At 47.1% G+C, this 144,179-nt stretch overlaps 1 protein-coding gene across 4 annotated transcripts; it reads left to right on the top strand.

Moving 5' to 3' along the window:
• The first annotated feature begins 48,390 nt into the window (after positions 1–48,390).
• Positions 48,391–133,112, top strand: PAX2 (paired box 2). 4 transcript variants are annotated; one of them, XM_075025909.1, is made up of 10 exons: positions 48,391–48,448; positions 52,254–52,422; positions 53,724–53,921; positions 82,725–82,810; positions 84,892–85,011; positions 106,906–107,081; positions 108,908–109,034; positions 125,410–125,511; positions 131,509–131,595; positions 132,892–133,080. In XM_075025909.1, the coding sequence occupies exons 1-10, from the start codon at positions 48,406–48,408 to the stop codon at positions 132,966–132,968; spliced, it is 1,185 nt and encodes a 394-aa protein (XP_074882010.1). In that variant the 5' UTR covers positions 48,391–48,405; the 3' UTR covers positions 132,969–133,080. The 4 variants fall into 4 exon arrangements, with proteins under 4 accessions (XP_074882010.1, XP_074882007.1, XP_074882008.1 ...); XM_075025906.1 differs by having other exon boundaries at positions 48,406–48,448; positions 132,911–133,112; XM_075025907.1 differs by having other exon boundaries at positions 48,406–48,448; positions 52,257–52,422; positions 82,725–82,783.
• Positions 133,113–144,179: the final 11,067 nt, after the last annotated feature.

The following is a 144,179-nucleotide window of genomic DNA, read 5'->3' as shown; positions in this document are numbered from 1 at the left end:
GGCTAACCCCTTCAGAGTGAACTGAGCTAGGACAACTCCCACCAGGCAAAGATGTGTCCAGAACTACATTTCTGGGTATCCACAATTGCTCCAGGTGCCACTGCTTCTTCCTTTCACAACATCAGGTAGTGAGAAGGAGTAGGGAGGGGAGAAATGCAATTATAAATTTTTTTTTCCAGTTTTTATTCTTTAAGCAATGCCTGGTTTTCTGGATAGACAAATACCTGGATTGCCTCCTCATGGCAAATTAAAAAAAAAAAAGTCTACTTCAGGTTGGTTTGAGCTCCCTTTATTTTTCTCTCCCCTATCTTTTTCCAACTCTGACCTCTCAAAAGTTCTCAAGTGAAACAGATCACAAGTTCTAGTGTCCATAAAAACAGGAACATTTTTATTTTAGTTCTGAAGCCTATTTCCATGACCCTGCTGGGGGGGGGGGGTAGGGAAACAGGATCATTCATCGTGGCTGAGCAGCACAATTCCATTTGCCAGGCTCTGAAATGAGAGACTGGCTGCTGCTGAAGTCAAAAAAAGGAAAAAAGCTCCTCTGTGTCATTTTTCTCCTTTTCCCCACCCCAATTCTCTCTGTTCTTTTTCTTTCCCCCCCTCCCCCCAGTCTTCCAGCAGGCTCTCCGGAGACGAAGGGGGAGAAAAGCAGAAAGGTTGGTGTCATGTCTCAAGGGAAACCCACACCTCTCAATATTCAGAATATTGAATATGAAATGTCAGAGGAGTTATCAATCTTACTTTGATGGCACGAGGAGCTTCATTTGTTAGTGCAGAATGTGAAAGGGGTCTTTCAGAGCCATTCACTGACTCTTCAAAAAACATTTCACCACTGGAGGTTTGTGATTGCTCATCCTACAGAGTGCTCAGGTAGGAAGGGGAGCCACATCCAGTCCTGCCAATCTGTCCTAGGCAGCAAGGGAGGTGCAGACAAGTAGAAGTACATACAATGGCAGTGGTGCTGTGCAGAGCAGGAGCATGAGGTGAGGGCCAGTTCTTAGCTGGTGGAAAGTCACATATGCTACTTCAATTGGCCTGTAACATATGATGATGCAGCCCAAAACACGTAATGGAATTAAGCAAACCCTCTGCTGACACCAATGACTACAGCAGCTGTGAAACCAACTGAGCCTAATCCTTTCCCTCAACTATAGGCTCATCCCTCAGCAGCAGTGTGTCAGCACTCTTCCTCACCTCCTCCCTAATTCTAGTGCATGCAGAGAGAAGCCTCAGCAAGGACTGAAGAGCAGCCTAATTCTGAAATATGCCAAACAGCCCCAACTCAACAATCACATACTACACACAGCAGTATGGAGAACTGGGTCCTGGCTGACAGTAGATCAGAAGAGCTGGCATTAGGCTCCAATGAGATCAGTGGAAAACAATACTGGTAGGGCAGCCCCTAACAATAAACAAACAAACAAACAAACAAACTGTCAATACTACAAAGTTTCCAAGTGAAAGACAGGTCAGCCATACGACAAGCAAAGACAGGGGCAGGACTGCTCACTGGTAAAGATAGATAATACTGTTATGGGCCTGTTATGGGCCATAGGCTGCAGGTTGTATATTCTGGTCTGTGTGGTTCTCTGACTCCTTGTCAGCCCTACAGTTCAGGAGGTTGACATTTCTAACCCTCACCTATTTTCCGTATTGTGAGATCCATAACCTTCAAGTTTGCACACAGTCCCCCTTCCAGGCAGCCAGGAGGGACAGGTTTCAGTCTTCCCCTAATTCACCTCTCCTACTACTCCCTGATTTTTCCTAAACATCAGCAGCTGTATTTGGGGCTGAACGAGATAGCATGTGACCCAATCCTCTCTTCACTTGCTACTAACTACTGTAAATTGCAGATGAATCAGATACATGTAAGCTCCAGCGACTGACAAGAGATCACATGTGTTCCTCTGACCAACATTTTCAAGCCTTGAAAATAAAGGTTTGATTCCTAATTGTACATTCTCTACTACTAAGAATGTTCTGCTGCTCAAAAGTTAGTATAAGCAGCACACCTATTCAGGGGGTGGGATAGAAACCTGGACACCCCACAGTATTCAGTGCCTACCCTTGCATTTAAGAACCAGCTGGTGGAGACAAGTAAAGCTCCTGTGATTCCCAGGGAGCTGCACTGATTTAAACTAACTAAAGGTTCAGACCCTGACTTTTATACAGGCAAGTTTGGAAATGCTGGACTGCTGCTGTTTCCTGCAGAGCCAGCATGTGGAAGTGAGGTGCTGTTTATGACAGACCACTGTGCGGAAAAAAAAAAAATCTCCTGGTCTCAAATGTGACCCTTCCATCAGAGGTCACCAAAAAGTCATCAGTGATTTCATCAGATATCAACCAACTCAATTGCCCTTACGTGCACACATAGCAGTAACAACATACAGGTCACACTCATTTCCTTGTGTGAGTCAGTCACTCTGAGCCCAAGGCCACCAGTTAGAAGAAAGAAAGATCGTCTGAGATCCTGAATTAGATTTCTGCTCTTGGCTCAGATATCTGTCTCAGAATTATGCCTACTGAGTGATTACAGGAATTATACACCCAGTTTAGCATTACAGGAGGGTGTCCTAGTGACAAGGGGACTGCACTGCAATGGCATAAATCAGTGCAGCTCTACCAACACCCCAGCACCTCACCTCCATTCAGATTATGGATCTGCTCTGGCATATTTACCCCATGGATTTGCTTGGCTGCTGTCTGATGTTAGCACAGGAAAGACAATAAAGAGATGAAAGAATAATACAGACATGAGAATTACTATTTTCCAAAGAGGAAACACTTGCTTTAGCTGTCAATGATTTACAGGGTCATGTTGTTCATTGTTGACATATTTTATTGTCATTATTTATCACATTCACTGCTGGAACCCTAAGGAGCCCCACACAGGAACTTGGGCTGTATAGAGCAAGGTGCTGTACAAATACAGAAAAGCTGTCAAGGGGGTAAAGGCACCAGAGTCCTGCCAGCTGCTGCCACTGCAGACGATACTGCAAATTCACAGCAGGACATAAAAGAGGCAGTAGGGGGAAGATGGCAGATGTCCAGAGTGCCAGAATATTTCTCAGCTCAGCACAGAACAAAAAGATTCTCTTCACTTCATCAAGTTTATAGAGTTAAGTTCACAAATGCTAAATGCTTGCATCATTTTTAACGCTTTCTTACTGGCCACAAGGCTGTCAAAATGCAGAGGAACTGCCTGTGTAGTCAGAATCCTGAACAGGAGATTACCCAATAATAATAATTATTATTGGTATTATTACTACAGATTTATACAGGCTGCCTCTATCAAGAGAGACATTTTGTTCTCCTTGTGAAATAACATTTGCTTTCCTTTTCACAGAAGAATTAGAGGCTCTACAGGCAAAAATATACTGGCAAGCTTGTCCAAAAGCACTCTGAGGGAAAGCAGAGGTCTACATCAAATATGCACATTTGCACCTGCTTAGTCTATGATCACTTTTGCAGTGGTGTAAATCAGGAGCAACATTCCTGGAATCAATGCACCAGACACTCCACTAATACAAATCAGTGCAGTTCACTGACTTCATATAAAAAACCCCACAGACATGATACAGGCAAGAGAGCGCAATCAGGCCCTGTCCGAGATCACCCCATGTCCATATGCTGTTATTCATTACAAAGTATTATCTCAGTGCCTAGGGGCTCCTAGGAAGGCCAAAGTCCCCACTCCACTACATTCTGCACTGATCAGTAATGACATACAGCACCTGCTTCAACAATTTGCAACAAAAGGAGTCTGAAACCAGGTACATTCTGGATACGCTCTCAGATGATGAAATTACTGCAAAGTCTCATAATTATATGGTGAGCCCATACAAGCCCACAATTTTTCTTCAAGCCTCAGCTCCCCATCTAGCAAGTTGATGAGATCTTGCAGAAAAAGGCTTCTCTTTTACCTAAAGAAGCTTCACAGCTCAGACCTTCAGGCTGGCCTTTCTGTCCATTTCTGGTTTGCAGCTGCATCTTCAGTGCATGGCACATTAGCCACTGGCTGGGTTGACTCTCCATCCTATTTGTGTTAAATCAGTCTAGAATGAGCTAGAAGCTAGAAGAACAAAACAACAGGAAGCAAAGACTAGGTAACAAAATGCCACTACAACCCTTGTGAGTCAAAATTGACACAAACTTTCCAGACTGAGTTTTCAATGTGCCTGAACTTGAGTCAGAATTACCAACTCGACGGGCACATTTATTTTACTTACTTATTATTCAGATCTAAAGAAATCATTTATCTCTGTCAGGAAAAAAAAGTCAAATACCAACACACACTAGGGAAGAAAATAAACACACCACTGCTCTGAGACAGTGGTGTGGGAGCTATGCAGAGCTGGCAGCCACAACTGTCGTAAGAAACAGTGTGGGTCCTCCCTGCTCTGCTGTGTTCTCGGCTGTTATTTAACCATATTGTTTTAGTTAAAGGGAGTAACCCAAGTCTCCCAAAGAGCAGTTGCTGCTCTTACCCGTACATATAGTTACCAACCAAAACAGAAACAGAATAAGAGGCTATGCTGGCCCTCCAGAAGAAGGAACCTCAAGGATCAATTTGCACCTCTGTGACTCTCTTACAAGACAGAATCACAGACTGGATGAGGTGGGAAGGGACCTCTGGAGACTGACTAGTCCAACTGCCCTCTTCAAACCAGGGTCAACAAAATGAGGTTGCTCAGGGCTGTCTTCAGTCAGGTTTTAAATTTCTTCAATGATGGAGACTCCACAACCTCTCTGGGAAACCTGTTGCAGCGTTTGACCACCCTATAGAAATCATTGGTACATGGCTGACATGTGGAGATACTCAGCCACCTCCTAATTTGATTTGTCCACGGTGTTTCAGAAATGAAATGGAGTAACTCCGCTGACCCTAGTCAGCATGTTACTGGTATTGTAACAAACCTACTGCAATAGTATCTGGAGCCCAGCTGGAGCTCAGGGCCCCATGTGCTACATCTGTCACACCATGAACAGACAAGACAGAGTGAGGAAACAGGATGCAGAGAGGTGGCATGGTTCAGTTTAGCTCACGCAACAGGCGGGACTAAAACCAGGGTCTCCTAAACCTCCGTTCACACCACAGCATCAGGAGAACATCCACAACAAAGCAGCTTTCTGTGTTCTGCTTTGCCACCAACATTGGTAACATTTTTCATAGTAAGTACAAGCTGTTACAAGTTCAGCAAGCTTCTTTGTTTAACTTTTTCCTGATCACAGATCTGAAAAGGAAGGGCTTTCTACAAGATAGTTCCTTGTTTGAATATTCCTTGCACGAGGAATATGCTCAGATCTCTATTGCAGTGATTCACCTTCAGAAGAACTTTCATTCCTATGCAAGACATCTGAGGTCACTAAAGTTATCTGCTTCTACTACTGCAGCATGGATTAACCATGGAAATAGCAAATAGCCACAAAACAGGAATTTTCAGATGGACCACATGCCACATGTGTCTACAAGACTCTTAGAGGGCCATAGGTCTCCTTCTCATTAAAACTGCCAGGTGCAAACACACACCCCTGCGCTATGGCCTGTGATCTCGTTCATAGTACTGTGTAACTTCTCCATCCAGGGCAGGGATACACCTGCCCTGAGAGTCACCACTTTTCCCATTTGTTACCTTCTGCCAGCACTTTTCTGGTTAAAGGCAAAGCAGAGGGAAAGTTAAAGAGCAGCAACAGCTGTTCCGGTGTCTTCCCCAGATGTTCAGCTATGTTCAGCCCGTTAACGGTTTGAGAAATCATTCGTCAGCAAAGGTTTTGCTGCCTTGCAGGCTTATCTCTGAAACAACATGGTGCTTACAGAACTTGCTCTCACCCTGCCACACTTAGCACCTAGAAACCCCTTGTCATTTCTTAACCCACCACACTCTGTATTCTCTCTTTGGGTTGTAGAAATTATTTAGTGCCATGACAGACAAAGATGCAAAGAGGCACCCACCCAGTTAAGACTGCCTGCATGCACTCACAAAAGTCATTCTGAATATTTCATGAATAAAAAAAGTTAATCCAGTTTTTTGGGGGTCCTGTGCTTCAGCACATCTCCCTGTTAGAATGCTGTCTTCTACCGATTATCATTCAATTACTGTTATGATTCTCTGTTACAGGGATTGATTGCAGAGGTCAGGAAAAGGGAGAATTACAACAAGTGTTAATGTTGAGATCAGGGTATGGTTGAGATCAGGGCGGAGCAGAGTGGGTCATGTCCAAAGTTATAGCAGGTCAAATTAGAAACAGCAAAGGGCCATTTAAGCAGGCCAATGTTAGGACCTCTTAACACCAGGTATCAGGGACTTGGAACTGAACCACAGTGACAAGAGCTAATTGCCAGAGGGATACAGTCAGGACCAATTACAAGTGTTAACTGCCAATTAAAATGACAGGGCCAATATCAGGGCCACTACAAAGATCAATTATGGGATTACAGCAAAGGCCCACAAGTAGGTAAGAACAAAGCCCACTTGCAGCCACACAGAGAAACTCAGATAAGGAGTTTCCAAAAGTGGGAGAAAACTTTTTTGCATTGAGGCAGCTGGAAGACAGAGGCTCAGTCTCTGACAGCTGGAAGACAGAGGCTCTGTGAAGTTCAGGAAACAAGGCTTATTTACTCCAGCTGGGATTTCAGCCTGGAGGCCTTCAGTGTTGGTAGAAGTCGGGTAGGATTTGACTTACCTTCTCCATGGTGTTAACAGTCTCATGGCTATGAAGAACTACCAAGAGGAGCAAGAGACAGCTGTATTTACGAAAGGCTCACTGAAAGGAGCACAGCTCTATCAGCCTGAGGAACCAGCCAGGTGTGTAATCCAGACCTCCTGTACTGCTGCTTTGCTAGTGTTAACACCAGTGAAACCAGGAACAGAGGTTTTAAGCTCAGCCTTGCTCTCTCCATGCTTAATTACCTGCCCATCCATAAGCACATTATGCAGTGTGTGAAAGGGCTTCTCACACCTCTGCTAAGCACTCCAGCTGTTTCAGAGCAACAGACAGAGCTTTATGAATAACCTTAGAGGTTTTCCCCTGTTTGCAGAGCTCACACATTGCTCTTAGGACCTGAGCCACCTTCTCAGCTCACACAGACCTTCTCATCCACTTTGAAGGCATCTAGCCACAACTATAGCACAATCACAACAGTGGTACAAAAATACCATCTCTCCTTTGCCCTCCAAAGCCAACTAGGGGAGGAGTGAGGTCAGAGCATGAGGGAGGCAGAGAAGCCATGCTGGGCTAGAAGAACACACATGTAGATTTTCCTGGGGCCTGAACTTCAGTTTATTCAAAGGAAGATGCCCAAGATAAGGCATATTCCCTCCAGCTGCAAAACTCTGTTCCAGGTTTGCTCTCCCCTGATATCAACCCATCAATACCTAAACGATCCCAGCTTGGAACAAAATTGCTAAATGCCCATAGAGACTGACTACATCCACCTTTGGGCCTGGGCACATGCTACTCCAGAATCTTTCATACATGGAGGAGACAGTGATCCTCTGCATGCCAACCCTAGAAAGATTGTATTACACAGTCCTGAATACCACAGAGGCTGCCCATATTTCTTGGGAGCTGCAGGAGCCATAACAATGAAATTAGCTGCAACCTCACAGCACACTTGTCCCTGCAACATAACCAAGACAACACCAAAACCCCGTTCCAAAAAGCCTGGCTTTCTTATCCAAGCACCCACCCTTACACTACCCAGCTTCCAAGCTATGCTGGAGCACCATTTGCCCAGGCTGGCAAACAATGTCCCTTTTACCAGGTGGACAAGATCCCCTGAATCCTGTGCCATGCAGAGGCAGCCAGACAGAATTGCACTACCTTCCCAGCTCACCTCCGAGATGCTGCTCTAAATCCAAAGAGACATTATCTTACCTGCCACAGTGTTACCTCCTTGACTGCCAGCAACAGCAAAGGGACTGGTGAAAAATGCTGTAAATTAATTAACATCAGACCTCTTGTAGCTGTTTGTTACTGTAAACAAACATTTTAATATGCAGTAATTAATTAAATCTGCCATGCTGTCCCCCTCCTCCCATTGATCTTTCTTCAGCTTTTCTTCAGCTCTGCCTCATCTTTTTCGCTTGGTGAAACAGATCACCTGCAAACAGAGACACCGCTTTCCCAGTGGTCCAACAGCAGCGACCCAATTCAGAGATCACTTTCCTCTTCTTAATCAAATGCAGGTTCCTTTTTTTGCCCACACATACTGGTTTTTTTCTCCTCCTGTGTACATTCTTTTCTTCCTCTGACAACTTCCTTCCCATTTATCAAATGTAAATATAAAACTAATTTTTTGGTAAAGTTTTAAACAACATCCCAACACTTACGAGTTGTTCCCCAGACAAAAAACATTCTATCAGATGACATATCTTGGCACTACCCACTTCCCTTCAGCAGAGTCTTTCCAGCCTCATTCTACCACAGCTCAGCTTTTTTATTCTCCCAGCTCTAAGCTGAGCTCTAAATTTTCTCTTAAGCTGTAGGCAAGCTGTACCAGACACTACTCAGACAAAACACATCTTCCAGCTAAGTTTTCCTGGTAGCTCCAGCTTATATTTGATAGCTCATTAACAGTCCCACAGCAATACTTGCCTATGCATTACCTTTCTCCCATCGCTAAACACTAAACAGAATCCAACTCTAAGATTTCTGCAAAGCTGTAGACAGATCCCCACACCGCACAGACAGACGTGGTCACTTTGAACCTGAAAGGTTAGGGTTGGCATTTGGGTCTGGACTAAGGGTAACAGAAGCAGAAAGTGCAGGGTGGCAGTTGGACCAGGGCTGAAAACACATAGCAAAAAGAAAGTAGGTACTTCCAGGAGACCTGAGATGGGAGAAACGTTCCTACTGACCAGGACTAGGGGGATCTCTTCTTTGACTAAACAGCAAAAGAACAGTTTAAATAAAAGAACCGTAGTTACAAGTGGTAGAAAGACCAAGCCCAGCACTAGAGTCAGAGTAGGTTGAAAAGCATCAAGGAGCAGGAAGAGCAGGGCTGCTCTATGACAGAGTATAAGTCAAGAACCAAAGGCGATCACAGTATGGGCAACACTCATCAGCCAGAGTGCAGTTCCACAATACCTGAACAGGACTGCCACAACAGGGTCCAGCAGCATCCCTGGACAAGACAAGGTGTTGAATTAGGTGCAGGGTCCTTCCAGGGAGCCCAGTCAGGAGCAGCATGAGATGGTGCTGTCAACAGGACTGAAGACAAAGCTAAATCTTGGTCTGAGGTCATTCCACAAGACAGAGCTGAAGATGGGCATGCCTAAAACGTAGGTTAAGCAAGGAGCGAAAGGCCAGGCCTCAGATGAAATGAAAACTCCCAGACCAATGGGCAGAGAGTGTGTGGGTCCCAGGTGAGGCTTGTCAGGCCAATTAAGTGCACAAATAGCTCTCGGGGCCCTGACTACAGCTTTTCCCCTTCCCATGAAGGTGTGTCTTCACATCGTACAGAGATCTGGGTACTGGCTCTGAAACGATCTGGTTGCTGTGGGTTGATATGGGGTTATTTCAGTGGGAAACAGAGCCAAGGCAGCAACATGACATGCGGGACTTGGAGCTAGTTCACAGCTATGGCAGAGACATGGAATTGGAATAGGGATGTGATGTGGGGGACCCCAAGGGCATTTAGACCAGATTCCTTTCCCACTTTCACAGCAAATATCCATTTGAACTGTGCCCAGCCCAGTCTAGGTTCTATCTATCTGGCATGTTTACCTTCTCATTTTCATGCACCAAAATGCTGGTAATATTTCAATGGCAGGAGTACATGGTTTTGTTGGATGAGGACTGGGATTTCAAGCTGTCTCTGTATGTGCATAAAGATGGAGGTGAGCGTATGAGAATGAATTTACATATAGGTATGCTTGTATAATAAATGTTATGGCAATGCACGCTGTTTGTGGAATGATTTTTCTCATTCCATTGACAGGTTGTACCATCTTCACCTTTGTGCAACATCTCCAAAGACACCCAACAAAATTTTACTCCCACAGAAAAAAACCTGTTAGTGTGGGTGGAGCTAAGCAACACTGTGTGAAGCAGGAGCCAGCTGGAGCAGGAATGAGTTACAGTTCCTCACCAATACTGGCTTATACTGCAGCAGGGAGAAGTTGCCTTTCCTGGCAACCAGAACTACCCAAAGAACTGGGCCAGGAGCATGGCGCAGGAGCTGTGAGCCCCTTTCTGCTCTCCTGATCACATGACATGATCCTTTTTCCTTCCAGATAACAGAATTTCTGCAGACCAGGCAGGTCTGCCAGTAGCACTTCACAGCTAGGAGATCACCAGGGTCTCTTCTGCTGCAGGGGGAGACCTCCCTAATCCCCGCAAGGCTGCCAGGGTGTGCAGGTCCTAAGGTTGCCTTGTACCTTTCAAATTGTGGGCTTCACCACGAAAGCTGGCTCCAGTGAAGCCAACCAGAGTCATGAGTACCCAGCCTCTCTAAGGAGCAGGCCCTGCATTTGCAGTTTTATTATCCATTTTTCTTTTAATGTCCTGCACACTTGAGAAACCCTGTGTGAGAGTCAGAATGAGAGAGGGAGAAAGGCGGGGGGGGGGGGGGAGAGCTCATCATGCCCATAAAAGGGACAGATTCTGATTAGCTGAAGTTATAAAAATGATTTATACTTGCAAACATTATTTCTACTTGTATTGTTTGCCTGCAAGCGTTAACATCACATCATGGACACTGTAGCCAGACTCAGTCTTCCCTTGAGACAGGACAGATGGCTAACGTCCCCTTCCCATCAAGGAAACCCCCCAATGCAGAATTGGGGTGACCAGAAGAAAGACTTTGCTCTGGCTCTTGGCGCTTCCAAGCCTCATGGGAACATTCATCCTCATGTGCAGCCAAAACAGAGTCCCAGGCACCAAAGAAGAGCAATCCTGATGTCAGCTTCTTCTCCTCTCTGCTTGGCATTTCCCGAGCAGGAGAAGCACGCTGAGTCCTGCCTATATTGTGCGTTTTCCCCGCCTCCTGCCAGCCCAGATCTGGGTTTATTTCCTCATCCGTGATTATTGTAAAGAGGAGCAGAATGAAATGCAGATGCAAAACATGCTCGTAAGAATTTCCTCTCTCTCTCTCCCCCATCTGCCAGAGAATAGATTTTAATCTTTAATCCATGAGCAATCAGCGAACACTAGCGAATTGCAAATTACAGATGTTTTACTGTCTTTGGCATTTTTAGCTTCCTCGCTTCCCCACTGCCACTCAGTGTCTTTCTCACATCCTCCCCTCTTCTGCATTCATCGAATGCCACGCGCCATCACCAAAACCATATGACACTGTCATCATTTGGTAATTAAACCTTTACTCACTTTAAATACGCAAAGCTGGCTGGGGTAAGCAGCACTTAACCCTTTCCTGACAGGCTCTGTGCATATCTGGAATGAAGGGAAGGGGGGGACAGCGGACAGAACAGTAGGTGAGGGGAAGCCCAAAGTTTGAAATCATGTCCAAGTGCTGATGGCTTTCCTTGAAAGCATCCCTGCTCTCAGAGAGGCCAAAGGAGATGGAAAAGGTCTCTGCTTGTTTTCACTTACCTTGTTGTCTGGGCTGTGTGGTACCACTGACAGAGAGGAGCATAGGCTGCTCTGCTAAACAAACCCCAGGGGCTGCTGGAAGACACTAGGTCCCTGATAATCTCCAGAAACTGCTCACTGCAACTTTAACCCTGCACCACACTTTTGTACTAAGCAATTACAGACTCAGCCCTGGACTAGCCCTGGCTGCTTTAGGTTGTATATTAGCACAAGCTGTCCCAGTCTGAGGTCCTTGGTTTGACTCTTTGCTGCCCAGATGGAGACCTCCAAAGATAATCAAGTGCAAAGGCAACAGGTATCAGAGGTAGTAGCATGGGCAACCCCTTAAGAGGAGTGGAAAGTAGGTTTGTAACCACCCTTCCTTTCTCCTTAACCCCCCAGTGAGGTCAGTACAGCTGGGCCCCCATGCATACATCATCTGACTTAGTTCCCAGGAGTATACTTCAGCTGTGAAGGGCAGGGAAGAACTTTTACACTGCCTCAGTTGCAAGCTTATAGAGAAAAGACAAAGCATGGCACAAAATGCCTTTAACAAGCACTGCTGTAGTGGCACAGGTGTCTTGTCTTAGGGTGGCTTCCAACAGGGGTCACAGCAGGATCCAAGGCACAAGAGAGCACTCATCCCTACCAGTCTGTGAGCAATCCGAATTCCCAGTGGAGGTTACATTGCAATTCTTTATCAAAGGAGTCCAAGGTAAATTGGACATGGAGAGAGTGAGATGTGGCAAGAAAGAGGGAGTGGGAGGGAGGGAGGGCGGGGAGAGTGGGAGAAAGAAAGGTGGCTGCAATTATTTTGCCATAGATTGGCAGGGCCTGCTTTCCCTGTAAGAAGACTGCAACATTTGGGGAAATATAAATAACAGTTGACAAGAGACGGCACCGCAGAGACAGGCAGTAATTGTTTCACCTCCCTCTGTGCCCTGTCCACTGTAGGCTCCCAAGGAACTACCTTTGTATCTTAGCTCGAGGCAGCAGCTCAGGGCCCCTCTGGACCAGGAACAGCGAGAGCCTTAATCATTTTCTACAAGTTTGTCAATTTAACAAGTGTTTGCCCAAGGGGCATCTGTCTTCCTGCCTTCCTTTATTCCTCTCTCTGCTTGCTTGTTTGTGAGCTGGTGCATTCTGGCTGCTATCACCAACACACCAGCTTCATACAAGTCTGGCTCTAAACAAGATGCAGCCATCACTGGAAGCAACATGGTTAACCCCAGTTTCAGAGGTTTCTAACTGGTATCCTCTCCACTTTCTACCTTCATTTTTTTTTTCCTCCATCTCTCCTTCATGTATGTGCAGGCTGCTGCAGTCACAGAGAGAAACAGTGATCTTTCCCTCCTTCCCTGGCTGTCTCCCTGCACTGGACATTGAGTTTACCCCATGGCAGCTGGAGTCGAATTCATCAAAAGACTGAGCACTGGCTGTCGTTGAACACACTGCCTTTCAACCATGTCCCCACAGGACCTGGGGAGCACCAAGGAGCTCTGGTTCATCAAGACATTTTGGAGCGGCATCCTGCTGCTGAGTGCCTGAGCTGAAAGCACATGTGTGTCAGGCGAGGAGGAGGAGGAGGAAGGCAGGAGTGAAGACCAACTGCTGTTGGGAAGGGGTCACGCTCCTCTCCCTGCGCCAGGGCCTCGGGCCCTCTGAGAGCGCAACAGGTTGAAACACAGAACTTGGGAATTTCCACAGTACTTCAGACCACTACAAAACCGGTCCTGAATCTGCTTTTCTTTCTCTTCTTCCTTTGAATGCAGTAATAATAAAAAGCTTCCACAAGAAAGGATTGAAGTGCCTGATTTGAAATGTACTCTTTTGTTTCAGCTTTCTCAGGGCAGGGTTACTTTCACAGATGCTGTTCTGATTAGGCATAACCCTCAATCTCATTGTAATGTGGCATTAGAACAACTCAGCATTATCTCAAGAAAACAATTTACTCCCTCTCACATTACTCTGAGCTTCTGTACTCAGAAGGCATTGGACTTCAGTGCCACAATTGCCAAGCCTTGGCCTTAATCCTAGCCCAAACCCCCCGCTTGAGAGCCAAGTAACCCATCTCTACAGTAAAGTAGAATGTAGGACACAGAAGCCCAAAGGCACCAGATCTCTTCCTTATTGTAAAGACGCAGCAGATTCTGGTAAAAAAATAGGACTGTTCAGTCTTTATATTCTGACCCAAAACCAAGTGATAGCCAGAACTGTCATTCCTGTAGCAGGAAAGAACAGAGGCACAAGCCCTGGTGAGAACCAGGCATCTGTCTAAGGATGATGACCATGCAGAACACGTTGATTTTGGCTCCCTAAACCTAAAACTTCACTTGAATTACAATGGACAGCCCATCCTTACAGTAAAGAGAAATTTAAGACTCAGCAGCTGTGAGACCCCTGTGGTGTCCAACTTAACTTGGTTCATTTGGATTGAGTTGATTCTCTAGCCTATATTTGGGGCTGCAATAAGACTTTTAATCTAGTTTGGTTGTGGGACTACAAAGATTGAAGCTTCTACTTCAATGCCCCATAGTGCTGGGCCCTCTCTCTTCAGGAGAGGGCTATGTTTGATTGGCAGCATTACAATAATTCTTCCTGAATTACTTGTATGGATTTCATTGTTCTGGCATTTCAGCACCAAGACCTTTTTGGAGGTGCCTTCACAACATCTTCGGGTCAGTTATTGCTGTCTTAAAGACAGGGTACTAACACAGAGTAAATTTAGCCGATACCTCCTACAACACTGAGCTAAGATACAGATAGTTTCCAAACCTTCTGCATGTTCCTATCCTAGATTTCGTTTGGGCCTAAATATTAAATATGTGACCAAATGACCAAAGTGTTTAAAGAAGTCATTGAAGATGGGAGCGGGAAGACAGTGCTGGTATTTACTACCCTGTGAGATGGGACAGGGAAGAAAGAATTGACTGTAAAACACATGTGTTCCAAACATGGCTTTTATTATGGAGCTGGGTGGAAAGAATTCAGGCAACAGGACATTACTGCAGGCAGGCAGTAGCAACAATCCCAGGAAACCTCCCTGCCACTGTCAGTGATTTTTTTGCAGCGAGGCTGGCTGGTCTTGACCTTTGTACTTAGGTCAGATTCTCATTGATTACAAGGGAAGACTTGCCTGGACCATGATCCATTTGAGAAAGGCAAGAAAAAGAACATCCATTTAGCCACTTGGATTCACAGCAGACAGATTACATCTCACAGAAACCATGAGAGAGGCAAAAAGTGTCAAGTCCAATGCAAACTCTTCCAGGATGCTCACTTGTTGGCTTTGCTTGATCTTTGAGATGGTGAAGAAATGCTTTGCGAGAGCCAGAAATACCACAACAGCTACTGTTGGGATTGTGACCTCTGAGAAGGTATCAGTGTGAATAACAATGAGCCATAGATTGCAGTGTTTCACTTCAGCTGCAGGAAACCTACAGCTGACAGCAGAATTTGTCTCTGTAAGCTGCCCTGTGCTCTCTCCATGCTTGGAACTGCATCACAGCCTCTCCAAGACTTGCTGCCCTCAGGCCCTTTACATGCCGACAGTGGTTTATAATCTCAGTCTCCTCACCACTGGCAGGCAAGTCTTTAAGAAAAATGGGTGCAAAACCCAGGAAATGTGTATCCTTATTAATCACTGTTAGGGCTGACAGGGGGGAAGCAAGTCCTGGACCATATCTGGATGCAGCAAGGAGGGAGTGAGAACTGGAAAGACCACTTCCCAAACAGTAAACAAGGCCCCAGAGCAGAGCCCAGAGTGACTCAGATGCAATCAGAAAAGCTGGAGTGTGTTTGCAGGTTCCCTTCAATCTGACATGGAGATGGATAGGACCAAAGTAGACATACCGGGGCATTTTCCACCTGCCGCTCTGATCAAGAGAAGTCTCTTCTGCCTTCCCCACCCACTTCTTGGTGATGAACATCTCCCTGGGTCATTTATAATGAAGGTGATGGTTTCAGAAGAGATGAGCAACCTGCAGTACATGGAACATTTGCCAGATCCTTGTGAAAGGCTAGAGAGGCAGAAATGCAGCCACCCTTTACACCAATCTCAACTCCTCCAGCAGCTACGGCCACAGTCTGCTAGGTGCCAGAGTCAGAGCAATGTTTTTCTTTGGCAGTCCTCTCTGCATGTCACTGCTATTAGAGACCCCAGACAGGACAGAACAGGGATGGGATGTGCACTTGCTCAGCACTGACCATAAAACATCTACCACTGTGGAACTAACAGGGAGATCAGTGAGGAGTTTCTAGAAAATGGATCTCATTACCCCTGCTCAGTCCTTCCCGTCTCCCTTCTGCAGCTTTGTCTGACCCACTGACATGTCTCCCTCAGGTCTTCTCCAGCTCTTCAGCTCATCTAGCCTAGGTGTTTCATGGGCACACAGTCAACCTGTAAGCCCAAGAACTGCTCCAGAGAATAACTTGAATCTGAGGTCAGAGGAAGCTCCCCTGACTATGCCTCTGGCTCTGCTGACTATAGAAGAAGCATCAAATATCCAGCATTCCAGGTGAAGAGATCCAACAAGACATTTTGTTGAGGTGGGGGCAAGAGCTGATGTTGGGCAGGCAGAACAAAAAGGAGGAATGGGAGAGAGTTCTGCAGAACAAAAAGGCACCGTACTTAGGGGGATACATAATGATGCAGGAGGAAAAGTGAAACCAAGATAACAGTATCAACAAACTTTAGAAAGTCAATAATTGACACACACCAGTCACGCTGCTGAGGTTTCATGTGTACTGCCAGTAGTTTTCCCCAAGCCTAACCAGAAAGCATACGGCATGTCCCATTTTATCCTGGGAGGTAACTGGAGTATTTCAGTGCAGGCCACTATGTATCTATACTCTCCCCTCTGGCACACTAAAAGGTCACATAGAATAATGCAGCCGCTTCTCAGCGCACTGTCCAACACCACCACAGAGCAGTCTGCACTATGAACTGCAAGTAGAGATGGAAACATTAGGATATAGCATGGACACACAGCCCAGATGACTGCCATGGAAACAACTTGGCTAGCCTGGCTCTGTCAGGAGGAATACCTGCCCTAGGCCAGTGACCCAGCAGGGAGACCGCACTGTTGAAGAGAATAGGAGCCCATTTCCAGACTGCTTCTTCCATTCCTCCTGCCAGCCTCAGCTGTTCCCTGTCATCAGGCTTTGGCCAGGTACTTCCCATCAAAAGTATTCTCAGGATCTGCTTTTCATTTTTCCCAGGCCAAAGTAGCTGAGGTTACATGGGAAGATCCTAGACTGAGCAACATACTGCTTAAGAGCTTCAGACAGAAATGGACTCTTTGATCCTGGAGCTCTTGGTTGAAAAAAAGCAAGGCAGGAAAATGTTCAGAAGCGTTTAACCTGGCATGCTAGCAGAGACAAGAAACTCTTAATCAGAGTGTGCTAGGGGAAGCAATACAAGCCGATTCCCTTCTCAGTGCCTTTTTTTTTCCTCTTCTCAACTTTTCCCCTCCAGCCACCTCATGCCCCCCACCCCGATGTCTCTAGAGGTAGGGGCTCTGTGTGCTTGTACAGCAGCTTGCACACACCTATGCTGGCCTCTGCTGGGCTACCTGGCCTCACAGCAGTAACAATGATAAACTCCATTGGCAGACAGTCCACTGGGGAACTGGGAAAGGTCTGGAACACAGACGAACTTGTATCAGCACAGGAGGGGAGTGTGGGAAGTCTAGCAGCACTATAGTAGCCTTGAGAAAAGGGCCTGACAAAACCCTAGTAGGAAAGCAACACCAGATGGGCTTGCACAGAGCACCATCACATGGACTGAAACCTGGCTGATGGCCCGTAAAACAAAGGTAAGGTAACACGACAATGATCAGCACAGGGGAGGGAATAGCTGAGTTTGGTGTCAGGCCAATTCACAGGTTTATTAATGATACAGAGCAAAGCACATCAAACACCACAGTGGATGATACCAAATTCTCTCATTTGTTGGCTCAGCAGCTAAGACAGGGCCAAGTGAAGACTCTCCACTCATTTTATGCCTATGGTCTAATACACATAAAGTCTCCTACCACAGCTATGGCTACAGCACCCATGATTCGTTGGTCACTTCTCTTTCAAGAATGAAATAAACCTCAGTCTGCACAGCGTCCAAAAGGATAAGAGATCAATCCGCCCAGCAAAGCTGAAGGCAAGCTCATGTGCTGGGAGTTACACGAGTGCTTGATGGTTGAATCACACTATACTTAATCATGATAAAATCCCAATATTAAAGCACACAGGGCATGAACACCAGCTATACCATCACAATAGCCCATGGGTGCTTTCTAATACCTAGGAAATTCATGGTAGCTTAGCCTTTTTTGGGGGAGCGGGGGGAGGAGGGTAAGAAATGGGGGGGTGTTTGCCCTTCATGACTTTGCCCTCAGTATGGAGGGCTGCAGGACAAGGACATGCACAGAAACTGCCTGAAATAACCAACAGTCAAGGCATTCCCAAGCTCATTTCACCCCATGGTAACTTGTTTGGTTGAATCCCAGGCAGCCACAGATGAGAATTTGCTGTTTCCTGTTACTCTCAGTGGATATTCGTATGATAGGACACCATGCCAGTCTTTCACGGAAAGTGACTATTAGGCTGGTTGCCAGGATCTGTGCAATCAGCACTTTAATTAGTTTGGCTGTAGGTCTGTGATAAACACATGCCAGTCCCAGAGCAGGCAGGTACCTTCCTACACCGCTCTGGTGGCATCAGAGAAGACAGACAGAATCAAAACAAGGAGGAAGGTGTCTTTTCAGCAAGCAGACAGGAAAGTCAGGTTAGAAAAGATTGTGAGCTGGCTCTCAGCTGCAACATACAAGTCCCATAAGCAAAGAGGGTAGAGTTCATGAATATGGGAAGGAAGAAGCAGCATCTCTACAGGGCACCAGAGACAGGGGAAAGTCTCACTAGCTGTAACAGGAGTGAAGCAAGCAAGGGTCAACTTGCAGGTTATGTGAAAGTGCCCCAAAAGAGAGGACAGAAGCCTTGAAATTACTTAAATCACTTGAAACTTGCCTGGATAAGGCATCTGATCACACACGGTGAAGGACAAGCCTCTGCTGACCGCCTGGGGAGGGATAGCTGAAGGACCAACCCATATTCCCTACGCAGGAGCAGTTCCCACCAGGACACAGCTGATGAAGCATTCAGCTATCCCAGAGCATTGCCCAGCGGGTAGCAGTGCAGCCAAATGCAGGCAGAGCAATACAGAGGGCTCCTTGCAGGCTCCCAAATCAGTATTGGGAAGTTTGGCTCATCATCAGCCCCTGATGTGAGTTCCTTCCTTTGCCCAAGCAGACTGCTGATTAACTAGGAATTAAGCTGGCATGAGACAAGAGCTTGTTGATGTCTCTATAATGCTTCAGCTGATAGACAAAAATAACTTTCATGTTGTCTATTCTGCTTCATCTTCTGCAAACATGCCTGGTACTGCCAGACTGTCAGCCAAGGTCCTCCCAATACTGCAGTTTTATGCTTGTACTCAACAGGAGGAGATGTGCAGCTCGCTTACACTCTCCTTCCCACACATACGTGTTCAACCATGTGCAGACTCAATGCATTCACGTGTGCCCCCACACATTCACACTCATGACTCGGACACCCATGCGCGTGTTCACATACAAGAGTCCCCAGGCTGCCTGCATATGGGTACCCACCAAATGCTCAGGGATACACAGGTGTGCCTATATTGTCACATACAGAAATACACTTTCTCACCTCCCTCTCAGGCACAATCATGTCAATGTAAAGGTGTGCGCATGTTTGAAGATGCCTTCACTTAAAGGGTTACATTCTTCTCCTATACATTCACCACCCAAGCATTCACACATACCTCAGCACAGATACCATATGCAAATCCCATACCCTTTAGACATACTAAGACATAAATTAATATTTACTTACTTATATACAAGAGGTATGCATACAACATGCATCTTTGAACATACTTGCAAAAGAACACAAATACACTGCAAACCTACAGAAAAATACTTTCAAGTCACGTTCATGTATGTGTGCGTGAAGCAGCCTTGCTGAGAAATGAATTGCTGACAGTTCTGTAGGGGGAAGAGTTGCTCTTTACTAAAGATCAAATTCTTTGCCTCTTCACAATTCATTATTGTAGCAGAAACATGGAGCAGTTTTAAACTGCAGATATTTGTTACCATAATTAACATTAAAGATTCCTCAGAAACCAGTTTAAAAGAGCAAAAAATTCTGCCCTATTCCCTGTGGCCAGCATACATTCAGCTCCAATGCCACCACTGCTACCTGTACTGCAGCAGTACCAGGTCCCAGGCAAGGGATCAGGAACCCACAGTGCTAGGAGCTGTACAGAGTGATCCTGATTTTAAAGAGTTTATAGCCAACACCTGAATTCCTCCATACCCTGTGCAGCACAATAGCTGATTCCAGTGGTAGGGCCTGTTTTGCCTGGATGAGTGGTGCCTGCTTGCGGTCTCTCCCCTTTCCCACCCTGTGCTCGCTTTCCCGCCGCACGCCTCTGTGCCGCTGGTTTCCTGGCAAACACATCCAGCTTTCCTCTCTGGACTCACCAGTGGGTACCCGGTTCTCACCAGCCTCCGCAGAGAGTGATGGTGTGATGCAGACAGATCTGTGCAAGCACTGAGACTGGCAGCAGCACAGCTGTGACAATGCGAAGCTCAGCGTGAGCTGTGAAACCCGAGAAGTGAAGCAGGTATTAAGCACAGAGTCCAGCTTGGACTAATTATGGACTACGAACAATACCCAAATTAGCAAGTTTGAAGCCAGACCAGGCATGTCCATGTGACATAATGGTCTCTGACACACATTTACATCATCAACACAATCACTGATATGAATCTGAATTTTCACCTGCTTAGAAGAATATTTTCCTCTCTCCAAAGCTTCTAGTTCATCAGTTCCGATCTTTCCAATAGGAATTTTTCATACCTTTTTTGAAAATAAATTTTCTTCAGAAGTCAGTGATCTGCTAGTGATGGAAAAACGACATGTATGAAACTACTTGTTTCAGAAATACATCTTTTCCTCTCCTTTCCCTAACCCTGCCCCTGAAAAGTGTGAGACACTATCCAAGTCCAAAACTGCTGACACTTACACAGAACACACTTTGGCAGATCCGCCTCCAAACCACTTCAGCATTCATGGGCTAGCTTCAAACTGAGTATAAACGTTTTCAGAACAGAAGCAGTAGGTTTGGGGAAAAAGAAAATAATTATGAGAAAAAAATCCCTGCTATAATTCAGTTGTTAAAATGAAGGAATTCAAGCTAACTTTGTATTGCACACCAATAGCAAACACATGGGAGCTAATGTCCCAGGCTAAGAGAACACTAAATTTAGAGTCAAGGCATGCAAATTTTTATACAGGGTTTTGGGCATAAGGGCTCATAAGGGAGCAAGCATGATTGTACCAGAAAAGCATCTAGCAATGCATTCTCAAAGTATTCTCCCAGGCTTCAGGAATAAATGGTACTGGCACTAAGATATCCTAACATATAAGATAAAAAAGAGAGGAGAGACTAAAAGAAGTTTAAAGTCTCTATAAGGAATAAACAGAGTCTGTGCAAAGGCTTTGATGCAAAAAAAGTATACAAGCTGAAGAGGGAAGGAGAAGCGGAAAGGGACTGTTCTTAATTTCTCCATCAGGTTTGGTCTGACCTAGAAGCCTTCACTGACCCTAGAAAATGGTTTTGAAATATTGATTTCACAGACAGCAGAAGTTACGAGGGACAAATGCCCCTCTGCCACTAACTCACAAAACATTAAACTCTTACCTTGCAAGTATTCATTGAGCTCTGATGGTGAAAAACACTGGGGAGTATGTGCTTTTCGCTAATCTTTTGACTTCTTAACTGCAGCCAGGGTATGAATAAACAGCAGCAAGAACCCCAAATAATTCCTCAACAGAGCCTTCAAGCCTCTCTTTGCAACATCAGCTGTCAAGAACACGTGTAAACCTCAACAGGAAGCGCAAAGGGCTACAGCAGCTCTGAGGGACAAGCAGAGGCATCTGTCAGGGAGGAACAAGGGCCAGTTGTCCCCTCAGGGAGGACAAGCCAGGGGCTGAGGGCAGCCCCGGTGCAGGCACAGCGCCCGAGCACAGCAAGCAGAGCCAGGAGTCAGCAGCAGGCTCTGTCAACAGACCCAAGCAAAACAAGCAATAAGCCAGCTCCAGAGTCCATCCAGGGGAGTCCAGCTGGGAAGCAACAGGAGGCAGGGACAGACAGAACTGGAGAAAATGCTGGAATATTGGTCCAGAGACCATCCAAAAGACCACAGCTAAAAGACACGACAGGAGATGAATGGCAACATATGTACAAGGGGGATATCCAGGAGACAAGCTACCTACAATGCAAGTCCAAAGTCCATCCAAAGGACCAGGAGAAGAGGTATGCCTACAACATAGCCAAAGCAAGGCCCAGATCCAACCTTAAATGGAGCTCCTGGGCCCCAGCCCATGGGCCAGAGATGTGGGGTGTGTGGAGGTTCCAGGTAAGGCTGGTCAGGGCCATTAAAGCCTATTGGGGCATTCAGGGGCCTTCCTGCAGGAGAAGGTAGATCTGTCCAAATGGGATGTGACTGGTATAACGCCAAAGGTCTGCTCAGAACAGAGTGCTGCATAGCCCGTGCTGCTCCAGACACATCCCGAGAAAGAGTATCCGGAGACAACTGGAGCGCTTCTGCAAAGAGGAACTGAAGAAGTGTCTGGGTGGGATTCACGAAGTGTGGTGCAACCTGCTGGTCTCTGGACAAGATCAAACCTGCTCTTGATTTTGTCCAGGCCTGAGGGGACAGCTTAGACATTTTGTTTAATAGTCCTTCACTAAATTAGCAATGACCTGGTTCCCAGTTCTGCTGCTGTTTTTCTTTGTGTCTTCCATCTACTTTTGCCTTTGCTCCTCTCCAGTAACATCGAAATACTATTATCCGTTTTTCCTACTTACGTGCTCTGTACTAACTCTGAAAAGCATCCCATGAGGTTCTCAGATAGGTGCTTTAAAGAATAAAAATTCTTTCCTAAATCAAGATTTTAGAGCAAAGACTAGTTTATATTATGTCTGTGCATTACAAGGTGACACCAGAGTATTAACTAGTTAAAAAATAATGTTGCTGTTAAAATAATCTAACCCCTCTGCATTGTTTCAATTTTTTTTGGAGAGGCTTGCACCTATTGGACCTGTTCACATTATAAATAAATAAAACATGAAGAAGCAATACCAATGAAGTTATAATACTTGTTTAAATAGTATAACTGAAAAATTTAAAAAATTAGTTGCTTTGTGTATGTGTGTTTTGGTTTCAGGTTATTCTTTAACCCTGGACCATATGAATTAATGTAATTGCCCAGTTGTAAAATTCTGAGAGGAAAATTATCTTTATACTCTGAAATGACCAGAAAGCTTGTTGTGTGTTTTTAAAGAAGGAAGCTGTTTTGATTCATAAAATATACAAGAGTTGCATTGTCATCCCCAAACATTGTATCAATCATGAATCAGTTACAGTTTGAGATATGAGCAAGTTAACAATAAACTCTACATCCTTCTCTTTTGATTGCTAAGGTTTGAGCTAAGCTTTTCCTTGCAACTATATTAGGCTAAAATGACACTTTTTAAAATACGTGAAAGCTGAGAGTTGCGTATAATCGCTTGACTCCAGGAGCTGGGACTGACAGAAATTGCTGTTAGGATGATCTCGGGGACCATATCCCAAGTGCTGTCCGGGCACTTTCTGGGATGTAGCTGGTAGATAAGGTTGAGAGGCAGCCCTAGCACATGCCCTGCCACAAGTACACAAACTCCTCCAATATTTAATTCATGCAAGACTCAGGCTGAGCCTGAGAACAAAGTTCTTAAATGCTAACAATGACCAAGGGAAATAACATCCAATCCTTGTTCAAAATACACTCCCTGGGCTAAAGGGCACTCAGTTCATTACTGCTGTATTCATTCTGCTGCTGGGTGTTGATCATTTGCACTTGCAAGTCTAATTCATTTGTAAGGGCATCTAGAGGTTGGGGAGTTTGGGGGGGAGGCTGGTTTCCAGCCTTATTTACATCTAAAGGGATATATTTTATTAAAAGTCCATCTAAGTGCATCTCCTGCATATGCACCTCTTCGAGATCCATCTCAGATCACTCAACAGAACAAACAGCTAGGACTTGGGCACCTCCAGCCCAGCTGAGGTCAACAGGAACCAGAGAGTGAGCTGAGCTTGGCCGACTGATGCCGGCAGGACTGGTTGTAAGGATGCTGCTCCGTGGAGCACCTCAATCAATCCACTGACAGAATTACAGATGAAGAAGGAGACTAAGTGCCTAACTTTCCCTTCTGGTGGTCAGCTCTGAGAAGGCTGCCAGCTCATGCCTGCAGCACAGCCAGCTTCCAGGCTGTCAGCAGAAAGCAGCAGCAAAGGCTGGGGATGGGGACGGGGACAGGGGGCAAAGGGACAAGGGCTGGGCAGGCCATGCCCCCTGGTCCCCAATGGAGTGACTGGGGCTGGGCAAGCACGGTTCCTGGCCCACCTTCGGCTCTGCCAGAGGCACACCCCAGGGGTACAGCGTAGGGCAGGGGGCTGGAGACTCCTGAAGCGTCCCCCCCTCCTCGAAAAGGGAAGCTGAAATAAAAGGCAGAGGGAGCCTTGTGTGTGTTTTTATTATTATTATTTCTGATTAAAGAGGAATTCATTTCATCTTTGCCTCCTGCCAGGGGCTGAGGTGCCGCCATTGAGGTTAACGGTGCGGAAGAATACAAAAAAATTTCATTGAGGAGGATTATAAAAGTTACTAGCTGGAACATTAACAGAAGAGTAACTTGTAAAAAATGCAATATTACAATATTCACAAGGACGGTAGAGCGTGGTAAAGCTATAAAATTCAACATTAAAATCTTCTACAGCCTAGATAACCTAGTTAACAAACATTGTATTGGAACTACTTTTTTTTCCGCCGCGCTGAGGGGGCGCGGGGCCGGGGCGGCGGGGCCGGGGGGCGCGGAGCCGGGGCGGCCCCGCGGCGGGGGGGCCGGGCCGGGGGGGGCAGAGCCTGTCTGCGCCTGGTGGTCCCTCCCCGAGAGAAGCGCGATCTTAAGAGGGGATAAAGGCGTGGAGCCGGCGCGGCTCCAGCCCCTGATTCAGCGCTGATGAACTTTTTGTCATTAGCAAAGCGTGGGAAGTGATTTGTCTCATCCAAACCCGCAAACAGGAAGCACCGATTCGTGTCATTTGTCACCAGCAGCAAGTGCCCATATAAATAACAGCCAATGTATTTCCCTGCGCCGGTTGAATTCTGCAAGGCAAAACACCGGCAGCGTTTTCAGAAAAAAAAAAAAAAAGAAAAGAAAAAGGAAAAGATGGAGGGGAATCAGACATTACTATTATTGTTCTTATTATTACTGTTATCTAATAATACTAGTAACTAATAATAATGGGCTTGTGCAAAGACGTCAACCTTAAAGATAAACCCATGCCACCCTTCCAAAATCGGCACGGAGAGCCGGTTGGCTTTGAAGTCTCGCTACACCAGGCGAAACTTGTTTCCCTTGCAAGAGGAGGGGATGGCATTTCGCCTTGTTGTGCGTTATTTTAATGTTGTTTGTCGCCGCATCTTTCTCCCCCCTTCCCCCCCCCCCCCCCCCCTTTCCCGCGCCCTCGCTCCCTCTATTCTGGGGGCTGCGGAGTCGCGGGAAGCAGAGAGTGTGAAAGGGCCGGGAAAGAGGGAGAGGGAGCGAGAATTGCTCTGAGCGACTGCGGAGTGGAATTCAGTTCCCTGGGGAGTTAGCAGACAGTTTGTGGAGATGTTACTCCAGAGTTTCAGACTATGATAAATATGATAATTTGTATAAAATTTGAATGGGTTCTTGTTTTCAGGGAGAATGCCTCCGATGATGAATGTTCATGATTTTCAGATAGATGGCTGATAAAAAGTGTATTGAATTGTTGAAAGCGATTTTAATTTTAATTCTCTACCTGCAGATGTCTGATAATAATAATGTCTTCTAATAAAATAGGAAGGTGTCAGTTTAAGCAGCAGTATTTCGCTTCACTTCATCCTTCCCATCCCCAGACTGTGGCAACATTAACCTCTTCTTATAAAAAGGCACATAAAATTATTATAATTACAGAGTTATTAATTTTAAAAAGAGGGTTAGCAGGATTTTTTATTATTATTAATAGAGCTCGCACAGTACCCCTGCAAGTAAATCCCCGTGTGAAATGATGGATCCGATTGCTAATTCTATTATTAGATATTGCCTAGGAATTGCCTTTCGGGTTTTTAATTAGAGTAATTGAAACTAGAAGAGGCGGGGCTAATTATTTTTATTTTCCCCCTTTGTTATTATTTAAAAGTCATTGATAATGCTCCCTGCATTCAGATCTCGGCTTCAGAAGGAGACTTACAACAAAGCAACAAAGGGAAAACAGGCAGATCCCCGGGTCTGGAGGTTGAGACTCCCAAGCCAGCAGTGTGCGTCTATTAGGTCAATTGGGTTTTGTGGGTTTGGGGGATCTCATAAGAGACCGTCCTCAACCCAGCTCCTACTGCCTCTGATCTGGGCTGATATTTCATGTCAAAAAAAAAAAAAAACCCACACAAAAAAAAACAGGAAAAAACCCCACGAACAACAACAACAACTCTAGTAACATGAAATCAATGACCTGGCAGTTACACTCTAATTAGCGCCTCCTGCGAAGCAGCCCAAAGCCAGCCCAGGAAAAATCACACACAGGCACACGCACTCCCGGGGGGGTGGGGGGGAGAATGGGGGGGGGGAGCGGGAGGCAGTTGAGGCGCAGAGGCAGGCGCACCTCGGCGGGCTGCGCGGCTCCGCTCGCCGGGGGAAGCCCGGCTCTAGCCGGAGCCTGCCCGGTGCCTCTCCCACCCGCGGCCGCCCCCACACCTCACCCACTCGCGGCGGGGAGAAGCGCCGGGGCGGCTCGGGCGCTGCCCCCCGCGCCCGGCGAAGGGGGGACCGGCCCCGCTCCACTCCCTGCGGGGCAGCCGCCGAGCAGCCCCCGGCTTCGGTCTCGTGTGCCCGAGCTATTTTTCTCTCGCCCTGAAAGGAGCAGACGATATTGTCCATTCATCAGAAAGGCAGGAATTTGGTGCTTCTGGTTGACTCCGAGCCGGGTAATTCAGGGAGAAAAGAAAGCTGGATAAATGACTCGATAGTGTAAATTAGTGTGGAGGGTGCAAACCGCCTCGCGGAGAAGTGCGATTTTATAAACAGCAGCAGCATCTGGCAAAAGGGTAAAGAACTGTGCAGAGCTCACAGCTTTTCTAAAGCATCGCGTTGATATTTTATACATGCACAAGAGGGGAGAGAGAGAGCTAGAGATACATATGATATATGGGCATAAACACAGGCTATGCAAGCACACAGGAGCTTTCCCTTCCAAATCTCTGCACAGGTGCATCTCTCCACACATTAAATGCTCCCTAGCTGTCTCCAGAAGAAATGGTTATATGCAATAAAATATATATAAATTAAAGTCTCTTCATTTTGATATAGAGATTCAGTTTTATATTATACATTTGGTATATATTGCCACGTATTCCTCTCCACAGACGAATGTATTTCGGGTATATGCGCGTAGTTGTGAATATAACATATATACTTCTAGTTACACAGCGAATCTGAGAATTGGCAATACGTCTAGCAATAAGAGAACTCGTTAGATATATAGTTGTATAAAGGATCGTGTACAGTTACATTAAGTCCCATTAAGAAAGCGAATGTCAGTCTCCGCCGTTTCGCACACGAAATTAACAATTATAAGTTCCTGACTACGGAGCAGGGGGAAATTGCCAGAAGTTGGGGTGGTCCGGTCCCCCCGCCTGGTGCCTGCGATCTCCTTCCCACCGGGGTGCTGAGGGATTTAGGAAGCCGGAGATGGGGAAAAGGCATTTATTCAGGGCAATTAGAAAGCAGGTACCGCTTCAGAAAATGGATTTATTAAGGGGGAAAGGAGTTGAAATTATTGTTAAAAAAAATTGCACATAAACGAGTCTAACAAAGTAGGGAAGCAGAAGCAGCTTGGCGTGTAAGGTATCACACTGGAACTGCTTCTACTTCAGACCTCGGGATTAATCAAAGAAATCGGTGCGGCTGATGAGGAGTTATTCAGCAGCTGAGCTCTGGAAAACTGCATCCCTGCTTTCTTTATACATTTTATTATTTTCAATTGGGTTGAAAAATTAGGAGTGTTTAGAGAAAAGAAATACACATTTCTTCTTCCAGCGGGCTGGAAAGCTTTGATTTTATCCCCCCCCCCCCCCCCCCCCCTTATCTTTCCTTCCCTTTCTTTTTTTCCTTCCTCTGAAGTTTGCCGTGGGGGCCGCAGGGAAGGATGCGTTTGAGAAAGTCAGAAATTGAAGCGCTTTTTTGGAGGGGACTCTTCCCCTTCGCCCCTCCCTCAGCATCCATAACTCACTCCTGTTTCCACCGAAGAGCCCAGCCCTGGAAGCCAGCAGCCCGGGCGCTTTGCACCCTCCAATGCCAGGCAGGGAAAAGGGACAGATCTGGGCTCTTCCTGACACTTCTTCATTGTGCCTTTAAACCTCTCCCTGGCAGGGCTCGGCAAATGCCTCTTTCTCCTCTTACGAGTGGCCGTGGCGGGGGGCGGCGGGTGCCCCCCCTTTACATGGACGTTCGTCGATGAGAAAACTTTCTTAGGAAACTTGCGGGAAGACCCAACTCCTGGCAGTCGGGGGAAAGATGGCAGCTGCCAGAGATGCCCCTTGTCAACAGCCCTCCGCGACTTTGTCCGCTTCCAAAATAAAAGCGAATACGCCTATTTCCAGGCTGGCCATCTCCTCCCTCAGTTATTTTTCAATGCAAATCTTTAGTGCTGTTGAACCAGAATCTCCGTCCCTCGGCCGGCTCGGAGGCAAAGTTGACAAGCTGAGGGGATGGTGGGGAAGGAAAGTTACTGACAGGAGTGGGACAAGGCAGGAGGGGCCGCAGCCCTCCGCACCCGCTGGCTGGAGTGTCACAGCCGACCGTGTCCCCGCACACAAGGGCCCCTCGGGAAATCATCCCCCGAGAGCGTTTCCTATTGATTGCCGGGCGAAAAGCGGCGGATTGCATCTCTCCCCTGACGGCCGGCGGTGTGATGGTGGAGGGGGTAGGGCGGGAGGGAAGGAGTTCTTGGGCCAATTTATCAGTTATTAAAGGACCCTTCCTGGACCTACAGAGCTCAGGGGCATTTCTCATCTCGACTCCAAATAGGAAAAAAAAAATGTAGTCAGCTATCTTTAATCATTGACTCGAGGGCACATTTCACATCATCTCTCAAATCTGCATTTTTTATGAAGTGGCCAAAACGTGTGCTGTGTGCCTAATTTTCTCTCCCTTATAGGCGTTAAGAAGAGTAATGAGAAATCGGCTGGAAATTAACTTGCTTCTGCCCCTGCAGCCTTCTCCCCTCATGAGAGACTGGAACTTTTATCCCCCTCGCACACACTTTTATATGAACCGGTTCAGAGCCCGGAGGTGGCGGGCAGGCTGGGGGGAGGCGGGGGAGCTGGCCGCAGCAGAGTTAGGAGACAGACCTGCAAACTTCCCTTTTCTCTGCAGCTCCCAGACCATAACAGAGATTCTTGTCACAAGGACAATGGTTGTGTTCCCGGGATAAGGTGAAAGGCACACGAGTTACATCTGCCCCGGCTTTTACTTTTCCCGTCGCTGTCGCTATCCCTCTCCCAAACCCGGCCCAGCCCCCGAAACGTTCTGAAAACTCAGCGCGTCCCAGAGATCCGGGGACCGGGGAGGCAGCGGGTGTAGGAGGACATTTATTTCCTAGGTTTTAATACACGGAAACGCATTATCATTGTTGTCATTATTGTTCCTTTTATCATTATTAGCGCCTGGAGTATTGGAGTTTTCCACCGAGGTTTGGAGTTTTCCACCGAGGTGGAGGCGGCGTGTGAGGGCAGGCTGCTTGGGGAGGGAGAGCCGGTTCCTTTCCTCACTTCTCCGCACCTTGAGGTCTTTCTTTTGTAATTCCCATAGCCCTTCCCCAACCCTCGCCCCCCGCCCGGCAAGACCTGCGGAGCCGGCCACCCTGGCCGTGCCGCCGCCCCGCCGCGGGGCCGGCTTTCCCCCTCCCCACCCCTGGGAAAGCCATGCCCCGGGGGAAGAGCAGGTCCTTCCCCTCCCTCGGTGTGCCGGGGAACTGTTGCTCCTGCCCGCCGGCCCACCCCGGCGCCTGCGGGGCCGCCGAGAGCCGCTCCCGCTGCTACCCCGCGGGACCCCCGGGCTGCCGAGGGGGTGGGAGGGCCGGCAGCTGCCGTGTGTGTGTGTGTGTGTCCCGCCCCGGGGCGGAGGGGCGAGCCGCCGCTGCCCGCCGGCCCGGAGGGAGGCCCTTGCTCTGGGGGGCGGTGTGCGGGGCGCCGGGGTGCGCCTGCTCCCCCTGCTCCGAGGGACCCGCTATGGGAACTGGAAGTGAACCTAAAACAGAGAAGTGCGGGGGGAAATAATTCTTACAGCTCAAAACAGCGTTAAGCTGAGATTTAGGAGCTCCATAAAATGCCAATGGGGAAAACGCCTCGGCGCGGGCTGCCATAAATGTTTCTGCTTTTCTGTTCTAATTCTGATGTCTACCAACTGTTTGACGGCTCTTAAAAACCTCTTTTCTTTTCTTTTCTTTTCTTTTCTTTTCTTTTCTTTTCTTTTCTTTTCTTTTCTTTTCTTTTCTTTTCTTTTCCTTTCTTTTCCTTTCTTTTCCTTTCTTTTCTTTTTTCTTCTCTTCTCTTTTTCTTTCTTTTCTTTTCTTCCTCTTTTTTCTCCTTTCCTTTCTTTTCCTTCCTTTCCCCCTCACTCCCTTCTTTCTATCCACAAATGCTAGAAGGGTTTTTTTCCTCATTTTCTGTTTCCTTCTTCTCACATTTACTATTTTTCGCATTAGAATTTTATCTCTATTCTGTCTTTTTATCCATCCACCCATCCATCCTCCTTTCATCTTCAAATTAAACGTCCCCTTCTTTACTCAGCCCTTTTTTTTCTCTAATATTAGTAAAAATCAATGTCTGTCTCTCTGTCTATCCATCCATCCTGATTTCCACCTTCTCACTTAGTTCCGTCCTTCTTTTCTTTCCCCTTCTTTTGCACATTAGTGCAGGGAGTGGCTCTGTGTCTCCAGCCTGTCGGGTTTTTTACGTGATCTTCCAGTTTTCCCTTCCCTTTCTCCAGTTCTGGCAACGGCGAGCGGGTGTCCCCTGCCAGCGTGTCCCTCTCCCTCATTCCTCCTCTAATCCACGCAGCGACTCCCCCCACACTCCCCGAGCCCTGGAGCAGCTCCCCGGCCCTGCTAGCCCAGGCTGTCCTTAAGCACGGGGCACCCCCAGGCCACCCGGCTGCCGGGTCCCCCTCCTCGGGCTAGAAACTTGTGTTGAACTACTTGAGGAAGAAAGAAGCGATCGCACCGAGGTCTCCCAAAACCCCGGGAGATCGGGTCCGGCTCCCGCCCCCGGCACGGAGCCGGCCCCGCGGAGGGAGTCCGGCAGCCCGGACCCCGGGAGACATCGCCCGCTTTTGCCAGCCGCCGCCTCCGGCCGAGTGGGGAACGGGTCGGGAGCGCGGAAACGTTTGGGGAAGCGCTTTTGAATTTGAGCCTCACCGCCGCGCAGGGAGGAGTTAAAATGCCCCGTCCCCCGCCGGGGCTGGCCGGAAGCCCCCCGCCGGGGCCGAGGCCGGATCCCCGTGCCCGGCACGGCCCGGAGCGGGGCCCGGCACCGCCGATCTGCACTGCCCCCTCTGGCGGGACGCGCGGCCCCGCCGCCTCGACGGGGAACGGTGCCGCGGCCGCCCCGCTGCGAGGCGCCGGGGGCCCGGGGCCAGCGGGGGTGCGGGTCCCCCCGCCCTCCCCCCCCCGGCTCCCTCAGGGCCGGTGCCGGAGCTCCCGGCCGGGGACCCGGCCTCCCGCAGCCAGCCGGGCTTGGTTCCCCGGGGCGGAACCGGGAGGCCCGCCCGCCCAGCCCGCTCCTCCCCGCGCCAAGTCCCTGTCCCAGCCGGCAACTTCACGCCAAGGCCGCAGCACCGGCGTCGTCTGCTGCAGCTCCGCCGGCTCCCACCCGTCCGCCCCTCCCGCCAGCACCCCGATACCCCGCCGGAGAGACCCGAAGGCAGCGGGAGCCCCTGCGGGTCCCACCCCCCGGCAGCCCTAACCCACCGCCTCCCCAGGCACTCGCCTCCACCCCGCAACTCTCGCAACCCCCTTCCCACTCCGCTGCTCTGCCACCAGCCCAGCTCACAGAAGGGCAGCCTCTTCCCGTGCCAGCAGCATCCCTCCAACTTTGGCAGCTCACAGTGTTCCTGCTCATCCCGCAGTCCCTACAGACAGCCCCTAACGGGAGAGGAGGCCCGCTGTTTCCTCTGTCCCTCTCCCCTTTCCCTGTGTCCTCCCCAGCTCCACCATGACCGCTAAAAGGCACCAGGTGGCCACCTCAGCACTAAGGCAACCGTGAGGGGCACAGCGGCAGCGACACGGACATCCCCGCACCTCTGAAGTCACCCCGAAACTCTCGGGAAGGGGCCGGCTCTGCCCCGGGCTCGGCTGCCGGCCGGGAGGACCGCAGAGAGCGGCCTCCGAGCGCCGCAGCCCCCCGGCCGGGGTCGAGCCTCGCCCCTGCCCCTGCATCTCTCTCGCAGGGTCCCCTCCTAAATATCCTCTCTGTCCTTCAGAGCACACCCTGCCTCGGAGAAAGGGAGAGGAGGCTCCGGACACAGGGAAAGGCACCCGTTTCCTTACGATGCTCTCAAGACAAACAGCCGAGCAGCGTGCATTTCCCCTCGCCACTGAAAAGCCCTCCATGCTCCCCGTGTCGCTGATGTCTGCCCTATTACCTGTTGCAGCCACTTCCTGTCTCGGACTACGGGGAAAGAGCCTGCATCCCACATCCCCATCAAGAGTTTATTCCTTAAAACACTCGGTGCCCGTTTCTTCCCTACAAGGCGCAGGCAGCCGGAGCCCCGATCCCGCCGCGGAGGAGCCGGGGGGTTTCCCGGGGGGGTTACGAAGAGCCGCGCTCCCGCGGCCGGGGGAAGAGGCAGCCGGTGCTCGCCGGGAGCAGGGAGAGCCGCGCTCCCTCTGCCTCCGCATTTCCCTGGGAACTTTCTATTCCGGAGTTAACTATTAACTGCGGGAAAGCAGGCAATTTTCTTCGGAATGTGAACTATTTCCTTTATCCAGCAGATAGATGGGGTGATTGATTAATATGGAAATTGATATTAAAATATAGGTCGTAGGCAGGAACGCTTGCCCTGTAGTTCACAGCCGCACGGAGGAACAGGCGTCCAGGGCAAGCAATGCACCCAGCTATTGCCGAGGGTTTTCCTGTTTCGCCAAGAAATGCTTTAATTGTGAAATACATGAGGATATAATTCTAATAGTTCCCATTAATACATTCTGAACAGTGCTGAGTGAAAGGGCACACGGAGGGGGCAAAGGAGCACTCACACGGGGGGAGAAGCGCCGGGACCCGCCGCAGAAGGGGGACGTGCTGGATAATGCTCGGTGGTCACCTCGGGAGCAAAGGCGGGGGGGGGTGATCCCACAAGCTGGCAGGGTCGGTGGGTAAAGAGCAGCAATTCACGTATCTAAAGATGGTGTACAGCCTAACAGGTACCCTCTACCCATTTGTAGGGTACCAGTTTGCTGCAAGGGGAGAAACAAGAATTTACGGCAGGGGAGCCTGTAATTCTAGACTCGAGTTAGATAATACTTCAGCACGGATTGAAGATAGGAAGAGACGTGTGTCGGTGAACGTACCCACCAATCTTCCGTCCTTAATCGTTCACTCCTTTTATTTGCAGTAGCACTTGTGCTCTTTGGTTAAGGGTCGCAGTTTGACACCAAAGGGAACTGTTACACCCCGGAAAGCCGGCAGAAGCCCGGTCCCCGTTTATCCCGGCCCCACCATGTGTTGCTGTTCTCCCTCGGCCAGCCCCGTTCTAATTACTCGGCGCCTCTTATAATTAAGAGGAGGACTCGCTCGGCGGCGACTGCCGCTCTGTCCGGCGGCGCGCAGCCCCACGCCGCCCCTGCCGCCCCCTGGCCGGGCGGGACCCTCGGGCGGCCCCAACCCGCTTGCCCGGCCGGGCCCGCACCCCCGGGCCGCCCGGCTGGCCGCCCCCCCGCCCCGCAGGGGTGCCTGGCACGGGCACCTGCTCCTCCCGGCCCGCTCGGCTCAGCCTCCCGGCGGTATTTTTCATGGTCCCTTCCGCCCCGCCATCCCCCGCCGATTGACATCTTCCCCCCGTCCCCCCTTCCCCTCTCTTCAGTCCGGGGAGAGGGGAATTTTCCAGTCTCCTTTGCTGCTTTTCCGTGTTTCCCGGGTTTGTGCCTCTCCCCCTCGCCCCCTTCCCCTCCGTCTCCCTGCCCCTCGCCCCCACCCCCCCCCCCGCCGCCGTTTGTTTGTCCCGGTGCCCGGACGATCATCGCGGTGTATGAAGTTCTAACTGGTTTGTGTCAGGCAGCTCTCTCTAAGCAGCCTGGCGTGACGGATTAAACATCAACTAGTTAAATAAAAATTAATATCAACTGCCTCCTAACTTCTAATGTCATGTTGTTTATAACTAATGAACTGATTAGGGGATAAACACATCAGGAAGACATTTCTGCTTCCCTGCTCTTTCGAGAGAGATTTGCAGAATTCAAAGTAAATCTCCCAGAGTCCCTCCTGGGTTTTTCCCACACCAGTTTGGGGAGGGAGGAGGGGGATTCCGTGGGGTTTATTGGGGCTAGGTCGGAGGAATCTGGTGCGTGTGTGAGGGTTAGCTGGACTTATTTAAACACCTCTCCGTGGAAGCACGTTTCGGAGCGGCGGGAGTGTGCGGCTGCGAGCAGGGCTCAGGTTGCAGCGAGGTGAGGAACTGCTCCAGACAGATCTGGCGGCTGCTGCAGACCGGGTGGGAGACGTCGTCTCAGAAAAATACTCATTGCTGCCATTATTGACTTTTGGCATCCCATTTTAATATTTAAAATGAACCTCTTTTTTCCTTGCTTGAAGCGACAATCGATGATTTTTAAGTGTTATGAAGGAAAGCGCTCCCTCCACCTTCTTTATTTTTACAATGATCCACTTGTCTGGGGCATGCTTTTCGCCAGACCGCGTTGTTAACATTTTCCTAAACACTTTAAAAAAAGAAAAACACATGCATACACAAAACCCCCAACAGCCTCATCTTGGAGAGGTCCCAAGCTTTTAAATACTGTTTGCCCAGCACCGCCGGCTCTGACAAGACAATAATAACAGGGGAAGCTTTTTAAAACCAATTTAGCAAATGCAGAAATGTAATTTTAATGAAGAATCGATAGCAGAATGGTTCATTTTTCCTGGGACTCCTTGTTGGAGCTGAGAGAGACTTTCAATCAATGGGGAGATGGAAGAGGGGGGGTAGAAGGAGAGAAAGAAAAATATTCACTCAGTGATGTCTTTAGCACTGGGAATTTTTCTTCTTTTCTTTGGAGCTTTGTTTTATTTATTATTTCTTTTCAGTCGCGAAGCCTTTACCAAAACGCGGCCGTAGGAGCAAGGAAGAGATGAGTGGACAGATAAATGGATGGACGGATGGATGGGCAGACAGATAATCTCTCAGAAGCACAAAGCCAGGAGCTCATAGGGGCAGACTTCACAGGACTGCCTTCTGCCGCCTCCAAAGTAAACGGCGGAGTCCCCGGTCCCCGTCCCCGTCCCCCGCCACCCCACCTGGAGACTGCCCGGGCCCCTGAGCTGAGCGCTGCCAGCTCCCGGGTGGGCTGCGCCACCACACGGAATCCCCCCCCCCCGGCCCCGGTCCCGGCCCCGGCGTGCTCCCCCCGCAGCCAGAGCCCACCGCCTCCCTTTTCAACTTGGAGGAAGTTCCTCCTCTGTCCCGCGTCCCCCTCTCCGAGCACATTTTTATGGTAATAAGACAACAAATTAATCTGCTGTTGCAACAAGACTTCCCTACAGGTAGCCAGTTTGCGGGAGGGGGGCAAGGGGAAGCAGATTCAAAGTCCAGGCGCTGCCCACCACCCACCCCACAGGACACCCCCCCCAGCCCCTTTTCTCCCCGGCTGCACAGCCCTGCTACACTGGAGCAGGTGAGTCCCTCTCCACTTTTATAAGCAGCAGCGCTGCATTTGCTTTGATTGTTATTTATTTTCCCCTCCTTTTAGCCTGTCCTGGCTCAGTAGAGCGGCGTTTCTTTCTCTGTGGCTGGCTATTTTTTTTTTTTTTTTTTTTTTTTTTTGGTGGTGGCGGTGCTCTGGTGTGTGTGTGTGTGTGTGTGTGTGTGTTGTTATCTAAACCGTTTAGTTTTGGGTGGTTGCGCCTAGATCTCGAAAGTCAGCGGGGGAAAGCAAGACATCCAAGCGGGGAGGAGAGAAGCGAAGAAAAGGCCGCGGCGGATCTACTGGTTTGCAGCCGTCCCGGGGAGACGGGCCATTAGGCAGAGGAGCCATGGCTCAGAGCTCAGGGAGAGCAGGTAAGGGGGGGGGGGGGGGCGCTGAATATTCAGCAGTGAGGGATGAGACCGTCACCCCCAACTCCCTCCTTTGGTAGGAGGCAGCCTGCCTCTGCTGTCCTCCACACACACCCTCCTTGCCTCGCCAGATTCCCCTCCAACGCTTGCCATCTCACCTGCTAAATGCCCCCTTGCCTAATGGGTGCCCGCTCCAGCCCCCCTCGAAGGGCTGGGTTCCCGCCGTGTTTACCGTGAGAGGACCCGCAGCGGAGCCTCCAGAGGCGAGCGAGAGCCGAGCCGAGCTCCTTCCCCTCCCCGCCCGGCCCGGCCCGGCCGCCAGTGGCCCCGGCCGCTCTGCCTCGCCGCCCGCCCGACGCCCGGGCCGGCCGTGCAAGACACCGCCACCCGCTCTCTGCCCCCGGCCTATTTTACACCCTGGGTTTGGCGATTTGCCCCAGTCCCGGAGTTCCCTCCCGTCCATAGAAAGTTCAGGGCATCGCCTAAACTCTTTCCCCACCGACTCTCTCCCCACCCGTGAAACTTTGCTCGCTGTGGCGGCTCTCCCGCTTCTGGACCTGCACTGTCCCCGCCTCGGGGCTCTCCGGCAGCCCAGCGCCTCGCCAGTCTCTGCGGGGCCGCGGCGCGGAGCAGCTGCCGCCCGGGACCGGGACCGGAACCGGGACCGGGACCGGGGCAGCATCGCCCCCGCGCGGGGCGGGGGCCGGGGCCGCCACGCTGACTCCGCACCCCCCGAAGCCTGCCCCGCCGACGGACGGGTCTCCGGATCGCCCCCCCACCCCCTCCCCTTCGTCAATTTTATGATTTGCAAACAAAGCTTCAAACAAACCCCGCCGGGGAGGAGAGGTTTTCCTCGGCGCTGCCGCTCGCGGTAAAAGCACAATTACGCGGTTTAGTTCCCTCAAATTACGTATATAAACGGAGCTGTTAATTTAGGGATTTTGGGGGAAAAAGGACATAGAGGTTTAAAATGCAAACCTCGCCGACTGTCGGCACAGAGCCGTGCTGCTGCCCCGGCTGCCAACCGTTTGCTGAAGGGGAGGCTTGGAAAGAAAGGCTCCGGCGGGCGTGGGGAACCGGGGCTTGCAGCTCCAGTTTTCTTTTGTCATTTCTGGTGGAGTCACAGGGTGAAATATCTCCCGTCTAGAGAGTGATTCAGGTGCACAAACAGAGAGACACGTACGGGAGGCAAAGAAAAACACCCACCCTTCGGAAAACCACGTCTCTTTTCTGTCGATAGAGTCCCCATATATAAATGTACGTGCACCACCTCAGTAAATCTTAATACTAAATACGCTGTATGTGTGTATATATATATGCGCATATCCACATATACACGTGCAAGCGTGTATTTTGATAATCGAACCAATTAAATCTATTATATACGCTGTATATTATATATAAATATGACAAAGAATCGCCAAAACATAAAGGAAAAACATAAAGGCAACGAAAAAGGCCTCCTAAAAGAAAAGGCCACAGCGGCTTTTTTTTGCTGTTCTGCATCGAAAATCTTCTGAGTCGAAACTGAAAAAATCTTCAGAAAGTTTGCAACCCCCTCTGTTCCTTTTTCCTTCTGTGTTTTTAAAGGATCTGCCCAAGTCCCTTTGCATCTGAGGTTTAAATAGGGAGATCAATAGAAAACAGTTGTAATGATCTAATTAATTATGGCAAAATTAAAAGCGAGTAGAAAATCAATCTCTGATGGTGTTGAAGATGGAATTAAATTGATAGTCCATCTGTTCACCTCCTAGACCGTATAAATATGCAACCCAAGGACGGAGCTAATGGGATCAAGCTGCCTGGGAGAGTCTCTCTCAATCTCTCCCTCTTCTTTTTACTTCTTTCCTTCCCGAAGTTCAGCCCCGCGAACCCAGGCTGCCCGTGCTCCCACTCACAGGGGTGTGTTTACCCAGCGTTAGTCCGCTCGCTGGAGACACGCAAAAGACGCTTGTGCCGAGCAACTCAAACCGACAACAGCAGCCCGCAAATGTGAGGGTAAAAAGCCGTATGGTTGGGGGGGGGGAAGCTGAGGAGACAGCGTTCAGTGACAGCTATCGTGCTGTTTTTAAATCAAACGGACAGGCTTGATGATGATGATGGCTACGGAGTAGTTTGAGGATGCTCTCCCTCCCTCTAAGCACCTTTTTTACATCGGTCGGGGGTTCAGAAAAGTCAGCCCTTTCTTCAGCCGGATTTCTACAAAACACCGGGCGTGCGCTGGCAGGGAGAGGCGACACATTGAATTAGTTTTGTTTGTCGGGTTTTTCTCTGACTCTGTGAAGCTTAGAGCAGACACCCAACGGGAGGACCTCGGTGCCGCCCTGTCCCGACGCCGGCCCCCTCCACATACCTGCCCTGTCCCTGCCGGGTCAGCCTTCCCCAGGCGGGCAGCGGGCACCCCTGCGCCTGGCTCCCCTCGAGCTTCCCACGGCCACCCGCCTCCCCACCGCGGTGGTGGTCTTCCGAGCTACCAGCGCCACTTGAAAAGAAAGGAGGATGGGTGTCACTGCCAAATTAGAGAGAGACCACGGAATTCCTACATTTGCCCGTTAAAAAAAATTAATAGTAATAAAGAAATACCCTTTCCTCCCACCTCCCCGCTGATTTGTAGGTGCGGAGCACACGCTAACAGGAGGGAGAGCCGGGGCGAGCTGTCAGGCTGGAGGAGTTCCCCACCGTCCCGGCCCCTTTTTAATTGTGAAAAATGAAAGCTAGGTGCTGCGGTTCCGCTGGAAAATAACCGAACAAAACGATGATGTTTATTGCCCGGGTTAGAACTGCGTGGGGTGGGACGGAATGCGGGGGGTGGGGTGGAGGGGGTGTCGTTTAAATAAGTGAAGCCTAAATATAAATCAACTAAGACGGGGGGTCCCAGGCCCGGCTCTAACCGCCTGTGCACACACCCACGGCCGCACCGCGTCTCTGGCACGCCTCTGGGGGCGAAAAAAATCGACCGTATCTCACCAGGTTGTGTTAATTTAGCTGTACCAGACCCCGAGAGCCGACGGGGAGAGTCCCGCCGGCTTCGCCTGCCGCCCCCAGCGCCGCGCCAGGCCGAGGCCGGGGCCGGGCTGCCAGGGCTGGAGCCGGTCCCGGAGCCCAGCGCTGGGCCGGAGGAGGCGGGGGGGGGGGGGGGGCCGGGCCGGGTCGGGCCGGGCTCTGCCTGCGGGGACTTCCCTGACAAAGTTTGCCTTCCCCCTCACACTTCCCCATCCGGCCAGAAAGAGTGCCCTGGGGGAGCAGCCCGTAGCACCAATCGGATTTATTAATTGATGTATTGAAAAGAAGGATTGATTGACATATCCTAATGGAAATTACAGCCCCGCTTTCCTGCTGCACGCTGCCCTCCCGGCTATCCCTTCATAAAGAAACCCTTGAGGCGAAAGGTAGATTTTCATTTAAAGTGCCCCCATCCTCAATTTCACAGATTAGATACATTTTAAACACAGACACACATATTGCAAATTAGAAGCTAATTTAATTATAAATCAAAACTGGGCATAAATCTGCACTCACCACAAAGGATCCATTTAGCAGAATGCAACCACCTCCCCTAACCCTGGAAAACTGCCTTGCAGAAATAACACTGTATATACATTGCCAAAGTTATGGATTGTGCACAGTGCAAAGAGATCCACGGGAGATATTTTTTCCCCATGCTGGGGGAGGGGTAAAGCCCCGTGTGTCAGAAATTAGCCGATCACATGGTGACAATTTCTCTTTCTCCTAGAGAAAGGAATTCTCCGATAAATAAAAGTTTGCATAGATGTAGAAGGTTGTAATTCTGAACTTACAGGCTGGGAGGGAGTCGGAAGCGGCAGATTTTTGAAGTCCAGCAGGTCGGGATCAACAAACACGCTCACACACGCACACACACGCACGCACGCACCCACGGAGCCGGGGTTCGTATTGATTGGTGACGTTTGGTTTGCAAACCTCCGAGAGGAGAGGAAGGAGGGAAGGGATCAGGGTGCAGGAGAGAAGGCGAGACAGGCAGCCAGGAAAAGCGCTCCGCGGCTCGGAAGAGCTCCCTCCCTCCCTCTCTCCCTCCATCCCGGATCCGCTCGTCCTCTCTCCTCTGCTGCGCGCCGCTCCCTGACTCCGTTCCTCTCCCAGCCCTGCCCAGCCGAGGCAGCCAGGGGAGCTGGAGGGGAGATTTGGCGTCGGCTCACAGTTCAGACCTTCCCCCCACCCCCACCACCCTCCAGCTCCTCTTTTTAAGTTAAAATTCTCCCCTTCCCTCCTTCCTTTAATCTCTCCTTCTCTTCCTTCACCACGCTTAGAGACCCCCCTTCTTTCAGCCCCTCCGTTTCCCCGCACACTCCATCCCCCTGCCTCTCGCTCTGTCTTCCTCCTCAGATGCGCTGAACTCCGAGGCCATTAACAGCTGATGTTAAAGAGGAATGACTCTTCCTGCTACTCGTTTTAATTAGGCGCCGAACTTGGGCTTTCGCGGCTCCCAGCCAGGGGAAGGGAAGGGAAGGAGCGAGCGAGCGAGCGAGCGAGCCCCCCTGTGCCAAGGCGACAGCGGGGAGAGAACGGAAATCGCCCGGTTTCACGGCTTTCCCAGAAAGAGAGGAGGGGGGAGAAAGTTTCCGCACCAACTTACGACCAGTTTCTCCTGAAGCCCTGCAGACCCCCGCCTTCCCCTCTGCCGATTCAAGCACTGCTTCGCAAGCAGGACCCCCCGCGCCCGGCCGGGCAAGCCCCAGCCCTCACCTGCGGCTCTCGCACCGGGCGGAGGGGCCGCGCCAGGTCCTTTGTTGGTGCGTTTCCAGCCTTTGTTTAGCGGTGGAAACAAGCCTGCCTTCCCCGAACCCGCTCCCGGCACATCCCCCCGGACCGCAGAGCCGTCCGTGGCGGAGGGAAGCGGGGGCAGAGGCAGGGCTCACAACGGGGCTTGGGAAGCGCTGCCAGAAACGCGACCGGGGCAACTTTCTCTGGGGAGGTGGATTCGTGTGTGTACAGAAATTGTCCGAGCTCAGCCTGGCTGGGAAGGAAAAGAAGACTGGAAAGGTAGAGGGAAAGGAAGAAAGACAGAGAGAGGAAAGGGAAAGGAAGGGAGAGAGAGGAGGAGAAAGAGAGAGAGAGACAGAGAAACAGAGAGATGGAAAGAAAGAGGGAAGGGGGAAGGAGAGAGGGAGAGAGAGAAAGAAGGAAAGAAGAAATAAAGTCTCGAGGCATATCTATCACTTTCTAATGCATGTGCAGAGAAGTCTGCTCCCAACTTCCCCCGCCGGCCCTGTGGAGGGAGCGGAGCGCAGCGGCCGCCCCTCTCCCCGGCAGGTCTCTTTGTGCCATCATTTTTGGCGATGTGAATCCCAGGCAGTCATTACCACACTTTGGCCCCTCTGAGTGCTGGAATTACCCTTTCCGGGGACTTTAATGGGCAAGCCATAGGGTTTTTCGCTGATCCGCAGCAGTTTTCGCTCCCTCCCCGTTTTTATGGGTGTATTATAGTTAGGGGTTATATAAATGTTTTTGAGTGTGATAACTGTAAATCCTAACATTTGCAAATGGCCCGGAGGCAAACTAACCTTGGACGGGCAGAGAGAGGGAGGGAGGGAGGGAGGGAGGGTCTCCCGCTACTGCTGATTAAAAGGAGACTTTAATAAGCGTCTAATTCACTCATCGGGAGTTTTATGGAGAAATTAGAGGACAACAAAAAAAGAGACATCTCCAGCGTGGGGGGAGGAGGCAGCAGAGGGGGGCTTCCACGGCTCTACCCCGGCGGCAGCCCAGGGCAAAAAGAAGAGGCAGCTGGGCCTCGCCAGTGCCACAGCCTCCCATCACAGAAAGAGCAGGAGGACTCACGTCTGGGCCAGCTCCTTTGGGTCAGAGGAGCAGCGCGGAACCGTCCTGCCCTCACCCCACCTCCCCCCCCCCGCGCTCCGCCGGTCCGGGGCAAAGAAATGAGCAGGCAGAGGAGCGGAGGGGGCTCCGGGACAGGCGGGCAGACAAAAGGAGATAGGTGGCAGGGGGTCTGTGGCGGGCGGGCAAGGCCGGCCCGCGGAGGCCGCCTCGCTGGGAGCCAGGTCCGGGGACCCCGCTTGCAGCGAGGGCTCCCCCAGCCCGCGGCCGGCAGGGGTTGCACCGAGGCGGAGCCCGGCGCCGGGAGCCGAGTGCCCGCTCCCTGCCTACCTGCCTGGGGAGGGAGGGGGCAGGCTCGGGTGCTCTGCGCCTAGGCTGTCCCCGTCCCCATATGTCTGTGGGCCGGCAGGCTTGGAGACTCGCCCCAGCTCCGGCCGGCCCGGTGCGCTAAGAGGCGGCTTTGTTGCAGAAGTGTCTCTTCACATTGTTGCCCCCCCCCTTCTTTCTTTTTCTTTTTTTTTTTTTTCCCCTCAATGAGGCTGCAAAAGGTCTCCGGCTTGTCTCGTTTTTGTGGCAAACGCTCTCTTGTAAAGAGGAGAGGTTAAAGTGTCGGTGACTGAATAAAGAGCAGCACACGTGGGCTATTACCATTCAGGGCAAACAAATGCAGAGAAGGGAAAAGCCAGCAGCAGGCAGGGCGAGGGGGGAGCGCGGCCCCCCCGGCGCACACACGCACCCGCCCCGCTGGCAGACCCCGTCCGCCGGCCTCCTCGCGGCCCCGGCGTCCCCCAGACATGCAACCCACCCATGGCTCACAAAAGAGCGAGAGAAAGAGAGAGGGGGAGACATGAGGGGGTCTTAGATAGGAAAAAAAAGAAAGTAGCTTTAGGGGGAATGTGCTGTGGAGTGTGAAATTGCAGCCCGTGGTGCTCCATATTGTACCAGAAGCTCTCCAAAAACTCATCCTCCAACGTGACCAGAGGTGCTTAGAGGGGGAGAGAGAGAGGGAGAGGGGGAGAGGGGCTCGGAGACACAGGGGGAGGGGAAGGATGGGGTTTTTTTATTCTTTTCGCACTCTCTTTCTTATTAATTCTTCGTTTAAAACCTAACTTTGTGTTTATTTGCTAAACTCGGCCACCAAGAGCAATCTCGGGTCTCCTGGGCAGAGTGGCTGGGGGGGCAGGGAGGGCGGCAGGGCCCTCTCTGCCTCTCCTCTCCTCGCCCTGCCCGGCCCGAGGAAAACCTCGCAGGCAGCTTTGATCCCGCTTCTGCATCACCACGCTGCTGCCTGGCACCTCAGTCCTGCCCCATGGCCCTCTCCCCCCATCCCGGGAAGATCAGACCCCAGCACCCCTACAGTGAAGGAGTGATCCCTGGTCTGGACACCCCTTTCCCCCGGGCGCTTGCTGAAGAGAGGCAGCAGGATGTCTCCTCAGGCCAGAAATCACCTTGTCCTCAGACAAAGCACCCCAAAAGTCGCCCGGGAAGGTTTTATCAAAGCGCCCCCTTTCTTGAAGACCCTGCTCACACTCACACACATGCCAACTCCTTCCTTTAAACGCTCATATCCCTGGGCTTTTTTTTTTTTTTCCTTTCCCCCCACAGCCAGGGATTTCGCCCTGGCCTTTCCCACGCGAGGCTGAATTAGTTGTCGTGGGTCAGAAAAATACATAGAGATGGTCAGCGCAGATTTATCCACTAAATCCGTAAATATGGTGCTGGGGAGTATTAAGGGCAGAGCTAAACCACCTCCAAACTACCAACATTTAGGCTGTAAGCGCTCGCACGCTTGGCAAGGGGATGAAGACAGGCGGTGTGTGGAGCCGAGGAGTTAGCGGCACCTCGATGTGGTATAAATACAAAACTTCTGCCCCCGCAGCGCGCCGTCCCGCTAGCCATAGGGTCGCGTTTAACTGGTTTCCAGCGTAAGCAGCGACAGACAGCCCGTAGAAAACTGGGAGCCAACGTGGGCGCACGTCCTGGCTCTGGCGACAACGACGATCCCAGACACAACAGTTTCGCTCCAGGCCTGACTTCTCCAAGGGGCTCCCCCCGCCGCCCGACCCCTATTGTTCCCGGGCGGAGCGCCCTTCCCCGGCTGGCAGCGGAGGAGGAGAGGCGGCAATCGCCGAGAACAGCGTTTGTTTAACCCGCTTCCCGGGGAGGAGGCGAGCTCGGAGAGTTGGCCAAGCCGAGGCAGCACGGGAGAACTAAAAAGACTTCGGAGGGGAGCTGAGAGAGCCCTCGCGGTTATGTGTATTGGGGCCGGGGGTGGGAAATAGGATCAATGGAGATTTCGGCTTGATCAGCTGGAGAAAGCCGGCTAATGGAGCAGATCGAAAGATAGCTATCGCCGCAACTCCCCCCCAAGTTTATTTTTCTTGAAATTTCCGCAGAGAGGCGGGCGCCTCTTTTGAAGTGTAAATGTTTCTAGCTTGGGGGGGGGGGGCTGGGTTAGCGAATAAGGGGGAGATCCTCAGATCCTCTCTGAGAAAGAGTAAAAGAAATGAAAGAGGGGAGAAAAGAAAAGAAAAGAAAAGAAAAGAAAAGAAAAGAAAAGAAAAGAAAAGAAAAGAAAAGAAAAGAAAAGAAAAGAAAAGAGAAAAGAAAAGAAAAGAAAAGAAAAGAAAAGAAAAGAAAAGAAAAGAGAAATAGAGGCGGAAAGGTTCATTTAAAGTGGGACGGGGGAAAAAGCACCCAGGGCTGGTGAAGTGGGAATCAGTTGGCGAGACGAGTGTGGAGCCGTGGGAGTGGGAAGAGGCCCGTGGTCTCGGCCTCGCCCGGGCCCGCAGGGCACACGGCCGTGCCCGGGGCTGCGGGGACAGGTCGGTATTTTTGATCTAGGCAGACAGAAATTGTTCGGTGGATTTAAATGTTGACAAAGCAATTCTTCCAGGAAGTGTGGTGTGGGAAGGGGCACCAGGTGATATTGTGGTATGTGTGGTGGGGGAAGGGGACAGCGAGCGGTCAGCTTTTTCCTTTTTCTTGCCTTTTTCTTTTCTTTTTCTCTTTTCTTTTTCATCTTTTCTTTTTCTCTTTTCTTTCCTTTGTCTTTTCTTTCCTCCTTTCCTTTCCTTTCCTTTCCTTTCCTTTCCTTTCCTTTCCTTTCCTTTCCTTTCCTTTCCTTTCCTTTCCTTTCCTTTCCTTTCCTTTCCTTTCCTTTCCTTTCCTTTCCTTTCCTTTCCTTTCCTTTCCTTTCCTTTCCTTTCCTTCTTCCCTCTTTCCCCGCTCCTCTTTCCTTTCCCCTTCCCTTTCTTTCCCGAGAAAGCAGTCTTGTTTTACCAGGCTCGGGGCTCCTCCGTTTACACGGGTTACCTCCGCGCTGTGGGACTCGAGCTTCGTCTCACAGAGCGCTCACATTGTGTACTTCTCGAGACTCTTATTGCTGCCTTTCTCCTCCCTGAGATGGGGAAACAGCAATAGAAACTACGGCAAAATACATCCTCGGGAGGAGATTTGGGGTCCGTCGTGTCCCCCCGCTCCGGGCCCACCACCAAGCTGTTATCTCCTCACCGTACAATCAACAGTTATAAAGGCCCACAGCGTCTCTGTGAGAGACAAAATTAACTCCCCGGGTGTTAATGACGGCACGGGGAGGGAGGCGAGGAAGGAAGTTCGCTGAAAGCGGAGGTCCTGGTGGGGACGGGCCGGTTAGCTAAGGCAGATACAACGCCGGAGGACGTACCCTTCCACCCGGCGTTGCTGGGGGCTCCTGCCGGCACCTCCCAGCCTCTGCCTTCGGGCTTGGCTGCGTGCTGTGTGCCTGAGCCCCGCCGCAAGGGCGCGGGGCGATCGGGGCTGTCTGGGCTGGAAGGGAGGGAGGAAGGGAGGGGGAACCGCTGGAAGACGAGAAGCGACCCAGACCGCTCGGCGAAGGAGGGCGAGAGAAGGGCCCTTTCCAGCCCCAGCCAGGGCGGGAGCGGCGGGATGGCGGAAGGGGTTAACGGCAGCGGCGATTAGCGCGCTCCCGGCCCGGCCGCCAACAGCAGTTGTGGTTGTTGGGGCGACTCACTAACCACCGGGCCCTCCGCCGCCTCGCCGGCAGGTGCGTGCGCGGGGCCGGGGATCGCGGCGGCCCCGCTGCCGGTCCGCGCCCGCCGCCGCCGCCGCCCCTTCCCCGCGCCCGCCGCGCCGCCAAGCCGACCGGAGGGCGCCATCTAGGGGCCTCGGCGGGGAGCGCCGCCGCCGCCCCGCACCTGCGCCCGCGCCCGCGCCCGCGCCCGGCCAACCCCTCCGCCCCGGCGCGGGGGGCGGCCCCGCCGCGGGCCCTGGACCCGGCTGCCCGCGGCCGGGGCGGGGGGGAGCGGCTGATAAGGGAGCCGGCGGGTGGGCGGGGGGCACCGCGGAGGGTGGGCGAGCTGCGGCCGGCGGGGCAGGGCAGGGCCGCCGCGGCGGCGGTGAGGGAGGGGGCCACCCCCGGCCCAGCGGCCGCTCGCAAACTTGGCGTCCGGCGGGAGTTCCCCGGGCGGGGCGGAGAGGCGCCTTCTGCAGCCGGGCGGCCGCGAACACCGCTCCCGAGCAGGCAGCGGAGAGCCCCCGCTCCTGCGGGAAATTTAGCCCGCGTGGGGGGCTTTCAGCTGTGCCCGCCGTGCCTCCCCGCAGTGCAGAGCCAGGAGCTGATCGCTGTCTCGCCTCACATTTAACCGTCGGTGGTGTCCAAAAAGAATTTTTTTTTTCCCCCAAATCATCCTTTTTGCACACGAGGGAAAGAGAGAGGGGAGCGGGGGGAGAGAAAGACAAAACATCAGCTGAAGTGCCAAAATGATTTATGAGACAGTGGAAAATATTTCATAAAGATCTCCCAGAGATTCTTTACTTGAACCAGTTAGAAAACAAAGGGGCTGTTTCGTGACAGATAACCAGAGGGACAGGGAAGGATGAAGGAAGAAAAGAGAAGAAGAAAGTACATTTCAGGCGATGGTAAACTCGCAGTCAAAACTGAGCTCGCAGCAATTTCCACCTTGCCTGTTTACTCCCGGTTATTACCCTGAGAAGGCATTTCCCCCTTGCTCTCTGTTGCTCTGCTAGGTCAAAGCCACGTCTATTTTAGCTGTAGACTTGTTTACGAAATAATTTTTAAATCCCGCTCCAGCATTAAAAAAAGAAAACAGCAGCAGAGATGTGGCAAGTGGGAGGTTGGATTTGGTGTTATTTCCCCAAATGCGCGTGAGGGGAAACTTTGCAATGACTGAAGTGGGCCCAACCTATCGGTTCAAAGAGGTGCGAGCAGCTCGCTCTTCCTTGCGTTCGTTCTCTCTCGGTCTCTGCAGCTTCTATTTATTTTTCTTTCTTTTTCCTCCTGACGCCTGTCTCTCTTGATCCCGCTCTCCTCTCTCTGCCTGTCTCCTCTCTCTTCCCCTTTCTCTCCCCCGCTCACCTCCTTCCTCCCTTTCTCTCTCAGTCCGTCTCCCACTTCAAGCTGCACACTGGGGAAGCCTGGATGTGTACCGAATCTCCCCCCGCCCCCGCCCTCGCCCCGAGTCGAGCCTCCGGTAAAAAAGCGCGGGGCATGAGAAGGGAGATGGAACTACCAAGCCGTGTGTGCGTGCGTGCGCCCGTCTGCGTGCGTTAAATAAGGGAGTTGAAGATCCAGAGCCGCAAGTGACAACAAAGCGGGGCTCACGTCCCTTCCCGCGGGCCGGGCCGGGGCGCCGCCGCCCCGCACACGCGTGGCCCGGGGCGCTCCGGAGCGCGCCGCCGGGACTCCCCTGCCGCCGGGTCCCGAAGGCGACGGCCCCCCCGCGCCGAGCGCCGCCGGCCCGGCCCTCCTCTCTCCTCTCCTCTCCTCTCTCCTCTCCCCTCTCCTCTCCTGGCCGCGCTCGGCTCGGCGCGCTGGCGAATCAGAGAGTGTCGGAATCTATTGCCTTTGTCTGACAAGTCATCCATCTCCGGGGAGGCGGGCGGGGGGCTGAGGGCGCTGCGGCTTTTAGAGAGACACACACCGGGAGCGGAGGCTCCAGTCTCCGGCCCCGGCTCCTCGCAAGCACTTCCCACCTCGGGCGAAAGTCCGCCGGGCGCCGGATCCTCCGCCCGGCCGAGAGGAGGGGGCGCGCCCGCCCGCCGCTCGCAGCTTTCCCGGGGATTGCTACTCCGCTTTGAACTTAAATGAACTAGTCCCGGACCGCGGGCGGAGGAGGAGGAGGAGGGAGAGCCGCGTCCTCCCGCGCCTTCTGCCGCCTGGCCGCCGGCCGCACCTTGCTCCGGCACCCCCTCCCCGCCGCCGGGGATGCTCTGAGCCCTCCCAGCCATGACACCCACCTGCCCCCCGGCGCCGCCAGCCCCTCGCTCCCACGGACTCTGCTGACTCCGCCGGCCCCGCCGCTCCGGCCCCCCAGAGCCGGCGCAGCCCGCCCGCCCCCCGGAAACTACTTTGCTCCCCGCTCCGCCGGGCAGGGGGGCCAGCGCACCCCGCCGCTCCCCTCCTCTCCTCTCCTTGTGTGTTTTTTTTCCTTTTTTTTTTTTGTTTTTTGTTTTGGTTTGGTTTGGTTTTTTTGTTATTTTTTTTTCTCCCCTAAGTCTTGAAGTTGAGTTTTAGAGGCGACACGGCGGCTTCAGCCGATTTCTTCCCCTTCCTTTGCCTCCCCATGGATATGCACTGCAAGGCAGACCCCTTCTCAGCAATGCACCGTGAGTACTGGAGCCCGGCTCCTTCCGCTGCTCTCCCTCTTTCTCATCCCTCCATTCCTCCTTCCCCGACCATTCTTCCTCACCTGATCCTCCTCCAGGTCCATCCTTTCACCGCCGGCCTCTCCTCCCCTGGCCGAAACCGGGCTTAGAGGGGCGTTCAGAAGGCAGGACGGGCATCGCCGGCCCCGGCGGCAGAGCGAGGGTCCCGAGCAGCCCAGGGCCCGGGAGGAGCAGAGCTCCGGGCCGGTGGCGGGGCGGGGGCCAGGACCCCCAGCCCCGGGGGCAGGTGGCTGCGTGCCGTGTGCGTGCGAAAGAAAACACCCCCCGACCCAGGTCTCTCCTCCGCAAAGGCACTTTCCCCCATCGCCCCTCGGACAACACGAGTTTATTCCGACTGGTGTCAGCCCCCCCCCCGGGCCGGACCCTGTCCCTGCCCCTGCCCCGCCGGACAGGGACGGGGCTGCCCGCAACCCCGCGTGGCTCTAAACCTCCAGTTTCCCCCGCGATCTGATGCTGTTTGCTTTGATTTCGGATTTCAGCTGCAGAGAGGGGAGACGCCAGTTTCAAATTAATGGCGGGTTGGTCGGTGGCTGTTCCGTGCTTCGGTTTGGTTTGGTTTGGTGAGAGGTTCGACTGCGGGAAAAATAGGACAACTGTACGGCCGGGAGACCTGGCAGCTTCGGAGGCTCACAAGAAGTCACAGTCCCTCCTGGTTTATTTACCAGGTCGCCAGTGTGCATTTTAAATGCATTCCTGGCACAGAGGAAAGTGCATTCGTGATATATTTTCACTGTAAAGAACCTTTCTATAAGAGGGGGACGAAGGAAAGCGAAAAGATCCCTTTACCGGGAACTTAGTGTAACGAGGAATTTTCAGGGACTTTAATTTCACCGCACGGAGGGAAAATAATTCCGAGATTTACATTAGAGAGAAAAAAAACCACAAAAAAAACCCCAAAAAACAAAACCCCAACCAAATAGTAGAAAGCCGAGATTGAGAGCATCTTGAGTTAGAAAATGAATAATTAAGAGCAATTTGTAACTTTTGACACCGAAACTTTTGAGGACACGCCCTGCCCGCTGCATAAAAACAAACCGAAAAGATATAAAATGGAAATGCTTGAAGTTTAAAAAAATCCGGATTTTGCCGTGAGAAGGAAGGCGCAGAAATACAAACCCATAATCAGATCCCCAAACGTGGATGTAGGTAACTGTCTTCCTTTTTCCAAATTAATGATTTCCAGGATATATTGCTTAAAAATGTAGGGTTTAATTTTCGAAGACCTTTAACAGAAAATAGTCCGTGCATTAGACGTTATTTTTAGTTTTCGGCAGTGCGACCTGCTTTCAGGCGCGATTGCAGTAATTCTGCCTCCGGTACGATCCGGAACATGTAGGCAGCCGAAAGAGGCATTTCACCGTCGCTGATTTTTTAAAAACTCCAGTGACATTCGTGAACAATTTTGGCTTCCGATTAAAAAAAAAATAAAACCAACGTTCGATTTGTTCCCTAAAGTGTATTTCTAGAGCTACAGACCCTAGATATTAGTAAGCAATTAAAATACATACGGGCGCGGACTCCTGACACACACACACAGAGACAGCAAAACATGATCTGTACGAAAGCGGTACGACGGGCTGGGTATGTGTATATACGGACGCCGGCACTTATACGCGGATAAATACACGTAAATATCTTACTGCTCCGATAGAAATAACCTTAGAAAACCACGGGGCAGAGCAAAACAAACTCGTGTGAAAAATATCAGGGCTGCAATAATTTGAATTATTAATTTTTAATCTTTTTTGCATCTGTTGCCTTTTAATACTTTGTAATGCGAGTTATAAAAGGTGCTTTGAATTATTTATCATGGAGTTGCCGAAGAAATTGCTGTCTTGTAACTTTAGAGGCAACATGTGCAAAAGGGGTTCTGAACAAATGAAGAAAACACACAGCAACATATACCCGCGGGTTTTAGTGGAGGAAGATAAATATTCCCCCTCCACTCTGAACCCCTAAATATGTTTTCAGAAAGACTAACAAAAGAATGCAACAAATAACCCCCGGCTCATCGGGGAAGGGATGGGGAAGCCAGCCGGCGCCCTGGCCGAGGCGGCTGGGAGGGGATATGTGGAGGTGTTACTGAAGGGGTGGGGGAGATGGAAAAAAACTCTATTTGTGCGAAAGGACTTGGATCGATCGCAGGGCAATGAGAGTTTCCACTAAGTTCAGAGCCAATAAGTCAGTGTCAGAAGCAGGGGAGAAAAAAACCTCAGCGAAAATACAAACAGATCATTTTTCAGCAAACTGCAAAACGAACTAAGATCTCTTGGCGAGGAAGATACAGAAGGTTACGGTTGTGTGAAAGGAAAGCTTTAATACAGAGTGCACTCCACAGCTATATCAGCTGGGTATTGCGGAGATAGAGATACCCAGGTAGCAGCGCCAGCGAAGCTGCACCGCCTGCGAGTGTGCATCTCCCCACACGCCCGGGTAAAGGCGACCTGCTCCGGTCTCTAAGGCAGACCACCCCAAGTGCAAGCGGTTCACAACCGCCTGTCTTGCTGAGTCCCAAAAGGAGATATTTCCCTTTATTCCTGTCATCCCGTTCCTCCTGCCCACGCTTAGCAGGTGCATACTTATTTTTTCCCCAAGTTATTTCTCGAAATGGAGAAGGACAGATCGGAAAACAGCGATCCTAGCAGTCCTATCTGAGAGACCGCAGTTTTTTGCCTGGAGAGGGGGGAACAGAGGAAAACGGAGCATTTTAAATTCTCTCTGAATTAGATTGGGGTTCGGGGGAGGAAAGACGGAACCGTGCGAGTCTGTTAGATTTTTTTTTTTTTTTACTGGAGGATTTTTCCTTTAAAGATCGAAAGCTGAAGAGAGAGAGGGTCTGTCTGTAAACGAACACCGGCGCGGGACACAAAATATTTTCTTTCTCTCTCCCTACATTTCTTTGCCTTTCTCTTGTTCTCTCTGAATCCCTTCAACTCGCATCCGAAAATAACGGGAGAGGACGCGTTGTAAGGGGGACATGCCGCGGGGTGAGGGAGGGCGGGGTTCGCGAGTAACTGTAATTGACAATGTGATAGAAAATCGCGGAAAGAAAATGAAAGGCGAGAGGAAAAGCCCAAGAGTAGAGAGAAGGGGGACTGCGGCAGGGTCCGCCCGAAGCCGCTCAGCAGCTGAGCTCCGGAGTTCGGGAGCGCATCCCTCCCCAACTCTTGGGAGAGGAGCCGGCGCGGGCACTGCCTCCGTCCTCGCCTCACCACAATGGCCCCGAGTAGCCGCCGCTCCGGCGTCCCGGGGGGGGGGCCGCGGGAGGGAGAGGTGCTCTCTGGCCCAGGGTAGGGGAGACGGCGTACGGGGGGGACAGTTCCCGGCTAGTCTCCGGCTCGGGAAAATTCACTCTGCCTTCTCTTTCCTTCCCATCTCTCCTTCTTTCTCTTTCTTCCTTTCTCTTTCTTCCTGTCTCTTTTCTTTCTTTTGCTCTCGCTCTTTCCCCTCTTTCTTCCTTTTTCTTCTCTTTCTCTCTTTATATTTCCTTTTCTTTATCTTTCTTTCTCTCGTTATCTTTCTTTCTCTTATTCTCCCTCGTTTTTCCTCTTTCTGTCTCTCTTTCACCCCTTTCCTCTTCTGTCTCTCTCCCACGTCCTGTTCCCCCCTCTCGAACCCCCGCCATCACCTCCATCCATCTGTAGTGACTGGAGATTTTGCAGTACGAGTGGTGAAGAATCCACGACTAACGGTGTGTTTCTGGTGTGCGTGGGTTGTTGTGTTTTTTTTATTTCTCTTTCCCCAGCAGGGCACGGGGGTGTGAACCAGCTCGGGGGGGTGTTTGTGAACGGCAGGCCCCTACCTGACGTGGTGAGACAAAGGATAGTGGAGCTGGCTCACCAGGGGGTGCGACCCTGTGACATTTCCAGGCAGCTGCGGGTCAGCCACGGTTGTGTCAGCAAGATCCTGGGCAGGTAAGGAAAGAGGCAGCTCCTTCCCCTCCCCTGGGACGGCAACGGTGCATCCCTTCCCCGCTCCGGTGTGACCTCCCGCCCTTCTTCCCCCGGCACCGGGCTCTCCCCGCCACCTCCCCGAGCGGCCCCGGCACCTCCGCGCCGTGGGAGCCCGGGGCTGAGCGGAGCCCCCTCCTCCAGCCGGCAAGGACACGCTCCCCCCCCCCCCCCCCCCCCGGCCCGGCGGTGTTTGGAAACTCCTGGGAAGACAAACAATTTAGGAGGGGTGGGCGGGAGGGCGGGAAAGAGAAGGGACGGGGGGAGAAAAAACTGAAAGAACGACAAAAAAAACCCTCCGACAACAACAACAAAAAATCCCCCAACTCGCAACAATCCGTGAGCGGCCTTAGCAAATACACGGGTAAATAAACAAACAACGGGGCAAATAAATAAATAAATACCCGCGGTAACCGATCGCCGCCAAATGTGGTGTGAAATATCCCCAGGGGCAAGCCGGGGCGGTGTGTGTGTGGGGGGGAACCCGGCGCCTCCGGGCCCGGCCGCTCGGACGCGGAGCGGTGTCAGCAGGCGGCAGAGCCCCAGACGCCTGTGCGTGTGGTGTGTGTGCGCTGCCGTGCCCTCCGCAAAGGACGGGTCAGAGCCGCTGCCGCCAACAGAGCTAATGGCCAGCGGGGAGGTGGGCTGGAGCGGCCCCGTACGAGCACCCGCTTCCCAGGGACCGGGGCGGGGGGGGTAATAAACCGCGCTCCCGCACCCAAAGCCCCGCCAGCGCCCGGAGCCGGGAAGAGCCGGCCGGGAGAGCCGGGGAGTGGGGGCGCGGCACTGCTCGCTCCCCGCGCCCCCGCCCCGGCCGCCCGGCCCGGCCCGGCCCGGCCCTGCCCCGCGGTCGGCGGGCTTCGCCTCCGGTCGGCCGCATCGGGGCGAGGGTTTTCGTTTTGTTTCTCGATCCCCGGGCCTGAAACGAGTGGGTGCCTGTAAGGCGGGGGAAGGGGGAGGCGGCGAACAGCCCAGCGCCTCTCGCTTCTGAAACACACACACAAAAAAGGGGGGGGGGGGGGGGGGAGGAGGAAAAAAAAAAAAAAAGGAGAGCGGGAGCGAGCCCTGGAAAGGAGAAGGGGCTCCCCCAGCCCCAGGCGGCCCGGCGCCATGCGGCACCCGAGCCGCCGCGGCCCGACGCCGCGCACCGGTGGGCCGAAGCCGAGGTGGGGCGCGGGGCGCTCCGAGGGGCAGGCGAGCACCGGGTGCTCGGGGACGGCGGGTCTGTTCTGGGCACGGCAGGTCACTGACCATCTTTTGTGCAGGTATTACGAGACGGGGAGCATCAAGCCCGGCGTGATCGGCGGCTCCAAACCCAAGGTGGCGACCCCCAAAGTAGTGGATAAAATCGCCGAGTACAAGAGACAAAACCCGACAATGTTCGCCTGGGAGATCCGGGACAGGCTACTAGCCGAGGGCATCTGCGACAACGACACGGTCCCCAGCGTCTCCTCCATAAACAGGTAAGAGCAACGCCGCAGCCCTGCTCGCGGCCCGATCGCCTCTTTACGGCCTCATAAAAGCCCTCTCAACAGAGCGGACGGCCCAATCCTTCCTCGGTCAGGTTAGAGCCGCCCCGCGCCAGCCCCGCGCCCGCAGCGGGTCCCCCGGGCATGGCCCGCCAGCCCCCCCGGCCCCGCCGTGACCCCGAGCCCGCTCCCGGGCAGGGGGGCCGGAGCCGGCTGCCCCTCGCTCCAGGCCCGGGCAGCGGGGGGGAGCGAGCGGGTCTGCCCCGGGGCTGGCCGCTGCACGCCACAAGGGCTGCGGCTTGGGACTGCCGCCTGGCACGGGGCGGGCAGCGCTGCCGCGAGAGCAGCTGAGCTCCCCCCCGCCGAGCAGTCCGGCGGTGCCGCAAGGTTTGGGGGCCGTTCGGGCTGGGGGGGGCACGGGCGGCGGAGCCGGGCTTTCCCTTGTCCCTCCAACGCCCCTCCCGGGGCCTGAACGACCGCCAGCCTTGTCGGGGTATTAGGGCTGTGAGCCGAAAAGCTGCCGTTATCCGCTGCTGAGCCGAGCTGAGAGCCCCCAGCCGCCGAGTGCTGGAGGAAGGCTTCCCTTGCACCCGCTCCCCCCGGTTCACTCCTCATCGCTAGCCGGAGGGAACGGCTAAACTTGCGAGGCGGTCCCTTTCCCCGGCTGGGGAGCGCTGCTCCCTGCGGTCCCTGCGGCTCCCGGCTCGGGTTGATCCCTGCCCTCGCAGGAGGCTGGGGAGCAGCAGGATCGATTCAGCACTAGAGAACAATTTCCCCCCATCTCCTTCCCCAGCTGCTAGGGTGCGACTTTTGTTGGTGGAGGGACTCAGATTGGGTCTCAGGTTTGAGGTGACAAAAATAACCATATGACAGGCAAAAAGAAAGGATCGATGCAGGAGAAAGAGGCCGGTGATAGATGTAATCAAGTACTAACACACGGCAAAGCGCTCAGACTGTTCACGTGCCCACACATTCAAACGCAGCGTCCATCAGGTCCTCACACTTTGGCAACACACAACACCCTTGCACAGTAAAAGTAATTATGCTGTTTTAGCGTAACGGATGTACAGATACCTTGACTGTGCCCACAGAAGTACAACCTTGAGAAACAGAGTAACACAGGGATATCTGCAAAGGGTACATACATAGGCACAAAATAACCTCACCAACAGAGTAGAGAATACATGAAATTTTGCACGCAGTCCCAAATATACAGCGCTTCCCACTCAAATAAATGTGTGTAGGGTATATGTAAATATGCATGCAGGCTTTTGTAGCGTCCACATAGATAAAAAACGCACAAGTAGGTATATTGGCCCTTTTGATACATAACAAGTTTAGCCAGCTTTTTTTTTTTGAAAAACCTGTATTTATAGCAAGGGAAGCAAAAAATAAATAGCAGGGAAAACACAGTGGTATTTTTTGTCTTGCGCTTTTCACGGCAGATTTATCAAAATATGTCTAATAACTCAGACTGTGTATTTCTAAATCTGGCATCCTATATAAATGGGTTTTAATATTTTGCAAATGATATGGAATTATCCCAAATCATCTTGAAAACAGCAGGTAGAATTAGCTACTGGAATGTACCTTGGCTAAGAAAGATTCCCTCAGACACACTGTCTCTGTAATATACTGCTAGGCTACCCTAGGAAATTATCCCTGTGTGTGCCATCTGTATTAAAATGGTTATTAAGTTATGAACAGGGTAACATAATACTGATCGGCTAATTATACACCCTCCTAAAAAACCTCCAGGTCTCTGTTACTCTCTCAGTCAGGTATTGAAATAATAACAGTTTGACATTCAGACACCTTACAAAGGCAGCTGCGGAAGGACAGCCAGCTATCCCTGGGAGGAATTAAGCTGGTGGTACAGAAGTCCAGAGGAACAGCTGTGGGCTTTTTGGAGGAATAGCATATATGGACCCGACACACATGTATACTTCAGCTAGCTCAAGGGGTCTTAGCATTCAGATGTCACTGAACTCTCAGCCTTCTGCCTGCTGGACCCAATGCCTTGTGTCTGGGTTGCAATGTCCTGGGCAGAAGGCTGAGCGCCAGGTTTTGCTCCCACCTTTGCTACCAGTTTGTGGCAGGGCTTTGCGGGTTTTGTTCCTCAGTTTCGCCACCCTGGAAATGAAAACTGATCCTTCTCGGAAGGAGGTGGGAACAGATGTCAGTTAGATTGCGCTTATAAAATGCTTTGAGAAGGACAAGTGCTTTGTAGATGCTAAGTATTATTATATTAAAGAGGCTCAGCTGTGACCCACCATGTTTGATTCATACTGCGATGACATTTGAGTGTGTAGTCACCAAAGCACAAGAGCATTTTGGCTTCATGTGATTAAGTCTTTCTCCATTCCTTTTAAAAATTCAGGCCCAACTTCTCACTGTTCACCTTTGTATAAGGCTCCCCAAACCTCACATCTGTGAGGAAGTGAGCCCATTATATCACAGGTCATAAAATTTGCAAGTCTGTGCTAGGCAAGAACAGGACCGTGAACTGGGAAAAAATTGCAGTGGAGTAGGAAACAACAAGTATATAAGGGCCCGATCCCAGTGCTGCGGAGAGTAGCGTGAACTTCATCACTCCACTGACTTTTGTGACTCCAGCTCACAAAACTCACAAAACACAAAGAGGGGACTAAGTTCACAATTTAAATATACATTTTTCTCTCTTGCATTGTCAAAACACACATATGGAATTGGGTCAATTCTTTGTAACAGCACATCTCTTACCTGCGGTATGATCACAAATTGAAGTTAATCTAACACTCTGAGTCTCTGAGCAGCTTCAGATAGATGACAGTTTTAAAACCCAACCTTGTAGAAGTATCTGTCTTCTTATTTTCACAAAATGTGGAGTTTCCAAAGCAAAATCTGCATTGGCCCTGTGTCCAGAATTGTTAGAGCTACATCCATGAGCGGTTTAACATCTTGAGACTCTAAGCGAGGCATTTACAGAAGTAGAAGTCACCTGTGTCCCTAGATAGACTGTGAATACTGCACTTCAAAATGGACATCTCCTTGTACATGGGAAAAAATTACTTCTGGTTATTATAAGATTTTCTGAAAATGTATTAATTACTTTTTATTTCCTTTCTTTCTGGGGATTAGTCTAACATTAACAAAGACTTTTGGGTGAGAGACTAGAAAACAATGCCATTTCAATTCAAATTTTAAAGTCTCCCTACAACATTTAAAAAATCTATTTTTCATTAATTATTTTTTGTGATACGTGAATTCTATGTGCCTACATTGTACTGATCTGTCAGTATTACACTGAGAATATTGGGACACATTTGGGACAACACGTAATTCAGTATTGCGATTTATCAGAAACTTCTTCCTACTAAACTCATGCAGATAAAAGCTAGATACAAACTCGGGTGAAAAACATGACTTAACTACCCTGTCAAGATTCAGGAAAAAAACCTAAAGTCTTCTCCTATGTGGTAGTTTTCCTTTAATTATGGCCAAAAAGTCTAGAGAGTATACTAGTTAATAAGCAAAGCGCACCAGAACTGACAGGATCAGGACAGAGCAGTTATCTCTGCACCGGGAGCTTCATACATTAGGTACTATACAGTATAAACCTATTGTGTATGTGTAGGTATACACACACACACATATATATACATACGTGTGTATATATATACATACATCTATGTAAACACACACACATACGCACAGTGCATGTAATTGAGAAGCAGGCAAGTGACAGAAGCTCTTGATTCTTTGGTTAGCAATTAGTGCTTACTTTAAATCACTTGAGCACCTTACTTCTTGAGCACCCTGCCAGCCCGAACTTTTCCATCTATCATATAACTATAAATGAGTTATCTTTGGTCACTTTGGGTTAGAATATTTCAACTGGATTTAGGCACTGCTATAAGCCTTGCGGTGGTCTCCTAAGTATGAACTCAGAGGCAGATGTCAATGAGAATTTTTCCTTTGCTTTGTGGCACATACAGTTAGCCTAAGAACACAGCTTTCATGAGATAATAATCACCTCAGAAAAATCTTTTGTATTAGACAGTGTACTTTAGTAGGAACAGGACGGAGCACTTCGCGGACGCGTGTTCACGGTTATGCAGCAAGGGATGCAATGGGCATTGTAGTTTAAGCGTTACTTCCTGCTTCTCTTAAATTAATTAATTCCTTACAGGCCCAGAAAGGCAAAGCAAAACAATGCCCCCACAATTTGTCCCTCTATCCTAGCTCTCCTGCGGCCGGGTTCAGTACTAGGGACTCCCAGTTAGTCCTTATCCAAGGAATGCCAAAGCCAAAGCATTACGGAGTTCAGTCAGCCTTCTGGATACACTTCGGACCCTGAGTTCCTGAGAGTAGACCTAACTTAATACCAACTGTAGGGAATAGAGTTTAGTGGCTATATTATCTCAGTCAAGCCAACAGATGTTTTTTCAATCTTCTCTTAGGTATTGGGTATATGTTAATTTCTAGTTAATTTCCAGTGTTAAGTGCTTGGTTTGGGGAGATGTTTCCTGTTTCATTATATAACAATCGGCTAATGATTCCTAGTTAAAGTCTCCAGTAATGATGTACTCTTTAAAAATACTTACGGAAAGACACACACATTGATTCAGGTTATAATGACCAGTGAAATATACTTGTACATTGAAATATTATTGAGCATGTGGCCAGTTTCTGTGGCCGTGGGCAGGCCTGTAGTTTAGAGCAAAGAATGGCATATTAGGAGATCAGATTTCTCTTACCAGTTCTGCCATTAACTTTCTGGTTATCTTGGGCAGGTCACATGGACTCCTTATGAGGTTGCTTTGCCATCTGTAAAATGAAAATAACAGTATTTAGCTACCTTTGTAAAACTTGGTGTGACCTTTCACTAAAAATGCCCATGGAGTTCAACACGTGACGAGGAAAGCTTCAACACTGGAGCTATCTTGTTTTACATCAGCTGAGGCTGTAGTCCACGCAAGGGAGATAGAATTGAACAGAATCTCGATTGAGGTAAATGTAATGTCTCAAGACAAACAGTCGAGTCTGGCAAAAGGCAGGGCGTATTAAGGCAGGGGCTGTGTCATATGCGGAAGAAATCAATGTTATGGCAACAGAGCTTTCTGAGTCACTCTCGCTAGCCTCGCTTGAGAATTTCCCCAAAGGACACTCTGGTCAAAGCCACTGGTGAATCTCTCCCTGTCTTTTCCACCGAACAAATCTGGAATTCTTGGAGGACAGGTAATGAGTCCAGGGAGAAGTTGGAAGAGTACAGAGTATCTCTGATGGCGGCTTGTTCATGGTGACCAAAAGCAGTGACAGCTACGTGGCCTGCAGTGAACACGGGGTGAACTGCACTGTTTTAACTGGCAAACATGTTTGTGTCACACAAACCTATCACCACCATCACTACTTAGTAGCTACAAGCCAGTTTTCTCAGTAGAGAGACCAATGGTTAGACTGGCCATGTAGACTGGATTAGCCTCTGACTGCGAATGTGTTGGTGCAAGGCAGGGGTGAAGAAAAGTTGTCCGACAGTACCCAACAGAGTTTACCAGGTCTCATAACCTGGCACTTCTTGTGGCGCACAGAAGAAACTTGGGATCCTAGCAGGGATCCTCTCCCTTAGTTGATGCTGAGTGTAAGGTTTCCCTGTGATTTCCTGCATCAAGGCATGCTCTCAAGGTAGAAGACTTCTACTGCCAGTTTTCAGCTGAGCAAAGAAAGTGATTGGGTCACACAGGGCTTCATTACAGGGAATATACTCCTTTAAATTCAGATTCTTTTCCATCAGACACAAACCTGGTATTATCTTCTTTTTATCATTGCAAATAAAGGACAGGCTCATAAAGCAGAGGTTACAGACAATGTTACTGCAGCTGAAAGAGTAAATGAATGCTCACAGCATTTCTCTTTGTCTTATTCATCATATCTGGCCACTGGAAGGTTGTATGGTGGGAACTACAATAAGCTAGCTGCATTTTTTCTAATTTTCATATTGCAGAGATATTAGCTCAACAGAGGCGGTTAGCAAGTAAAATTGGTTGTGCCTGGGAAGTTTTGAGCTCCCTGTTCTATGAACCTCGAAGTTTAGAACCACATCGGTCTCTTTATCACCTAAAAATACCAGCCCTTCCTTTTTGTATAGATGTACAGAAAGCTTGATTTTTGTTGGAAGTTAAACATTTTCAAGCTTTTGCATCTAATGAATGATTGCTGCATTCTGCCATAGAGGTAGCTGCATTTCAGTGCTGGGTGAGTGAGTCTTATGGAGCTAAACCTCATTTACCAGAATCACTATTATGTGAAAAAACTCATTTGACTTTGGGAGAAAAGAGGAGAAAATATAAGTGGCTTGGCCAAGCAATGACAAAGTGGTGAGAACAATATAGTGATCTGAAGGGCACAGTCCCTCCAACAGGAAAGGAATTATTCACGTTTAAACAAAGTAGTATAGCCAGGAATGAAGAGAGGGAAATAAGAAAGAAAACATTTAAATGGTAGCAGAAGGTATCCCCTGATAGTAAGGTCCATTAAGTTGTGGAATTGCATCCCATAGGAATTCCTGATTTCTTGGAATATATATATAACTAGATGGCATTAATAACAAGCAAACGTACAATAAGAAATAATCTTGTGTTGGCTAAAGAGATAGATAATGCTTTAGCAGGCCAGCTGGACCCTTTATGATATGATGACATGATGCATACAAAACAAAGTTGTGTTTTCAGCCATATATCAAATATCCCCCCAAACCCGTCTCTGATCCTAAAGCCCATTCAAACAAAAGATTTCTGTATTACTTGAATAAAAAGATACGACTTCAAAACCATTGAACAAGGCTGAGCTTCACTTAGATTCCATGGTCTTTAAGGCATGTTGAAATTCAAATGGATTTTAGGCTCTCTTCTTACAATCAGCAAAATATTTAGGGATCCCACTTTTGGGGAGGGTGTCTATAAATGGAAAGGTAGAGACTTCCAAAAGCATTTGTCATTGGCCTGACATCTGTGCAGCTAACTAGGGCTTTAGGAAATCCCATCTGTGTGTAGATGGCTCTGATGGTGATTACTACTCATGAAAGCTTCAGAAAGGTTTGAGTTCTTCTCCCAATCATTTTTTAAACTGAGAGCTAACGGAAATGAGGATTTTTCCACTGTAATCCCAATTAATCTACTGGAGCCTATACATGCATGGCCATATTTACCAGTCCCAACTGTTTAAAAATGCCAAGGCAGAGCGTAAATCATGCAATCGGCATAAAAATAATGAGTACTTGTAATACAACATGGGTTTGTTTTTACTTGTTTTCTCTTCTTTACCCTAAATTTTTAAAGGGATTTGGATATCTGACTCCCATTAAAACAACTTTAAAAACACCTTAACAATGCAGTCCTTTGAGCCTTCAGAGAGCTGACAGGCCCCTTCTCAAGCCCCCCCAAGCACTGGAAACAGACTTTATTAAATGAGAACTGAAATTCTTATGCTATCACTTGACTAGAGGAGCTGGAAAACCCACAACAAACACCGTTAGGCTTGTGATGAAATACTAGACAGTATGATATTCAGTGCTAGCCTCCAATTTTCTCTAGTGCCAGTAACTGAGAGCTGATTTTGTAGCACTTATATGGCTATCTACCCAGCTGAAAATCACAAATCTAATCACTTGGTTTCCAAACTCCTCAGAGTGCACTTACAAATATTCATTTCCAATCAATTTGCACCTGCTAATATTTCTCAAAGCTCACATGTGATGACAGAGTCAGAAGCAATGCCGGTGCTTACTATTTCTATTGCAATAGCATAAAGAGGCTCTGTGCATAGATCACAGCCCATTGTCCAAAAAAGGCACAGCGTACATAGAAATTTCTTTTGAGAGGTTCTTTTAGAAAATCAGTATATACACACACCTTTCTTTACACCATCCCCTTAGCTTCTACTAGGCTCGTAATTCAGACAGTCCTCAAGGTTTCAGGGATCCTGAAATCTTTGTTACAGGAAATGAGGTACCTGGCAAAGGCTCACCCACCAAGCCCAAGCCTAGGTAAAAAGCAGAGCAAAACTGGAGAGCCCTCTTCTTCAGGCTCATATCTGACAAGACGGAAGCTGAACACTAGCTAGACTGTGATAGCCTCCCCCCTCTTCCCCGATAAGTAGGCATATAAATAAATAAATAAACGGCATCCTAACTGCACTGAGAACTCAATAAAACAATCACATCAAATATGAGGAGGTATAAATCTCATGTCTGCACAGGTAACCCACTCAATTGCTTTTATTATGGCTCAGCCTGACTCCATTTATTACCATCCGTGGCCTGGGTGAAGGATGTTTGCATGGAGGGTGGTCTCCTGGTGAAATCCTATCCCTGGAACAGTGACAATCAGCCCATACAGAGGTGGATTTTGGTGGGGAGACCAAAGGCAGATCCATCTGTCTGCATGAAAACCAATCAATAACCCTGTAACTAGACCCCTTGTTGCTGGGAAATGGACAACACAATAGTTCAATCCTGGAGCCACAGGAGAGGAATAGCTGTGGTTGGGGTGTGAAGAATGACGGGATGTATGCATGAAATGTTTGAGACATATGGACAGAATATGTCTGTCCATATAGATATTGAGGAGGAGTGATGGGATAGGAGCGTAGAGGGTACATTTATATATATAGTAGGCAAATTTGAAAGGTTGATGTGTTCAGAGGTGGGTATGGGGAAGGAAAAAGCAGAGTTATATTGTGGTTTTTTTAATAGGACATTTATGCGGGGACTGTGAGTGCAATGCAGATAGGTACCTCTGAGGAAATGCGCCTGCTGGTTGGACACTACATATGAGTATATCAGTATATGGCAGGGAACATGTATCTCTAGACAGGCACGTAGATGGTGACACAAAATGCTGGTAGGCTAAAGGAAGCATATGCGGGAGTTCGATGTGGTCGGGGAATGATATTCCTTTGTCCTCTGTCCAGCTTGGGATTTATGTGTGTTCTAGTTTTGACAGAGAGGAGGAAGAGTGATGTGCCAAAAGCCTGAACTAACGGACTGTGGGTTCACAGATACACTTCCCCGAAAATGCTATGTATGAAACATTTACCCAAACATCCCTGTTAAATCAGGAAGGGAGATTCTGGTGGCTTGTCTCTGCCTGTAAGAAAAATAGAAATAGGACATTTCTTGCTGCTGTCATCCCTAGCTCTGCAGTTCCTGTAGTGTTTCCAAAATCTGCACAGAGTATTGTTTCCTGGGCTTCTAGCAACTCCCCCAACACACGCACACACACATACTCACAGAGATATGCTGGAGTTTGCCTCTATTAATTATTTTCTCCTGAGGGCCAATTTAGTTTTTATTCCTTTGGCTCCATTTTGAACAGTTCCTCCTTCTAAGATAAGCACCCTCCCATCTCTGCAGAGTCCAAGGCACAGGGTTAAACATCCATCTCTGGTTGGGAGCCAAATTGCATCAAGAACAGCAGTCAGCTCTGCTCAAAATGCCCATCACTGTATTTCAGTTGAGAGGGGTGGTATCCATGTTTTGCAAGGCAGATTGATGTGTGTTCATTGATTTATAAAAGGAGAAGCGGAGACTGCGACCAGACAACAAAGTCAAAAAAGAAACCCTCACATATCTGTCAGACAGGATGCCCCACTTCTAGTTTCAGGGAAGTTTGGATGGTTCCGGCAACAGTAACAGTACCCATTTCTTTGGTCAGGGAGGGTTAATATCCCAGCCCTTTGATTCCTGGAACTACTTCTCATTTCTTTAAGGAGGGCTGAAATATGAGGGCAATCTCATTACACCACTACCCATTTTCAAGCTCTCACTTTAAAATTGTGATAGAGTTTTTGGGCACTAACATTTGGGCGCTTCTTAAAGGGACCATTGCCTTTCAACATACTCATGTTTCTCTAAAAATTCCTTTAATAACAATTTTTGCTCATCTACCTTTAAAAAGAAAGATCGCAGCACAACATAGCTATGTAACAGTGCCTGCTGTTAGAATTTGCCTAAATTAGGCCCTTTCTTGGTTGTTTAAATTTAGGCTTTCAAGCTTGAAAAATTATACATTTATACATAAATTATATGTACACAAAAAATACATACACACTTATTTAAAAAATCAATATGGAAGGGAGGAGATGTAGAAGAGAAGAGGAAAGGAAGGAATAATACTTCTGAAGATAAGGAGATTGTGTTTGCATACTGAGTGCATAGGGGAAGTGTATTTCTGGGATGTGCTACGTACAAATGGGCCAAGGCTGTGTAAGCAGGGACAGAGTGGAAAGTGTGCAGTGTCACAAAGTCCCTCTCCCTACAGAACAAACAGCAAATTCAGAGTTTTAAAGAGACCATGTTTGTGGTGCTGTCTCTGGCAGCCAGCCAGCCAGCCACAACACGAAGCTTCCAGAGCGGGTGGAGAGCACAGCTGGGGGGAGTTGGGGGAGGAAAGGGCAAGAGATAAGAGTGGAGTGAAAGGCTAAGGCAGATTTGACTTGGATAGTGTCAAAACCAGACCAGCTGTGGTTTTACAGAAGGCAGTCTTAGCCACTGTGCCAAACAAGATGCAGAGAGTCATGCAGTATTGACATCCAACTCCCTTACATGGCTTTAACGATTTCAGGCTACATGTGTGCCTGTGTCAGGGGTCTGTGCGTATGGAGGCAGCCAGGATGGGGACAGAGTAAGTCTGTCTGATTGTGTGCAGATTCTTGTGAGGTGCACAGGCTGGAGAGCAGGGAGGAACTGCATGGGTGAGTTTGTATGCTTGCACATGAGAGAGCATGTGTAAATTTGTAAAAAGATGACTGCCATGATTCTAACCCCCTTTTGTGGATTACGTGAATTTTTGTGACTTGCAAATATTGAAGGAAAGATGCATGCCTGTAGGTGACCCCCCTGTGGGTCTTTGTGCCCAGCTGGCAAAACTGCCAGAGCTGGTGGCACAGGGAGACATGAAATGGAAGGGAGTGTGGCCCATTTCAGGTGGATGTGTACACAAGGAAATGCTGCTGGCACAGTGAGAGGCAAGGGATAAAGTGATCCTGGGGAACAGTCTTCAGAAGAGGGCAAGAGGAGGGTGCCAGCCCTGTAAATGAAGCCTTTGTACTGCTTAGAGCACCACCTTTCCAAAATGAAAGCACCTTCTGCACCTTTTGAAAGTGCTCCTGGATCATTCTGTGCACAGTGAAGTAATTTGAGCATGGAAACCTGGGTGCATTTGTGCAGATAGACCGCTGAGTCTCTATTGTTCTACCAGACAATCTTCTCTGTAATGGATATTTGGGTGAGACATGCCCTATACCCCATGACATGTGTACAAGGAGGAGAGTGGTCATATCACTAGGGCAACATGTCCAGCTGGGAGTATTGACTTATAGCAAGTAGGTATTACTGGTCTGTGTAAGAACTAAGAATAGTCTTATCCATGGAAACAATGCCGTAACTCTGCAGTTGCATGCAGGGAGTCATAGGGGCAAGCAAAGGCATGGCAATACACGTCTTGGGAAGCCTGTCTAGTTTTGTGGGGCTCTGCACAAGATTCTGCGTGACTGCTTCCCGATGGCAAGGCAATTGTGTGAATGCAGTGATGAACTGTGGCTGTGAACAGATGCATGAGGGGGTCCTAGCAGTGGTCATATCTTTGTCAGCAGTTCTTTTGGGTAGGCCTGGGGATAAGGTGCTATGGCAGCCATACCAACAATGTGCTGGGGAGAATGCAGCTGGGGAGATAGGCAACGTCAGTAACACAAACGTGTGCGAGAGTGTGTACAACAGAGTGGCATCTGCTGAGATGTGTGAACAAAGAAGGCGTATGGCAGGGCGAGTGCACATATGCACAGAGACGCCTCGTACAAATGTGGGGACATGTACCTGTTGGGGGTACCTAGTGCATCTGAGGGAATGAGGGGTGTATATGGTGTGATATATTTGTCAGGGAGTGGACATGTGCTAGTTCATCTGATAGATGATGCAAGAAGGGGATAGCTGGGGATAGTGGGGGCAGAGGGGGTTACGCTAAAGGAGGTATTTCTAATGATAGCCATAGTTTAATGCACTGGACTCTGCCCTCCTCTCCTCTCCTCTTCTCTCCCCTCCCCTCACACTCTTCTCCTCATTACCCAGGTTATCTTGTTTGGGTTAAGAGGCCAATTTCAACAGACTATAATTGAAGAGTGAAGAGAATCTGATAAGATAAGGAAGGGACATCATTCCTCAAGGGATCAATAGAGGTTTCATGTTCCTTCTTCCCCTGCTGTGTCCCTAACACGCTAACACTCTGTGTCCATGGGCCTGGTTTATTTGCTCTGCTTGTCTGCAAGCCCGGAAAGGAAGCGTGGGAGTAGGGGGGGCTGTAGCCCCCATCTATCACACAGCCAGAGCAGGGGAGGGGGCATAAGGAAGGGGCAGTGGGAACACCGGTGGTGATAGGTCCCTCCTGGGAGCCAGGAGGAGGCAGGGAGGTGACAAGCCTGATGCCCTCCTGGCTCTGGCAGGGGCACAAGCTCACAGGGGAGGTGTTCACCTTTGGCTTTTTATCTCGGTGTTGTGCTCTGCAAGGGAAGGATATTGATAATTTGTCTAGATTGAGACTCGCTTTTCCTAGTGTCCCCAAGCAGACAAGCTCAGAGCTTTTTATAAGCACTCATGGTGTGACCTCTCAGGGCACCTCAGGGTGAGGGAGGTATAATTACCCCTACCACAAGGAGGGCTGGTAGCTGCTCCTGATTAGGTTTATGTTAGGATCTGAGGTTCAGACCTGACGGCCCCAGTATCTCATAAGCCATTCTTAGCAGTTTTTGGACCAAACCAGCATGAGAGCATCCCCTTGAGAAACATGGAGCTGCCTCAGCAGTGAATCCAGGTCCCTTCATGGCAGGGCTGCCAGGGCTCCCATGCTGCACAGGCAGAGTTTCTTCTGCTCCTGCCTCATGCCCCTTGGCAGGAAGATGCACACCTCACACAAGTGATGTGAGATCCATACGGACCCACGTGCAGGGATCAGCGCTGCCTGGTGCTCAGGCAGCCGGGGCAGTGCAAAGAAGTCCCTCCAGGAGGCCCAGCCTCTCGCACCAGGCGAGCGCTGCGGATGCTCCCCTGTCCCTGCGGCCGGCATAGGGATGCTCGGGCATGGGGAGAGGAGCTGAGAGGTCAGCACGGTGCAGGATCCAATGCAGATCCCATACAACAGGGCTGGGCAAGTTTCTGGAGAGCCTGAGACACAGAGGGGTCTGGGGCTGAGATATCTTCTTCCAGCTGATTTCTTTTTTATTTTTTAACACCCAGAGAAACAGACACGGAGAGCAAGTCAGTCATGCAGTGAGCATGTGGCAGAGTTGGGAATACAACCCAGATCCCCTGACTCCCAACCTCAGGCTTTAACCACTAGACCATGCTTCCCTCTAAGCCACCTTGAACTTTCCTCAGTGAGGATGGGGGCTACTAAGCCTCTGTGGGCTGCAGTTTACCAAGCTGTCAGGAGTGTGCTCACTGGACCGCCTCACCAGAGACAGCCTTCCTCACGCACGCTAAAAAAGTTGAAAAGAAATTCATTTCATGGCCGGTGGTTGCTTAAAAAAGGCGATTCCAGCATATGTATGTGATAAATGTTAACTGTGCATTAATCGCATTAAAGAGGACCCTATAAACTTTTCATTTCTAATTAAATTCTGGCCGGTGATTCTGGCAAAGCCAGCACACTCTGGGCCTTTGTTTATGTGGAAAATTAAAATGCAAATACAATGGAATTTATTTCCATTACTAGAGTGATATGCTGGGCTCCTCTGTTTAACAGCCTCCAATTATTTTCAAACAGGTCTCTCTCTCTCCCCCCCTTTCTCCCCCCTCTCTCCCTTCCTCACTCCCTCATTTTTTTTTCCTCCCCCTATTACCCTGATGCTGCTACCCCAGTGTGAGGGGTGGGAGCTGGTAAAGCAGTGAGTGGGCTAAGGATGGTGTCATCTGTTCAAGGTCAAATGCAGGCAAGAATACAGAGAAAGAAGCGGGGGGGGGGAGAGTGGGAGAGCACAAACAAGGAGGCAGGGGAAGTAACAAGGCTTAAGCTAATGCAAGGAGGAGTAAGGATTTACCTGTTAGCAAGCTCACTGAAAAATACAAGCTAAACTCACTGGCTTGCTAAATCCCAGCCATATAGATGACCTGACTGAGAGGGGTCACGGGTCTTTCCCTGATGGGATATTTTGGTGAGACAGTACAGTTGAGAGCTCTCTCTGGAAGTTTTCGGGATCTTCACAGCCCTTTTCATTGACTTTGTCTGGATGTGACTGCTGCTGGGCCAGATCCTGATGGCTGAGGAAGCACAGAACAGGCCCAATGGCAGACACATTGCCTGTGCAGAGCAAATAAATCCATGCGGTAGTGACACATAATCATCAGCTGAAAAATAACTGAACTCTCTTGTTCATTTCCAAGGGACTAAATGTGGCTACACTGTCTTAGGGCATTAGTGCACAATATCCACACAAGTCAGAAGCCGTTGCACAAGCCCAGAGATTCATTGTACATTTAAAATTTCTTAACACATATATTTACTGCTAAATGCTGCTGACATAGAATCCCATTCTTTCTTACATATAGAAGAGACCCAGGTCAATTCAGACATGGGAGCATTGCCAGGCACTCACACACAGATCAGAGGCATCTGCTAACTGACACAGATGCCCTGCTATGCATTAATATAGAAAGTCACAGAAGATGACCCTTGCAAAGGCAAGTATGCACTTTGCTGTAGGTGTAGGTAGTCATTTGTAGGTTACTTCACAGACTCAGTCGAATCTATTTGAAACTGCACAGTGTAGTCTGGCGTATATTTGTGAATTAACCTAGGATACGGAGACTTACCCAAAAACGTAACTGAAAAGTCTTAGCAAACCCTCTGAGTGCACCAGAAGGCACACATACATGTAAACATATTCACATAGCCTTAGAAATACATCGACACGCACACACGGTTTTTCCAAATAAGTGGCCACAGACCTTGAAGTATGCGGCTGAGAACCAGCCAGATGTGCCACCCCGTGTGTCGCACACACGTGAGCGGCGTACCCTTGGCACGCCCTGCTGGCAGGGAGAGCTCAGGAGCCAAAGGGATATTCTTTTAGTGCATGTGAGCATCTTAAGGAATCACCTAGTGTAAATGATCCTGCCCCAGCCGAGACCGGGAAACAGGAGAAGGACACATTCACTTACAACACTGAAAAGAGGCCATTACCCAGTCAAACAACCCAATCCCTGACATCATTATTCAATACACAGGAGCCCTGAAATGCACACTAACTCAATCACAGAGACACACGATTACAAAATAATACTGATGGAATCAATGAGACAGACATGCGGTCATACAAAGCGCACCCACCCTGGTGTTAATACACAATAACAGCTGCCCAACAAGCGAATACAAAACAGCCATTCACGACCACAATGGCAAAACACAGGGCCACATTCTCAAATGAGACTGGAAAACGCTGGAGACAAAACCCGGAGGGGTTTTTGTTTTTGCCAGAGGGGTCTTAGAGCAAAACTTAGGGCGTGGGCAAAATCTAGCTATTGTCAGCCTGGTGAGTAACAAATAGTAAAAGCCTCGGTGAGGAGGGCGCTGAGCGCGTTCATGTCTTAGTGAGGCTGGTGGACCCCCAGGGCACTCAGGACCATGCAGAATTGCACCCACAGCCATTGAAATAGACTGGTCTAGTTAAGTGACACCTTTGCTCAATGACCAAAAGCATCATGTGGTCACTTTTAACACAAGCAGGGAGGGGTGCATGACATTCAAGACTTATCGTAACACAAGCCAACCTAAGAAAGCAAAACCTACTGATTATCAGAAACGGAACACATCCACGCTATGGACAGATGCAAATGCTGTTCAGCACCCACAGCCACAGAACCATCTCACAGACATCGTCTGCAAAATAGCGCAAGCCTCTTCCCAAACAACAGCAGCACACCCAAATCTATCACAGTGCTAGTGTCTTTCCCCTTCAGAGAGGGAAAAATCAAAGTGCACACATAAAACATGCTCATAACGCCACAAATAATCGACCTTCCTTGTGCCTCGCAGACTGTGCCAGAGCATGCTAACCCAAGCGCTTAACACAAGGCCCGAACGTCCGGCTTTTGCAAATCCTGCATGATCTTCTTGGGAGGGAGACAGGGGAACTGGACTCTAAGTCCTTTCCCTGGCACAGGAGGCATCAGTTCCTACTAGGTTGCGTGCACAAGAATATGCCATTATTGAAAAAGCCAGCAAGGCCAGGGGAAGACTGCCGTCAGTTGTGTGTGCCTGCGTGCGTTATGTGTACAGGAATTCCCCTTCCTCTACCGAGTGCCACTGCTTGTAGCCATTAAAAAGCCCAGGTCCTCATGCTGGGTGTTCAGTGAGTATTGATTCAGTCTGCAAGCAATTTTAATATTTCTTCAGGGACTTTCCAGCAACAGCACAAGTCATTAATTCACCCTCCCAAATTGCTTATTCAATAGCAGGAACATGGCTCCTGAATAAAGTCCCAGAATTTATGTGACTCACATGAGTCAGGAGGTCAAACAACTGTTATGGAGCGAAGTTAAAAATCCAAATAAAATATTGACACTTTTTTGGGGAGTGGGAGGAGGGGGAAGGGGGAAGGGAAAGAAAAGGTATTTACAATAGGGTTTTGTTGCAATGCCCCCAGGATAAAGAACGGAAAGAGATTGAAGACAAGTTGGAGTTTGTAAAATCAATGGGATTTATTGCATATCCGCTTGGCATTTAATAACTCCTTCCTTTCCACCTCCCCCTGCTCTGTATGTACATGGGGGAGATCAACTCTTCAACAAAACTACAAATAGCCAGCCACAAAGTACACAGATGGACACCCGAACACCAACACATGAAGGCAGGCACATGCAGGGATGAATGTTACTGTAAGGCAGTGGCATAGCATCAGAAGATCCTCTCATGACCTAGGGTCTTGACTGAGCTAGACAGAGCCCATCACACATGGCATTACATATGCCCATGTAGTAGCAGATAATCTATGTCCACTGTCTTTGTAAAAAAAAGATGGGAGGGGAGACTGAGGCACAGAGTGAATTAAAGGATCCAGCTCAGTCACAGAACCCATCAGCGGGGTGGCTGGATTAGGATCCAGGTCTCCTGATGCCCAGTTAGTGGTTTTGCTGCTGAAGGATGCTCCCTTTTATGGGAATGAAAGCACACACAGTGACCGAGATTAGACTGCAAGAAGGCATCCGTCTCACAGGAGGGACACACAAACCACACAGGAAGAAATGCATCCACAGACGCCACACAAGCCCATCCATATGCAGATAGATGCACACAGAGATACAAATACATACATGCTTCTACCGATCTCATTGCTATTCAGAAAGCACCACAGCCAGATTAGACACAGAAGTAGAAACATACCTGGAGACAGGCATACATGCAAATGACTGTGTATACAAATGCAGAAGCACATACATGCATCCACTGATACATCAGTATAGCCTTGTACAGCTGTATATCCCCACCGAAAAAGTCACTCAGACTGGTGTGTTGCTACAAACCTAGATTTTACTTACAGTGGTATCTTTAGCTAGCTGCACGTAAACGGATGCCCCCACACACTTAAATGCATTCTGCACAAGCATATTAATATATAGGACTGTCTTCTTATTATATTATATTGGTAACTGTTTCAGTGAAACTATGCTAATTTTCTAGCAAAGATCTGAGACCGTAGTAGCCGTCAAACAACATTTATTCATTAGCACTAACTCCATAAAAAACAAGTGCACAAAAATATAGCCTATCTAATCAAATAGTACTTGATGGCTTAGGATATTTAAGTGGGCTTTCTTTGTTTTATTTGGGTTTTTTTGTTTGTCTGGTTGACTTTTTAGCAAAGATTTAGGGCAGGTGCTTTCTCTGAGTTGAGATTTTCCAAAAGGCAATTTTTCAAGGGCTCTTTTGCATTGTGATAAAAATAGTGTTTGACAACATTTTCCTCCTAAGACGTCTTTTGACCAAATACACAGTATGGTTTTAAAATTAAGCAAGGTAATGAAGAAAAGTTTGAAATTTCCATAATGATGCTTAAAAAAGATTAATATTTTTGCATTAAAATATGCTTCTGTGTTATTTCTAAGATTGTTTTGTTCATGATTGATCTTGCAACTGCAACTTTAAAAATGGCAAGATAGAATCTTTGGACCACCTTATGCTACTTCCTCCTGTCTTCTTAGACTACAATATATTTAAGATAAAAATGTAAAGTTAGTATAGTTTTTTTAATACCACTGCCTACATTCCTCTGTACTCCTCTACCTATGAATCCCAATTGCATCTGATCTTGTCCAATCTAAGTTAGATCAAAAAAATGAAATACATGCTAATTTACAGCTGGAGGTATTCCAATTTGTTAGGTGAACAAGGACTTAATTTAGATTAAGGGGACCATGTTTTGAAACAATGGAGCTGGATAAAATCACTAAGATTCTGTAGAATATTGTGATTTTCAGAAAGAATATCTTGTAATTTGCAATACAGTATTCCACTGCAAAAGCCTAAACTGTAAAATTTATAACTCAGGTCTTCAGACAGTGTTAAAGAATTGCTGCACCTCTTCTATGTTTACCCCAGCTAGTGCCTGGCTCAGTGTGTCAAGCTCTGGACAAATCAGTCTTAAAGATCACTAAAGCTCACAGGGAGAAAAGTTGCCTGCCTAGGGATGAAGAAACACTTGTGCGTGTGGGAGGATCATTTAAACTGCTGCTCTTGGGAAGGTTATTTGTCAATTTGGAGTTGTTGAAGGAGTCTCAGCTGAGATGGTTTCACTGACAGGGAATAGGCAACAGGCTTTTTTACACAGGGGCAAATGAGAAAATTAATCTGAATTAACTTTGCAAGTGCATTGGTTAAAAGAATTAAAACATTGTTGGGATGCTCATTCAAAATTTGAGTGTCCTAAATTGAATTTAGGTTACTTCATTTCCAAAGTGAATTAAGCTAAACTAAATTAAAGCTGTAGTTTAACTAGACCACTTAAATTTCACACATTCAGTTAACTCAAATTAGTTGTTTTGCACAGCTATATGTAGGTAAACCCTTAGATTGCTAACTCCTATGGACAGAGATTGTATTTGTATGGAGGCCAGGAAAAGGGGACCCACAAGTCTACTGTACTGTATCAGCCATCGCGATTGTAACAGAAAAAGATAGAAATAATAGGTTGTTGAAGGCCCACAGAAACCCATAGCTCTGCAGTTAATCGGATGGATGCCAGATATGTGATTTAGAAATAGAGCAGATCTGTATTCACAAACTTACACAACTATGCAAATGTACACACAGGTTTCGGCCTTATAATACAGCAAGGTTCCACATTAATTATGTATCAGTATTCAGATATGTTAGCTGTGACATCATTGATATTATAGCCTTGTTATGGATGAGTTCTAGGTGGTTATGACTTATTATTTGTAATAACTGTGCTTGGTGCTGTACAAAAACATCCATATAGCTAGCTGGTGATGGTTACAAGCCACAGATCTGAACAGCCTATTTGCCCATTAAACTCTGTTAAAAACTGTAATGGTTGAATAAATGTTTATTAATTCTTCATGGGGTCTGAATATATAATATGTGACCCAAATGTCTAACTCCATATAGCCACAGTTATAAATGCAGACCTATGGGCAAAAATAAACAAGTACGCACATTGTGTGGTAAATTAAAACACACTAAGAGACAAATGCTAGTGCATTTGCAAACACAATATAGATATATAAACAAACATATAGCTTGTATTCTCTAAACATTAGACCTGATAGTGACTTACATGAGCCAAGCAGACTGGCTACAGATTTGTCTTTTCATTACAAAAAGATGGCTGTGTCCTATAAATATGAAAACTAGACTCTCTTTTACAGAGATGGGCATCAACTTTATGCTGGGAGCCTATGTAGCACCTGCACCCTGAAGTGCTCGCCTATGCCTGACTGCTTTGGGTGGCATGATGCAGCAAGGAATAAATGATACCAAGACTAGTGAAGACTAGAACAGGAAGGGAAAGATTCAGGTTCTCTGTGGAAATTTTCAACTTTTCAATGTGGTTTTGAATGAGAATTTTAATAAAATTCTACAGCTACATTTCAGTGTAGTTGGAACTGCTATTTCAAGAAAATCTGAATATATTATTCTAATTTTAACTTTTTTAGCATAGTCTCTCATTCACCCTAAAGGTCATTTTCAAGGGAAAAAACCAATTTTTCCATTCTGATAAGGCTTAAATTCTTCTCACAATTTTGTTAATTTCTTTAAAACCCAAGGTAAAAATAACTTTGGATCTAAACTGACACATTGCCAGCACTGTTTTTGTTTTGATTTTTGGTGAACATCTTCTACTGGTAAGGGGTCCACTCTGAAATTTTCACCAGTTCTGACAAATGTACGGGAGTGACACACAATGACACCCCTGTAAAGGGAATCACTTACCCAACACACACAAGCACGTACTGCAGTGGAGCACTCTGCAGGATACAGAGAAAATACACAATGCTGCCAAGCCCCAAAGTTAAGAAGTCCTGAGTCAATACCCTGCAAAAGGAAGAGACTGGCATAAAGTTTACAAGGCTGTAAATAAGAATGTATTTGGGTTTTTTTTCCTTTGCCTCCAGTTCTGGCCCCTTGGGAGGCAGCCAGGTCCCACTTCCACCTGGTCTTTGCAGCCATGATAGCCAGAAATACCTTGGTATTAAATGAAAGCTGAAATAATTGCTTATCTTCAAGATCTGAGGTTTTACACAAAATACCTGGTATGGCATAACTTGCAAGAGAGTTGAGAATGTTATCTACATTTATCTGATCCCTCCCAGTTCAAGACTCCTTTCCTAGCACACACATGTCTTCTGTTAATCAAAATGAATGTCCACAAGGAATTCAGCACAGACTCCTGAATTTTAATAACTGGAAATGGGCTCAAAGCAAAGCTTTCAATTAAAAGTTCCCATGCTCCAGATTAAGATATTTAACCTTGGCAAGCCCATGTGTTTCTGTAGGTCTTCTTAACTCACCTGCTGGCACAGCCGCTGTTCTGACAGCTCCAGCCCGTGCTGTGTGGCAGTCACTGGTGTGCTGGCAGCTCGTGGGGCTGTACCCTACGCCAGCTCCATGCTGCTGCAGCAACGCTGCTAGCAGGACCCAAGCTGGCCAGTCTGTAGGTAACAGAAGATGTCACTTTGAACTGCAGTCATTGTAGTGTAGGTGTACTTTTAGAACATGATTAATTCCTAAGAGCTCAAAAATTTCTGGGCATTTTCAAGGCAGAAATCTCTTGCTAATGAAGGGGACCTAGCCACCGTCAATGCTTCTCTCCTGCTCTCTTTCCTGTGGCTTGTCGTTTTTGAAGCTTTTGGTCTTCTGTTGCAAAGATTATGAGTGTTGAGGGGGAATGGTAGGTCTGTAGCTGCTGGGATGGATACTTTCATGGGAGGTGCGAGTTGAACATCTGCTCCGTGGTTGCCTATGATATTAGAATTTGGACTTGATGACCCAGGTGGTTCCTCCCAGGCCTGTGTTTCTACATCCAAGACCAGCAGAACTCTTTTTGTCCTTTAAGATTTCCTTAATTCACCTTAAACCCAGGATGTCAAACATCTACACCCAGGATCAAATTTGCTTCCAATATTTTGTAAACTGTATGACATCTTCTAGATGTTTGGATTTTAATGAATTGCTGGCTTTCCTGACTGTGAAGAAAGCCTTCCAAATGTGAACTGAGTGTAATAAAAGTAGAAACACCTGCCTGAGGACATTTCTATGCTGCAGTCACTGCTTGACTGCAGCTCATGTAGATATATACTTTAGCCAGCTTTAAGCCAGCCAGCCCAGGTCCTGATGGCTCTGTAGCCACACCTTTGCACAACACAGCAACTATTCAAGCACACCTTCTGTTTCCCAGGTGGGTTTTGCACCCTAAAAGAAATCCACTTGGATGAATGGGGAAATGTTTCTTAAAGCCTAATGCAGCAATTTATTCTGGGACGTTACAGAATAAACCCCATCAATGCTCTCAACCCCATCCATACCAGTGGCATGAAGTTGTGTGTTACTGCTCAGCAGAATGAGTTGGCAGGCCAACCTCCTGCCTGGCAGATCTCCCCCCTCGCAGAAGGCAGGCATCTTCACCTTTTTTTCCCTCCACCCCTCTTCCTTATGTCCGGACTTGTACCGTGTAGCACAGCAGAACTGGAATGGGCAGAGATCTGCTAGAAGCTGAATGTTAATGCTCTGCTCAAATTAAATGAAATAAAACCATATGGTGTCATCATGGGTCACTGATTTAAAACAACAAAAAAATCCTAGCTCCTCTCTAAGCCCTTCAGATAGTAAAACTGCTGCTGTGAATTCTGCCTCTCCTCAGAGTGCAGCCAAGAAACGCAGTGAAAGAAAAGGGCAGGATTGGGCTTTCTCTTGCGTTTGAAGTGAGCAGGCTGACCTGGAACAAAGTGGCACTTTTTTCCCCATGTCTTCAGGCATGATGTCAGTGTAGCTCCAGTGAAGTTGATGGACCTACACAGATTAACAGCAGATGAGGAGTCAAATCTTCTCAGGGAGGGCTGGGATTGTGTTTTGACATATGTAAGGCATCTCCATTTTGACCTCTCATCTATTTGGAAGCTTCGGGAAAATAGATAATCCCTCTTTAGGCACCTTTTAGGACTATCAATTTATCTATCTAATCAATCTAATTAATCTGTCATATTTGTGCTTATATACTAATGTAGTAAATGATCACCCTTCTTCACTCCCTTTCCAAAAGGTGGAGAGAAAGAAATGCAATTTTCATGACAGGAGAGAGTTTGAATATGTGAATATTGCTCGTGGCCCCTGAATATGGCAGGGTTTGAAGGCATTCTGCTGTCTTGGCAGGGAGCGCCAGAGCCTCAGGCCAGCTAGCAAGGAAGATGAGTCCACTGCTCCTGCCAATGTCAGCTGTTGTTCTGAGGGTTGCAAGTGTTGCAGTAGATTTTGAGAGCAGTAGGAGAAGCTACTGCCCTCCCATCCTAATGGAAATTATGTTGTGGCTTTTGGGGGGCAACCGCCGCTCTGATCTTCCCAACTACATCTGCTGCTGCAAATTCAAACACAACCACCAAAGCCAGTGCAGCTGAAATACAGCTCCTGTTGCCTTTGTGTACCTCCCTTCCCTTCACGTACAGCCACTGTCAGCAGGGTACATGTCACTTCTGCTTCAGGCAGGGGAACGAAGCCAATACTGTGCTACAGCTCGCTGAAGCACTTACTTGGCCCCTGTTATTAGAGAGTCTGAGCCCTTCGCTCCTCCTTCCAGCTGTCCTCACTGTGCCCCAGGTGGCACGGCAATGCTCCTATCTTCACACTTCAGGCAGGAAACAGAGCACAGAGAGAAATGCCATTTGTCCAAAGTCTTGGTGAGAGTCCATGACAGAGCAAGGAACTGAAGACCTTTCCCCAAGTCAGATTAGGCTCTAACTATCAGACTTTCTATTTCCCTTCCTTCACCCCCCAAATCCCTTGGTTGTTTTTCCTCACCATGCTATGAAGCTTGCTTTCCATTTTGAACTTTGTGCAAACAAGACTTTTTTCCCCCCCTTTCTTTTGCTTGACCATGAATTCAGCTCTGTCTCGACCCGTGCACAGAAACATAAGACACTCTCCTATTTGAACCAAAGCCATGTTCAGAGCTCTTTATGCCTGTGCAGCACCAATCTGTGGGTGGGATATTGTTGGCTCCATGGGGGCTGTCACCAAGGAGCCCAAAGCTGCCTCTTCCCACCCCATGTTCTCCCTCTTTTCCTCAGGCACCCTTTGAGGCCAGCATCATTGGGATGGTCAGGAGCCCTTTTGTAGGAAGCAATCTGATGCAGAGAAGGCATCACTGTCTCACTTAGCCCTGCACCAAGTCCCCTGCAGGCTGCCTTGTCTCTACCGCCGGCACAGCCCGTGGCTCAGCAGTACAACCCTGCACTAATTAAGCAGTGCGGCACAGCAGGGTGTGTGTTCCTTGGCCATCACAGCCTCCCTTGGACACACTGCAGAGAAAAGGCTGAAGCTTCGCAATGTTAGCCTTCCAAGAACCGCTTTAATTGCCCAGTAATGCACACCCTGGGGTCTTGTAATGTGCTTCTAATATGGAGCATTTAAAATATGAATACTCCAAAACAATTACAGGGAGTTTGGTACTCTGCTGAGTGTATCCTTCCACTCTGAAAAATAATTCGTGACAAAGGAGTATGCTCAAAGTGAGGATACCAGTGCTTTCTGAAATCTGTCAGGGTCTCCTTGGGGCAGCAGGACACACCACTCTTTCTCTTAGTGCCAACTTCACGCTGTTCTTCCAGGATTAAAAGAATTGCTAGATTTGGACTCCAGATGATTCAGACCTACCTCATCTCCCTCTGACCTACCTCATCTCTCTCTGATCAGCGCTAATATGATTTTTTGTTTGAGATACTGTCTAAAGACTCTGCCAGCAACAGTTAGAGAGGAGAAACCACAGTCTATGTCAGGCTATAAGAGAGTTTGGATAGCCATGTCAGAGAGGCAAGGGACATTTCTTATGATCTGTCATTCTTTTAGCAAATAATTTCTGGACAGGTTTAAAAGTGAATTTTTACTTACTTATTTACAAGGAGTAAAAGAAAGTTCTACTTCTCAGAAAGGACTATGGCTCAGCTAATTTTAACTTCTAATATTTCTTTCTACATTCTTGACAAATTTGATTAGAGCTTGTTACAATTGTCATACTAGGAGAGATGATTTTTGGTGTGTCCATCTGTATTTAGAATCAGCAAAAGGAATTGCATTAAAACTGCTGAACATAATGAAATAGAAATCAAACATTGGAAATTCATGACCTAATGCTGAACATTTAAGAAAGTCAAAGGCATTTGGAAACAGGCAGTTGGTTTCAGCTGGAGCTGTATGCAGTATTAACTCTAGAAAGAGTTACTACAAGGCAACTATGGTAACTCATGAATTCCAGGAATGGATGTATAATTCACAGTATGATACTACGTACTGTAATGACATTATATGCCATTACTTAAGATAATATTGCATATTAAATTCAGATTGTGAAATGAAGTTCAGTTGCTTTACTGCAATCAAAGATCTATAAATGTCCTGTTGCTGAAACTTCAGAAGGTTATGTATTAAATCTGTGTACATTCTCCGAAACTCAAAGTAGACAACTTGTGCAAAAACCTCCCACTGGAAAATGAAAAATGGGAATTTACAGTAAGTTGCAGTTTATGCCCCTAATTAAACACAAATGCTGTTATTTGAGTCACTGACTGTGATGGAACTAGAGCAGGGATGAATTTAGTCCAAAGTGACAATTTCTTTTGGAGAAAAGAAAGACATTTGAAAATATCCACATTTACTTCAAGAAATCAGCACTGCTGACTGGTGTGCCAGGATTTGTGTCCTTTCTGCTTTTGGAAAGGGCTGAGGAAGTGTCCTTCAAAAAGGCTTGTCTTTCTCCAGTGTCTAGAGGCAAGAACAAGCCATCAAAGGCAGCAAGAGGTGATCAAGGTTTTGCTCCCTCTTACACAGCAGTAATCCAGAAATCCTAGGTTTGAGGCAGCACAGCTGGCTTAGTGTGTATTTCAGTCTCTGGTAAGGGGAAGAAGCTTTCAGCAATCTCAGAGTTTAAAGACAGCATTATTATGTTGCATCTGTTGCTACAGGACCAGGTCAGCTCTCTTCATCTTTCATCTGCTGTTTCATTAGGTGGTCTCGTGTAGGACAGACTCACTTGAAGCCTCTTAAAGCAGCAGCCACGATGCCTAGGTATCCTGCTGTTTATCACTGTCCCTAAATGAATAGACCCAGGGGGATGCACTGCCGTATTCTGTACTGAGCGTTAGAGTCCTGAAATTTCTCCTCTTTTCCTTAAAACTCCAGAGTTTGGTTGTGACTATAGGGAAAAGGAGCACTGCTGGGGAGAGCCTCTTCATGACCTGCCTCTTCTTTTAGCCATAGGAAATACCTTCTGCCGAAGACCTCATTAGATTCACTGTGCATTTGATGCCAAAAATTATTTGACCCAAGCCACTGGAGGTTGCACAACCAGAACTGCTCCCCTTTGCTCACTGTTTCCAGATACTTTCTCTTGACATAAAACCAGTTTCAGTCTTAGGAGGGGAATGTTTTTGAACAGAGCCTTTCACCCCTGGGTCACTAGCTGAAATCTGGCCCTGGTTGGTAGTGACCGAAAATCATTACCAGCTGATGGCTGCTTGGTGAAATGAGCTGGTGAGTCTCATTCCACTTCCTAATGGACACATCTCAATAAACACAGTCACAACTGGCACTAAGTGGCATTCTCAGCCAAGAGACCATGAACTGAACTGAATGGGGAAGGAGATTGACCCTTCCTCTTCATCCGCTGCCTGGGTTTTTGAAGCATTATGGACAGGCATTTTATATCACCATCATTTCACAGGCTGTTTTTACTCTAAATGGCTTTTTGAAACTTTGCAATTTTCATGCAGCATCATTCGGCACAGCCTGATTGGCCATCTCAGTATAATTAGGCTCATCTTATGGTTCTCCTCAGTAGAAGCTCAGCTGTCTGATACCACCTCCCAGTACCAATGGTGAATCTGATGTCATCTCAGTATGAATGGAACCGTCTAATATCACCTCAGTGCTAACAGGACGTTTTATAATATGTCATCTAAGGCTGCAGGGGAAATCTTCTAATCCATTCACTGCTACACTACAATAGAACATAACACAGTATAATGTGTAGGTTAACTTAGACACCCTCAGGCAGATTTTGGATAGATGGATGGATGGATGGATGGATAGATACATTTATACAAAGTATACATACATTATATCACTCTATTGATTTTTAAAAAGTTCCAGGTCTGTCTGGCTATAATGAGATTTTTGAACTTTGTGTTGCGATCAATGAGGGGAATATTATTGGCCTGGAGAATTGATATACCCGCTCTCTGTGGCTTGTTCTGCTCCTGGACTGCCCCTGCCCCCAAGGTGTACGATTCCATCAGACACTTAACCTCTTTTACAGTGTCATCAGGCTAAAAGGAATCTAATAGTGACACGGGACTTGTGCTCAGCACTCTGGCACTATTGCTTTCCTGTCACAAATAATTTATAGCTTTCTATTTCCATCCCTCTGCCTGCACCCCATCCCCTCTTTCTGTTTCTCTGGGCTGGGGGAAATCAATAAACTCACACAACCAGAGTGGCACTTCAGGGGGTTTTAGGGGGAATGTGAGAGAAGAGAAAAGAAAAGAAAAAAACAGAAAAGAAGAAAAAAGTTCTATTATTTGCCCTAGCACAGGCTTCTCAGCTCAGGTCAGCTAGTGCAAATCATCATGACCTCAGAATATGGCCCTGAGGCTGTCATACACCTTCTGTATAGGTCCTGAGCAGCTATAGATTAGGGCCCCTGGTACCACTGACCTATATGGGGTGAGGATCTGGATCTCTATCCCCAGCTAGAACCTTGACATTCCCTGTCTCCAGCTATGTCCCAGGCAGCTTCTGCCACTCCAGCTACTGCTCAGCTTCATCATGTGTGTACTGGAGATTCTTAACATGCTGAGGTGATATGCTCTGAAATACTTTTCTTTTCCCAAGAAGGTTTCAGTCTCAGGAATTGTGCTTTTTCAAAAATGCCCTCTCATCATCTCTGCCTATCTCCATCCATGCCGTACTGCCCACTAGCCACACATTTGCTCTTTGAAGTTTTGCCAAGTTATTCTTTAGAACGAATCTTTAAGGAAAGCTCTCAGGTGGGCAGGGAGAATGTGTTATTTGCTTTCACTTTCTGGAGAGATTTTTGCGGAGAAGTTAAAGCTGATAGGCGAGGCTGAGAGTTCCAGAAACTTAGGCTGAAGGTCATCTGCAGCCTTCACCCTAATTGGACAGGCTCGTTTTAATCTCAGCAAGGAATTCCTTGGTGAGACCGTCGTTCTGAGTCACAGATACCCAGCATCTGCCAGTAGGCAGGGACCTTGCCAGTCAAGTACAAGGTGCTAGTGATTTTCTTTCACCACTGACCTCAGCTGGATTTAAACCAGTGACCTAGAGGTGAAAGATTTCATGTAACAAGAAACGGAGCAGTGACAATTACAGTTCAGTTTATTTTCATTCTGAGCAGCGTTATGAGCTTTGTGGCATTCACTGAGACACCTTTTTGAGTTCCCATGCTATGTTCATTCACCACCTGATAAACACCAGTTTTTGCCATCTTTGCTGGAGCTTCTTTTTCCTGGTGATCTCTATCCCATCACCACTTTCCTACAGATGCCTTCTGCTCCCACCTTCTCATTCATGAAGGACAAGGGCTTTGGGCAAGCCTTCCATCAGTTCAAAGCATTCAGTTCTATGCCAGAAAGGTATTTTTTAGGTACACAACAAAATTAAATCTACACCATTTGTAAATCCAGCAGTGGCTCTATTAGCTGCAAAGACTGCCTTGTGATTGTGCTGGCAGATCAGATCATAAATGATAATGAAGTTGCTAACACACAGGAGATCCTAGCTCGTTCACTGAGCACCACAGTTATGCAGTGAATACCCGAGTTTGGGGAAAAGATGACAGAGCAGAGCAAGGACAATTCTCTGGGAACTAGACCGTTAAAGCAGTAGAATCAGGACCACAAGAAGGCAAATGAAGCCACTCTGCTGCACCCAGAGCTCAGATGAGGCCTTCAGGTTCTGATAGCAGGGATTGTGGCTATGCAAAGGCACAGAGAAGTTGCAGTTCTGAACATGTTTTGCTCTTTTACAGGATCATCAGAACCAAAGTTCAGCAACCTTTTCACCCAACACCAGACGGGAGCGGGACAGGTGTGACTGCACCAGGACATACTATCGGTAAGAAGACTGGCATGAGGGGTGGTTACAGGACAAGTGGAAACGAGAATGGAGCTTAGCTGAGGGACAAGCAGTCTGAGAAGCAGATACTAAGCAGAGCAAAAGGGAGGAGGGTGTGGGGGGAAAGAAGCCTCAATGGAAATCAGAGGTTTCTGTACTTCGTTTCCCTTGTTTCATTGCAGAGAAGGGAATCATGGCAGAGAAACCAGCCCAAGGTGGGGGTTTGCCCAAAGTGATTCTGCCTTAACATCCATTTCACATTCACACACTCTCCTTCACCTCCCTAGAGAGAAGTATTTACTGCTATCCAGTCTAAGCACCTGTCTTCACCTTCTTACTCTGACTCTCTTTTCCCCTCTCTCTCCCAATTTCTATTCTCTCTCTTTGCTGGAACTGGTCCATTTCTTAGAGCTAGTAATACACAGACATGTGTCAGATATTCCTGATGCCTCACAACTGAGTTCTTCATTGTTCTGGCTCTGCAGTCAGGTATTCCATGGGTGTATTTCACTGAGAAAATGCATTTCCTGCTGGGGGAGATGGGTTTATCGAGGTGAGAAGAAGATGGAGGCTATAGTAAAGTGACCAAATGTCTCCTAGTCTGTTGTGTTTAAAGGTACTGTGCTAGATGTGTGGTGAGGTACTTTTCACTCTGTGGGCTGGATGGTGCTTACGTCTGCTGTTGCTAGCATAGCTTTATCCAGTAACAATTCAGAGCAGGAAAAAACATGCAGTATTCTGGGATACTGTGAAATACAGTGGCTTATTCATGACCTACGACACTGTCTTAGATACTGTTGGTTACTGAGAATCAGCTGCTATACAAGGATTTACTGGAAAGTGTTGGTCTACATGGGACAGAGCTGGCAGATAGAATCCTGTACACGAACTGTGTTCAGGAGCACAATAGAATTAATGGGACAGTATGGAGGAGCATTTCTGGATGCCCTTTTAATCTGGACTTGTTCACTGGACTGGGAATCACTGACCGCAACAGATGCAGCTGGCAGATACTATTACTTCTTGGAAAAGCAGTGCAACATCTAGGGAATGCATTGGCTGAGCTGGGATAGTTATTGTGAGTGCTGCTACTGGAGCCTCTCATTGCTCTGGGATGTACTGGGAAGTGTGGGTCTACATCAGGTAGTGTTGACAGGTTCTCCTCCATCCTGGAAGGCTCGTATTGGAGGTATTGATTTCTTCGGGTCAGTGCTTTATGAGCTGAATGGTGGGTAGTGGCCTATAAGAGAACTGGGATATTCTCCCTGTTACTGGGACAAGCTAGGACATAATGGGCATGCCTACTGGATGCATAGCTCTACTTGTTCTATACTTTAAAGCCCTGATTGTCATGAAGTGATCATATCTAATCTGGATGACTTGTCATTTCTGATATATTGGAAACTCATGAGCACTCTTGGACAGCCCTCAGTGGCAAGAGGAGTCTCTGCCTGTTGACATTGGTCAGTGCAAAAGGAAGACACTAGATTTTTATTAATCTGGGTTGGCGTATGTATTGCCAACTCACCATTTGTTCTAGCAGGGAACTGAATTTATTGGCCCAAAGCTGAAGTGCTTCTAACCTATGCTAAGAAGGTAATTTTTCAATGACTGTTTTGGGTGGACACATAAGAGGCTGGTCTGGCTAGGACAGAACATGCACTCCTGGTGGAAAAATGCTGAGAAGAAAAGATCTGGCAAAATACAGATGGACTAGGAAGTCACTAGAGGATGTGGCCTATGCAGCATTGCACTCAGTTACCATGGCATGCACTGGGAAGCCTACTCTGCAGTGGGATATAACAACAAGGTTTAGCTTCTTGATGGAATACACTTGCTTGTTATTAATGGCCCTGTACTGACAGGCTGTGGAGCTACAGTATAGGAATGGACTGGCAAAGCTGGGATGCAGCAACTTTAGCAGTAGAGCAAGTATGAGTCCTTCAGTATGAGGGACAGGGAGTCTGCTTAGTGCCCAGGCTTTCATATGAGACTGGTGGCATGTGTAGCTTTCAGCTGGGGGATCCCTGAGTGCTGTGCTGCTCTCCTCATGGCCCTTTTTCCCTTTTCCTTTTGTCCAGTGCCCAGCACAGCATCCCCTCCCGTCTCCAGTGCCTCCAATGATCCAGTGGGCTCTTACTCCATTAACGGGATCCTGGGGATTCCTCGGTCGAATGGCGAGAAGAGGAAACGTGATGAAGGTAGGGGGAGGGGAGAAGCTCATCCTCCCTTTTATATTCTTTGTCCCCATGTACAGGCTCCAATTTCAGGCCAAGGTTTGCAGCTGCTCCAGGGGCTAGATCAGTTTTAGCAACAGAGACCAGTTCCCCACCACTGCCCTGCTGGCTTGGAATGCTCTTCTTCCGAGGCCCTTTCATGACAGGCTGCGTCTCCAGACATCTGCTCAGCAGGCAGAGAGCCGTCTCCATTGCTGGAGCTGATCCCAAGTTCATTCACTGCTGGAAACGGCTGGAACTGAACTCCCCAGGTGCCAGCAGGTGCCCGGACTTTGAACTGTGGGTAAACATGGTTTCCCCGACTCACTTGTTTTCAAACAAAATGCCACCTCGGAGAAGCACCAGCAATGTGGGAGTTATCTTTCATTCCCCTTGCAAACAAGTTCCTGCCCTGTGACATGCCATGAGCTACATTAGCTGGCGATCGTAAGGGCCCAGTTTTCAATGGGTAGCATCTACCGCAGCAGAACTGCCATGCTTGCAACAGTCTGAAAGCAGAATAGGAGGTCTTCTGAATACTGTGGCCCTAAGGTTGTGTCCTCGGTTGGGCTGGGCTTAAACCATGACAGGTTGTTATTTAAGCCTTTTGCTAGGGCTCTAAGGAATTAGGATTAAGCTATCTCCGTTTCCTTCCTACCTGCTGGGAAGGACTCAGGGCAAAGTGAATCCTGAAATGAGCCAAAAGCTGGAGCTCAGGTCTAGACAGACTGAGTCAGGAGGGGTGGGTAAGGTCTTGGTGCTCTTATGGTGGCTTTGTAAACATTTTTTCTTAAATCTTGCTCTTTTAATTTGATACGTTCAAAAATTGAGTACCAGGAAGTGAACTTTTCTAAGACTAGTGCCTGACCAGTTTGTTCGGTTCAGCCCTGCCTTCAGTATGTTGTTTTCCACTGGTGCCTGTTGCATGGGGGGACCTCTTAGCAGTACAGGTGGTTCAGTGTACTGTGTGTGCTGTAAGCCCAAGGCTGTGCAGTGCAAGAGAACATGAGGGTTCTCTGTGATACGTGGAGAGAAGAGAAAGCTCTCATGAGAGAAATGCTGCCTTTTGGGGTTTTGCTAGTAATTTTTACAGCATTGGTTCTGGTGAGGTTCACATCTGTAAGTTTTTGATCCAAATAAATACAATAATCCCAAGAAAAAAAGGCTGTCATCGTGATGCGTTTCTCCCTAATACAAAGTAGAACTAGAGGCAAGGACCCAGTCCAGCTCCTATTAAAGCAAATGGGAACATTTTTGCTGATGTCGTTGGAAATTGGATCAGGCCCCAGAGGAAGATCCATTTCCCAGCTAGATGGCAGTAGGGCCCAGCTAAGAGAAAAGTGTAGCAATGGAAGGGCTGAGTCAATGCCTCAAAGTCAAAAAATATCAGGAATAAGAGACTGCAAACATTGCAAACCCCTCCAGCATTTCCCATCATTACATACACAGGAAATAGTGACATTTCAAACTGAGTTACAAGTTTCTCTAACGGTTGTGTAAATCTCTTGGCAGTTAATTTGGGTTTTTTGTGAACGCCTGTTCTCATACAGTCCAGCGTGGTGATCACCAGCTCTCAACATGGTGCCTCCATATCTCATTTTGAAACGAAACAGTTCAGTCTGGCTTTAGTGGCTATTCTTTCCAAATACCTGGAAAGGTCATCTTACTTTAGATGCAGCCACACAGTCAATTCCAGCCTCAGAACCTGAGCTTTTTTTGAGCAGTACAATTAAACACAGAAACAACCAAGCAGCCATCTAAGACTGACACTTCACAATGATATATTGACAGTAAGAACAACTCTCTCTGTCTGTCCTTAATTCATCCCAGATTTGATTTATGAAGGGCAAGCAACACTATGCAACTCCCTGCTGTTGGCTGAGAGTCCACGTATCCCACTAGGAATCAAAAAGGTACCAGACAATCCTGGAGACTTTGCTTGTCTAGCTCTCAGAGTTTTAGGTGGCAGTTACATGACACAGCTGCAACCGCCTTAGAGAACAGCCTTCATCCTGCCATCCCAGAAGTCTGCTGCAGGGAGATGTCACGCTCCTGTCCCAGAGAAACCTCACATGGGACCCCCTCCCAGCTGCTGAACACCCCTAGCCAAGAGTTGAGTTATCTAGGCTCACACTGGCCTTAAGAAATGCTAAAAGACACCATCACTTTGCAGGGTTGGGTCCTAAGGCTAGAAGGGTCCAAGGGGAGGTTTTGCACAGCTTGTGACCCGCACTCACTCCTGGGCAATCTCCCCTGTAGCTCTGAGGGCTCTGATTGTTCCTTGCTGAGATGAGGATTAGGAAAGCCTGGCAAGAAATCCAGCGCAGGTATTTCTTTCATGCTCATGCTGGATACATACACCTTCTCAGTATTTCCCAGAGCTTCTGAGCACTGTTTTGTTGCAGATTCTTAATTGCAGGGTTTATTCTCATATTGAAAAGCCCTTATGAGCTCCCAATGCACATCTGCTTTCCAAGCATTTTGGGGGTGGCTCATCCCTAAAGGAGGCAGAAGAAACAGCACTGCTCTCTCTCTCTCTCTTTCCGCTCTGTTGGACGAGCTCTGCTGCAAGGATTCCTCTGTGAGGAATGCAGTTCAGCAGAAAGGGGGGAAGTACCAAGCTGCTCCTGAATCCCTGGTTCTGAAAACCTTGTTAGCAGCCTCTCTGATGGCTGGGGGGAACAGGGTGGGAGAAAGACAGAGGAGCCTCTATCTGAGCACACCCCCTCCCCCAGGTCCTCCTTGCTGCAGCTGGTGCCTACATTAGACAATAGCACAGATGATTAAGAAGAGGAGAGATAATTATGTGTCAAGATGATGTAGCAGAACTCCTGAGTTGGACAGAAGGAGCCAGACGGATGCATGAGGTGGGCTCAGCGATGGACGCTGACAGCCAGGTGTGTCCCTCACAGGGAGTTAGAGGGAAGAGGGGAAATCCCAACATCCCAAATGCACTGGTTGCAACTGCAAGGGTGGCCTGGGCATTGAGACTATGGCATTGAGAGAGAGCTAGCAGGGAGGTAGCTCTGAGTGTCTACTAGTCACAACAAGGACCTGTCAGATCACAAGTCTTTCCTCAAAACTCAGTGTGTCTTCCTCAGGTGGGTGCCTAGGAAGGATGGTCAGGATTTCCCCTGTTAAGACTATGTATTCCTTTTGTTTCAGTTTTTGACCAGTGATTGTAAACCCTCTGACTTCTGTGACAGATTAGACAAAGCGGAGAGTTGGTCTCTTACAATTTTTAAAATAATTTGGCTAAAAAATTTCACCACCACTTGCATAGCACAGTGTGTGCCATTTCTTGCAGTCTACAGGCACTGGCAATGTTGCTGTAATTTTCCTCTGACCTTCTCCACCACTTACACCCATTGTCTTCCAGAGGCAGAAATGGCCCTGCAGCATGTAACGACTTTCCCAAGACCACTGGAGGGTCTTGCAGTATCAAGCTGCAGCTGGAAACAGGAATTCCTGGCTCTTCACGATCCTAATGCTGTACTATGCTGTGATGGTAGGCCAAGCTCAGCAGGGTCATTGTCAGACTGAGGACAGCAATAGAAGTCCAGAAGGATAAAGGGGAAAAATAATATGCAAATATTTATGTTGTTCCATAACCCCCTGATTGATAGCTTAAAGGATGAGAATTGGAGTGACCCAGAGGGACTAAAAAAATTATTATTATCACTCATACTGTAGTCTTGAGCACTGTATAAGGAGAAAGAGAAAGAGATGGGGAGAAAGGGAAGGACAGATAGATAGATGGATGGATAGATGGATAGACAGATAATATGAAAACAATATTTCAAACTGTTCCCTGCATACCACAGCATCTCTGGCTGGGTGAAGCTTTTAGGATCTTTACAACCACTCTTATTAGAGATAGCTCTTTCTCTCCGTAGCAGGCCACAGACTTCCTCTATAGACCCAAATTCTCATTTGGGATTTGTCTTCCAGTGAGGCTGGTGCTGTAACATTCGCAGCATTATTAATCTTGGTCCCTGACAATATCTGTAGTATTTGACAGCATTACTGGCAATAATATCTGCAGTGCCGACAATGGCAGAGATAATATCCCCCAGTATTATCGGCATTAGCAGGGAACATATCTACAGCCTGTTATTGGTGGGAGCAGACGTAATGTGTCCAGTATTATTAGTATCAGTAGTAATAAAACCCACAGGCTTGTTAGCGTGATCAGTGCTAATATCAGCGGTAGGTTTGTGGGAGAGGAGGGGATGGAGTGATTGCTACTGTAAATGGCAATAATACTTGGGCTGTTCGTAGTAGAGGAATCCCCAGCAGAGATGGGTGAGCAAACCTGAGAAGGCAGAAGTTCCTCCTTTCCTTTCTCCACCTGTCATTTTGATGATTAGAGTGATTGACATTGAAGTAAGCAATGCACGGCTGTGTCAGTGCAGGGGGACAGTAAATGGTCACCATTTTGGCAGGTCTGGTGGTGTTTTCCAAAGAGTGTTAGCAGTATCAGTGCAGGTGGTTCACCATACTCTTCAAAATGGGGTTGAGCTGTGCAGAACAGGGTGCTGCCTGCTAGCAGTAGGAGCATTTGCACTGTCCTGTAGCTGTGGGTTGGGCAGCGTCACTGTGCTTCTCTTTGGTGCTGCACGCATAATTTTCTGACTGTTACTACCATGACACCCTCTACTAAGAAGCCTTGCTTTTGTTACAGGTGGTTTTCTCTTCCCTCACTCCAAATGGGAGGACTCTGACTGCAGGGCAGGGTTTTGACAGTGTTCAGCCTGGGGATTTTCCTACCTGGCCGTGATCTCATTTTCCTACTGGGAAAATAGAAATGCCACCTTCAGGTGGAGTGTGAGGCAGGGAGATCTGCAACAGTCCCAGTCCTGAAAGTTGTTTTTTTAGATACTGTCCCAGGACATAGACTGTCTTGAAGAAAATTTTGAACTCAATTGTTTAAGTGGAAAGTAGCACAGAGAGGAGAGGTGTATAATGTGTTTAAGAAGGTCTGAGTTTTTGAGGAGATACACGGCTGCTGAGTATGCCACTGCAAGTATGATCCCATTTGTGCTGTTCAGAGTGGCAATGACAATATCATTTGGGAAACGTATTTGTGACATTTCAGGTGACTTTGTGTTATTGTCAGTGGCATCAATATGTGTTTGCAGGCAGAGTGGCTGTGGGTATCACGTTGTTGTAACTGTAGCACTATAGGCTGGGGGTTTATGACACTAACGATGAGATTAACTGTATCACTGCTTGCTATACTGCCCCATTACACTCTTCACAGAAGCGGCTATGGATTATTTCTGGTGGTATGTCTCCATCATTGCACACAGCAAGGTTGTTTCAGTGTGGTAATTGTTGGTACACTGGTGCAGGCTGTACTGTACTGTCATCGCAATTCATATACTTGTTACTGCAGCTGATGTAATGTGTTGAATGACAACAGACTGGTCATGAGAGTGAAGTCAATACGGCTATGTCACTGCAGCACTGCGTTGAGAATTGTGTGTTTGCACGAAGTATGACCATGTTGTTCCACAGCATACTGGAGTTGTTTCAGGACATACAGCGTGCTTATGCCGTCATCTGCGGTATGATGACGCTTTACCAGTGCTGTAGTTGTACTAGTGCAGAGAGGTCTAGCCCTTAACTGTCCTGTAGGGAAATACATTCACTTTCCTATGCTGCGTGCATATGTTTGCAAAGAGAATGAGTGAGTCATTCCACTTGACTGTATCATGGCACCTGATGTGTGTTCATCTCTGGGCATATTAGCTATATTTCTGTTCTCCCAAACCTGTTGTGCCTTTGAAGACAACCGCGTGTGTTTGGACCCCTGCATGTGACACAACAGCACTACTGTCTGTGGTGTGGCTGCATTGTTTCATGCTGTGATTTCTCGTCACCACAGATGATGTGTTTGTGTTATTCTATATGGTTGCTTTATTGCAGGTCAGCAATAGTCTTAATGAGACTGGAGACACATGCAGTTACATTGCCTCAGGTGCTAACCCCATGTTCCAACCATCCCACACAGTTGTGGGGCATGCACCCAGCAGTTTATGGCTGTGCACATGGAGTGAACAGTTTCTGGGGTGTTTCACACTCTCACAGTGTCTTCCTCCTACTTTCCCTGGGACTGTGTTGTTTCACGCAGTGTGGCTGAGTTTCCAGTGGCTGTCAGCTTGCAGTGGTGGTGTATCACTGCAAACAGCAATGGTCACAGGGGATGTCCAGGCTCATTGTGTCTATACACACAAGTGGAGGTAACACTCCCTTTCATTCTAGATGAAAATGTAAATTGAAGAGGGAGTTTCATCTCAGCAGCCACCCACTTCTTCCTCCTGAGGGTCTTTGGCTCGTGAGACTCCTAGGAGGACATAAGAAAGGCACCTGCTACTCATCCTGCACCTCTCTAAATAAACTGTAGGAGGGTGATCAGAAAAGGGAGAGTATGTATGGGAAAAGAGAGGAGAGGGAAACTGGATAAAGGAGAGGACAATGAATAAGCAGCACAGAGTCTGGAGTCAGTCTGTAAGCAAGAGAAACAGTGTATATGTGTGTGTGTGTGTGTGTGTGTGTGTCTGCACACACCCTGGGAGTTTGGGGGGTATGCATTGCTCAGGAGGACTTCAGGTAAGGGAGAGTTAACAGCTTACATCACAGAAAGCAGTTTGGACAGAATGCTCTGCTTCTAAAGCTTATAGTGCTGCTTAGTTTGGCAGGGTTTGGTACTATCTGAAGACAAGCTGGTCTGGCTTCAGCTGTATTTGTGTGCGTCTCTGCTTGTGTATTTGTGTCTCTAGGAATGCACGCCTGTTTGTTTTCTGTATTTCTGTGTTAGGATCACTGGTGTCTGCTTATCTGTGCTTATGTACTGGGGTGAGTGGCAGGTTGGACCCATATTTTTGTGCATGCCTATAGAGACCTGGAAAATGTTTATGTTAAGCTGTGTATAATATTGCCTAGTAGGAGAATGCATACTGTGGATCATATGGATGCCTGGGCATGTATGGCTCAGTATTAGTGCTATGTATTTCTATGAATGCTAGGTATTTGTATTCACATTTTGAGCATATAAGTGAATGTTGTATATTTGTATGTATATTCTGTGTGTATGTGTTGTTACATACTCGGAGTATCACTGTATCTTTGTGGTTGCTGGATATGAATATGTAGCCTATTAGTGCTGTGCACTTCTGTATATAGTTTGTACAGATGTGTATTTGCATTGGGGTTATATATTTGTGTGTATGTTGTGTATATATATATATTGGTTGTTCTTGCCTGTGTGAAGGTTGTTTATTTATGTAAATAGTTTGTCTTTGTTTACATGATTTAATTTTGTATATGTGAATTTAAGGAAATTACTTTGAGTTCCAGGTTTTCGTTTAGTTAGTGTATGTATATTTTTGTAAGTTATTTGTTTATTCAGAAATTACATCTAATTCACTTGCACCTGCATTACTACCTCCTTGTCTCCCAGTTTGCATTCTTGTGTCTTTAAATGTTATTGGCTATGTTCTGTGAGTCTTACTTATGCATAGAGCTTTTCTTTAAGTTCATTTGTATGAGTGCCGTGAAGGTGTGCTTATCTGACTGTTTATTTATGGGTATTTTAGTTTGTAGTTAGATCTTCTCCTTCCACTTTTTGACTCATTGCTGGGAGGGGTTGTTGCAGCTAGTGTGTCAGCAGGAGTCAGGCAGCTACAACTCCTCCCAGCGTCTCTGCCGGCTCCGCGTGTCCACCTGTGCAGAGGCTGCTCCCTAGCTTTGCTGGTGCCTGTCTCTCTCAGGATCTTCTTGCTCACTCTAGATGAGTTGTACACAGGGTCTGTCCGCATTCAGGGAGGTGACTGTTATGTTTTTTTATGGACATAAAGAGTACGGGAGTCAGAGGGATCATGGTGCCTGGATCCATGAGGATCCCAGGTTAATGCACAGTGGATGACAGAATAAACTGCAAAAGAGATCAGAAATAGCTGGCAGTGTGCAGGCAAATGGTATTTTAGAGGGTTATCGGTGACTGGTATAACAGTGGATCCGGGTGCCATGACAATGGGAGATAGGGATGACACTGTTTTGGGGTCAAGTGACATGGTAATGTGACATAAGGGCAATGCTGCTATGGAATCAAGGTGACGTGGACCTAAGGCACAACAGGGATCAAGGTGACAGGCTGATGCCCCAGGCTGATTTATCAGGACAGGGAGGGCTGGGAAACCTCTATCAAGAATCAGCTGAATAAGGCAAAGGAGAACAGGAGGAGCAGGGTGAAAAAGATCGGAGGCAAATCAATGGACCTGTACTGTGGCTGTAGAAGCCAGGTCACTGGCAGTGTGGGACATGCAGTGTCTCCATGAGAAGATCAGTTGCATCCTGGTGTGAAGGGCTGGGGAAGTCTATTAGCAGTGGCTGTTTGCATCACAGTGATGGAGAGCAGGGATAACACGGTGATGACATCAGGTGATGGACATATCCTGTGACGGTAGCCATGGACCACAGGGACTGTGTAGGCAGGGGCATTATTCCCAGTTGCTGGAAAAACAAAGAATCTAACGGGCAGTAAAACAAAAACAAAGGAGACTTGGAAGCACCTGACAGCTCTAATTCATCACAGCCCAAGATTTTTTTTTCCCCCTCATGTTCCCATTATATTTGTTTGTAAAAGTGGAAATCAATTTTGAAGGTAATTTTCTGGAAAGAATGGAAGGGAGGTGGGAGGGCCGGATAAGGCAGAGATGGCAAGAGGAAAAAAAAATTTAGGCCAGGCACAGCCCAGGGGCAGCTCTTGGCAAGGTGAAAGAAAATTGCATATTCAATCTCCATCCATGAATCTCCCTTGCTGCTGCCCGCCTCCTGCTCGAAAACAATGAAGGCTTTCTCCCCTACGCTGCACAACGCCTGAGTATCAGCGCTCACTTTAACTTCAGGGTCATTAATTCACCTGATTATTGCAGGAGAGGAGAGGGTTGCAGAGGCATCCGTTCTAAAGAGCCCTCCCTTAGCTCATCCTTTGATTAGTTTGGGGTGGGGGGAGTTGAGATAATGTGTTGTCTTGGACTCAGTTTAAAATGGGAGGGGTTGAAGAGGGGGTGGAAGGAGGTAGAGGTGGAAAGGGAAAGATGTGGCCCTGCTTGTTGTGGAAGGGAGGGTTGGAAAGTAGTCATTCTTGCATCCCTCTGCTGTGGTGTTATTGCAAATTAAAAGTAGCATGTTCCACTCTGTAGCTATCTTTCAGGGAGGGGAGGGGCATGGGTATATGTCGGCATGGGGATTGGGGGGGGATCTTATCATTGCTTCTTCAGCAGCCCAGCATAGTGTCACCCTGTGAGGTGACATTTGAATTTACAATTCCGCTGAGAAAAGCCATTAATTCACAAATTAACATTTCTCCCTCTCTCTCTCTAGCTCTCTCTCTCCTCTCCTCTCTCTCTCTCTCTCATGGATGTGCAAGCAATTGAAAAGACAAAGGAAATAGCCTTAAGGAAGAGACTTTACTGCTACACTGTCTGTGCAGAGATTGCTACTACTGCTTCTAGATAGATAAACCAATTACCTGAGCTGCACTGTTCATGGCAGCCTGCTATTACCTCCTCTTGTAGAGCTGACTCCATTGCTGGATTACACTGTGTGTATCTCATTAATGTAAACCAGCACGATACTGGGCACTGTCCCTGACCCTTCTTGCCAGAGCCCATTGCTCTGCAGCAGAAGGGGGAACTGGGAGAGGAGTCAAGAGCAGAGGTGATAGTAGGCACAACATGCTTCCTAATGCATAGGGACCAGGCCACACAGAGAACCTGCTTAGAATACCTGCACTGAGCTTAGAGGAGATGGGGGCTTCCCTTTTACAGAGGAGATCGCATGATGTTAACCCTGATCTCTTTCATGTCTTGGTGAGCACTGAGAGTGCTGCGCAAGAGGCCTCATGTATGGGTGCCAGGTATGGGCAGCCCCTTGCAGCTCCATTCTCAGCATTAGCCTGAGTTTCCTTCAGGTGTAGAAGTGTGCATGGTAGGCAGATGCAGAGGTGTGAGTATGAAAGCTATGTATATGCAGCTATAGGCGGATGTAGCTGAGTGCACCCAAGAGCTAACTGACAGAAGTACAGGACAAACCTCAGAATAAGAAGCAAAAACAAGCACTCTATGGACTGAGAGGGCCAGATTTCTCTGTAGTGCAACTCCACGGAAAGCCAGCCAATGATGCCTGTGGAGACTTTTTTGTCAAAGCGAACACTGGACGCTACTTCCACACAGCTCCCAGTCCTCTTCTGATTCCTGTTGTTGCTCTCCCATGCCACACTCTTTCTCACATGCTCACTTCTGCTATCACTGCTGCTGTGGATGCTTGGACAGCATTCGTACAGTATACACACACACACGTAGGCACTCAGCTGCATGCTGGTGCCACCCCAGGCACATGTCTGTGACATTAGCAGCCTGCCTGTGTGTACTCACACCCCTGCAGACACAGCTTCTCCCCACCTGCTCTGATGAGGTCCCTTTCAGTGGCTCCAAGCCTCCCTGCTGGGGTGCACACTGGCAGGCTGCTTTCTGAGCACCTTCTGGTGCCCTTTGCAGACAACCTTGTAGGAACACACCTGGCTACAAGCCTGCCCTTTAGCCTGGTCACAGAGCTACATGTGTTTGGGGAGAAAATGTCCTATCAGTGTGGTTGACATACATCAGTCTTTGCTCAGTAAGCATTCTACCTATATAGCATTGGACAGAAATCTTCACCAACAGGTGTTTCACCCCATAAGGGTTTGATAGGCCCTGTTCAAGCCATTGTCTTAACTTTATGAAAGGCAGAAGCTTGCAGGGGGCAGTCCTCTAGGTAAAAGGAAAACAGATCAGAACTGCTGGAAGCCTGGTCTCCACGTGCTCAGCGCATGGAGTATGTGCCTTTCTTCAGCATTGCTTTGGCTCCTTAAATCTTCCTAAAAACTTACCTTCTTAACAAGAGCATCTGCCTCTGACATTCCCTGTGCCCCACACCATGTGCAGCACATGGCTGGGGAGCAGCATCCTGCAGCCGGCGCTGGAAGACGGATCATGATCAGCGGAGGAATCGGCAGGCAGTGCCAGTAATTCAAACCATCCTGACCGTTCAGTGAACCCGAACCTGCTGACCTTGACAGCACTAGACAGCAGCGGCCTCAGGAATCCCAACCTTTAGAGAGGCGTCAGCAGAGGACGGCTCCTGCTCTCTCCCTTTCTCTCTCTCTCTCTTTTTCTGATCACATCCCAGCAGCCAAGGGGGCCAACAGTCAATCCCCAGTGCACCAATTAGCTCCTAATTTGGCTATCTCCGCACTCCCAAGTCTACGTCAATGTAATGTTAAGCATTGCTTGCCGTTCATAGATGTAAATCATTTCTATAGAGGGGTGTCTTGTTGTGCTGAAGGAAAACACTAAGCACCTTGTTCTCAGTCAGGGCCAGAGAGAACCCCCTCCTCCTCCCAAAATGGGGGCTGCTGCTGTTTGGAAGGAAAGCAGGAGCTCTTTTCTTCCCTAAGTGATAGCATCAGATCCTCCAGCCTTGTTTTACTGGATCCCAGGGGGAAGCAACAAGATCTCACCAAGTGATTAGCCCGTGAGAATCCTGGCTGGATAGATGAGGGGCAGGGAGGTGACTCGAGTGGAGAGGAGAGAGAGAGAAAAACCAGTGTGCTTAATTTTGCTACAAGAACTTGTAATAGGAAAAACGCAGTTTGTGAACATTTTAAGACCCTTTCGGGGAGTACTGAAAAAAACCTGAAACTGAAAGTTTCCTCCAGCTACCTCTGTGGCAGTGAAGCAAGACCTGAAACAAACAGCATTTTGTGTTGGCCTGCAGAGGCTAGGCTAAGCTCTAAGACTTTGCACATGGAGGACAACTCTGTTAACAGTAGGTGGCCGGAAAGAAGCAGTTACAGATACCTATCTATTGAGACATTGCAGACATGTCTGTCTGTCTGTCTTCCATCTGTCTCAACCCATAATTCTTTGAAGGTGATTCTTCCATGCATTCATCAGGTAAAATGAAGGCCACTTTGAATAAGTGTCAAATGCAATTCATGCCCATTTTAAGGCCCTTTAAAATGCCAGAGTTTTGTCAAGGGGCCTAAAAATAATGCGTAGGTCCACATTTCTGCTTTGCTTTTCCTTTATCCATCCAAGCATCCTACTGCTTAACATCCCATCAGGTTGAAGGTACAAAGTCCTCTTCCCACACAGGTCAACAGCAACAGGAAAACACACAGGAGCACAGTGCCAGAAGAGAAGCTAGGTCATGGGTATCACTGTTTCCTTTTCGATGTGGAGTAGGTCAGGATTTCTTTCCCTCACTGGCTCTGCCTTTTTTGGGAGCTTAGAGGTGTTATTCTGCTTTTAAGCTAGGGGATCTGCATCAAACGGGTTTGTAGGCGTCTGATTAAACCTTAATGAGGTGGTTATTGTGTATGAAATGTCCGTTAAGTCTTGAGTCCCTTCTAGTCTTCTCTTAGATGCTTTAAAAAAGGCTGTTATAAAGGACAGGTACACTTCCACATGCTTGGTTTCCCAAAGGAGCTGTTGTTTTTTTGCTTTGGCTTTTGGCATCTAGTGTGGGAAGAGGTAGGCCTTATAAAGAAGAGTTGACCTTGCAAGCAGATCAGAACTATCCTAGAGCTTGGGACGACTTTACTAAACCCCAGCAAATTAAAAAAATACCCCACTAGCTAATCCTCAAACATACTTATGGCTCTTCTATGCACAGCCCTCTCTTGTTTGTGAAACTGATTGCTACCCATGACTGGGCCCCCTCTTGTTTGGGGACTGCCTCTTACAATTTGGAATGTATCTCCAACATACATCTTCTAGATGTCATATCAGTACAGGTTCCTTCATATACCAATAAGGGCTTTTACATGAGCTCATGCAGAAAGATTCCAAATTACTCTACTAATGATTTACAGTTATTATGCGAATGAGCAGTCAAAAAAAAGAGTTTGCATGGTGGCAGTCCAAGCAAATTGCTGCATATCGCGAGCCTGTAGCTGTTTCACTGCATGGCATTTTGCAATTACCCATCCTGTATCATACATTGTTTATTAACCTTCCCATTCTTAAGATCTCATTTACTACTGAAATGTGGCTGACTCTCAGGTGGACCATGGCAGATGTTGAACAATACAGAGCATCAACAGTGAAATTTTGCTGTGCCATGTCCAAATGAAACCACAGGAGAATTAAGATATGCTGTGGGTAATCACTCAGGCTGGATTTTGTTCAGGACAGCCAGGTTAATGTCTGCACTCTTGAAAAAAATGCCATGGGAATTTTAATGACTCTGAGTGATTGGAGCCTTTGTTTTATGGCACGTCAAAAATGGCAGCTCTAAAAACACTCTGCTTGAGCACTGTTTTAGTGCTGACTCAGAAGAGCTTCCAATAACATGATTCACTAGCATCTGGCTCAGGGGCAGGCACAGCCTTCTTCGACTTATGAGGTTAAGGTAAAAGTGTGTATGAGGGGAAAATAAGGTGGAATGAAAGGGAGGGAAAGTCTATAGCAAGGGAAATGGAAGGAAAGAAGGTGTTAAGAGGCATGTTAGTGGGGGACCAAGCCAGTGGAAGTCAGCAGGCTAAAGAGGAATTCATATTTTTCTAGACTGTGCATTAGAGGTGTCCATGGCCTGATCTAGATCTGCTGAGCCCTAGCGCTGGTGGCCTCTCGGGTGCCAGTGCGCTCCACTGGAATCTTGGGGATCTCCCAGAAACTGGGAGATGGGACTGGATGGCGACAGCACAGCTCTGTGCTCCCTCCCTTGTCTCCAGTGGTCCTGATAGCAGTGTTGATTTGCATGTCAGGCAAAGCACTGCTTGAGAAAAAAAAAAACCCTCCGAGTGTGGCGGTGTCAGCGCTCGCTGTTGTTCGACAGTGTAAAATTAAATTAATAAAGCCCCCAACACAGGAAAACATAACAGGAAATTAATGGCCTTTACTGTCGCTCTGATGCAGTCATTTGCAACCCTGCTTTCCGCACCAAAGACTTCATAAATGCAAGCAGTTTCTCTAAACAAGCATAGTTAGGGCTGCATGCAATGTAATTTTTTGCGTTTCTTCTGTCCTTTGGAGCTAATAAAAGCCACTCTTTTTTATGTGCTCACCAAAAGGGATGCTGCCAAGAAGTAGCTCCCCAACAAATGGGCTTAGGAAGATGAGAGGAGGGAGTTAAGTCATGCCAAAGATACTAAGAACATCTTCTGCCCCGGCAGAGGGAACAGCATAGCTCCTGGTGCCCCGCTTTCCTGTGGCACCAGCTCTCCCTCAGGGCTTTGCACTAAAGGCAGTGTTGTGGAGACCACAACAGCATAAATCAGGATAACCCTTCTGATAACTTTCAGGATGTGTATGTAAATCAGTATAACCACTGAATGCAAGAGACTTACAGATTTACACTAACTAGAGGATCTGCCCCCCTGCGCAATAGTGCTGCTTGTTGCTTCACCAACATAAAGCGAGTGTATTGGGTCTTGGAGGCAGCTGCATTTCTATCTGGCTAACAGTCAAGCCTAATAGTGCTAGTAAGAGAGATTGGACCCACACTCTGTCCCTCATTACAATGGTATAAATCCCCAGTGCCTCTTCTGAAGTAAGGGAATTGTTGTGGATTTGCAACAAGCTGACTGAGAGCAGAATACATCCACTCACCTCCAGCGTACCCAAAGGTCACAAAGCTGCAGTGACTGCTTGCGCAGAAGCCACCAGTGTTGACTACCCAGGCTAACACGCCTCATCTGCACATGGTGTACACACATCTGAGGCAGCTGCTTGCAGCCTAACACCTGGAAAGGCCCTTACTGGTGTATTCAGTAGGGCCGGATGTGCTGATTATTACTATCTAATGCACAAACTTAAGTCTGTGCAGGCTTAGTTTCCCAGATACTCTGGGCCAAATTTGCCATTGTGCACTTAGATGCTGTAGTAAATACCTATGATTTTCATATGCATACACACACTCACTGCCTTAAATGCACATTTGCATGCTCCCATGATAATCCAAGACAGATCTGAGTACACACTTCATTACACATTTGCACACACAATTCATTTAATTTACATTCTCATTGAGCATTGCCATTTTCCTCATGTAAGCCCTGCATTAAAGCTGCACTGTCCATGCCTGCTCCATCTGAGGTACTCTGTCGTACACATCCCCTGCGTTAAAAGCACTGCAGCCTCCCAGCTGTCAGGCACTGGCACACATCTCACTCTTCCTCAGTCAGGGACGCTCACTTCCCTGCATGAGCAGCCTTCCTTGCTCACCGATTCCTCTTCTGAGCTATACCCTCATTTCAAAACATAAAATCCCTTTGTTTCTCAGCCTTTCTTCTCTGAGCCTGAGCATGTAAGTAACAAATACACACAGTTTATGTGTCGCTGACACACTTAAATTACAGAGACACATGGACCAACACAGTGTCATCAATTTGCATACTCAGATTCAGGCTTGTGGATTCCCTTGAGGCAAACGTACACAGGAATGTGAACAACTGCAGAGTTCACAAAGGTTGATACACTTCCTTGAGGTGATATTCATCCAGCACTCATGTCCCACTATCCCTATTTCTGCAGCATACTGTACATAACCTGAACTTGTACCCGTGTAGATCCCTGATAACATTCCTTCTCTATGCACTGCTGAACGTTGCCGGGCCCTGCCATGCTCTGCCATCTCTATCATGCACTCACTTGGGATCCTTTCCATCTGAATCTGAGGTTCATCTTTCTCCCCCCCTGACAATTCTTGCAACACTACTACGTGCTGAAATACAGAACTGACCCGTCTAGAAATGCCGCCTTCTTTGACGCTGCCCCAAAGGCTGCAAAAACTCTTCTGGAAGGAAATGTAAACCAAATTTTACAGCCTTCCTTTTCTGAGCCCTACTAAGTAGGGCAAGAAAGTTAGAGAGGTGAAAAGATTACCAGACTAGAGCTGCCAGTCTTTGCCCTTGTCCCTGCTGTGGCGAGTACAGTATTAGTTTAATAATCATTGAGGATGCAAACAGAGTCTCTAGCCAGACTGGATCAGCTTGTGCAGACCAGGACACCAGTACGAGATGCTTGTGACCATGTGAAAATGTGTGATCCGCTCCCTCAGCCGAGGTCTTTGTCCTTGATCTCTCCCTTGGTTGGGGGTCAGCTCAGACACGGATGCAGGAGGTCTGCTGTTCTCAGCAGGAGCTCAATGCCAGGGCTTGAAGACCAGGTCTGATAGTGCTGGGCTCCTTCCTGGACCTGCGCCGAATGCAGCGTGAGGGTCTGCGCAGGGCTGGCTGCTGTGAATGACAAGCACTGGCTATCGATCGCGTTCTGAACTCGGCCCAGCCGATAGAAGGTAATTAATGACTCCATTTGCCTCAGTACCGAGGAGAACAATTGAGTTTGAAACTGCAACAACTGGCAGTGCGGGGAAAGGCCCCCCGGGACATCCAGGAAGGCTGCCTGACAGGCCTGGGCTGTGCGGGGACATGGGAACACATCAGAGGGGGGCGAAAAGAGAAGGGAAATCGGATAAAGGGAAAGAGCAGTCTTAACACAAAGGGTGACTTGGGAAAGGGCAGCACACGTAGCCACGAGTGCCCAGAGAGTGGGACAGGGCTGCTCTGGGTTAAGAACCCAGGCAGGGATGATGACAAAAGCAGGCTGCAGGAGAGGACAGAGTCGCCTTGCTGGTGCAGAGGGATGGCATTTCAGCAGCCGGCTCAGCACCGCTGTGTTAGACAGATGCGTTTCCCTCGGAGGCTTTGACAATTAGATGGGTTCTGCTGTGTCACCTGGCTGGCAGTTCTCATGCCAGTCACATTCGCTTTTATTATGACTGTGATTTTTATTGGTAGTGCTGCAAGGCCCCAGCTGGGATCAGGGCCCCACAAGGCAGCAGGGAGACACATCATGGGGGTGGTAATAGCCCTTGCCCCAAAAGAGAACAGTATCTCCATGTTTGTGTGCTAGCTGCACGGCTTCTCATGACATTCCTACATGTTTCTGTGCCACAAAGGTCTTCCTATGTCAGCAATACTTCTGAATTATTTGTTGAGATGGCCCTCTCCCACCCTGAGCAAGGGTGCTCTCTGTCATCTGTAGCCAGGGAAGTAACTGTATTACGTTGCTTTCTGCTACTTGTACATGATGGTGTCTTTGTGGCTTCCAGACCTGGGAACGTCTCTGTTTTGGAGCTATTTAATGGGCATATTCCCTGTGTCAGATGTAGTTAAGGTTGTTCCTGTGTTGTCTGGCACAGCGTTTCCTTGTTATCTGTCAGGATACTTCTGTGACACCCGTGGAGCATTTCTGTGTCTTGTGTCGAAGGTTTACGCTGAACACTGGCTGTGCGCGTTCCCTCGGCAGCCCCTCGGGAGGAGAGATGTTTCCTGTCACATGTGCAAGGCCAGTCCTGATCACACTGACAGCAACTGTGTGCTCTTGTGAGGGACACAGTGACCGAGGCCATGGTTCACCTCTCAAGCTGTTCATTAAGAGCCTTCTGATTTAAGAGGGAGGTGTCCCTGTGTCACAGTACCACAGAGTTTCCCTCACCGGTAAAAAGGGAACTGGGAAAGGTGATGATGCTTCGTGATGGTACAGCTAGCACAGCTACCTAGGTGGCATCCCCAGACTCATCCTGCAGCTGAAGCCTTGCTTCACTACAGCACCTATTCCAAAAGCTGCTTTCTTGGCAAATCCCCATCCCTTAAGCTTTTACTCCTAGCACTGTTTTTCATCAGTTGAAGTGACTGGTGCCCACCACAGTGCCATTCCTCATGGGATCTGCTAGTCTTTCCCAACGCAAATTTTCCCCATGACCCCTCCCTTCACTTTCACGCACAGCCCTCTGATGGACCCTGTCTCTTCCCCAAAGTCCTCTCTGCTCCTTACTGCCACCTTTGCTCATATCCATGCAAGTTGTCAGCTCCCATACTTTGGGTATTACGATATTTGAGGCTTCTCCTGATAGTCCAGCTCACAGAGTCGTATGTTTAGATGAGAATTGCAACTTTGATCTAAATCCACATGTAAGTGTCTGTCCCTTGCAGTTTCAGGGAAAAAATGAAAATGCATCCTCTATAGGTTTTGACACCAGAAAACAAACACAGGGGATTTACGATCCTTTGGTTTTAAAGAAAATATAATGGTCTGTGACTGTGAATGTCTCAGTGTTAGTAACACAAGACATATAAATCTGTCTTTCAGGATCATCTCTGTGAAACTTTCTCCACTTTATAAGTAAAATCCATATGCACAGCTCATATTACTGCTCTGTGAAGTTTGGGATTTGTGTACCCTACCATTATGAAGTCCAATAGTACTGCAAGCTGTTTAGACAAGGTCTACCTCGAGGTAGCCTACAGGCTTCTGTCAAAAGTTTCTTATCTTTTGTAGATTTTAAAGCCTAGGCCATGGCAGAGTGCCCCTCCTGCCCCGTATACAGAATTCCCACCTAAACTAAAGCATTGCCTTTCTCCTTACAACTCCTCCACCTCTCCCTATCTATTTGCTTGCTTTGATCATTCTGATTCCTTATCTAACCCCGCTCTTTCCCTTTCTCCTCCCTTCATCCTGTTCTTTCATTTCCCACTGACTATACACTGTCCTTTCTTATCAGCTGGTCCTGAGTTTCCCAAATACACATATGCACTTAGGTGCATGCACACACACACACGCACACACACACGCTGACACAAATAAATAAATAAATAAAAAGGTCAGTGAGCAGAGCAGCAATAACCCCTAAAACAGTACTATCAGAGGGACATGATTGATCAATTGAATTCCATAGCGGCTGAAAAATGTGGGATTAAGCAGTGTATTATACGCACAATGAGTTGAGGCATGATGTTCATTTCAAGTTCATTTCGCCAGCCCTCTGCCACCAGATCAGGCAATCAATAGGGGCAGCAGATATCATATATCACCTCTCTCCGTGCTAGGGAGAGAGCACCATAATCTCTCGCAAATTTAGAGTGACAGATTTGTCAAGATCTGAAGGGCCCCTGAATAAATGGAGGAAAAGTGACTCCTACAGTGACTTGGGAAAGCTATGGTTTCAGCTTCTTCACACAAAGGCATGGCTTGTGCACACATGGGAGACACGCGTGCACAGGGCTCTGCAGGCAGACAGGAATTGCAGATATATTTGCATGTATGCACTAATCTGTGTAACCACCGTACTCACTAAGGGTAAAATCTGGTTTAATGACAACCTATGGAAGTTTTACCGAATACGTGAACACCCATCCAGTTACACCAAACACCACGCATAGCATAGGGATGCCATCCTTGAAAATCAAATATAGCCCAAACCAGCTGCCACAGACAAACAGCTGCTCAGGCGTGTACAGTGATGCAGAATCTAAAGAATACCAGAATAATGATCTACTGCAAAAATACCCACGTGTATTAGCATCATGGTGTGCGGAGTCATGCACATTGATTGACACATGTGGAAAAATCCTTAAAGACAAACAGCTTCACAGGCTGCAGACAGGTTGAGACAAGCACTGATACAGAAACACACTTTTTTTTTCTCTGAGCCTGGACCCAGGAGTTTTGTGCCAGCCTTCTGCAGGGAGGACCAGAGAGAAGTGCCTACTGGAATTGGGAGCATAAGCCTCGAGCCACCCCCTGCAGTAACAGCGCAGTCCATCTAAACCACAAAAACTGCACTGACACACAGAGTGTGCAGTCCACCAAGCCTGGTCTTTGCTTTGTTTTCTCTTAGTTAAATCTGTCATCAACTCCAGCTTTCAGGAATTTGAGAATTTTCCTAAGCCTGAGGAGAGGAGAAAATGCCAGGGATCAGCACCAGTAAACAGTCCTGCTCTGGCTAGGGGTGGAAAAGAAAGAGAGAAGGGGCTGCTTGAGGGAAGGCTGCTGGCTGGGACAAATCAATATGTAATATTTTCTATGGTCTTGCAAGTGGTACTGTACTACGTTACTGTATATAATGTACTATTGATTATATCATATCGTATAATCACCTATAAACGGATATATCTCATAGCCAGAAGGCAGCAGGCTCAGTTATAACGCTGGGCCACCAGTTGGGCATTAACTGTGCCAGGAAAATACCCATCTTGGCACCATCCACAAGCTAAAAGATGAAGCAGCAGAGTGGCATGATTCTGGCCATTGCATAGTGAATGCCACCCCAGGCTTCTGGGAGCATCATCTGCCCATGAGCCCCTCGCAATCTCATGGAGGAGGGAAATGGTCTATACAGATCCCGCAACCACTTCTTGACAGACAGCAAGTTTTTGAGATTCACAGACTGGAAGCCACTAAGAAAGGCTGAAGTATGAGGAATAATAGTGAAAAAGCAGGAAGGTAATTGCAGCGCAAGAGGGAGAACCCGATCCTAGGTTAGACAAGGTGATAAGACAGTCAGACTTGTGCCTGATGAAACACAGTAGGTGGAGATTCAGCATGGAGGGTATGGAGGTATATCAGCATGGATGAGACAGAGGATTATAACCAGTCTCACCAAAGTTAGGCTGAGAGATGACAGCAGAAAGATACTCAGCACAGTTGGAGAAGATTATAATGAGCAGACTTGCCTCAGATGAGATGAGGGATTATGACAAAGGAAGATTCACTTCAGCTGGGACAGGAGGTTATAACAGACAGACTCACCTTGGATGTGACAGATGCTAATAGCAGGAGACTCACTTCAGATAAAAAGGGGTTATAACTGAGATAAATGCACCTCATTTGAGTTGGGGAAAAGCAGGGGAAAAAACCAAAACAAAACCAGGTGGGTGGTAAGGTGGTTTATCACAGGGAAAGATTCACTTTGGATGGGGCAGGGCATTTATAATGGACTCACCTCGGAGGGGATGAGTGGGCTGTAAGAGATGTGGGATAGCACAACAGAGATGGAGACACCTGGAATGGGGCAGGAGGCACTGCAGTGAGACTGGACTGTGTCAGAGGGCTGTTGCAGGGACAGAGGTGCACTTCTGGTGATGCTTCTACCAGAAAAAAGGCTTTTTTCCTAGTAAGAACACAGGAATACCAGTTCCCACTGTGTAGGACTAGGTTTTGTAATACAGTAATTCATTTTGGATAGGAGGGGGGACTGACAGAGGCAAAGACTCATCTCATTTTGGAGGGAGTTTTATAACAGAGATATGGGTCATGATAAATCATGAGCTACATGTGGGAGAACGGGACAGAGATCATAACAGAAACCAACGTATGTTGGATGGGACAGACGCTCCACTGGGAGAGACTTGTCTCTGGTGAAACATGGAGTCAGAAACAGGATCGTTGCTGTTATCTGAGGGCGATGAAAGACTCATCTGGGGTACCAGAGGACAAGATCAGATGAGAAGGAAATTATAACAGAGATATAACTTCTGTTGGGACCAGGGAGCTACAACAGAGACTGACTCCCTTCCAAGCTGTAAGAGAGCCCTTTCTCCATTCCAGGCTTCCTCAGCCCTCTCCAGTACAGGTCCATCCTCAGCACTCCGGTTTCTCTGTGAGCTCACTCTCCAGTAGCCTTCTAGCGATGCTAATTGCTGTGCTTTGCTCCCATTTTATGCTCAGCAATGGAGATTTGGCAATTTTTAACACTGAAAATCAGCGGAACCGAAACTCATCTCTGAGCCGAACACCATTCTCCACAGCTGCACTCATCCTGGGCAGAAGAGTCCCACAGAGCCTGTGGGAGCAGCCCGGCTGCTCCAGCCTACAGGAGGGGGCTTCCCTCGGGTCCCCGCAGCCTCCCCTTCCCACAGGAGTGACACAGCTCCCTAGGTGGAGGTGGAGGGCCCTGCTCTTTCCCACTCTGTGCTTGTCCCACATCCCTTGCTGATCCGAGCCAGGGTGGTGCTAACTCCCTGTTTTCTCTGTCTGTGCCCTGCAGATGTATCCGAGGGCTCAGTTCCCAACGGAGATTCCCAGAGCAGCGTGGACAGTTTGCGGAAGCACCTTCGTGGCGACACTTTCACCCAGCAGCAGCTGGAAGCTTTAGATCGAGTTTTTGAGCGTCCTTCTTACCCTGACGTCTTTCAAACATCAGAGCACATCAAATCTGAGCAGGTGAGGGCCCAGCCTGGTAATGGGGACCCACAGGCACCCATAGGATGATGGCAGGGAGATTTCTTCACCAAAATCACTCTCCCCCTCTTCACCCCTTGTTCTCACACTGCCCTGTTATTGCACATACATCACATTTACATTTTACAGCACTTTCTAGTTGTAATATCACTGTGCTGATGCACATGTATACATGAGCTCTACCTCCTCTTATGAACTTGCCTTATACGTGCGTACTGTGCTCTCCCTAAATCCCCATGTCTGTCTTTCCATCTGCACACATACCTGCAGGTATGCAAGCATATTCTTGCCAAGAACATGCAAACAGTGCCATGCATGTTCACCACCACACAGAACTGCACGGAGACTCCTGCACTCTCAGATCACGCCAGTGACCAGTGAGCCACAGGGTCGGGCTTTAACAGAGCATTTTCCTTCATGACCCAAAGCTGAGACTTGACTCCCATCTCCAACCTAGTTTTCCACACTGCTCTGCCCCCTTTTCCCTTACTCCCCCAGCCTTTTATCCCAAAAGCTGTTTGTCTTAATAAAATGAAAATCAAAAGTCTTTTTAAACCGCCCCAAGCCATAAACCAACAAAGGAAGAGAAGGAGAGGCTGGCTGTGGACTCCCTTCATCCCAGAGTCCCTGGGTTTATTACAATGAATAACCTTTATTTACTTTCATTAGACTATTAAGCACCAGCACAGTCATTTTTCCCCCTGAAACTCTGAGCAGGGCCCATAAAGCAAATCCGAAGCCTAATTGAGTTCATTTTAATTTCTCTCCGATCACAGCGAATTACTCTGGTGATAAATCAGGGGGCAGGCTCACCCCCAGTAGAAGGCCTAATTTGCAGCTAATTACAAAACTGATTTCTACAGGAAGATCAATACGAGAAGGAATTGGAAATGACTAGGCAGTCCTAGCCAAGCAGCGACAGGGGCGGGGAGGGGGCAGCGTGTGGGGAGCCCACTGGAGGAGGGGGAGATGTGGGGAGGGGGTTGGGGAAGCGCATGGAAAAAAACGGAGCAGAAAGAGCAGAAAATCAGTTTTAATTTAACGTAATATTAATCAGAGCAACTTTTCCTGCTGTTTTGTAGCCTTCCTGGTTTCTCCAGCTCCCGCGTCTGGTCTGGAGGCTGTCACAATAAAAAGGCAATTACCAGAGCCTTTCGGACAGGACACCCTTTCAGATTCAATGGTTCTCCCCCTCCCACCCTTCTGTTAGCCATGTGGCTCCCCCCTCCCCAATTTCATACACCAATGCACAGAGTGACAGAGGCAGGGGATGAGGCTTCTTTGTTTGTTTTTAAAGAGCTAGGACAGAGGTAACAGCGGAGGGGAGGCAGACAACTCAGCAGAGAGCCTGGCTACAGCAGGCCAACACTGGCTGCCTCCTACAGCCTGCCTGTCCCGGTCATGTCATTGCAGTCCTCTGCCCCAGCTGTCCTTGTCACCAGGGCAAACACCTCCTGCCTCCGCTCGGCCAAGAGGAGGGGACATGGATTTCCCCTTTCTTTTTCCCTCGGCTGGCACAGGTGGCCATCCCCATAGCACTGAACGAAGGCTCAGTCATACCACAGATAATGGGCCAGATCCCTCACCCCTCTTCCCCTTCACAGTGGCACACAGGCGAGTGGGATAGTTCATCCTAGGAACCCCCCCGCAACCCTCTTGTCACTTCATCCTCTCCATTTCCTCCTCCTCCTCCTCCTCTTCCATCTGTGCAGGGGTTTGCATCTCTCCTCTTCCTCCCCCCCATCTGTACACTCTTCCCTTTCTCCCGGTGCATCAATAGCGAGCTGTCTTTCTCCTCTCTTCCCCAGGGTAATGAGTACTCCCTCCCAGCTCTGACCCCTGGTCTCGATGAAGTCAAATCAAGTCTATCCACCTCTGCTAACCCAGACCTGGGGACAAATGTGTCAGGACCCCAGACGTACCCTGTGGTGACCGGTAAGCTGCCTGACCAAACAGCAGAACCAAGCTTTTTATTTATTTCCCTCATCACCATTAGCTTCTGCTTTTTCTGCTAATGCAAGATATTCCTCTGTGGCAAATATGGAAAGAGACAGAAAGACTGTGGAGGACATCAGGGCTCAAGAGAAGCTTGAAATTCAGGATATTGGCAGTTTTGGGTACACCTAGAGGTTCCCAGGTGTGACTCAAAGACAGGCAAACCCAGGCATGAATTGGGAACTTGTGTGCCCAGATGGGGCTTAGGATGGATGTTGGTGCAGGACAGATATGTCCAGATACACACTGTGATTTTTTCCTTTGTGTCTGAGAACAAGAGGGTCATGGCTTACCCATGATCTGCACTTGCTTTTCTCAGGGAGAAACAATAATTTAAGTTTTATTCAGCCCTGGCATTTGGAAGGGGCATTTGCAAACTAAATACCGAGGTCTGCTGAACTGTGACTGCTAAACTCCCTCTTCCTTAAGCCCATGAGTCTCTAACAGCAGCTGGCAAAAGAAATTTGTTCACAGCCTTCCCCCTTCCCTCATGTGTGGGCACATTAAACTCAGGTGTGTCTGGGAGAGTAGGAATTGAGAGCAAGTGCATGACAGCAGAGGAATTGGGATGCACAGAAGTAGGAGGCAATTTCTGCAGCAGCTGCTCCACAGAAACTTCCTCTTCGCTGGTGGCATGTGCAGTACCTGAGTGGCACAGGGTTGTCCTGGGGCTGTGGGACACACCGTCCTGATACTAGTGTTAGACTGCCTGCCCTGTGCGTGCCTAGAGCCATAAGGAGATATTCTGGTGCCACAGCCCTTCTTCTTAGGCTTTAATTGCCACTGGTCCCCACTCACACAGCTACCATAGATTTGCACATCTCCTGGGTAGCTAAAGCAGCTGGCAAGGCCCGAGTGATTCACCCCTTTTTGGTCTATCTTCCTTTCCTTACCACTGCTGTGGCCCCTCTAGAAACCTCGCAGTGTAAACTGAGAAATAACTCATGACAAAAGAGGTGCAAGTCCTAAGTTAGCAAGGGAAGGAGCTGTTGCCTCTTGGCCAAAAAGCTGTTCTCTGATGGCACAGAATCAAGAGGACTGGAGTCTGTGTCTCAACTTTTTCTTGCAGAAGCCCCAGCTGATAGCCCCTGAAGTCAAAGCAGCCTATGGCTGAGGCAGGCAGCCGTTGCTTGTTCAGCAAACACTGAGCAAAGGCATATTGTTGCATGCAGCTTTTGGCTACCAGGAACTTTGGGACCAGGCAGGATTAGTAACAGTTACTCCAAATACAGAGGAGATACAGGTCTGCAAAATATCACAGAGAACCATGGGGAGGCAAACTGTATAGTTAGGGAGTGTCTAGAAAGTGTGACATCCCCAGACTTTTTTCACGGCTTTTACTGCTGTCAGGCTTGATCCAGAATCCTTGTAGCCATGCAGTTTCTTAGCTAACCAGAAGAAAATGGCTCAGCTGTGGCAAAATTGTTCCACCTTTCTTTGTATTTGCATATGCAAGACAAAACTCAGCTGGTGTCCATCTACCATTTAGCAGATCTACATCTCTTTACAGGAAATACTTTCCTGTCTTTGGGGTGTAAAGCCAGTAGGAGAGCAGTACTCTCCTTCCTTCATGGAAGGAAGATCCCCATAGCTGGATGTAAAGGTGAAGCACCTAAAATCAGAGTTTAAGATTCAAAAGGGTCATTAAAATAATTCTTCTTAGTCCTTCTGCCTAAGTGAAGATGGTGCATTCCAGCCTGTTAATATGAGTGCAGAATTCCCAAAGGCTGGAGACACTGTACAAGCTTTGTACATGACTCTCGCAAGGGGACAGCAGGAGACAGATTTGGCCTCACAGAAGAGGCTGTGGGCGGAGGCAGAAAATCTTCTTCATGTCCCCCCCACCCTGTGCCATCCCCACTCTGTTCCCTGCAACACTCTCAGCTCGAGAACATCCCCATCTGATCCATCTGGATCCAAGAGTGAGAAAAGTTCATTTCAGACCCAGCTTGACATTCCCAGGTGGCAACTTAGCACTAACATCTCAATCTGTATGCGACATTTCAATCAGTGCAGAGTAACAAAAGCAGAACTATTAGCGTTGGGAGCTGTTCACTGGTGGTAATGATGGGGAAACTCAGAAACTGGAAATGAAAAGGGAAAAAAAACCCTCAACACCCTGAAAGACAGCAGGGGAAGAGGGGCGGAGAATTTTTCCTCTACACTTAGGCCAGGATCCAATGTTTGGATTAATGGTGCCATTACCCAAGAAAGGACTTCAGATAATGCTCATTCTTAAAATGTTTTTGCTGGCAATTAAATGGTTGCAGTTATTGATCTTCATTGATCTGATGTCCTCAATTTGCATAATCTATTAAAGATGAATGATTCATGATATGTTTGCTATGGGGCTGGGCAATGCTTTCAGGAAGGACCAGAGAGGTGAGGAACTCAGTGCTGCCTCCTGATCTACCCCAGCCAGGAAATTAAGGAAGAGGCTGGGAGCATGCAGATTTCTTTGGTATCACCCAGATCCCTCTCCCAAGAAGGGATATTGGAGTAATAGTGAGCACTGAATTGCTGGCTGCCTGGTTTGCTGCTGTAATGTCATCTTTGAAATGCCTTTCTGCTCTTGTCCCAGGGCAGTCCGTGCACCCAGGTGATATCTGAAACAAATGTGAAACACACCCACGCGTGCAGGCTACAAACTCTGTGTGCAGTCACTTCAGGATATAAGATTTAGCTTCCAAGAAAGTCTTCCCAGCTCAGTCTTCCCAGACAGAAAAAAGTATCTCTAGCTCTTTCCACACCAGAGCTGTCTGGCACTGGATTATTGCCCTTTCTGAAGACTTCAGAAAAAGTCCTCTCTCTGGCTCATGACTAGCTTTCCTCAGCAAGCTCTCTCAGCTCACACTGTTCTGAGAATACACCCCTCCAAAAGCCATCAAACCCTCAACAATGTGTAACTACCTAAAATCTTGGAATGTAGTGAGATAGTTAAGTACAGATGTTGCTGGAGTCCCTTTTATCTGTCTATAAGCTTCCCAGAATTGAAGAGCTAGAAATGCTGCAAAACAGGCAGCCACCTCCCCAATGTGCAGGAACGCCATCCCCAAAGTCTTGGGCATCTATTCAAAGACACAGCTTAGCACCACAGTTACATACAGCACAGCCTTGCCTAGTACTGCCAGTATCAAACACTCCCTTTCAGACACTTATTCTAACGCATCTTAGATCATCCATTTATTACTGGCAAATTACTCGCAAGAACATTTGTTTACTATGGAGCAGACAGGTCACCCTTATTTCTCTCCGCTAAGTATCTGCAAGGAATTTCCATGAACAAACTGACACTTAGGGGCTAGCTGGCTATGAAAAGTGCTCCCACTGTCCTTCATATAGAACAGACAATGTAGAAATTTTCAAATTCCTTGTGAAGTATCAGAGAAAGTTCTTAAGAGCTGCTTGAGAATACCACCTAACCTCTTCCTTCACACACAGGCCAGTGGGCCAGCTACATCTTGCCTTGATGTTGCATGGCCATCATAGCTAGACTGGCATAGATCCCTGACAATTTCTTGGACAGTATCTTTGGACACCAGTCAGATTTCCTAGAAGCAAAGATCCAAGCTTGAACATACCAAGATAAGGCAAGTACATGCAGTTGAACACCAAGACAAGAATTCTGTTGTTGAGAGGTTCTACTTCAGTTATTTCTATTGAAGGCAGACAGCCCAGGCAGATGAGTATAAATCTGTACAGGGCTAAGTAAACACAGAAAACCTCAATAGCTTTCTTTTATTCAGTAGTTTCTACAGATCTTTGAGTTTGGAAGGTACTCAATTGCCAACACCTGAGAGATGAGCAGAGGAGAACCTCAAGATTTTGGCACTAGCAACAGCAGTACTTTAAAAGCACAAGGTTGTTCACAGAAGCCTTGAGTCCTTTGAGAAGAAGGGTCAAAATTCTTCTTTAAGCACCATCAGAAGTCACATCTTTTGGAACAGGCATGCATGAAGAAGTGAGATGTCTTAAAATCAGGTTCTGAGTTCTGGGGGCTTAAATTAATAGTTTGGAAGCAGAGTCCTTTCCAACTCAATTATCTAGCCAGGAAGCTACCCAACAGAGAGGCAGCACTATGGGAAATAAAACGTAATGGACTTTTCATGTATAGCTTGAAACTTGCTTATTAATAGACTACTAAAGGGGAGGATTTACCTACTAGAGGAATTCTAAAATTACAGCAAAGGTAAAGAAAAACTTCCTTTAATTGAATCCCAGCAGTTTTAACTAAATAGACCTTGTTTGCCAGCCTGCTACAATCAGTGAGATCTACAAAGAAAAGGTAAAAGACAAGCCCAAGAAAAATGGGGCAAAAAAAGCACTTCAGGAACTTCTACTGTTGACTGAAATGGGAGTATGTGTCCCCCTCTCTTTCTGTGAGGAGGTTTCTGAGTGCTTCTGTGCTATGGTTAGCACCTATTAACAGGAATAGGTAGCTTTTAAAATCATCACTACCCACCAAAACAGCTACCACGTCCTGTGTAGAAAATGTTTCCTTCTCTCTGGGAAATAAATTTTTCCCTAAAGCAACAAGTATCATCTAGGGTGAGAAATCCTGATGACAACTCACGATGTGTCAAACTAAGGCACCAAAAAAGCACAAACCCCATCGATCTCACTTTCCTCCAGACCTAGTCTATGTGGCATGGGGTCAGATTTTTTTTCAGTTTAAGTTAATTTTTAAATTCATACATGAATGTATGCAAAAAAAATTTAGAATTACTGACATAAAGGCTACTTGCTGTGTCTGAAAGACATACGAAAATATTACTTAAGCAGCATCTGATTTCTAGGAAAGTTTTCAAGAAAGTTGTGATGCTAAGCACAGAGAAATCACTGGCTAGACACCTGGATCCAAAGTTTTTCTGAAATGATAAACAATCTTTTGAGAACTTTAGCCTCCTGCAAGGTGAAAAGATATTACTTCCTTTGCTTCAGCTTAGTGAGTGAACTGAAGAGAATTTTGCTCAGTACAATAACCAGGTCATTTAAAACTAAGAAACAAACTAGGATTTGAAAAAGCAGAAACATTTGTTTTCCTCTGTCAGTGAGTGAATTAAGCTTGGTGTGAAAGGATGAGATCTATTAGTTCTAAAACTGGGTTCTGAAATCAGTTCAAATTCCTTCTTTTATATATCCTTTCTTTTATTTAATAAGTCATTTTTGATGCAAAACCCACTTAGAAAAGCTTGCTTTTTCTGTTCTAGTATATTTAGGAAGTCAGGGAACTTGTGGTCATTTTATTTAATTAGCATGAATAATTACAAATACTGTTTTTAATTTAATTCTAATTTCCATCCAAATATAACTTGACACAGATCACAAGTAAAAAGTTAATGATCTAATAAAATAATAATATGGACTCATCGTTCACTATTTTCTCATATAATAATATGTAAAGACAAATGATATTAAACAACATAATTGCTTAAATAAATGTGTACAGATGCAGTTCATCTACTTAGCAAAAATTGAAATAACCGCGTTTAGTGTAAATTTTGTATTTGTCAAAATATTTGTTACCACCCATAAAATTCAACCTTTTAGAAAACAGCCTCATAGTGCAAATGCAAAACAAGTTGATCTAGCTTGCTGTTTAAAACCATGATTAAAACTGACCATTACATTCAGCTGTACTTACATCATTACGCTGAGAGGGGGAGCATTTCCTTCCCCTTTTCCTTGTTTGTACTGGTGAAAATTTCCTGTCTTGCTCCAATCTACTTTAGCCTCTGACAGCAGCAAGCAATGGCCCTGGTCAGGGCTTGACTGAGCTGACTTAAGAAAACCTCTTTAACAAACTGCTAGGGGCCCCAATTGGCTTTGGTGATGGCAAATCCTGCAGATGCAGACCCGCACTCTGCGGCACAGCATCGCAGCTGCAGCCACCAGCAGACAGGCAGCCAGTTGGGCACATCTCTGGATGCCCCAATGCCCTGAAAATGGAATATGATAATCATTCATGAGGCTGCTACAAGCTTGTTACTACCCTGCCTCATCAAAATGAAGAGGTATTTTCTGTGAGCAAGCCTCTCCTCTAAGATGAGGAATCAGCAAAAGCAGAAGTCCACAGGACCTCCAAATTTCATCAACTGCTTCCCGTCCCTAAGAAGAGATAATATCTTCTTATCTAGTCAAGGAATTTGGAAAGGCAAAAGGTGTTACTGCTCTTCTCCAGGACCAAATGGCTGAGGGTGATAGATGGTCAGATGGAACATACAGGAATAGCCAGGGGGAAAGGAATCACTTAAACTATTTCCATGCATCCAATGGAAGTTTCACTGACAGTAACTTTATGATGCTGAAGAAGGTGGTTTGTGGGCTTGAAAGGCATATTGAAGTGAGGAACCCAGAAATGGATGGGCCCGAGAGAAATAAAGTCTTCACCTTCCTTAAATTAGCATTTAAGTGAACAATAGCAGTGAATGACAATGTCATGTAATGACAATAGCAGTGAACTGGCATTGCCACTCCGATTTCCCTCAACAAGGGGACAACATTGAAGGCTGCCATACTCTCTGCTGCTGGATAAAAAGGGACTTTTTTAGAGAAAGTAATTACATCATCTTCCCAACAATGCAGTTTTTGCCTTTTCTTTGAGGCTAAATGAAGGATCCAGTAAGTATGGCTATGATGAAAATTTTTGTGATGTAGATATTTGTGCATTGACAGCAAAGACTGTGCTTTATATCTGAGTTAAGCAGCACCTGTCAGCAGGTGTTAATAACTTTTAATGTCCATCAGCTGTACTGGATTTAACCAGGCCAGCTGCTTGTACAGTTGAAATTACCCACTGCAGTCTTTCAGAGAAACGGAAAGCTTATGGCAATCTTTGGCCCTTCTTTGCAGGTTTAGGATTGCTGTGGGCTACTGAGGAAGATCTATCCTATCTTATGATCAGTAGAGTATCATTGTGATGAAACCTTGGAAGTACCTATAATGAGGACTGTGTGAAAAGCTAACACGTTCTAATTACATTTCCCAGCATATATTTCAAAAGCGTCTTGTTTAAGAGGTAACATTTAAGTCCCAACCACCAAGGAATAAGCATAGGCTACACTTTAAGGGAGGAAGTAATTGCCCAGCCTGATAGGCTGGGACTCAAGAATGGGGACAACAGTATGAACTCCACTGAACTTCTCTGTTTGTCAAGTGCACTAGTTGCACATTTCCGCCCCCACCCCCAAGACTTTAAAGCACATCTTCCTTCATCAGCTCCATCTGCAAACAAATGTACTTAGAGCCACATGAAGTTGACTTCAGTGGAGTTCTCAAGTGATTAACACTAACAGTACTCAACTAGCTTCAAAGAGTAAGTTCAGATCACAGGTCTACTGGAAGCTCTGTACGAGGACTATAAAACTTTTTCTCTCCAAAGTAATGTACGGAGTTAGCAGGTCAGTTTACTTGGAGAGCAGAAATTAGATCAGACACAAAATCTAGATTTGTAAAATTCAGTTTTATAAAAAATGGGGCAAATAGATTTCAAAACTTGACATCAGTGATGTCACAACAGTTTTGACTCTCAGGGGAAAGCAATCCAAGGTTGTTTCTTTAAACATGTATTTCAACAACCCACATGTAAAACATTGAGCTAAGAGCATGGATGGATCTGTGCAGAAACAAAAAATAAACCTGAACACACAAGGCTAGTTCTCCAGTCAGCAGGAATACAAAGAGAAGACAAGAAAGGTACAATGAGAAACAGATTAGTCTTTGCACACTTTTCAGTTGTTCTAGCAAGGGTCTATTATGATCACAGAGGAGGGAAAAAACCCAGGATGACCTTTATCTTCAGTGCAACTTGCATAATGCTCTTGCAAAAGAAAAGCTAGAAAACCAAGAAATGAAAGACAAAGCGGTTCTTCTGACATGACAGAAAGCAAAAGTGAAAGATACGCTGTGTCAGTCCAGTCTGGTCTTTTGCATGACTTCTAGAATTTGAGGCAAGATTCTTACGTGGGATAAAGTGATGTGATTCCACTAGCTGTAGTGTAAACTCACCAGTGTATGAATGCTGAGGAGCCAGTCCCATTCTGTTTGCCACAATGAAACTTTTCTAAGGAATGGAGAATGTCAACATGGAAAAAAATGTTTCAATGGTGAGTACAAGTGTAGGATTCAAAACACCTGAGATAAGGTTCAGCTTTGGCTCAGGGTTCCTACACGAACTTGGGTACACCTTCTCTGGGCTCAGTTCCTCACAGATAAAACAGTCATCCCTCAGGAATGCTGTAAGGATATGTGTTCTAAAGAGTGAGGCACTGGGGTCATACAAATACTTGATAGAGACCCCAGGAAAAGATGAAGAACGCTAAACATTGTCAAGATGGTGAGCAGTGTTGTTAAGTGGCTGTGTACAAGGCATGCCTTATGCAGGGATGTGCCATCTTGATCTTCTTTGTTTACTGAAAAGAAGAGGAGCACTGGATGCAGGTAGCTTATCCTCCAGGAAGCCAGCAATGAAAAACAAGCAGCTTATCTGGTCCTGCAAACCCCCCTGCTTCCCTTCCCTTCAGCAGCAGAGAGCACAATAAAAGCTGAGACGAGTCTCTGTAGGAACCCAAAGCTGTGAATCTTCCTCTCACCCTGTCTGGCCAAAATCCCTTCATTCGCAGGGGGAATTTAGGCCAGAGATCACCAGTTCTAGCTCTCCGCCAGAATAACAGAGGAGAGGGTTAGAAAGGAAGAAAAACAGCCATAACTCAGCAAGTACAGTCAGAAAGAGAGGAGTAGGAGATGCACAAAATAAGTAGTCCTCTGCTATGTTTCCAGCTACATCCCCACCCTGCTGACCCTTTCAGATTTCCCCCACCATGACATTCGGTGGCATTTTTTTGTCACTTATAAAGAAGGATATCATTTGGCATTTAGAAGAAGAAAGGAGCCTGGGACAGGAACAGATTGCTGCTGCTTTGGAAAGGGATTGCAAACTCATTCCACCCCCCATTTGATTACACGTCCTTATTCCAGCCTTAGGAATCAGACACTGATGGATACCTTGGGGTTCACTGATGCAGCCTTACTGAGGGACACCCCCCAAGACACAGACAAGCCAGTACAGCACAGCTCCACAGCTTGCTGGCACTAGCAGGACTTGGGATAGGAAAGGGCAAGTTCTCTGTCACAAATACGAAAGAATTAGAGAATGGAGAAAATCAGAAGTGAAAACAAAAAAGGTGCAGCTGAAGTTTGAGGTGGTTAAAATGAAAAATGGGACTGTGCCATTCACAGGTGGATAGATAGATCAATCAATTGATCTTGTCTACACTGACACACTTTGGAGCTATAATTCACTGCTGGGGCAATTATTCCAGCATAGTAGCGGCAGGAGTTATATCAGAGACAGAATTCAGGTACTTTTAGTCAGGGGAGAGTTGGACAACAAAGGAGTAAAAAGTGGTAAATGCCATCCACCGGTAAAGATACATGGGATGTAAGTTATGTCTGTGCAGTTGCAGAGCATAGAGGGAAAGATAGACAGATAAATAAATAGACACATAAAAGTCTGAGTTTTGGTTGTGCAGTCATTTGCTGTCTGACCTTATCCTTGCCTCCTCTCCACTACTCTTAGAGGGAAGAGTGTTTAGCATTATTATGTCCCAGTCTCTTTGCCATGTTACTGCTGACTTCTTTATCCCCCGTACTGAGTAAGTAGTGCTGCCTCTGGAAGGTGCGAGGAATTTTTCTTCATAAGCCTTGATGTGTTCAAGAGAGGGCTGGGCTCATCTCTGCTGTGAGTCTGACAGGGGCTTTAACAGCCTCACAACACCAGGACAAATAGCTCCTGGTCCCTTAACCCTTCTCAGCTTTGCAAGGCAAGGCCTAGCACTGTTGTTCCCATTGCAAGGGCTTTAGACAGTCTTTCAGGCTGAAATCCTCTCCGTGGTGGCTGGGCAGAGCGGAAATCCAGGGGCTGGATCAGATTGGCCTAATGCTACAGCAGCTTAAGCAGTCTGTTTTACCAGAGATTATGGTTTCACTTACACAGAGTGCCTGAAAAATGCTGCGGTTTAGGAAGGATTATGGCTGAAAATTCCATGCTTTAAAAGAGAAATAAAGCAGGGGAGGGACTAGGAAACCCAACGTGCATGGGGGCTGTGCAAACAGGATTAACCTCTGCCCATAGCACCTCTTGCTTCTGCCCACCCACGCTTCCCGTGTCCATCTTCTTCTCTTCCCTTTCCTCCCCAGTGGCTCCCCACACCTGCTTTCTCTTTCAGCTCTTGGAGAGCTGAAAAAGGAGTATGGAAAATGCCCAGGACCAAAGTGTCGCTAGTTTATTTAGGTATGACTGTCAAATGACTTCCTTGAAAAATGTATCACTTCACTTGCAGCCCCTGAAAGCCAGGGGTACTTTTGGCCCTCTGCCTGCAGATAGATCTGTTCATCCAAATTATCTAGTATCAACATTATTTGGATAAAGGCTTCAGCACTCCCAGACTGCTGGTGGTGACTCTGCCTGTCTGGCCTGAAGATAAATCTGTGCAATCCTTGCCATCTGATGACAGAGGATGCAGCAGAAAAATAGCTTTGGGGTTCTCCATCTACAGAGTCTGGCACTGGCAAGCGAAGGCTCACTGGTAGGATTGTAGGATAGTATATAGTTGTAAAAAGCAGAAGCTGGGCACTGATATGCTGCCTACTCTAGTGCCTTTAATTAACTGTGCAACAAGAACCAGATACTCCAGCTTCTATTCCCCATATCCTCCACAAAAGGTCCTTGCCAAACAGAGCTTCCTATAGCAAAAAGGGAGAAGAAATTACCATCCTCAGCATACCAGAGACTTCACATAAGTAAACTAAATAAAGAGGAACTGTACACCTTTTGGCCAGCACTGATCCTTCCCCATCAACTGAACCATGAACATATGTCTTTGCTGCAAAGGAGTCTCAGTGATCAGAGAACTTTGCTGGCCATCCAGGTTAGAGGTATTTGGAGGAGAACACAGATGGCAAACTATCATTTTTGCCAGGTAGCAAACCTTTAGGAAACAAATGCCTCAGGATAAACAGCGTTCACAGATAGAAACTGCCCAGCCCTTTATTGTCTAGGAGAGCACTGCAGCTCGCAATAAGGTGCCTAGAGTTAATTAAGCCACTTCTACATTAACAAAGTCAGATTTATGGCCTAATTATATGTCACATTTATATTTATCTTTATAAATCAAAACCACCAGAACTAACTTATTTCATAGGCCATTGGCAACACTTGCCATCACGGCAGAGAGATGGCTTTCATTTATTGGCTTTAATTTGTTTACCTGAGGGTGGATGGTTTTCTAGATGATTTGGATCAGATCTGATCACATCATCCATACTTCACTTTCAGGTGTTCAAGTATAGGACTCTATTATGGCTGACCCAACAACAGCGGGTGTTCTGGAGTACCCATGCTTTAGGTCACAGGGTTCTCCAATTCCCAAACCTCTTACTTGGCAGACAAGTTAGGAGCATTTGCAAAGCTGTATCTATTGTGCCTATGCAAATCTGCACATCAGAAAGGGAGGTCCAATGCAAACAATGAAAATGAGATCTTTTCTAAGTCCCCCACATTTCTTTTCCCCCATTATATCTCTCTGTCAAGGTATCTGGCAACACTATACTCTGGGATCAGAGTCAGTACTGACTGCTTTTATGGTTAAAGCTCCAAAGTGTGCCACTGTGAACAAGATCAATTGATTGAATATCTGTCTATCCACCCATTAATTGCGCAGCCCCATTTTTATTTTAACCACCTCAAACTTAAGCTACAACTTTTTTGTCAAAGTTTTTATGGAGTTTGGCTTGAGAAGCTTTAGCCATTACACCAAGCATCTATAGATGCTCATAGCAACGCTGCTCTTGTGGGAAAGATTATCTTGTGTTTGAAGAGACAAAGTGGTATAATTCCCTGGGCCAAACTGTGTTAAGCGTAGCATCTTCATGCACCCTCAGCCAGTGAGTGAAAGCAGCAGGAAAGGGAGCACAGAAGCTTCAGAGCACTCTTCTCCTTCCCAACCCTATGCTTTTTCCTGTCCTTCCTCTCCTGCATGTTCCCTCCCTCACCTCTCCTTTTCCTGCATCCCATTCCTCCCATCTGCCACTGCACACCATTCTCCTAATCCCCTGCTGCCCCTGCAGAGGCACCCCTGCAGTCAGAGCCTAGCCCCTGGGTGCAGATGCTGCTGTTGTCTCAGCACTGGCTCCTCTGATCTACTCCTAACCTTTTTATTTTTATTTTTATTTTGGTTTTTAAATTAATTTCCCTGTAGATTTTAACCACTCCATTTTCATTTACCCATTTTGTTCTTCCTCTCCTCCCTTCCCCACCCTCCTCTTCCTCCCCCGTTCCCTTTGTCTGTCTGTGTCCATCCCTTACCCTACCACAGAAAACCTCTCCTCTCCCCTCAGTATAAAGCAAGAGCCTCATGGAGCCTCTCTCACCCCTTTCACCCCTACCACGCCGGTCGGCTCTGGGCAGGCTGATCTTCAGCCCTTCCACATGGCCCTTTCAGACGATGCGTCCACGCCTTGCTACAGTGCCTTCCTTCATCATGGTGCCCACTTTGGGCAGTCCAGCAGCCAGCCTCTGATAGCAGGTAACTGGCCTTGGCCACAAACTCAGTGGGGATGCTGCAGGCAAGGGGTTCAGTTTCGTCTGATGGGGAGACCAATAAATGCTGCAAGCTCTTTGAGTGCAAGTGGGAGCCAGAGCAACCATGTTCCAGTACTGTGTATGCAGCGTGTGTTCTCAACTCCATGGAGTCACAAAAGGATTCCATGCCTGTCCTTCATTTTTTTTAGAATAAAATGGGAAAAGAAGCTGTAACTACCTAGAAGTGACTGGGTGTCCCAGTTGGATGGGTCTGGACTTAGTATAGAAACACTCACACAGCAAAATCCTGTGTTGCTTCAATAGCCATAATGCCCCTGAGTACACAGCAAGGGTACTGTGTGCTAGCCTAAGGTGGATGATAGCAATTTGAATAACCTAGACAGCTCTAGGACTGACAGGGTTGTTCAGCATGGGTTGTACAAATTACTAAGTTAGATAAATATAAATACATAGGCAGTTGGTGAGCACTGCCATAGCTACGTTGTGAGCAATATTTGAGTCACCTGGTTTGGAAGCGTCAATGTGAGCTGGTGCCTTCACACAGCAGACCAAGTAGTTAAGAAACAGGGCATCACGTCTGAATGTCAAGACCAGGAAGGGTGGGTGAGAGACTATAATGTCTTACACCCAAAGGAATACAGACCTGAGGTAGGTGGCCTTTAAGGGAAGAACAGAAGTGAAGAAACAGGTTGCAGAAGATGGCAGCACATAGGAGCAGCAGGCTGGAGTGGAGGATGGGGAGGAAGGACAAGTTTCAGATAGGTACTAGGGGAAAATCCTGTGCAAGGTGACTGAAGCAACATTGCTGCATGAACTCAGGGGTGGCTTGGATGAAATAGTGGGTATCATTTTAGGTGACCATTCAGGCTGTTGTCACTCCACTGTCAAAGAATGTAATTTGGGCATTTTCAGAACAGACAAAGTCTTAGGGCAGACCACAGTTCCTAATGCTCAAGAAACACATCTTGCCTCTGCCTCCTTCATGTTCCTGTATTATTTTTCTCTTTTGACCTAACATCCTCCCTTTGTCTTGTCAGGTGAGATTTGCATTTCTAAACATCCCTGTAGGAAAGCAGCAAGTAACAGCAGAGAAGACTTTTGTGTTCATAACACTGTTTTGGTCTAATCTTACTGCAACCAATAAGAGCCTTTGAGCTCTGGGCACTTCCTAAGCCAAGAAGACTCCTGACAGACTCTCTTCAACAATATAGCTCCCTGGGGATGCAGTCATATATGACCACTCCCTAGCCTAGAAGGCACTGTGTTTCAGGAGAGGCACCTGCCTTAGGACCCTTACGGAGAATTAGACATGGGAGAAAGTGTTCAAAAGCTCAAACAATGTCACAGTGATGAAGATGCTGTTCCTCACTCAAAAGGCTCTTGGAGAAGGGAGAATAGCTGGAGTTGGAAGCATGTTATGAGCAGGATAGGTGCTAGTGTTGCCATAGCCCTGGAGCACAAGAATTTAATAATCCTGTCTACCTGTTGGTAATGAGAGGAGGTAATGGAAGGGGCCTGCTTGTATGTAACAGCATTTTAAGAGTCTCTCTGTGGGATTCTTATTCATGTTGCTGGTACTGTACTTGTTTGTTACCTTCTTTTTCAAGATGGAGATTTTGACAGATGATCACTTTCCCAATGAATTTTCCACACTGAGTTTTGAACATCAGCCTGTGTGCGCTCATGACAGAATAAAAACACAGGGGCATATGTGCATAGATCGAGTAGCAGAGTGAGTGTGTATGTGTTCCCACCTGAATGGAAGTGTCAAAATGAATTAATTTTGCCTGCTGCTACGTAATGTTCTCTCTAACTTTTCAGTGACACAGTTTTCTCACTCATCACCTGTTGTTATTTCTCAGGCTAGTCAATAAATGAAACCAAAAGAAGATGAATTTTAAGCATAAAACTTTCTTGCCTTAAAAGAATGTGAAGAAAAAAAAAAGAACTACATCTAGTAGGTGTTAATCATACACCTTAACACACAGCTACAAATCACTAAAGGAATGATGGTGATAGAAGAGTAGAAGAATGTAGAATATAAATCCCTGAGGCATTATACATTTATTTTTATCAATATTGGGGAGTGGCTGGAAAGTGGTTCGGCCATTGTCTGGTAGTTCTGTGCCATTATCTAAGAGGAGGTGAGCTAGGAACATCAGGCTGATCAGACTGATCAGAAACCTCTTCAGGGAGAAAGAATGAACTTGCATTCGTTTTTTCTTGAGCAAATCACCTCTGTAATCTTTAGTCAAGACCTGTGAAAGCAATGACACTGGTTTAGCCTACCTCCTCCCTTCAGATTAATGTTCCATGTTGATTAGTTTTTGCTTTGCTGTGTAACTGTTACGTATTTCTGATTCGCCAGCCAAGATTCATGCTTGTTCCAGGGCCCACTTTATCAGTTATCATTCTGCCACTAGTAGAGCTAAACCAGCTCTTATTCTCCTTTCATTGGCATATCCCAGCACAGTTACAGTGACTCCAGTGGTGTTAATGGGCCATACTTAACCTGTCACTTCTAAAGGCAAATCAGACTCCAGCCCTCCAGTTCGAACAGACAGGAGAGACAAAATTTAACAAAGGAACAAACTTCTTGGTGAGCTACAGTTCACCTAGGTAATGTGAAAGGCTTTGGAAGCCTGGAACAGTCTGAGATCTCAGTAGGCAGTGTTGGAGGTTGAGCTGTAAATCTCCCAGCAGCTGTGGGGGAAAGATTATCTTAATTTCTTTAGCCTTTTTTTTTTTTTTTTTTTTTTTGTTTTGGCTTGAAACTCCCAGCAGCTTCTGAGATGATTTTAGTTCATTTAAATGCAATAAGCACTAACAGCAAATGCCCTTCTGGCTGGCCCATTTTCAGGCTAACCAGTCCAAATGAGGAAATGCCTCTGGCACCAACCAAGAAGCCTCCAGCTGCACTTCCTAAGAGATGAAAAATAAACTACAATCATCCACTCAGTCCACACCCCTCTCTACTTCTTTGGTGGAGAAAAGATATCACAACTTTAAGTATTACTAATAAAAACTTGTACCTCTGATAAAAATGAAGTGGGACTAAAACTAATTTGCATGATCCTATTATTATATGTATTACACCAGCACCTGGAAGGAGTCCAACCGGTATTGATCTCATGCTAAGCACTGTGCAAATGTACTAAAAATGTGCCCTTGCACCAAAGAGTTTGCAGCATAAAAAGAAGCACAGAGAGGTGAAGTGACTTGCTTAAAATCATCAGCAGGTGAATGGCAGAGATGGGAAGACAGACAGGCACAGAAAATTCTTGGATCGCTTTCCAATGCCTTGCACATTGATCATGCCCTAAAGCAACAACACCACAGTTTTGGAACTGCATCCACTGCATATAGACAGGATCGCAGCTACTCTGGCAGTGAGTAATGCTGCCATTCTCTGTGCAGCTCAGGGCCATTTTGATTTAGTTAAAATAGATCCAAAATCTACAATGAAAAAAACCAAATTCTTTTGAGCCTCACAAAGCTAAGTTTTAACATCCATCCTTACAGTGTGAGATCAAAAGTGCCACAATCTTCCCCCAAAATTTTCAGTGGATGCACAGCACTTATCTAAGAGAAGGCTGCACAGCACTTGCCTATCAAGCTGCCAGTCATGTGACAGTGGGACAAAAGGTGATATCAAATCAATATTGAAAGATCTTATCCCTGTTGATCACCTGTCCTGATTCTTTCCCTTTCCAGGTCGTGATATGGCAAGCACCACCTTGCCTGGCTACCCACCCCATGTTCCCCCGACTGGACAAGGCAGCTACCCAACCTCAACTCTTGCAGGAATGGTTCCTGGTAAGTCATTCCTCAGACTTCAGTAATGGTGCACACATGTTTGAATGGTATACTAGCATTGTAAGAGCTTTCACAGTTGGCTTTGCTATTGCTTTGCTGACATTAAGGGCTGTTCTTTTCGTAAAGAAATCATCAGGTGCCTATAACCAATGTGGCTAACAACCCTTTTTGTAACATATCTCTTTCCCCCTAGTAACTGATTCACTGCTGCTATGGGCAACTCGCTATCTATAACCTGTGGCAATTAATTGGTAATTAATTAACCTCAGTATTCATTAACTAATGTAATTATTTTCCAATGACCCGTGCAGATTATTATGTACTGCTCATGGCTTAGGATATTCAGCTATCCACTAACTTAGGGTAACAACTTACCTTCTATCTAAAGCCAGGGCATCAAACTGAAAATCGTCAATGGTAATTTAATACCTGCAGGCTTGGAGACGTACTGTCCATAGCCTGAACTAGCTAAGAACTCAGCAATGATTAACAGCATTGCAGGAGAAACTAACTATTCACTTTCAACAACCAACTACTTACCCACCTCCTGTTTGTAGGATAGTGCCTCCAATCCATGAAACTATCTACTTAATCCCACATCCAAAGGTAAACTGTTTCTTTGCTGCCCAATGCCTTTGGAGAAATACCTTCTCTTGGCATATGAATTCTCCTGCTGTTTAGGGAGAAGAGAGGACCATTTACCCTAGGGCAATTGAAGAGTTTATTACCCCAGGCTCTATTCCCCACTCCTCTGATGACATTTATCCCCAGTAGATAAATGAAGAGGCAGGATTTTTGTTTCTCAGCCACGGTAGCTCAGAACTCAGAACTTCATCTGCCACTGATTTCTGGTTATGTTACTGCCCTGGGTTGTGAGTCATGAAGGCTAATAAGTAGGTACACAGTCCATTCTGCAACGTCTACTACTGAAGGGATGACTCCAGAGCTGAAGCAGCAGGAAGCTGAGGACAGAAAGCCCTTAAATCACTATGATATGATTTGCCAGGTCTTATAAGTGAAAAGCCTAACTTAACCCTCATCCAAATCTCAGAACAGCTAGCCAAATGAACATACACTGCAGTGAGGACAGTGAAAATATCACTGATAGGAAACGTTTGCAGGTCAAAGTCTTAACATCTTTAAATGACAAATCATTGCTTATATACCATGAAGTACTGGCTAATGCCTATGGTCACGTTCCAAAGCTAACAAGCTACCTACCGCTTATGATCTTAAGGCACAACAAAATCTCAGGCTATGCTGTGAAGATGATGTGATTGACCTCCAGATCAGGAAAAGATAGTGGATTGGTCCCCTCCTTACCCCCACTTTAGTCACTTGGTTATAGTTGACCAGCTTGCTGAACTTTTGGGGTGGTGCAGAGTTGGCAAATTTTAGGGCATCTCCTTCTACACTAAATTTTTCAGGGAGATGGTTTGGCTCCAGAATCAGAGAAGCACTAATTCAATATAAATCAATTAACCCCCCCCCCCGTAACAGTAGGTAGACTCCGTCGTCAACATTTAAGTCAGTTATATGTCAACACTTACAGAAGGTCATGGCATATAGAAATGATTAATAACACCAAAATAGCTGGCTCTTTGAATAGGTACTTCTAAAAACAGGCTTTTCTCAACTTCTAACTGTTCTCAACTTCTCAACTGTTCAGTGACTGCTGTGTAAGTTTAACATCCTCAACAAAAGGATGATGCTGACATCTAAACTGGGACAAAAATTTTAAGACCACGAATCACAGGGTCACTTATCCAGGAATAGGATATTTCAGCTTCTTGATGTGGAGGCTACTTATCCATAAGAGAGCAGTGTCCCCCAAAACACACAAATACCCCCAAAAAGAAAAAGAACAGGATGATAAAGAAAAAAAGTTGAGTTATACTTCAAAGAAAAAAAGATTTTTCAAGTCAAATGGATATCTTTACATTAGATCTGATGTCACGTTCAATTAGAGGAAGTTTTTCCTGTGGCCTGCTTGGGCATCCTGCAGTAGTTACTGCATCTTTCCACAGAGCATCAAGATCTGGCTGTTTCAGTCATACCCCACTGGTCAGACCCAGCCCGGCAGCCCTTCTATTCCTGTCTTCTAATGTGACTGAAGCCAACAAGCTGGAGATAAAAAGGCTTCCTGGGAAGGAACAGAAGACTTGGCTTTAATGGGTCACACTGCAGATCTCTGCAGGCACTACTCACTGTCAGGCGCCAAAAGTGAATGCCTGGGGAAGGGTATAAGAGTAAAGCAAGCACATATTGGTACTTTCTCAAAAGATCTCCCAGCTTCCAACAAGTTGCAGCTCAAAGACTTCCTAAACCAGACTTAGTATCTTTCTATTTAATATGAAACACCCTCGATAGGTTTCCCCTCCAGAAACTTAAACAGTGTCTCTTGAACCCATATAAGCCTTTAACATCTGTAGCAACCTATAGCAAGAAGTTCTGTATTTTAACTACATATTGTGTGAAAACTACCTCCCGTGTTTGTTCTGAACCTGCCACCTGCTAGGCTTACTTCATGCCTCATGGTTTCTGTACTGGAAGACTAAAAGTGCCAAGATTTAAATACAGATACCAAGAAATACTGCTAGTAAAGGTTCCCAGAGCACAGATTGCACAGAATATAGGCCTCATGAGATCGATCCTCTGTGCTTGCTTGCAACCTCTGTTAAAGGTCCAGGTTGAACAGAGAAAACAAATATGATGTTGTCAATGGTTTGTTACATGCCCACAAGCCAAGAAAGATCAAGGGTCAGTGCTTTAACTACATTGGAAACAAGAAGCCAGCAAGATAACCACTCAGGGAGTATCTTTAAGAAACATACTGACATGCAAACAAACCTTATTGTCCAGATGTGAGTGAATATGAGAAAGAGCCTCTGTTTTCTCTAAATAAAGGTGCAGAGCTAAAAATAGAACTTGCCAGAAAGCAGAATTTCCAACCCACACAAAACTCTGATTTTTTGACATTTGTTTTCATCTTGCATTGGGGTGAGGAGTCAGAATCTTAAAATAGTTCAATTTGCAAACATCAGGATGAAACATTTCAATAATGTCAACATGTTCTAGATGTCAAGATATATTAAACTAATAAAAGAGTTGAAAGGAAATTAAATGAGATGAGAAAGGCAAAATGAAACAAAACAAGAAAGTTGAAATATAATACTTTGTTTCAATTTGCAATCATTTCAGAACTTTTCTTTCCATAACTCCATTGAAGCTGACAAGCTTGTGCAAAACATTTCCATTTTGATGATACAGCATTTTCCAGTGGAAAACTGTTTCTGAGAAGATTGTTTGACCAGTGCTAACCAAAGCTGCTCTGTACTATCTGTGACAACCTTTCACTAGACTTCTACTTGTATAGTCTAGAGAAGGGCTTGTCTCCAGTAGCAGTACATCCATGCAACACGGTCAGTCATGCATGCAAATATCTCTGAAGTTTATGTGGATGATGTGGTAAGATATATATCCTGCATTTGCCCTTGCCTGTAACTTCAGGTCCGAGGCTGTAGATGCAGATGAAACCCAGTAGTCTCTGAGCACTCACTTGAAAAAGCAGGGGTTAGTCACTCAAAGAAGGATGAATTGGGTATTATGCTCACTTAACCTATATGTCTGAAAGATGTTTCCTGAACAGGTAACAGAGCACCTTTGATCCCCGTCTCAATTCTTCCTCTTTCCCAGAAAGGCCATCAAGCTTCTGCAAACTGTTTTGGTGAAGTGAGCATCCGCTGAAGGGAACTGCAGTTTACACAGAGCAGCGTAGAGCCTGCAGAGGGCTGGTGATGGCAACGGCAGGGAGTCGTTAAACAGAATCCAATGTTGATGAGGAAATTACACTTGTTTCATTAGTGATCAGGGAAGGCGATAGCTCAGTTCCTCTTGGTCACAGTTGAGCTCAAAAGCTCATTATCCTGCTGCATGCATGCTTTCACTCCTCGTCAATAAACAGTTTCCAGTGGCTGCCCTCCCTCCTCCCCAGCTCTCCATAGCTGGGGCTCTTTCTCCTCTACTTAACCCATGCTTTAAGAACACTATAAACAGTTTAGGGTGACAACTCAGAGGAAGGTGAGAGAGAAGCCTTGAAATATCAGAAATTCTTCTCTCCATGCAGAGAAGTTATGTTTGTATGAGGCATTTCAAAGCCTCATATACTCGTTCCAGTATATCCCACAGATAAGGCACTTCAGTAGAGATAAATCTGGACTACGCATTGCTTTTTGCTCTCGTATCCTATCCCGCAGCATCTTGGGTCACCTTAACAGGTTTTACCTATTCCTTCCCAGCTAGCTGTCAGGATTTTCAGTGCAGGATGTTCCTAGATATGGAAATATGCTGAGTTATTATCATTAAAATCGTATTTAGCAAGGTCTGTCAGACAAAATGAGGTTTTACGCTGAAACTAAAAACTACTGTGACTAAAATACCTTTGGATAGTGATTGTTTTTGATACACACATGTCTTCATACTGACTACTTTGGTTATTACTCTGAGTGTCTTTAAAAAGCCTGGCTGGACAGATTCTCCTCAAGTTTAAACCAGTGCAAATTCCCTGACTTCAACTGATTTCATTTCTACCATCTGACATTCTGTAGTTTCGGCTCTAACTGTCTGTGAGGGGAGATTTGCAGAGATTACAGTATAATTAATTGACATTTCTTTGGTAATGGTATCACAGGCCTCCAGCGCATCTTGCATTGCCTTCTTTCCCTATTCCATGGTATCTAGAAGGAACCGCAGGTGCTTTCCAAACACTTCTGTTATAACAACTCCACCCCTGTTTCAGGGCAGACCAGAAGCTAATAGTCATGCTGTTCTTCCCCTGTCTTTTAAGCACATAATGCCTTTCAGATGGCACTAATTGTCCCCAGTCTGTTGGTACTGCATTAAATTGAGGTTATGATCAGATAATGGCATGTTTTTACTTAACAGAGTCATACATTTTTAAGTTTTGGGAGATTTATTTATTTTGAATGCAGCACCATACCCTTCAGTTACCAAATATAATTCCCTTAGCCCTGTACAGCCTTCTATAAAACAAGGAGACTCAGCTCGTTATGCGGAATAAAACTGCATATTTAAGAAGACTCTACAACATTCATATCTTGGGTCACAGTCTTATTAGATCCCAAAGCTCACAAGTATTTTGGTTTGGACCCATTTTACTGAATGTGAAAAATGGAGCTGTAGCCCAGCTTGTCTTTCAGATTCAGAATAGTACCTAAAGAGCTACTCATTAGAAAATTATTTTCTGGAACTGGAATACAGCAAGTTTTCTCTCTAACTCACTAACTAAGCATAAAGGTGGGGTTTATCATATATGAATCACCTTTCTGACTAACACCATCATACAGAGTAAGAAAGAAAGAAAGATTCATATGTTTTCCATTTTGTTTTATATTTAAGCCCCCCCTACTCTCAGAACATTTCCAAAACCGAATGATACTTTTCTCCACAAATATGTCATCACCCTCAGTACCCTACAAACAAAACTTAGCAATACATATTGCCATCGACAGCACTGCTAGTTCCAAGGAGTTTATTGTGAGCTTGCCCTGTCAAGCTCCCATGCCTGCTGTCTTGACACTACTGGAGAATCTTAGATTTTATTTAAAAGAAGGCTGAGAATTAATTGCAGAAAAAGCTTGCATATGCAATCCTACCGCAACCTGAGAATCAGAAGTCAGAAGGCAACGAAAAATAAACCAGTATAATTATTTATTTGTATTATTGAATTTCATTATTTTAAACTAATTTCTTGATTCTGAAGAGGTCAATCCTACATTTTTAATTGTATGGGTAAGCAACATCGTGCTGAACAAACACTACAGTGTCCTAAAGGGCACAGTCCCAGCTGTGCAAGGAAGCTACTTACAGTAGTTTTCTTGCTGGCATACAGATTCAGCATAAGCACGGGCTTGATGAAATAGCAAACTTAAATCTTCATTCCTAACTGTATTTCACACCTTCCTTGGTTTCTTCCAGGGAGCGAGTTCTCAGGGAACCCCTACAGCCACCCTCAGTACACAACCTACAACGAGGCCTGGCGGTTCAGCAACCCTGCATTACTAAGTGAGTACCTCTTTCCGACAACACACCCCCAGCCTCGCGCTCCTTCTGTTTGTCTCTTTGTTTTCTTTTCTTTGGTTTTTTTTGTTTCTGAAGATGGTTTTCAAGTATTTGGGCAGGTGAGGGGCCTTTTTCCTCAGTCTCCGGTCCAGTGTCTAGATGGGTATGTACCTCATGTGTGTTTTGCATCTGTTCTGAATCCGATTCCTCTTTCATGAGACGGTTCGGAATTCCAGTTCAGCTCTGGCTTCTCGATGGGCTGCATCCACTGTTCATTCCAGATTAGATCAGAAGTTAAATTCAGGTTCTGCTACTCTCTCAGGCAGCAATCACCATCCATTCAAGGTCTGATTAAAAATCCAGATGAGGTTTCACTCTTCTCCCAAGCTAAACCCAGAGTCAGTTCCTGGGGATCTGGAAGTCCTGTAGAAGTTCTTCCTATCGCACCAGTTGGAACAGTGTCCAGAGTGGGAGATAGGCTGCATCGCTAGGTTTATAATAGCCAATAGAGTTTTCTTGCAGGGATATATCCAATGTGTAGTGACTAATATGCCCAGAAATAGTCAGGTTTTTTTCAGAGGGGAAAAGAACTCCCATAAGACCATATCTTCTAACACAACATTTCTTTGCAAGGGAATAGGAAGAGATTTATTATATGTAAAATAAATCAGCTGTGATTATTACCTACATATTTACTGAGGTTTAACAACTGGATAATAGATGCACATTTTATTCCAGTGTTGTTAAATCTCAGTAAATGTGATCTTAATAATCAATCACTACTTAACACACATTCAATAACCATCTAGAGAGCTTTCATGCCAAATGTGACCAAAATCCCAAGCAATATAACATGGTAATTTTGTTTCCTTTCTCCCCTCCTGGTTTTAAAAGTGACCCCTTATACTTTGTTAGGTGTGCTCAGAACATCTGACCCTGACGTTTTCCTTGTGGATCAGGTGTGGCCTTTTTGTCCTTCCCTCTTGCCAGCTTACTGATGGTCGGAAGGAGCAAAAGGATCTCCTTCCCGTAGAGGCGCTTCAAAGCCAGAGGCCACCGCAGCAGCACCTGTCCAGCAAAACGCGGCCCTCAGCTGGCTGCCGGTGATTGCCTTTCCCTAGTCCCATTAAGAGCTGAGTCCCCAAGTTCGTTCTTTTGGTTCCTTTCCTTTTCTTTCTTCCTTTCCTTTTCAGTTCTCCTTTGTTTCTTTTATTTCTTTGATTTTTTTTTTTATTTTTTTTTTTTTTTTTACTGTTTGTCCTTTCAACCAGTCCATTCTTCTCCTGTGTTAACTTTCAGGTTCCCCTTATTATTATAGTGCCACATCCCGGGGCTCCGCACCTCCCACTGCTGCCGCTGCCTATGACCGCCACTAGTTACCATGGAAACCACATGAAACTGCAGGGCGACAGCTTAGGCCTCCACATTGTACCTGTCTGATCACCTCCCTCCGTCCCTGGGAAGGGTGAAGAGACCTTCTCCGTTCCTCCCCACAGTCCAGTTCCTTCCTCTTCACCACGAAGGCGCCGGACCAAGCGCTCACTGCTCAAGACTGAGACCCCCCCGCCCTCCCCCTGCCTTCCGCCCCGACTGCTCCCCCCACGCTGGGAAGAGCCTGTGGCCAAGTGGCTTCTCCTGCGGGAGCCCTCCACCGCGCCTGGGCAGAGCTCAGCCACGTGAAGTCCCCTTGGCTTCCAGGACTTCAGGGGGACTGGGAAGCAATGCAGCTGGCAGCCATTGCCTTACAGGACCCCCTTCTTCTGGGAGCGGTAAGGGCCAGGGGAAGCAGGGGAGAACGCTGCTCACGAAACACTGTTCCCCAAAGATATGCTCTTCTGTGGTGGACTCTTCAACATGTGTAACCTGTGATGCTCACCCTGTTTCCCAGGCCAGAGGGAACAGTCTGGCTAGAGCAGAGAAGGCGGTACAGAGACCTGGCAACGAAGAAAAGAACCAAGTAACTACCCGCACCCCACGAGGGATTCTCTGTGCACCTCCTCATCCCCACTCTCCAGCATGGCTTCCCCCATAGTTGGCTGCACCTCACGCGTGGTGACTTTGCAGGCCAGAGTTGGGAGGAACCTCACACATACACCCACAATTTCTGTGACACACAATCAGCTCAGACAGGAGGATGGAGCAACATTTACAAACCAACCGACGAAAGGAAGAAATATATAAATAGATATATAAATATAACTGTGTTTTTATGCTTTGTCATGAAGGTCTGTAAAAAGGAAAAAAAAAAAGAACAAATCCCCAATTTTCTAAAAAACCCAAGCAAACAAAAACAACAAAAAAACCAAAATAATAATTAAAAAACCTTACAAAAATAAAACTCCAAGTCCCATCCCTCCCCACCACCTGAATGGCAGACAAGTTTCTCTGACGTTTGATGCTCCTCTTTCACTCTAGGGTTTTGTTTCCTTTCTGTTTTGCACTACAATGGGATGGTGGTATTGGAGAGGATTGGATGCCAGCTCCACCCCTGTCGTCTCCTCCTCCTCCCCCTTTCCCAAATCCTGTCTCTGGGGAGCAGTGTGGACAAGTCACATCTGACAAAGTTACCAAACACATCAGTCGACAAAAAAGCACTCTGAGTCAACAAACGTTTTCCATGTCACTGGTTGGCAAACAAAGAAAACAAGCCCAGCTGCGCTCTAACTGCGCTGTGTGGTGGAAAGTGTGGGGCTTCATGTGGGCCCATCTGATTGCCCTCTGGACAGCTGAGACTGAGATGGACAAATTCAGGATTGGCTGGGATTATTGCTTGGTTCCCTAGCCCGTAGCCTCCACAACTTTTACCTTAATCCCTGTACCTGTCACGACTTCAGTTCACCCACATCCCAACTTTTGCAATTTTAGATATGCCCAACACCCATTCTCCACTGCCGGTGACAACAGCCTCATTATCTGTGCTCAACACCTAATTTCCTAACCACTATAGCCTTGCTATATGGGCCCCCTTTGATTCCCAGTCCATCTGTTCATACACCTACTAATTTATAGGCTTCTATTCAAATCCATATGCTTGCATCCTACCAGCCAGTCCCAACATACAGCCCCATCTTTTCATCTCCAATCCTGTATTGTGCACCCTAATATTTACCCCTTATCCCGAATGCTCACCTGATGATTCTCTAGGGATTCTCTGCTCTTTTTGGTTCCCAAGTGACTGGCAAACACTGTTCTGCAAAAGGCTAACTGTCAATAGAAATGCTTATTACTCCTGTATTGTCAGCAAACTCATAAACTGTTCCTTGCACTGACACTTCCTAAAAAATACTCAAAGAAAACATGAAGGCAGCTATAGCCTGTCCCCAGGGCATCAAGTCTGCCAAAGTAGATCCTTGTTGTTTTAGAGAGGTTTCGGATAAAACTCATGGGCTACTGTCCATGGACAAAGACAGGATTGAGAATCAAACCCCCAAAGGGTATAAAAGTGAACAGCGGAGCAATCTGTACAGCCAACATTATGTATAAAATCCAAAGTTCCAAGCCTCAGAGGAGATGTGGTTGTGGACTCAGTATTCTGTCTCCAAGTTTAACTTGTATGTATGAAATCCATCATCAGTAAACAGCTGTGTTGATCCCAAAGGCCCCTTTCACCTAACACTTTTAGCCCTTGCATGGCTCTAGCTGATTATAGGTCTGTGTCTTCTTTAATGGGGTGCCCAAATGATAAGGGTATTTGGGGGGGATGTTTACATAGAAGATATAGAGCTAAAATCTATTTCTGTACAGAATAAAATCAAAGAGGTTACTCCTGATCTATTAAAAGTGTCATTCTGCACGTTTTACCTCTGAGTAACCTGCTGCAAATAGCAGAGTTGTTACGCTGTTACCGAGACCAGAATTTGGCCTGTTATCTCGTCGTATTCTATATGAGAAGAAAATTCTGAGTAATTTCTAAAAATTTACTTTTACCACTCCTTCTGTTTTCCACCACAGACACCAGATAGATGCTGGACCCTGTTAGTACTAAGTCTCCCTTACAGTCTCTCAGTACAGCCTGTGCTCTGCTTGCGCACTGCCTAATTTCACTCAGCAGGTGGTCGGGGCAGAGGCAGTAAATCCCAGGACCAGCAAGGAGAACCTCCTGAGGAGGCTATAGAAAAGGAGACTGTCATGCCTCACACTTGGCAACCTGCAGTCCAGGGGCCACCTCGAGAGAAGCTAGCAGCTCAGAAATGCTTATTTTTATAATGGTGTTTCGCTAAACTTGAGACACGAGCTAGGGTATGAAAGCAGGATTTGGTTGGCTCACTCATGGCTGGCTTGATTTGCCCCTCGGAGGGCCAAATCCACTGTTGGTGTAACTCCACTGATAAAAGAAGATTTCCACCAGGTTTTGGATTGGTCTGGAAAGTTTGTAAGTATGGCATGTAGTTGGACCAGGGAAATTAAAAGGAAAGCAGAATTATGCAAAGGACTGGGCAGTCTAATCCTCTTCCACCACCATCTGTAGACCCCCATGCGAATGTACTGAATTACATTTGCCAAAGAGTTTCTTGTGTTGGTTGTTTTGATTTACAGTCGGTGGATGCATTGTAAAGCAGTATTATAGCTAAAGTCTAGTAGCTGACATGGGGATTTATGTGGTGATATTATGCAGAAGAAAACCATCAATATTCATATAGATTCCATTAGACTGGACTATGCAGGAAACGCAAAAATTCTACCAATTATTTAATATTATGTTATTTGCAAAAACAATTGCTGCTTTGTAGGAAGATAATGTGTGTAATGTGAAGGCAATTCCTCTTGTATATAAGTTCATCTTCATCTTCATCATGGTAGTTATTAAAACAGCCTCGTCTCATCCTGTAGATAAGGAACACGCTGTCTGTACTGTGCAAGTCTCGTTGTGCTCACTGAAAACAAAACGATGTGTTCAATAAAGCACAGCACAAATCCAGAACCTGAGGGAACAGCCAAACCTTGGAAGGACCCCTTCCCCAACAGGCCAACAGTTGCTTTGTTATAGGTGGATTTTTTTTTTTTTCATTTTTGTTTAAAAAAGTTTTACAGGAAAAAATGAAAAAGAATTGGAGGAAGAAATCACTATGCAAAATCTGGTGAAGTCTATGACTCACATCTCTCTCCTCCATTCTGCTGCCTCTTCCCTTTCTCCCATTTCTTTCTCACACCCTCTTTCCATTCCATTTCTATCCCTCTCTTATTATTCTTCATTCCCAATGTACTTTTCTATCCAGAGAGGGAAGAGCATTACTGATATGAGAGCAAGTATCTGGGACCTCAAACTCCCCAGTTGTCCTTGTGGCCCTAGAGAACCTTTGTCAAGTCCAATTTCCCCCCTATGACTCCATTCCAATCTTCTGTAAAATGGGGATAACAATAGTTCCCAGTTCACAGGGGGATTGCACAGCTGTATTAATTGGCACTGGCTCAGTGCTTTGAGATCCTGGAAAGAAAATTCTATCAAAGCATTAAGTAGTATTCTGAATAATAATTAATGTTTCAATTACATTTCTCTCTTTTCCTTCTTCTCACGAATCATTCTTAGTTTCTTTATTTTTCTTTCTTAGCTCTCCCTTTGCTTCTTTCTTCTCCTATCATTCTTAGCTCTGCTGCTATGTTTGCTTTATCTAATGGACCAAGCAGAAATGTTGTGTGACCAAATCTCCTTCTGTCACCATTTTTTTTGCAGGGGAAGACTCTCGTGAGTTCTTAAATGCCATGCTTCGCTGGAAGCAACAGGGACCATGGCATTTAAAACTGGGCAGCACTTTTGAGTCCTGTTCTCTGAAGCTCCCACATCCTTTTGGCCCATGGGATGTGGGGCAAGGTGGGGGGAGAGTTGCACGGGGCGGATGCTTTAAAGCTGACACCCTTGTGACCTGTAAATCTGTTGGGGAGGGTTGGTGGCAATGAGCCCTGCTGTGGAAAAAGGGAGAAGCCTGCATGCTTTCTGACCCATCGGTAGCAACAATTCAAATTCAGAGTAAGACTTCAGAATTAATCACAACATGAAGGTGAGGATGTTAAACAAGAAAAGGAAAACAAAACCCCTGCACCTCTTTCTCCTCTTGAGTATATAATTATATATGCACATAAAGATTTTCCTAAAGGAATGTTTGGTTTGCTGAACTGTTGGAAAAACCCCACCCTTTTGTCCCTAAGGAAAAGCACCCCTCTGGGAAAAGAAATAAGAATGATAGCTGCCCCCTTTGGCACTGACAGAATGAGGGCTTCTGAGGGACCCCACAAACACCACAGTGTGCTCCTTGGCTGGGCCCAGGACAGTGGCAAACTTGCAAAGCAGGGAGGAGGGACCAAACAATGACAATTACAGAACTGATGACAAATCCAACCATAAGCAGCTCTGCTGATGCTCTCCAGGCTAAGCTAGATGTGAGACCGTGGAGGGTAGGGGGCCAGTGCCAGGTGCAGGGTCACATCCATTCTAGGCTGCTGCAGCCACTCTTGGCTTTTCCTCATCGCTTCAGTTCTGTTTGACTCTTTTCCTTTCTCTTTTTGTGCACATGAGAAATAAAAACAAATTTTTTTTTGTATGTCATTTTTGTGGCTTCTGGCTTGTTTCTCCTTCCCTCTCCTTCTCTCTCTCTCTCTCCCCCTCAGCGCTTCTCTCTCCAGTGGATTCTGCTTGAGGTCTCCAGGATGTTACGTTTGTTGCACCCAGCACGCTTTGGGCACCATGTAAACAACACTATGATTGCCAACCACCACCACGCCATGCAATGGAAGGCACCACATGTGCTTGCAACTACCTACAGTGTAATCCAGCCCCTGAGCCCCCACCAGCCACCACCACACTCCTATTCATTGTCAGCAGGACTCCCTCTTGTATTGATCGATCTCAATTGACTCCCAGTGATCCATAACACATCAGGTCTCCCTGGCTAGTTCAGAAAATCAAAATGTTGTTGGGTAGCCAGAACATCAGAAAGATGTGGGGTAACCCAGAGTCCCCTTCCCCTCTACACGTGTTTCCTCATAGCCCCAACTGGGCATGAGCAGCACCTGCTCAGCATGCCTCTAGGAGGATTTTAAGTCTTCCAGAATCAGCCCAGATGCTCTGTCAGAGCACTGTGGGGGCTGTGTGTGAGAACTCAGTAAAGGGGGGGTGGCTGACAGCTCTCAGGTCTTACATCCACTTCTCTGCTACCCTGGTTTTAGTTTCACGAAAGTCATTCTGTTAGCCTGATATTTTATTATAGCTTGCTCTTTCCTAATCTCTATCTGTCTTGGTCAACCAGGGGCAAAACCAAATGCAACGTCATTAATAACCCATTCTCCAAGCTATTCATCGTCCGCCTAACAAAGAGCTAGGCATTATATTAAGGTATGCTATAAACATACCAAATACTGAGGTATTCACTCAATTTTTCCTCAGTCAAGCATTAATTCTTCAGGAAGTCAGATGCAGTTTAAGGTCATAGAGGTGGAGTAAAGATGTAGCGAGGAGTCAGGCTGGGCTAAATCAATTTTGCTTCTACAATTTTTAGTTATTTAAAAATATTTTCACAACAGCTTATGGAAGCCAGTGGGCCACATTTTTGCTGGTGCATGTGTATCTTAAGGAAAGTCTCTACAGAAGTGCAGTCATGCAGTCAAATGCTTTCAGGAAGCTTTTGCTCATCAGAGTTAAAACATTTCCTTTTGTTTCAGTTTATATCTTTTCCCTTGCAGTATTAACAGAATACGCTGAAAATCCTTGAACAGGGCATTTGCCATAAATGAAAGTCAATTTGTCGAAATCCAAACAGTCTGGAAAAAGCAATTCAATTTTCACAACACTGCAGCAACACTGCCTGACAACTATCTTGGTCGGAGGCCTCGGGTTTCCAGGGTCAGCTACCTGCAAAACAGACAGGCCTGGGATGTTGTGCAGGGATAGGCTTGCACTCAAAATCAGAACAAAATTGGATTCCAAAATTCTGAAATCTTTTATGCATCAGAATTATCTTTCTCTACTGAAGTTTAGGTGGTAAGAATCAAAAAGTGGATTAATAGATGAGATCCTGGATGTTAAACTGACTGGAATCAAAGGAAATTACTAAGGTACATTTGCTGTCAGAGGTGAAAGACAGGCTGAGAATCAACAGACAGATGCACCAGAAGAAAGCAAAATGGATTTTCAAAATTCATCCTGGTAAAATAATCTTAGAAGAAAGACTTAGAAGCTAGCATGATCATCTCATTTGTATCGCACTTAATACAGCCCAGAGAACTGCACCCTGACATTCCTGTAAGTCTCCATAACTGATAGTAGAACTATAGCAAAACTTTTGCAACTTCCAAGAACTTATATATCTTGCAAAAGGAAATACTTGCATGAAGGAGCTATTTCTACCATTCCAACTAGTATTATGTTCCTTTAATAATCCTGCATAATCAGTGGGAGTTCTCCATGTGAAAATGTTGTGTGATAAAATTAAAAAGAGCACCACAGTCTGTCTCCTAATGAGGAAAATGATATTGTAAGAGATTATGCAAGACTAAGTAAAGAAATCCTCTTTATAATTACTCTGACAAGAAAAATAAAGAAAAGTTTGAACATTCTGAGATGATGACAACCTTTTTTAAAAATAAATAAGTTCTTTAATGAGGTGTAGGCAAGGAAAGATAATACACATCTGAAGGTGTTAATCAAGGTACCGGATGAATTTACTGGACACACAATCAGTACTGAAAAACTGTAAGGACCTGGGGAATGGCAAAAAAGGAAGAACAATAAACATGGCACCAATACTTTAAAGGAAAAAATTGATCCTGAAAACTATCATCTAGTAAATCTACACAATGACGCTTGTATCCAAAGGAAAATACTTTAAAATATTAAGGGAAGGATCAGATCAGTAAACAAGTAGTGGTTAATGAAGATATGCACAGTAAACAGTCTGTACATAAATTCTTGTCTGCTTTAGAAGAAAAAAGCTGGGGGATATCCTCAGGACAGTTAACTTACATGATTCAAGAGCTGTCTGCAGTGAAGCAAAGGAAGTTTGTAGGAGCCTGTATTGCCAGCCCCTTGCACTTGAAAATCATGAATCAAGTACACACAAAAATCACAAGGTTGAGTGGAAATTACATAATTTGTATGTAACACTAGATATCACTTTGCATATATGTCTATATACATGTATATAAAATAAGAAAAAAAGAACTTTTGACTTTTAATTTTAGTGTTCTCAAGACGTCTATAGCTATATTAATTGTGCCTCTTCCACTGCAAGAGTCAGAAATTCACTTCTTTTAGTGAAAAGTGAGCATCTCACTGCATTGCAGGGACCGTGTGCTCTAGTGCTTTTGGAAGCAGCTCAAATGTCACAAGACCTGGAAATGGCCATGTAACTCCTGGCAAGGCTGACAGAGCTGGTCTGATACCAAAGCTTGTCAAAGACTTGGGGTTTTTTCCTGCCTCCTGCTGTGTGACATTTTGGTGGAAGCTGCCCATCCAAAGCATGTTTGATCATTTCAGGTTCAAAACACTACCTGCAAATTCATTCCATAGCAGCTGCTTGGAGAAGACCTTTTTCCACTCTTCCTTATCCCTGTAGCACAAGAACCCCCTTGTCAACCCTGGCTGCTTTTTGCAACCTCTGCCTCCTGCCACCTCTTCTGCCCTTTCCCTCAAGACCCTTTCAGTGCCTTGCCAGTTCTCCTGCCCCAGGCATGTTGTCCCTCAGCATTGCCCCTCTTGCGGAAAACATGGATTCTCTGTAATCCCCCTTCCTCCTTTTCTGCCCTCTACCCTCTCAGATATAAACCTTCCCATGTTCCGTGTCATACACACTGGGAAGACCATCCTGCACCCCACATTCCCTGCTTAGGCACTATTGGCTTCTGCACACACCTCTTTCCCCCACACATTCAGAGGGCCTTCTCTATCCTTACTGTTTTCTGCTGCTCTCCACAGTCCCCTTTACTACTCTGATAGGAACACCGGGTTTCAGGACAGAGGCAACATCCATCTTTAGTACAAGCAGCCTAACTTTCTGCTGCCAGAGTTTGTAAGTAAATGCTGACCAGCTGAAACTGAAACCGCCTGTGGCTTCCGCCCCTGGGGAGAAAAACTGTAAGGGACTGTCTTGACGCAATGCAACACACGGCCGTGGTTTCACTGAGAACTACACACTAGTCTTTGCTGAAAGATAAGCTTTCTGTTATGAAACATAACAAAAATCGCTTCATTTCTAAATTGTCTCCTTTCAAAACATATCATTTGCATCAGAATTACACTGGCTTTGCTCCTGTGCCTGTTCAAAAGGAGATGAATCATTCTGTTTTTAGAGAGACACACCGACAATGAAATATTACAAACATAATGACTTTCAGCCTGAGACCAATTTCAAACACACCCTGTTGAACACTTGTGAAAGGAAGACAAACAAAACCTACACAGAAAACCCAAAGGGTATAGGACTAACAGTGTGAAATTTCACACAGATATAGTACCTCTGTGTACAGAAGAAAGAAGCATTTTTCCTCCATGTCAGCCTCCATCAGAACACAGTTTTAACTACAGACCTGCATTTGGCATCTCCTTAATACACCAGCAATGGTTAGTTGTAGTGCCTAGCTAATGAGGCAGCTTCCACATATGCACTTTTCAGACTCATATATGGAAGTCAAATCATCATTAAGAAGCAAATCAATCCAAAGCCCCTTATTTTCATGCCCATTTCTCTAACATCAAGATCAGTAGGTTTTGACTTATGTTTTTAGATTTTCTAGTTTATTTTTAAGGAAACTGCTTTTAATGTAACTGGGAAAAGTGAGCTTATGGACCTAGATGCATTATACTGGCAGCTATTCTTCTACTGATTGTTTTTTGTTTTTACTGTTTGCTAATTGAAAAAGATTGAAAATCACTTCTCTAGATACGCTTGAAATCTCAGAACATGACATAAAATCCAGGAATCCAAATTTCTACCAAGCAATGTCTAGCTAACAGTTAGCTGTCTAACCCATCGGGAAAGTTTATATATCCTAACCCCCTGTTAAAGCTGAGTAGAAATAGGATAATAGCTTGCTAATGCTATCAGCTGAGACAACCTTTTATCTCAAGCAGACACGGTCCACACTCAGAAGTCCCAGACAGACTTTGCACAGAATCATTCTCCTTAAATGTCATGGGTTGCCTGTTTTAAATTGAAAAGTCCTAGATAAAAAAAAGCAGTAAAAGAGCTAAGCCAAGGCTGCAAAGCTGGGTAGCCAAAGTTAGCAAGTGCCATAATACAGGAAGACTGGACAGAACTCTGCAGGCAATGTGCCAGAGGGAACAGGAGAGAAATTAAACAAACTTGTCATACTTTTTGCTGACTTTGTAGACTCAGTACCACAGGATAAGATTATCACAAGAGGTTCGCACCACCATGAACAGAAACCCCTCATACTCTCCCACTGCCTGTGCGTTGGTGTCCCCTACCACCCACCTTTGTCCAGCGATCCATTTACGTCACACAAGTGTAATACACTAGTAGGTTAAATTTGCTAATAAACCAGGATGTGAGCGTGTTATATCTACTTAGTATTCAGTTTGCTCTTTTATAAATGATTTGGTAGAGAATCAGGCCCTCCTCTCCCTCTCTAGCTGACTCTCATCTGATTCTAATTCAATTTCTCTGCCTATTGTTTATTTCACCGCTCCCCTGTGAAGTGTCAAATGCTGATGTTCCGTCAGCCTAGAACTGTCGTTTATATTTGTCATTCAGTCCTTGTTAAAAAATAAAACAGGACTGCGCCTGCCTTGGAGCGCTCTGCCTGGGAATTCCCTGTGGTAAAATTAGTCCATTTAGATGGAAAGTTTTGTGTCACTCCCCTGTCTAAATTGGCAGATCTGGCTCTTTTGCAAAAACCAATAAACTGTGAACCTTGATGCATCTGTCAATCAAACTCATCTTTCGTGAGCAAAGCCAGATGACAACAAAAGCTGGGCAGGCTCCTCCGATTGGTTCTTCTCATTTAGGCATATCAGGAGGCACCTGTCACTCCTCTGGCTCAGCATCCTGCTCAGAGGGACTCCATTCACAGAGAGATGAAGCCTTATTGGGGGCTGGGTTGGGGCTGGGATGGGAAAGGATGAAGGGAGAGTTTACCCTCCTCACTTTCAATACAATCTGCAGCTTGGCTTTTTCCTCACGGCTCTGGTGAGAGACAAGGAACTGGCATCACCTTTTGTTCTGGACATGGGTTTTTTTCACATCTTAAGTGAAAGCTTTGATTTCTTAAACTATGCAGGTTTTCTGGTGGCTAAAAGGATGTAGCAGGAGTAGTAAATGTGACATGCTACATCCCTTGGGCTCTGGGGACTAAGCCACGATACCTCAGAGGAGAGAGAGGACATATACCAAACCCCTTTCCAAGGCTGCTCTGTGCACCCTGCCTATCCGGTCACCCACTGAGGAGACGTTAGAGAGGGTATTTCTACCTCTCTGCTAGGAAAGGAGGGGATCACAGACTCTTTGAACGAGGCCTTGCATATCAAGGGAAGCATTTTTTATAAAGGCAAAAAAAGAGGAAGAAAAATGGCAGCGAAGAGCAATAGCTCCCACCATGGTGCTTGAGAGGAGATGGGGCACTTAGGAGCTGATGATGCC

This window comes from Buteo buteo, chromosome 4, assembly GCF_964188355.1.
Source record: "Buteo buteo chromosome 4, bButBut1.hap1.1, whole genome shotgun sequence".
NCBI lineage: Eukaryota > Metazoa > Chordata > Aves > Accipitriformes > Accipitridae > Buteo > Buteo buteo.
This window is presented reverse-complemented; position numbering and strand designations above follow the sequence as displayed.

What these genes read in the sequence shown, in the direction of transcription:
- PAX2 (XM_075025906.1), top strand. Translation starts at nt 48,406, where the DNA reads ATGGATATGCACTGCAAGGCAGACCCCTTCTCAGCAATGCACC. An exon ending in TGCACCAGGACATACTATCG is followed by an intron (nt 82,811 to 84,891) that starts GTAAGAAGACTG and finishes CCTTTTGTCCAG; the next exon opens with TGCCCAGCACAGCATCCCCT. An exon ending in AGCACATCAAATCTGAGCAG is followed by an intron (nt 107,082 to 108,907) that starts GTGAGGGCCCAG and finishes TCTCTTCCCCAG; the next exon opens with GGTAATGAGTACTCCCTCCC.